Below are 130,009 nucleotides of genomic sequence, written 5' to 3' on the forward strand. Positions count from 1 at the left end.
GTCTTATTTATCTGATATACAGCTCTGTTCACTGTCTCGGTCTGATTGCGCTGTGGCTTCTGAAGACACAGAGCTGGAACACAGCTGCTGGCAGAGTTAGAAAGGAGGGGCCAAGTCTCAGCGTTTACAAGTCGTCGTGGAAAAATTGTGGCTTTGCATACCTTTAAACCTGAGTAGAGGTTTGAAATATAGTTTCAGGTACACAAAGTTAAACATCCCGTGATGTCAAAGCACGTGTGCAGTGGTGGAACCCCAGCCCAATTAAAAATTGTGTTTGAAATGAATAGAGATAACAGTTGCAGTGTCTCCACAGCTGGTATTGGCATAAAACTCACACCACCCAAGGATTTCAGACAGAGTTTTTAACATAAGAACACTGGGGTCAACAGAGTCGCAGCAGTTTAGGTTAACACTCATAAAAGATTCTGCATTTCTTGTGCTGTTCCAATAATAAACTGAAACACAGAGGTTCAGTTAGAATGCCCCTCTATATGTCAGGGGTACAATGAATAATGCTACAAGGTCAGATTGTTTTTTTTTTCAAAGCAAAGGGATTTCTTTCTCAAAGTGCTCAAACTTTCATCAGGACCCCAAATATGATTTACTGCACCACCCATGGCTTATGATTTGTTGTCCAATGTTCCCCCGAGTTGGCAAATATTGCATCAGTTTGGGCTCAGAACCTGAAACTGATAATTCATGCTCATACACACACACGCACGCACACACACAGGATTCTGGAAATGTTTGAATATTGTGATCACGTTCTCCAGCCTTTTTCCATTTACACCATTGTTAAAATACAGTTGATTTACTCTCAGTATCTAAAAGAACAGTTGTTTTGTGTCTGCATACAAAGATAATTATCATTGTCATTATTTTTCTTTTGAGTGAGACAATTAATTAAAGTGTTTAAAAATAAGAAATGAGTCCTAGTCAAACATGAAAACCAACCACAACACCACTGTAAAAATAAATAACCTGTGGTGCTTGTTCATTTACGCAGACTTTCTCACAGTGATGATTATAATAATAGTAGTGTAAGAAGTACCGTAAGCCAATTCAACTAGTAATAATGAAAATTATTATTTTTGCTTGGCTCCAAACCAAAGTGCTCCCACAGAGGGCATTAACACAGTCTTTATGATCTGTCAGCAACGTCTCTGCCATGAAAATTTAATCAGCTACTGTATCTGACTGCAGATTTAGGTCAAATATTGTTCTTTAATTGATTTCATTGAAAACAATGGGATTTTAATCTATTTGTGCAGTTTTGCTTTTGGGTAAATTTGGGCTCCACGCACCATCAACCTGCCTCTGGCCTCCCTGAGAGGATTCTGAAAAGCCAGCTGTGAGAAGCTTTTCTTCATTTACACATAGTCATGTTTGATACTGATCTTACGGAAGGCAAATACTTCACATATCGCACCACGATCTACACTGTAGACGTTTTTGTAACTGTCTCCATTTCATTATCAGTTATGTTCAGTGAGAAGTTGCTCATGCGGTTCAGCTTGCTAATAAACAGTTGGGAGTGTCGTGGAGAGGTGTGATTGAAATGAACCACACTGCTGCTGACACCTGTGCGTTGCAATCTTTATCAGTAACACAATTACATGTTTATGCCTGTAAGGATGTTGTGACAGTTGAGCTGCTGTTCTCAGTCATAACAAATCAACAGGGCTAGAGCCACTGTTTGGTTCAAACCGTCTGTTAGTAGTGGAGGCAGTTGTTGGCTGGTTGGTTCCCAGCCACACACCCAACCTGTCTACAAGGTCACCTCTCCAAACAACCTTTAAAGTTATTCATTCACTCATGGCGCCAGAGCCACAAAACTCCATGTCCCCCTTGTAAAAAAAACACAATAAGTCACTCATGTTTGTAAGAAAAACAAACCACACTATTGATGTATAAATCATTTGGAGGCTAGACTCGGTTTTGACACTATTGCTGACTCCCAAGAGAGTCGCAAGCTCATGGGAAACCACAGCAAGATGGATAGTGTATTCCTTTTGTAGGGACATCATGTTTCAGCGCAACATGAAAAGGCATCCCAAATGGCCATAACTCATCTTTGCAGTTTCCCACATGGCCCTCATGTCTTTGACATATCAAGGGAAAAGTAGAGATGACTACTAAATGGCTAAACTCCAAACACCCTCATGGCACATGCCGAAACCTACATCTCTCTGTTGCTTTACAACAAAGGCCGCAGGCGAGAGGATTCAACAAACAGACCCAAGAGCACTTTGTCCATGTCACTCAGAGCACGTATTATTGTGCTCGCTTTATTGCTTGGGCCATATGTGCATTCCTTTATGCTGCAGATTCAACGACAGCGCATAGGGAATGCTTCCTCTGCCAAGTTTAAAGCTGGGTTACACACAAGTCTGCATCAAAATTGAATGTGTTCGGCCTCTCCCAGTGCTCCAGCTCTCCACCAAATTTCATTAAATTTAGCTCAGTAGTTTTTGTGTAATAAGTTAAGAGACAAACCAGCAGCAGCGATCGCATCCATCAGCCTCAGATCTCAGCTTAGCGGAAGGAAAATTTGCCTATGATGAGTTTATCTTAGCATTATATTGCATCGTTAGCTATGTGTTTGATTCTCTCCGTATGGGAAAGAGGAGCATGTGGGGCATGAAAACATGAAAAAAATTGTAAAATGAGTGTCAAAAATCCCCCCTCAGAGACTTTTTTAGAGCTGAATTGACATTTTGTCTCATTTATTTTCCTGTTGGGGGGTGGTAGATGAGTGGCAAATGTTATTCTAAACGTTTAACATGCTAGAAGTTTAGCACAGATCAAAGTCATGTAAGCATTCAGTTCTTGATTCTTATTTTCAAGCTTACCCCTGTTTTCTAATCATATGGGCCATGTTGCTCATTACATATTCCTTCTCTATTACTAACTACCTTTTACCTTTTGGCCAGCACGTTACCATTTTTATGCTGGTGACACTCAGCTGTGTATAAACCCCACAGATCCCTGTAGCCTTACTTCACAGTTAGTCATTCTGACTTTAATCCTTGATGGCCCAAAATGTCCCTAATTTCAATAAAGAAAAGTCAGAGGTCATTCAGTTTGGTCCCCCAAATTCTTTCAGTCCTATTGGTTCTAAGTTTGGGCGTTCAAATAATATCCCTCAAGCTTCTAAGGATCTGGAAGTAATATTTCATTTCTTCAACCTTCGTTTTTATGCTTGAGTCAAACATGTTTAGTCTTGTTTTCTCCAGCTTTGGACAAAATCAAAAATCAGGTCATTTCTTTCAACCACTGACTTACAGCTCAGACTTGCTGACCTGGTATGCTCCCTCTTAACCACAGAGATCTGAAGATCCTTGCTAACTATTCCCAGATCACAGTTTGTGACAAAAGCAGATCAGGCCTTTTTCATTAGTGCCCCCATCTTATGGAAATCTTTGCCCAAATATAATATACATATATTCAATTAAAAAATACTTTCCTATCATTATTGTTGGATTTTATTTATTTATTTTTTTTAAATGTCTGAGTGAACGATAAAAAGCAAACCAGGACTAAACTTCTGCCTCAGTCAGGACTGCAAAGAAACAAAGTGAATGTGTGAACACATCTTATTCTAAGCTGCTGCTGTATGGCAGTGGTTTAATGGTGGCTTATGCCTAGAAATCACTGTATAGCATATTTCATACAGACAATGAGTATAAAAGAAAGACAGATATATCTGTGCTACAGTACAGCTTTATGTCTGACAACATCCCTCTCTGGGAGTATACAGCCAAATAGCTGCAAGGTTGGAGTTTTATCTTCCATTTCTATTTTAAACTGCAGGTCTGGTGGGAACATTCAACTCCAGTCTGTCCTGATCCTTCACTCACAGTTTAGGTTGGAGGAGTGGGATTATCTCTTATCTCCTCTGGGATGTTGTCTGTCTTTTGGCCGGACACAGCATTGACTTGTTTAAGCTGCCTCTGTTGCCACTTCACGTTCTCAAAACATTCCTCAGCAGACCAGTCCCGCTCGTGGCATTTTAGTCTCTATAACAAACTGTATGAAGTCTTGAAAACTTCCTTCTCAGCCTCCCGTTCGCTCTGACTCCAGCACAGTCTATAAAAACAACTGCTTATTTATTCTGTCTCCCTTTTGAGAGCAAACATTCCTCCATCTGAGGCACACCGAACGACTCACTCTCACAGTAAACAGCCATACACAGACATGCAGGTTGTTTGTTCCACAACTGAAATAATAAATCACAGGCGGCAGGTTGGTTCAGGGGTCGAGAGGCTGAGTGTAGCTGCGAGGTTGCTGGATTGCTTCTGCAGCCACAGTATTCCTGAGACTGAGGTATACCTTGAACAAAAAACACAGGTCTGATAACAACCCCCAAGCTCTGAGTTGTGAAGTGATTTATGGCACTATATATGGCTGAGGTACGATATAATAAAACCCATTTACCCCGAGAAACCTCACCAAAAAAGCGGGTGATTTTTTTTCCAAGAACAGTTGCATGAAAAAGAAAGTACAATTCTGAGGTTTACGGTTCAGGACATGATAAAAAAGATTAAGAAAAAAGGGTCCTTATCAGGTCTTCCGATAACGTAAACACAATCTCAGATGAACAGCAACACATTGCATATTACGCCTTGTCATTATTTATTTGACAAAAGCTAAGCCAAAATGATGAAAATTGCACCCTACGATTGAAAATAAAAGCCACCTTCACAACCAACAACTTGAAGTCATTGTTATTCTACGATGTTATCCATCTTTCCCTTTGTTGTGGGGGAATTTTGACCCTTCCCCTCAAGTTTGTGGGCATTCGTTTATGCACAGCTCTCTTAAGGTCCCACCAAAGCATTTCACTCATTTTCTATTATAGATTTGCTGCTGTGTTTGGGATCATTGTCCTGTTGATGACCCAGTTTCAGCTAAGCTTTAGCTGACTCTAGAATACTTTGGTATACAGAGAAGTTCATGGTAGATTCAATGACTGCAAGGTGTCCAGATCCTGTGGCTGCAGAACAAGCCCAAATCATCAGCCCTCCACCACCGTGCTTGACAGTTGGTGTGAGGTGTTTGTGCTGATATGCTGTGTTTGGTTTTCTCCAAACGTTCTGCTGTACATTATGACCAAACATCTCCACTTTGGTCTCATCTGTGGTTTTTAAGATGTAACTTTACAAACCTAAGCTGTGCTGCCATGTTCTTTTTGGAGAGAAGAGGCTTTTTTTTCTGCAACCCTTCAAAACAATCCATACTTGTTCAGTCTTTTTCTGATTGTTCTGTCATGAACTTTAACATTTAATATTTCAACTAAGGGCTGTAGAGTCTCAGATTTGGCTCTTGGGTTTATTTTACTCTTTTACTATTGCATTGTCTGACCTTGAGGTGAACACTAAATAATAGTGTCTATTTAACATGCTAACTGAGGCCTGTAGAGTCTGAGATGTAGCTCTTTGGGTTTTTTGCAGTTCGCACAGTCTGACCTTGGAGTGAACTTGCTGGGACGTCCCCTCCTGGGAAGACTGGCAGCTGTCTTGTTTCCACTTGTGAATAATCTTTCTCACTGTAGATTGATGGACTCCACATTGTTTGGAAATAGTCCTATGACTATTTCCAGATTGATGGCGGCAACAATTGCTTCTCTAAGATCATTGCGGATGTCTTTCCTCCTTGGCATTGTGATAACACACACCTGAATGCTCCAGAGCAGCAAACTGCCAAAACTTCTGCTTTTATAGAGGTGTTCACACTTGCTGATGATCAGTTAATCAAGCGCATTTGATTAGCAACACCTCGCTGCTACTTAGGCCCCATCCACACATAGCCGGGTATCTGCTAAAACGAATATATTTTTCTACGTTTGCACCTGTCATCCACATGAAAACGCATAAAAACGCATCGTAAACGAATGTTTTTAAAAACTCCGGGCAAAGTGAAGATTTTTGAAAACTCCGTTTATGCAGCTGCGTGTAGACAGAGATGACCGGAGTTTTGCGTTTTCGAACGTCACAAAATGCGCCAAAACAACAACAAATCTGCGTTAAAGTCTAAAGTGCGACCTTTGTTTACTGAAGAAGCATGGATGCCTTGAGAACTGTGGTGGTTATTATTGTGCAGGCGCTGTTTACTGCCTTGATTTTACACGCCCAAGTTGTACTCCCAGAGGAATGGCGTGACAATTTCGCATGTCCCGGTCCTCACTCCTGTCGCTGTCAGAATTATTACGTCCTCATATCGAGGGGCAGTCCACTGTCATGCGATCACCTGTCAGTGTGCTCAAAAAAGTTGCGTGCACACTTTATTATTTAGCTGACGAGGGCAGATTGCGCAAAACAGCAAATGCATTTGGGTTGTCAAGACAGGTGAAAACGCAGATGTTCGGTTATGTGTGGAAGGGTTTTTTTCGAAAACGAGGTAATGTGGATAAAAATTATTTTATAAACGGAGGGGGGGAAACATTCGGTTTTAAAAATACCCAGCTACGTGTGTACATAGCCTTACTCTCTTAGTTCCTATGGAAGTAGTAAGAAATGGACTTAGTTTTCAACACACTGGTTCATGCATTGTGGCTTTGTTTAATGAACAGTGACACAATGTAATATGTTTACTTTCACCACTTTTAACAAAACATATCTAAAGTGTATTCCATGTCTGTTTTTATTTTCAAGACAAGACCTGAGGAGTACCTAGAAAGAGAAATATGTATACACACAGTTTTCAATCTTTAAGGAGTTTTTCTTCCACCCCATCTTAACCATCACATAACATGAGTGTAGGATTACTCTCAAGCTCACACTCTCCCTGTCACACTTTGCATGAAGTCTTTGATAAGCCTTTGTTTTCAGTTCTGGATAATGCACACATGAAGAGGTTTCATTGAGCATGGCACTGCATAAAACTGGATTTCTGAAAGAGGAGCTAACCGGTAGGAATAGGTATCTAATCAAGGCAGGGTCAGGACTGACACAGGCTTTGTGTTTCTGCCTGAGCAGCTTCTCTTTTCCTTCACTGAGCAGATCCACTGGAGTGTCATTTACAATTCAAATACACTCACAGCTGCTGCCTCTCCTGCTAAGACTGAGGCATTCAACTCACTATGCAAGCAGTAAGACAGTGTAATAGCATGCTTTCTGTTCATAAGGAGTGCAATGAGAGGTGTGTTCACACATGAGCGCCACAGAAGTTTGAGTTTATTTAAAGCAGGGACAATACATATTAATGAACATATACATGTATATATGCAAGATTATAGCCAATGGCTAATTTCCATCTTTAGTCCCTTCGGCAGATTGATGTCAACAACATAGGATAGTAAAATAAATAAAACAACAGTAACAACAATTAGAATAGTTATGTTATCCAGTGTGAAAAGAGGGAATAATTACAGAGAGAAAACACAATAGGACAAAAGAAAAAAGAAAAGCAAGAACAATGAAGAGTTTAGTGGATCATAAAACACATATACATTTTAGCCAGGATTGTGGCAACAGTGCTGTTCCTCCAATAGCCAAGCTTTAAGATGTTTGGTAAAAGAGGTCAGAGTCGGGAGTTCACGTATTGTGTGTGGTGTTAAATTCCAAGTGTGAAAAGCACGAACAGAAAATGTGGTTTGACTAAAGACCCTCTTTCTGAAAGGAACTACACAGTCACCTCTAGAGCCAGCTCTTGTTGATCTGTTTGAGGGTTTTTTTTCGCACAAAAAAGTGCTCACTTTAATACCACTGATTATTATTCAAGCTGGTGCTTTTAACTTGCACCTGATCTGCTCCTCACTCACCTTGTGCTAAAACTTTCACCTGTGTTTTTTTTTCATAGTCATGACTTTCCAAAGTTTCAGGAGTTATGTGACTGAATGCTTTCCCACTGTTTTGTGAATATGTGGAGTGTAAATAAACTACAGATGCAAATATCGAAAAAGGGAAAAAAAAACTAACCATGCTTTATCCCAGGGGGGGAAACAGCCTCTGCACAGTCAGTAGGATAGTTACGGTAGAAAATCCTTCCACACTTTCACCCGCAGCAGTGGTGCCTTCACTGACCGTTAGAAGTGTCTCTGTTGACAGTTAAGGTCACGTGAACACTGCCAGAAAGGTGTAATCTATCATTAAAAAAATCTTTCGGGACGTGTCATAAACTCACAGAAGTGGGATCATTGATACTGAAAGGTGAACAGTTGTCGTATTTGAGACGTTTCGCTCTGAAACACAAACTTTTAAATGTTGTTCACTTCTTTAAAAACAATTGGCCTTTTCTACATTTGACCATTTTCGATTTGTTGTGACTCAGAAAGTGTGTTTGTACTGAAAAGGGTGACGAAATGGTTTCCTTTTTTCGGGTTCTCAAACTTTTCCAACTTTAACGGGATGCGCCTTCGAGGCGCACCTGAAGGCACCAAAAGTCTCGGTCAATTAGTAGAGTTTCAGACTGTGAGTGGAGCCTGTAGTCGGTCTCTGGGAGCGCTTCACCAATGACCAACTGAACGCCCCACTGCTCCGACACAGATCTCCAGGGGTGGGGAGTCCACAAGTTTGAATTTGGATCTTTGGGGGAAAAAAACATGGGATTCGAGCTGGACCGCTTCAAAGGAACCGTGGACCCAGATTTCAAATGCAACTTGTGCAATAAAGTCCTGGAGGAGCCGCTGACTACTCCGTGCGGGCACGTCTTCTGCTCCGGCTGCGTGCTGCCCTGGGTCGTCCAGCAGAGCAGCTGCCCCGTCAAATGTCAGAGGATCTCCGCCAAGGAGCTGAACCACGTCTTGCCTCTGAAAAACCTCATCCTGAAGCTGGAGATCAAATGTGATAACCACGCGCAGGGCTGCGATGCGGTGGTGCAGCTGCAGCATCTGGCCGAGCACGCCGAGATGTGTGACTACTCCCCGGCCAAGTGCAGGAATAAGGGATGCGACGAGGTGCTCGGTCTGAGGGACATGGACGCTCACATGCGGGAGACGTGCGACTTCAGATCGGCGGGGATCTGCGAGGGCGGCTGCGGGCTGATGCTCACCCACAAAGACAAGCAATCAAACGGTCACTGCTGCGTGAGAGCCCTCAAGGCGCACAACGGCGCGCTGCAGTGCAAGCTGATCATCCTGGATAGAGAGTTCAAGAAGCAGGCTATCAAAGCCAACAAGAGGGAGAAGTCGCTCCTGGCTCAACTTTCCGCCGTGCACAGCGAGCTGCAGATGACAGCCCTGAAATATCAGAAGAAATTCACCGAATACAGCGAGAGGATCGACTCCCTCACCAAAACGGTGGCGTTCTCCTGCAAGGTAAAAAGTTTCAGCTTTGAGGGAGCACAGATTGGCTTCTGCTCCTCTAATCTTGGCTTTATTTTCAACCTGAAAAAAAAAAAGTAAGAAGCTGTTTTCTATTACTGTGAAACTTTCAAAGTACCGAGGATAAATGCACACTTTATGGTTTCAAGCTGCCAAAAGTTAACCTTTTATATGCGCCTGGCATGTTTTAAACCCAGTCTTGTGACATTGTCTCTTGGGGACATTCACCCCAGGCAAATGTCACACGACCACCTATACAGCCTGTAAAATATCTATCATTCAGGGACTTGTGTGTGTCACTTTTATTGGACCTTGATATTGCTGCGTTTCTACCTTTTTGTGGGAAATGGAAATAGAAAACTCATAGAGGATTTATTTTGTTTTTGCAACTACTTTTTCAGGAGTTTGAGGAGGAGTTTGTTTCCTGTCTGTCTGCTCTGTGACATGGATGTCAGCTGTGCCTCTGGCCAGCTGGCAGTCACTGGGGGAGGGCCAAATATTTGCTGCAGTTCTGTACACAAAAAGAGCCAGGTTCCAGTTATACGGCCTCCTCACAACACGCTTGTTTTAGGCTCTCTGTCATCTGGATGTTCGCCCTTTTGCTGAGAATTGCTGTGACAAATTACAGTCGGGTCTGTGGCAGAGTTGCTGCCAGCTCAGTTGCGTGAGCCAGGCAAAGCCTCAGTGGTGCTTGTGAGGTGCTGAGAGGCCCTCAGAAAACCCAGACTTGTGGGGATGCTGTGATAATGGGAAAAGTGTGACATTAATCCACCCAGCCGTGGTGTTTAAAAGTTGTAAAAATACAGCCGTGTCTCTTGTCAGCAGGGTATATAAATCTATGGACAAGGAACTTATTAAGAAAAAAGGCCAAGAGGTCCTGGCGTGGGATGCTTTATGGTTCAGATTTTAAAATCTAATGGCTACTTATCGACATCATAAAGGATGCAAGTCATAAGGCGGTTAATGAATTGAATTAGTGTTGGGTGGCTGCACCACTGCTGCTCTGATCAGCAGAGACGAGTGGTCAGATTGTGATCGGGCTTAGTTTTAAACTCCGTCCAAGAAGGGGAGGAATTTGCACAGATGGGGACATAAAGAAGTGTGGATGAATAGGAACTTTTCTTGATGTTGTCCTTTAATGTTACACCTCTCAACACCCTTTCATTTGAGATTTCTCTCCTTTCTCTGTCACAATTTTTGTTTTTCTGATGTTTTTTTTTTTTTTTTTTTTTTCTCGACGGATTCATTTGTTCATTACAGGCTCAGTTCCCAGAAAAATGTGTTCCAGTAGAATGGTAAATTGCGCATCAGAAGCACCGATGCGTGCAAATATTGAAATCTCTCACGCTGGTATAAAGAAGCTCGCCGGGCTTGTTGCAGTTACAGTTCATTTGACGGCGACAGCCTAGTCCTGCCACTCAATTATACATCGAGTCTGTTACTCCGTGTGTGCCTTTATTACACAAACAGGCACGCCTCGAACCTACATAAAAGACACGGGAATGGTTTCGGAAGTTATCCACTGAGGAAAAAGTGCAGGCTGGAACGAGAAGAAACAACACTCAGCAGATGATCATGTGGTTAGTTAGAAAGCTTCTTTGTTTTTTTTTTCCATAAGAAAGGCTGTCAGTCAGCCAGCGAACAGGGTTGTTTGCTTTGTGAACCTCACAGCACAAATGGCGAAATGAAACAGAGCAACACAAGTGGAATCAGCACCGATTTACAGTTTTCTCAATCTTAACACCCCCTTCGTGATGTTAGTTATGCATTGTTATCAAATGCGATAAGATCTGTGTCCTATTAATCATTTCTCATAGGGGATACCTCGTCTTCAACTTCGACTTGTCATAGCAGAAAAAGCTCAAGTTATGATATATGTGGGCTGTGTTCCTTTGAAGTCATGTTAGTTTGCCAGCATTCACAGAACCGTGGACCTGTAATAACTTAAATGGAGTGCATCTGTTACTAGGTTTGTTTCACAATTCGGGGAGAGAAAGGTCTGCTTGGAATTGTTTGGACATATCAGTTCTTTAAATCAGTCAGCGTCTTAGTGTGACGAAAAGTCTTAGTGTTGGCTTAGTCTGGGGCTGCACGGTGGTGTAGTGGTTAGCACCGTCACCTTACAGTCAGAGGGTTCCTGCTTCCAATACTGATGTTCTCGTGTTTTAAATACACAGGCCAGGGGGTTTCTGGCACCAGGCAGTTCCTAGAATCTTGGCGAGGGGCTTTCTGTGTGGAGTTTGCATGTTCTCAGAGTACATGCTTCCTCCCACCTTCCAAAAACAAGCATGTTAGGCATATTGGGGAGTGACTGTGCCCAGTTGTTTGTCACGTTTGTCTCTGACTGGCGACTTGTCCAGGGTGTAATCTGCCATTCGCCCAATAGCCCACCAAAACCCTGAGTTAGTAGTAAGCAGATATAGAAAATGGATGGATAGGGTTAGGGTTAGACATTTGAAATCTACGTGTAGACATTTTTCTGGCTGAAATCGTGCTATATCGAATTTCTCAAATTTGGATTAACACACCCAGAAAATGCCATAGGAAGTTAAATTACTGTTGCATGTATTCGTTCAGAGTGTGTCAAACAGGACAATGTGGTTTGCACATGATCCATTTTATGAGGCCAGGCCTTATACTCCATCTCGATTTGCTTGGGGGGGGATGGATAAAGTAATCAATTCCTGTCTTTTGCATGTATGGGACAGTGGTCCAATGAAATGATCTCATTATAACCATAGCTAAACTTGACTGTGTATTTAACTGATTACCAAAGAATGAATACAGGCCCATTATTGCATACAAACTGTAACAAGTGACTTCCTTCGGTGTGCTTTTTAAAATCTTCCCTCCTTAGCTCAGGCCTCCTGCGTCAGATGGAGGATTTTAACGTCTTCTTTAAATAACCAGTCAGCCAAACTGTGAGGGAGATCAAGATGACCCGAGTATGTGGAACAACTGACTGGAGTCTCCTATAATAGTGCTTAACACTAAACGTCCTCATTGAGCCAGGAAGAGCGGTAAAACAAAGCAAAAACAAAAAAGGCTCAGATCGCTCTGTCTGGCTCACCTCAGCTCAGCTAGAAGTGCTGTCAAACTTTCCGCTCAGCTTTAGATCTGTTCTGAAGCCAGCGCGGCAACGGATGACAGCTTGTGAGGCCTTTTCAAATTGTAAAATTTCCAACTGATTTAAGCCACCGCTGAATTTGATCGAAGTAATCATGGGACCCGTCTAATTAGGCTAATTATGCACTAATTTCGTGGCATTAACCGGCTGGATGATTCAATTAAATAACAGAGCCTGTTGGTTATCTCATGTCTATTGGATATGACAGAGATCACATTAATAAAAGCCCTCGTGAAGTCACTAAAAATAGGTTTTTGATGAAGGAAAAAGAACTGTCATCTGCTGGCTCCTTTATATGCATACCTTACCTGTGTAATGACAGGTCTTTTAAAAGGTTTGAAGTCTACCAAACAACATGTTTAACAAGCTGAAATGCCCTCAATGAGGTTACTGAGTTTCTGCCTCTTAGTCACGTGTCTGTACTTTGTAAATCAATACGTTCCCTTTTTGTTCTGCGTGACAGCACCTACATTATAATTAGACACACTATGTTAAGAGGTATACAGAGAGAAGGCAGCTTGATGGAGGACAGACTCGGAAAGTGTGACGGGTGCTGAGGTGAAGGCTCACCGTGACCCTGCCAAGTCACCAGTCGGTAGCAGACTAAAGGCTCTTTTCTTTCCCAGTTGGCTTTCTGTTGTCAGTTACAGGCCGCTCTGTTCGTTTTACACTGAAAGTAAATGTTTGTTTTGTTGGAAAACCCCCCCATGTTTTTAACCCGCCCAAATGATGTTCATATGATCATGTTTTGCATTTTTGGTTGAAAAGACCACCTCATGTTACTACTTAAATTCTAAGGAACTGGAGCTTTGTTTGCAGATCTGAAAAATTAAAGCTGCCGTATTACTCAGAGTTCTTATTCCCAACTATTTCAGATGATGGCAAAACGGCTTTACGATCCAGCTAATTTTTCTTTTGAGGCTTGTTGCGGATTGGTTGTAACATAAGTGAACGGACTAGCCTGTTAATTTATTGCTGTTATTAGTCATATTCAAATTCAACTAAAGTCAAGCTGTCCTCTTGTTGACTGTAATGACTGTAGCTACTATAATTCAGAAGCATGTGTTGCTAATGGTGCCTTGACATTGTGCAGGGGCGCACATTCCACTATGGCCTGACATGCACATGATAGTCTTTTTAGCCTACATTGGCTGTCAGGGCACTGTACATGCCAATAATACCTCCTTTAAATTTAGTTTCTCTGTGTTGCAGCATACTGGAGTGGCAGCTAAAATTATGTTACCTCATAACTCCCCTCTAAGTCCTGCTTAAAAAAACAGATTAAGGGCTGACTCTGCGAGTTTCCCAGAGGTTTTCATGTCATGTTGCCTCTGAGTGAGAGGTCCACTGGTGTATTAGTTTACATAGGACAACAATTTGTAAAAGAGAAGGGCTACTGGCTCTTCTTTGACCTCGTCATTTCTGTTTTTTTGTGCTGGATAATCTGAAGAAAGGGGTGTCGGTAAGGGCTGAATACTTTATAGACTTTTCCAGAAGCATTTTTCCATCAATAGTAAGGTGGCGATTTTAAAAAGTTAAAAAGTTCCCGCTTAAGTTTACTCTTTGAAATGAGATACAAGTACACAAACTTAATTTTTGTAACCCAATAAAGCAAAGATTATTATTGTTTAGGCTATCCTGATCAGGCTAGTTCAAATGGACAAAGAATTTGACCTGTATTTATGAAAGCCTGTCAGACCCATCAACTTCTGCCACACACATAGTTCCTTTTAAGAAAAAGGTTGTTCAGATGTTTTTCATAGCAAGCATTTCAGCTTGTTATAACAGGAAAAGTACAGGTGCAATTTATAGCAATGAAAACAACCGCATTGCATTTAGATAAACTCGCTGAAAGACTTTCTTTGACTATGAAGTCTTGCTCAGTGTCACGACTTACTGGGGCACATTAAATTCATCTAGTGTTAACAGATTGAGCTTCACCTTTGTTTTCCCTGCCGTGTTAAATCAAAATGTTGTGAAAAATGTGTTTATAATAAAGAACTTGTCCAACTAGAATTACCCCTCTGATCTCATCCCTTTCGAGACTATTGTAACTGTTTCTGGTGATAAGGATGATTATGTTAATGATAAAATGTGTAATAGCATATAACTTGACGCCATGGTATTTTTTGATATTGTTATCCTGCCATGACAAACTTACCCAAATTGACACACCCACAATCAACCATATCTGACAGTCAAACTGGACAAAAGTTAGCTGACATTTTTTGAGTGACCTCTACGCAGAGTGCTGAGGCTTCATTTCAGTATGTCTAATGTAGCTGTGGACTAAGGTCAAGTTCATCAATCAGTGTTGCAAACCACAATATTTCCAGTGAATTGTGGTTAAAGCGCACTAAAATATTAGCTGAATGTTGCTAGGTTATGTTATGTCAGCTAAATTATGACGTTATGACATTTAATTTGCATTTGCGTTTGTGCCAGCCCTGAAAATCTGTTTGTTCCTCTCCTACTCTATGCTTACATATAATGTAAATTAGCATGGCATATTTTCCAATAAAGCTACTCTCGCTTTCTGTTGTCATATAGCAAAACGCGTCTGAAGTTTTGACTGTTAACTCACGTTCACTACCAAAGCATTTTAATCCTCCTGCTTTGCCCTGATAAAAGCCTGTTTTTATAGCTATAGAATCTGAAGAGCACATCATTCACATCAGTCAAAGACTAAATGATGTTAGCTGAATTTACCGATATGCTCTCTTGTAAAACTTCATCCTTAACCACCATAATGACCACACTGCTTATATGAAAGAAGCTCACAGGTGCTGCTGTTTCTTCTCTCTCACGTTTTTGTCCTACAAGTCGCTAGATTTACAGTCAGTCAGCTTTCTTTTTAGACCTGACATATTCTGAAAAGTAGCTAACTTTTGCATACAAATCTGTTAGATCTTACAGTCAAACTGGACAGGGTAACAATGTGTCTTGGCTATCAGTCTGATGGCATAGCTTTTTTCCCTTTTTGCTAACACACAATTAGCTATCTTAAATCAACAGCTGTGTGTTACAGTTGAAAGGGCTCTCTGGGTTCTCTGATTATCACTACATAATTATCTTGGCCAAAAGCAGTTACGATAACTATTATTTTGAATTTAATGTTCCTAGAAAACTTGAATTTAATGTTCCTAGAAAAAGTTCCTAAAAAATTTTTGGGGAACAGACTAATTACTTTGTTTTATTTAAGGTTCTTTCATCTTAAAAGTTAAAAGTCAAAATATGCGTCTTTATGTCTGTTATCAGTACGATGTCAATATTTCGTTCTTTAAAAATGACAATTATCATCAATTCCAGTCTATAGCGACACTCCTGGCTTCTAAGATACTACATATGAAAGTATTATTTGTTTTAGTGGTCTTAAAAGTGAACAAACATTCACAATTGAATGTGTTGAAACTGGCTTTATGGCTTTATTCATTATATTATTACATTAATTTTATGCAGAGTAACTTTCTTTTACTTTGTAGAATTCATTGAGTAGTTTTGAGTTCCAGATCTTGCACCGATAAGATGGGTTCATCATTCTTTTTTCTAATCTATTCCACCTCTTGAAGCAGTTCATCGTTCTGTTACCCACCTGGAGTGAATATTAGATTATTCTGAATAAGTTGCCACCTTTTTGTTCACATTTCTTTCTTCTGTCTGTTTGTAGGAAGACGAGTCTAAAAGTGTCACAGTTGTCCTTCTTCGTGAGGGCGGATCTCTGGGTTTTAACATCGTAGGAGGAAGGCCATGCGCGGTAGGTTGAAAGCTGAGTGTTTTGGACGTTTCATCTTCCACGGTGATAGGCCGAAGTGTCAGATGGCAACCCAGGAATGAACAGCACGTACTGGAAGCACCCCAAGACTTTTCGGTTCTGAACGACACAGCTTAGACAGCAGACCGAGCGTGTGTTTTGTAGTCGGTGAATAGATAGACCGCACTATCAAGTTTTATTGTGTTTATATATCGGTCTGGTTTAGCGGATTTGGCATTACAGATAAAAAAAAAACTATAATTACTTTTATGGGAGTTAAATCTGGGATTATGGTTTTTACCACAGTTGTTTTGTCTTTAATTGAGGGGATTTTGGTGGTGAGGTAAACACAGAGGAAAGGGTCTTTTATCCCTGCCTGAACTTCTCACGGCCACTGTTTCCTACCTTGAGGCTATGAGGTAAAAGTCATTAATAATGCTGCTCGCTCTGCTGAGTGAAGGGTTGAAAACATTAACACTGGTTACAGCTCTATCTTCCATGCATGGGCCTTTTTTTGTTCAGCTCCCTGTATCCATTTCACCAGGATTGCACTCCACTGTTGCAGGTTGTGTTTTTTCCCCACAAACAAAAGGAAACACTTTTTCTGTACTGACACAGACTATCACAGTAAAATTCATTTGTAGCTTGAAATGATAAAAATCCACACGCATACTGAAATAGCTTATATGCTTGTTGCATTTGTTTCATGTGGCCCTTGTACTGGTATAGCTTAGTAAATGCTGTCAGCTGCCAACGTTTGTGGTGTCAAGACCAGCAAGTTTACAGCTCCTGGGATGGGGTAGTGGTGTGGAGAAGCTGTAAGCTTGTTGAAGGATACACATGCAGCGCGATGGCATAAAAAACATACATGTCCAATGTAAAAGATCAGATGATGTTTGTTTCTCAAATCTATTTCTTGGTTTCGTAAATCAACCTATTAAATTGAGTTAATGTGTCGTTGTGTAAAAACTCAGCGTGTCGGTGCAACAGGTTTCATGCAGTTTTAGGGAGTGCTAAAAGAGTTGTTAACCTAGACTCAGCTCTGACTTTGGGGTCACAGGCACAGTGTTAAATGCAGACTACTTCAGCATGTCAACATTTAGGCCTTTTTGTTGGCCAGGGTCAACCCTCCGGGCCTGGGAAGTATCTGAAGTTAAAGATAATCCTCAAGTCCACAGTAAAAGGCAGGGTGAAAGGGTCAGTTCTCAGAAATGACAAAAAGACATATTTTTCCACTTAGCCACAGTCGTGTCTAGCCCCCCAAATATGTTTGGCTTTTATGTGCCAAAATTTTTGACATATCTTCCTTGAAATTGAGGCTTGCCATAAAATCTCTTGACAGTAAAATCTGTGGCTTATTCATTGCAGTTTACAGTTAAAGACTTAATTTTTTTGGGAGCACAAACTATATTTAGTTAGCATCTTGCTTATGGATTGACAGCAGAGGTTTCAGATGGTGGTGTTGTGGGTGTAGTCATTTGGGGGAAATTAAATGTTTCCTCAGTCATTGATTTAACATTTAAAACCTCATCTCTGCTCATCAAGATAAAATATTTTTGACAATTTACCCCAAAATAATTATTTAATGTTGTGAAATGTTTATTGTGTAACTTTACATTTTTGCCTTATTTGGTATCCTATGATCTATAAATATGCAAATAGCCCACACTTCTCTCCTCTACCATTTGTTGTTATGTAAAAAACATTTGATAAGCAATTCAAAAACAGGAAAAAGGCACACAGATCATATGAACCATCCACTTGACAACCAGCAAGGGGTGATTTCCACCCCTGAAAAATTAGTCCTATCTCACAAGTTGTTGAGATTAGTTTCTTAGCTTTGTTATGATCTTGGTGTTTTAATTTTTTGATTTGAAGACCAATTTGTGCACTGAGGTTAAAAGGTGGAAATAACATGTCGTTAACTATTTATTTAAGTAATTTAATGCCTTCTAGTATATAAAAACCCTTTAATGCGCAAGTTCTTAAGCAGACTGCAGGTGGATGAATGTCTGAACAATGTTTCCGAAGTTGAATGCCATATTTCTAAAGATTTATTAAAAGAATTATTCTCAACAATATAAGCACTGTGCTTTTATTGTTCAAGAGGAAGTAACAACAGTCTGTTCCACAGGATGACAATGAAGGCACTTCGAGTGAAGGGATCTTTGTATCCAAGATTATTGAGAAAGGACCAGCGGACAAGGAGGAAGGCCTTCAAATCCACGACAGAATAATAGAGGTATGTGACTAACCCTATAAGTGTTTCACGTGTGTGTTGGGGAGAATTTGATTCACTGTAATTTGCAGTCCCAAATGAGTCAGTGACCTCTACAGCTCCAGCCGAAAGCAACTAATGGGACTCTTGGAACAATTGTTTGTACAGACTTTTGTTTTAGTTTGAAAAAGTGAAAATTGTGCGGACAGCTTATGTTTCAACATGTACTTCTACTTATCAACAGTCAGACGAAGGCTTTGTTAACAGGGGCATCACTGCAGATGAGCTGAGATAAAGCTGAGGCGAGGCTGGCTGGCTTTGGTTTTGCTGAGTGAGAGAGCCCTGTGTTTGCTTTCTAGCAGGCAAATCCCTCATGACAGAGTTGCCGTGCAGCATCCTCCTATCGACTTTAAACAGAATCTCGTGTGGAAAGGCCAGCTCACCCTGAGGTCAACTTGAGGGATGCGTTGAAAAACTCAACATCACAAAGGTCTCTTTTATAGAACAACCAGAATCCTACACAATGCCTGTATTGAAATGAGGGGTTTATGTGGATTACAAGTGCGTATTACCGTGTGCCACAAGATGAGAAATATGGTTTGTCGCAGGCTTTATTGTCAAACCTCAGCGAAATGGCTCCAGAGCATTTTGCAGAGCACATTGCTCACAGAGATGTTTGTGGAAACTGTTTACAAGAAAAGAGGACTCCGGCATCTGGATTGTGTTCATCGCTCTGTCCTGTCATTCATGCAGTTGAATGCTAACTAGACACTAAAAACATCAAATGTTCCCTGGTCCAAGACTTACACAATAGTTCTAAGTAATGAAAACCCATAAGAAGGAACTTGTTAATCCTTGGTTATAACACAAGCAATTGTGTCAATTGTCTCAGTTTACTCAGAGCTACAAGTGGGCTGCTGATGCTAGCTGATGAGAGATTAGCTCGTAGGTCAATGAAGAGCGTACAAGTTGTCTGTTTTTCTGAGTGCGCGTGAATGTGTTTGTCTAGGTGTGCGTAAGACCAGGAAGTTTGGGAAATCGTATTAAGGGCCCAGATGTTGCTGTATTTGGTTACTTGAGAAGGTATCTTGTGAGGGTTTTTAATGCAAAGATAGTCATTCATCCCCTCATCGACTTCAGAAAAAGAGGGAACAGATTTTGCTGTAAGATGATGCTGTACTTGTGTTTGTCTCGTTTTTCGATCTATTGTTGATGAAGTCAGGAAATGTTTCCACTGGAGGCGAACTCCAGAGTAGAGAGGATGTGAAAAGCCTAAGGAGGTAGCAAAGGCAGCTTATTTAGTGTCCTTTTCTTTTCAAAACACAAGGGATTATTAGACAAATCCCAACAAAATCAATCATTTATTCACTGAAATGGAAATGTACAGACAGCTCAGAGTTGATACTCTACATAGGTTCTTTTCATTGTTGGAGAAACCTGAGATTGGAGATGGTTCATATTTCGTAGACTCCTTCTTTGTTGACTGTCTGAAGTGATAACCATTCCATGTCATGTTTTTGCAGCCCACAATGGGAAATGCAATGTCATGACACGGTTTGCATCTGTGCTGGGTGCTCCTTTAACCTCAGGTGATTGAGTCTTTGAACTCTGTTGTGTTAAACAGTGAGTCAGAGAAAATAAATCCCAAGCACCTAAAGGCAGTTTCATGTTCATGTTTTGAGCGCATTGGTTGAAACCAACAGCCAGCAACTGTGTCCTATTTAGCATCCTATGTGGGCCATTAGAAACACGTCAAATCTGGTTTCACATCACTCCTCTCAGGAAGTATGTTGTCTTTGGCACTTTCCAGTATATCACTTACAGTTGCATACTGTATTTATAAATCTACTTTAAGTAAAGGGAGGATTTTTTAAAAGATGCTTAGTTTTGACGGCTCCAGAAACCATGTTACTTTAGAAAATTCTTGTGTTACGTTGCTTTCTCATTATAAAAAAAATATGTAAAAAAAAAACAGGATGTGAACCTTTTGCTGTGACGGGGGTTAAAACCATAGACTGTTTTAAAAAATGAACATGGATGGGTTTGAGGACTCGTGGTTGCCACTTAGTTTTTTGGAGCTGCAGGTGACTACATTTATGCAAAAGAGTGTAGTTCAAGAGTGATCCTTGAAACCAAACAAAAACGGCTTCTCTTAAGGCGTAATATGTACATAATTATGGAATCATGTTTAAAAGTTCCACCATAACACTGATCAAATATATTGAAACTAGGTAATGAAATCATGAAAGAAGCTGATGCTCTTCGATTGGGAGTCTGGGGTTGAAAAGACAATTCCCCACAGGTTTCACATTCCAAACTGTTGGCCTAAGGTTCTGTCTTTAAAAAGGTTTTGGGAACACATTCAAGCCTTTGTCAGGGTGAGAGCCCATGAAAATGTATAAAAAAATGTATGAATAACAATGATAAATCGGCAAATACTTTTTTGTTGCACACTTAGGGCAAATGGAACAATCCAAAAAACACATTAACATTGTAGACACATGTAGTTGTCTGTTTCTATTTCCAGTAGATACCGAGAAGCATTAGCTTTAATTTGGTGTCGTGTTTCTAACCACACCTTTAGGAATTCAACCCCAATATTCACCCTCCTTTTAGCTTTTCCTTCTGGCTTTTTAGCTGCTAAAAGCTCTGCTGTTTATTAAGGAGTCCGGTTTTTGTCTGGTGGTAAACGGCTGTCTGGTAGAGTCAGAAAACAATGCTGCTGAAAGCCTGAGTGAACAGCTGGAAAACCAAAACAGTGTTAAAAAAAAGGTTTTAAATGCTCCACAGAGCACCGTTTGGTGATCATTTAATGGATTGTAGCAAACAGTAATAGGTTATTCCTTTCATGCTGCGCAAAGCTAGCTGTTCTACTCTTGGAATAAGAAATATTGATTAATACGGCTTTAAACGCAAAATAAAGAAAAATGTGAGGTTTTATGTTTTGCTGCACAACCACCCTTTTTTTCCCATTGCACTGGGAGGAAAAATGTTTGTCCTTCTCTAACACATGAAATCTGGGCTTTACAAGCCCAACAAAGCAATAATTTTGACACCCATCCACGAGGCATAGCATGACCCTGTTATGCGGATCAAGTGCAATGTAAAAGGACAATCATATTACATGGAACAGTGAAACGCTCATTCACCTGAGGAGGCAGAGAATCACAGCGCTGTCAACGGCCACAGAGCCGTTTTCTCTTCCTGTAGTAGAGGTGTTAGTTCCAGTAAGTCTATATGGATGTAACATGTACATGATGATCCATTGCTCGTCCTTCTATAACAGGCTCTTAGCGGGGGAGTGTGATTGCAGATGGCTGTCCTCTTACTGAGCTACAGGCTGCTATGAATCAGCACATGAATACCTCCTTGTCCAGACATTTTTCTCATAAAAAGCTTGTGTTTGCTTTCGCTCTCTCCTCCGCACGCGGAAAAATCGTAGCACTGTGGCCAGGATCTGCTCATGTTTGCACTGGGATTTGATAAACAACTTCTGATTCAGTCTCGCAAGAGGATTGCTCTTGTAAAGGCTCTGCTGTGTAGACCTGGTTTATTTTGTAATCATGTGTTCAGATACCCGATTACTCGGTTATCTGAAGGAAAATGTTTACTATGTAGTTGTAATCCCAGCATTTTTTTATTCAACCCTCGCATCCCGCTGAGCAAGGATGGAACTCAGAACTGGTGTTGCAGTATAGTTTCCTACCAAAATGACCCTCCGCTTTCGTCAAGGCTCTTTACTTGTGCGATATGAATTAGCCAATGTCACAATCCCAGAGTGGCAATGCTCGAGCTCCCACGCAGAAGGGGATGTTTTTTCTGTGTGGCCGTCTTAGTGTGAAAATAGGAAGAGAACAGAGACAGCCAGGCTGCTGTTGTAAATGTCGCCTTGTAAATCCTCAGCAAACATTCATAGGTCACAGAGGTTGAACAGCAACAACTACTTTAAAATAAACTAACACTGGGACATGGCAGTTCTGTATAAGCTTTTAGTGGGGTGGCTAGCCAGCAGGAATGTGTCCAAACTTAGACAGTGTTTGTGTACATAAATTGGACGTCAGATGAATGGCAAAAATGGAGATTAGAAGGATTATTCAACTAAACCAAACTTCTTAGTAGCAGTGGACGAAAAAAGCAGGTATTATTGTGTTTGTGGAGTTTTGGCAACAAATTATGCAAACTCCATTAGCACACACTCACCTTGGTTCATTTGACCCTTTTGAGATGCACAAATAGCTCAAGGTCGAGCAGGAGGAATGCAGTTGAAAGAGGCAGAGATTCACCTTTAAATGTGTCTGTAATGCAAAACACGCTGCTTTAAATACAGCTGATTTGGTAGTAGTGAAGATGCACAGTGTATTTCAAAGTCAACTTTGCATCATGGGTAGAATGGGTACTTTTAAGTCATGTCCCTCTTAGGCTAAGGGACAGTCCATCCCTGCATTCAAGTGGGCATAGATTATGGCAATTACCCCCCCTCTCTCTCCTCATACACACACACACACACACACACACACACACACACACACACACAAATCAGCTGAAAAACTGACATAATTGATATAACACTCATAGGTGTTAGGTTGGTACCCAGTATATATAATATACTGGCAATTTATCCCTTTTTTAAAATCATATTGCACCAACCTGAGTCCATCTTCCATCTGCACTGTCTTTGACTTGCGCAAAGGACTGTGGATGTTTTGAAACCACAGAGGAAACACTGAATCATCCTTGAAATTTCAAAGAACAGAGAACATTTGAGCAAGTCCAACATATACAACAGTTATAGATATTTCCTTGACTTTGAGAAACACCTAAAAACTGTAACGGAGCGCTAGTTCTGACATGCCTACATGAGCCAAAAGTCTGCCACAGAATCTTATAGCCATATATTGTAATCAATAAGCTATGGTTGACATATCTGCAAAAAGTAGTACCTGTGGCATTCATTAAGGCAGCACATTCGCTGTTTCCTACGTGTCCCTCGTAAGAATTGCGAGGTTACCCATACTGAAGCACTTAACGCCTCAAACCTCCATAAGGTTCCTCAAGTATCAAGTTTCCAGGCTCGAGACAATATAAAACTCATCCAGATAGCACATAACTGTGACTACAAGGCAGTCAGTACGTTTTCATCCACAGGTTACAGCTTGACGAATCACTTTAATTGGACTGCTGTCCTTCTCAAAGTATATATGCACAGTAGGGGAATCAGTTTATTTATTTTTGGCTCTTTTCACCTTTTTTTTTTTATTGGAAATTTGCTTGATTAGGTAATAAGGGCAGATTGAGAGGGGGGATGACATACAGCAAGGTTCTTTGCCAGGACTTGAACCCGGAGCAGCTGCGTTGATGAGCTTCGGTTCATGGGGCGCGTGTTAAACCAGCTGAGCTACACGGCATCTCAGGAATCAACTTATTAACCGAATACCATGATATGTGGGAATATGCCGCATTGAGGCATTGTCCGGTTAACCTTTTACACCATGGACAAAAACAATCAACAACATTTTGGTACCATGTTGAGCTGTGAATCAGACAGCTTTACAGCTGGGTCCATTTTGGAAGAGCTGTATGCTTTACTTGTTTTTTTTTTACAGAAGATGAACGCTATGCCTTGAAGGTCTTCCTCAATGTTACTGGCTTCTTTTTGTTTTGTGTCGTGGCTTCTTCTATACTTTGTGGTCAAATCTCAAGATGGAAACTGTGAAGCACACACAGAGCACTTTTGGGTCCAGTTGAACATGTACATTGTTTGCCTGTATTAGCCTGAGTTCAAGCAATCTGATTCTGTAACACGAACAGGCTTACTTGTGTTTTAAAGGTATGCTTATGGTCTAACTAACTGGCATCATGTAAACGTACTGACTGACGTGATCTGTGTTGAAGGTGGGTCCGAAGCATGCATGTCAGTGAGCTTTTATTCTTTTTTGGAAGGAATAAATATTCTAGTATTATATTCCTCATAGTCCTACATCTTTTACAGCATATTGTACAACGCTGATTTAAGTTGTAATTTCAGTAACACTCAAAGTCATATTTAAGATCTGAATAAAAATGCATAGTAATGCTTCCGTTCTTTTCATGTTTTATGTTGTGCTTAACATGCCATCAGGCTGGAAAACAAATGTCCGCCCTATCACAGCATGGCAGGATTTTTCAGATTGAATTATTACTAATAAGTTGTCTCAGCACATGGCTTCCTCAGCAGGACATGTTCCAAAAGTTCCCCAGGCATTATTTCTGATTTGGAAGGCTGTGGGGAACAGACATAGGAGTTATTTTCCTAAGGGAGATCACATGTTGTTTGGTATTCTGAGGCAAGAAACAGGCCTTTGTCAGGCCCTTTATTGGATTTTGGCCCCTGTGCATGCAGCGTGTTTATTCCCCAGATGGGAAAGCTGTATGTGGCGCTACTCTGTTGCTCCTGACTGGCCCTAGACAGGATGAATCTACCCCAGGCTAAGTGGGCCAATCCTAGCAGTGAGCCACATTCCTGTGCCCCGTGGTCCAGCTGAGGCAGGAGCAGGACATTAAATCAAATCTAACTTTAAAGAGTCCATAATCAGCTTCTGGTGGAAGCCACTGCCCTATGCAGAACTGGTTTTAAGAAATGAGTACAAGCACATCTTTGTTTTCCACAGCTCTGTGTGTGTGTGTGTTTGGGGGGGGTGGGGTGGGGTGGGGGGTGTTTGAGGATTTTTAAGATGTGGAGTCGTCTCAGTTTGGAGATGTTGTGAGGTGAGTTTATGCCTTGCCTCAGCCAGAAGGATGCTTTTGTCTGTGTTTTCCTACATCTTTATTGTGCTTTCCACTCAGTTTAAAACAGCTTGTGTTCCTAAAAGCGAGCCGTTGCTTGATGACTTTTGTAGAGACGTACAGTCTGGGTATACTGTAAATGTATTTGCTCTGCTTCAGCACAGTCCCAGCTGGCTTCTTGCTCATTGGAGCTTGTGGGTTAATTTATGGCTCCTAAAAGGCTCCAAAGAGGCAGAAATAGACAGCTGTAATTAAAGCCAATTTTCCTGCCAATCAATCACTGGCCAATGGATCAGCAACAATCGGCTCAGGTTGCTCTGCCAGCTGCTTCTCATGTCAGCCACTGACCCCAAAGCACAGACTGCCCACCGACTCCTAATTAACAACCCTCAATTAAACTCTAATAGGCTGATTAACAGACCTTTAGTTGTGCAGTAATGGCCCGTCGTTTCCTCCCATTGCCCCTTAGAAATGCATCTTGACTGTGAAATGTTAATCACCGCCCACTCACTCAGTGGGTCCACATTTCTCTCTCACTCTCAGTCCTACTTTGACTAGCAGGACATATATTATATTACCATTCTCATCTGTAATCAGTTTGAAGATTTACACACTTTCACAGCAGTGTCATTATAAGTGCTTCAAAAATGATGTAAATCTTTAGAAAAGATAGTTAATTTCCAGTTTTACAAATAGGCACACGGTCATGATAATTACACCAAAGAAAATATAAAACGACACTCTGCTTCAACACTATTTATATTGCGCCAAATCACAACAAATGTCATCTTAAGGGACCTAAGCCAAAGATAATCCACTTCATTGTAATCCATTTATACTCAAATGAATTCAAAAGATCTAAAATCCAAATTAATCTTATTCATATAATGCCAATTAAAAACAGAAAAAGTTGCCAAGCACCAGGTGACAGTAGGGAGGAAAGTTCTCTTTTAACAGGAAGAAACCTCCAGCAGAACTAGACTCTGGAAGGCATCTGCATCAACTTTTTTTTCCAATTGTGATAAAATTAGTTGTTGTTTTTTGCCATTTTCATTGCTTTGAAATATTTGGTTACTGCACATTGCACGACTCTTCCTTTCGGGAAAAACAGCTTGCAGTGTTTTCTGGGATAAAGCAACTAACGGAGTGAGCGAACCTGCCTGGATGCATTTCATGCAGGTGATCAGATGAGACTTCACTGATGCAACTGTAACAACAAACATGACCATGTGGTGTTCATTTTAGAGAAGAGATTGGGTACCAGGAGATTTGACTGAGTTTAAGAGAGGATGTAGAACTTGTCAGAACCACGTGAGATTGATGGTGGATAGCTTCTACACCACAAATGAATTTCTGACGGATGATATTTCTCCCAATGTTTGCCCTTTTCTGGCCTGTTTGAAGCCTATTGGGCTCATGATTATAAGGCTAAGGTCTGTCAAGAACTTGTGCTTTAACAAGTTGATGTTTTTGTAAGTGCTCATAAAGACAAGTTTGTTGTTCTTGTTTTTTATTTTCGGTCATCCTCCTTTCTCTGCTCACTTATCTGCCTCCTCTCTGTTGTAAAAGAAGGCCCCTAGAGTCCACAAAAACCTTTAAAAAAATACCAGATCGTTCATGTAGCGACATGTTTCTACACTTAAAATCTCTGGGGTTGCTTTCCTGCAAGTGGCACTTTAAAGCATGGAACACTTACATTTCCGCTCTCCTATTAATGGCATGTATGACATATTTAAAATATTCAAGATCTGTCTCCTCTCATCAAATTGACTGCAGTCCGTTTACATACCAAAACTGAAATCCACTGAAACTCCATGAGGCTCAGAGACCGCAGTTATTATGCACATCACTGCTGCAATCTTTCCCTCTATTCCCCCCTCTGATTGCACCAAAAGTACCACAATATGTCAATATAGATGATCACAGTGGGAATCTAACCAGGGAACGCATCCTAAATAGGAAACAATGGCAGGGACATAAAATGTCCTTGGAAATATCCTTCACAAAAGTGCTGACAGTTTTCACCACATTTATCCCTTATTGTGTAGACCACACTTAAAGACATTGTGTTGCAGCACTTAAACGTTGTAAATCTGCTTGGTTTGTGCTGCAGAAGAGCCAGAAAATTTATTTCACTCATTTCTGTCTGAGCTTGAGGAACAAAGAGCAAAAATGAGTTACGACAGTAAAATACGTCACCAGGGTAGCTGTCAAATAAACCAAAAGACCTTAACATAAGGCCTCCATAGATGTAGGATTTTTCGGGTTAGAGCTGATAGAGAGAGGTATTATGGCAAACATACAAACCCTAATTGGAAGTGGTGAGTAAGGGGAAGCTCTATGCGGGGAAATCAGTTAAGTGGAGAAAAAGGCTGCCAACGTATATATAAATCACAAGACGTTAACATGTGGTTTTGTTTGTTGAGGTTCGATTTTTAACATTTGGTCAAATGAAATTTCAGCTGGACAATGGCTGCGCTTGTATGTCGCCTGACACAACTAGATCCCCGTGAGACTGTTTTATGACCACTTCCAACAGGATGATGACACACGGAGGGACTTTCCTGTTTTACTACGATGATTCCACGTCTCGCTCGTCTGCAGCAGACGGCGTGTTTGTTTCTATGGAAATTGCTATATGCTGACAGTAATTTCAGCTTGGTTTGTGTGGCACTGTGTGATCCAACATCAGTCTTACGGCAGATTATAGGCTATATATTTTACTCTTCAATCAAAGTGCTGGAGTATGCCTGTCTTCCCCTCATATGAAATCATTAGAGTCGTGCTACGGGAAGACGGTGAGGTGGACAATTCTGCATGCCTTTCATATCAACTCACTATTAATCATGTACAAGAATGGCTCTCCTTTGGCAGAGTAACAACATCAGTGTGTAAAAAAGTTTAACAGATCTTTATGGCTCACCAGAACCTAAAATGTGTATCGACAAGAGCAGCTGGATTAGAGTATTTTCTCTGTGACATATACTTTTGGCTTGACAAACCCTTAAGGCCTCAGTATGCTTCTCCGTCGCTATCCCTAAAGCCGTCTCCGTAGTCCGTCCTTTCAAAGTTCTCCGTCGGGCTGTCGGATACGCAAGGCAATTCACCTCCCGATCAGTAGGCGTCGCTACGTTAAACGACCCAATCTTGCGACGTCTATCGTGAAAGCCGTTCCACTCCTCACAGTGAACGATGGCGACCGAGAGAGAAAGACTGTTGTTGGAGTTGGGGCTTATTGATTTTGAAATGCAAATAATTTTGACCAAATGTTGACCGCCACACAGTAAACTCTTTCAAAAATGGCGGTGTTGTTGCTCTGAGAGGAAGGCGCTAAACCGGAAAAGTGATTCAGGAAATGATGTTGTTAGCCGACCAATCACAACCCTTGCGTTCTCTGCGAGTCTCCGTCGCCTCGACGGATAGATAGGAATGTTGGCCGACGCACGCAAGCGACGGAGAGCGTCTCCGGTCTATAAATCAGCCTTTAGCTTCAATGCTGGTCCATTTTACTGTTTTTGTTTAGTCTTTCGGATTAAGAGCTGTTGCTTATATGGACAACTTTTTTCTTTTCTTTTTAATGCTCCAGTTCACCAATCACAGTACATTTGATTCATCTCGACCAATCACTGTTCAGCTGCTTAGAAAGCTCCTACTCTATGATGGGAGATAATAATGCCTCCATCAAAGGGGTTATAAGGACTGTATCATCTGCAGTTCCTGCAGTGTGGACACCAAGAGGAAGGCCTCCAACTGTTAAGCCTGGTTTATAGTCGGTAACGCAAGACGCAACGCAAGCCCTTGCGCAGTTGCAAGCCCCCCCTTGCGTGCTTGCGTGTGTCACCTCAATTTTCTAAACTTTACGCAAGACGCAAGCGCAAGCCACTGGCTGTGGTCGAAACCGCCTACTACTTGAAAACGGCATACTCGATCTGACAGTATGCAGAGCGTTTACACACAGTGCACTTCACTCCTGTCCGAGCCGAAATCAGCCAGCCTGAAAAGCTGATTTCCCTTAAGCTATAAACTCTGTAAATATATAACTTTAGCAACATTTGAAACATTTTCAGGCGAGAAAGTAGTCGTTTAGACCCCCAAAGTGTTGAAAATCTGACAAAATACCGGCTATTTACAAGAAGAAGAAGCATGAATCCACTCGAAGAGGTCCTGGCGGGGAATTTCCTTTCATCATAGTGGGCTTGTCATTGAAAAAACCCGCTGCTCCACCTACTGTCCTGGCGGTGAATCGCCACGCAGCACACGCAACCGCCGACAAAGCAAAATGAAGTATAAACGTCTCGAGCCATTAACATACGCGCAAGACGCAAGGGCAAGGGCAGTTAAAAGAAGTATAACTCAGCCTTTAGAAGAAAAGATTCTGCAGTCCAAAAGCACCTAATGGTTTAAGCAAATTCTCGATGTTTTCCCTCAAGTAATTCAATTTCTCACCAAGACAGCGGGTGCCTTCAGATCACAGGCACCTCTTCATTGTTCATGTAACTGTCGGAAGACGTTCTTCTTCTTTTCCTGTTTACACTGCAGAAACTGGAGCTAATTGCAGTCTATTGAACTGTTTTCATATGATCTTTTCTAGCTTCTACTTCAGAATATGAATTTAGGTGATGTTGCCTTTAAGAAAAAAACATATATGTATATATTATTATTATTAGTAGGATTAGTAGTAGTAGTAGTAGCAGTATCATGTCCCATTTTAAATCAATCAATCAATCAAATCAATTTCAATAAGCCAGATTTTTTGCTGTTACAGAAATAAATCATTTCCCCATTTGTACACATAGCTTAGGCAAACATTTTGGCAGATAAATTAGGCCTGATCTATACAGCTGAGGTTTAAGTTAAGGAGAAATGTGGTTTTCCTGTTTTTGTTTTTTTTTGTTTGTTTTTAAAAAAAAAGATAATTTCAAAGCACAAATTGTTTAATCGAAAAAACTGATTTATCACCCAGCCCCAGTCAGAGCTTTTCTAGCATGAGGGGATTTTTTTTTTGTGATGTAACTCTGTGATGATTGGTCTAGACAATGTAAGTGTATGGTGACTGGTTGAATTCAAGAACACAATACTATAATCTGTCATCACAAAAAAAATCTGGAAACATTAGTAGATTAAAACTCAAATAAACAACAGCTTCTAGGATTAGCCTTTAAAAAGCAAAACAAAGCAAAACACGAAGGAAAGGTCCGACAATGAAGGCCGGGGTTTACTGAGCCAACATACAAAAGAGGAATTACAACATAGTCTTGACTTTTCAGGTCATTACGTCACTACTGAGGTGCAAATGCAACCGGGGGAAAACACCTTGAAGGTATGTTGTCCTTCGGGTAGCTCTCTACATCCCATAATATCCCGTAATAATAATAAGAGTCCTCTGAACTGTTTGGTCCAAATGGGCCTAGTGGAAAAAAGGTTACTTCAATTCTTCCGTGTTCGCTGTGTTGGCTGGTCAGGGTACCAATATTCCAGCGTTCCAAACTGTATTAACCACTTGGTTGAATCCTATAAAAGATGACCAGATGCACTCAGTCACTTCAGCAACTCCCACAAAGCATAATCTTAAGAAGTGGTAACTTTCCCAAAATGGATTGCTTCTCTGCCAGCCTGACCCCCAGAGCTAGTCTAAAGCTGTTCTGAAATAAGCCTAATCAGGCACCACAGACTGCCGCTCTGTGGCCTTGGCTGATTCTGCTGCCAGCAGATGTTAAGTTCCATTTATTGAGGCTCCATTAGGACCCAACAGATGCACAACATGCAGGGTTGACATCACCGTACATAATTGTCCCTCCTGTCAATGACAGATGTTCAGTACTATCTAATAGTAGCTAATTGGAATACATGAAAACGCACTGACTTGAAAAATCTATCACACATATGCCTTGACTTAACGTTTTAATGTACAGTAGTGCGTGATAAGTAGTATGCCTGCTCCCTTTAAACTGTAACCAGCTCTTAATGGAGACTTGTGTAAGGTGCTGGTAGTTGACCAGTTTGCTGTGGTGAAATAACCATGATGGGACTTGCAGCGATGGGCAACAGCTACAAAAAGTGGAAGTCTGACATCCCTTTTGTAAATATTTTCCTCACTCTGTAGGCTAATCCTGACAACGCGACCCGCTTCAGAGTCTCCATTGCTGCCACTATCACAAGCGGGTCTTAAAGCTCCGAGCCAATTTGTGGGGCTGGTGGCTGCTTTGCTGCCTTTTCTCATGCAAATGCGTGCAAATAGAAAACATTGTTCATCAGCGTGGCACACCGTCTCTATTACGCTGCTTTGCTCCGGACTTCCACTCGCTCCCCTGAGAGAGATGTTCCCTTTCAAGTGTTACCTCTCTGTCTCATTCAAGACTTCCTCTTTCCTTTTGACAAACAGCCTGGAGGAATGGTCGGAGCCGGCTCATTGAGCAAGCTTTTCAGGGATGGGGAGAAAAAGAGAGAGATGTTCTGCAGACGTCCCCGCTTATGTCGGTTTTTTCATCCCCTCTGAAGATGAGTTATATTGTGTTGGGAAGTACAGTATGTTCCTTCCTGTGCTCCCCTTTCTCTGAGAGAATACAGGTGCTCTTTCTGCAAGTGCACACTCTTCTGTACTCTCATTCCACCTGTGCATAGAAAACAATGAATACCACATGCTGAAGAAACTGTTTTTCTCTTTTCTAAATATTTGAGATTAGAAGAAGATACTGCAATTTGCAGTATTCAGACCCCGTCTGCGGAGAGCTATTCGGGTAGGGAGTCCAAAAAATGAGTAACTTGCCTCCTGTCTTCACACGGATCCTTGTGAAATGTTATTTTATCCACTCTTTAAAATGGTTCAACTTGTATCTGGGGTTAAATAGGTTGTGTGTTTACAAAATTCCAGTCGAATTTGACACACGATAGTGCTCCGGCAGAGAAAATGTCTGTTGGGTTCAGGAGCAGTCCGGGACCACCGGCTGAGAGCACAGAGCCCCGTGCCAAGGCCAACGCCAGGGTGTCAATAAAGATACCTTTACTCCTCACTAACAGAGAGACGCTTTGATTAGAGCCTCAGCAAGCATATGTTGCATTTAATCAAAGAGGCATGCCAGCAGAGGTGCAGGGGCAGCCATTTTGTCTGCATGTTGGAGTGGGATCCAAGCAGATTTTCCCTCTTCTTCCCTCCGTATTCTAGCCAAGCAGCGGTGTGATTGATATGTGCAGGTGGTAAAGGATATCCCCCTGTGTAATGGTTCCCAGCTAACTTAAAAAGTTTTCCCTCTTTGCCATCTTATAAAAACAGTTGTCTCAAAGCAGAAAGTCAGAGCAGGCCAAGAAAAGAAAAAAGAAGTCTCCCTTAAAGTCTGATTTTCTAACTTAATTCTTATCCTGGCTGGACAATGGGCCTTTGTAAGTCCATTTTAGGCTCTCTTTCTTTTTTTAATGCTCATAACACCATAATCCCTGTTGCCTTGGGCTTACTTTCAAATGCAGGGAAATTAAGTCTTTTGTCACTACAGTTTCCGCATTCCCGTTCTCTGTGACCGTTTACCCTGAAAAATAAATGGTGGCAGGCTGAAGGTGCTCAGAGGGACGATGGAAATTTATTGCAGGGCCAGGCAGGCAGTGTTTTCATCTGCAGTGTCCTGTATTAATGGATTGTGATTCCACACAAAATGTTCCTTTTGCCACACAGATCCAATCGTGTTCTGTGCATGGAAAAAGGAACGTTTTAACTCTAATCATCTTAAACAGACGCTGTGGAATATCTGCTCATGCGTCCATTTGTGCTGAATGTTCGTATAATTTACTCTGTTAATGTTGGGGTTTATCCGCCGAGCACCAGGTTGCCACCATCACTCAGACAGGGCGCAGATTCACAGCAGATATCCATTTGTCTTTTGTTTTCATATCATTTGGCATCATCTAGCCTTCTACTGCCAGGACATGCACTTTTGGCGATAACGGAACAAAAAACAACATGGGGAAAAAACAAAATATGAGTGCTCAGGAATTCAGCCACCTGAAGCAGGACTGATGTAGATAAAGCAGAATTGGGCCAGAGTAGGAGGGGAAGGCTCCTCTAGTTTTGGTTCCAAAATCCACTTGTGAAAGATCAAAGTGATTAGGGATGGAAGAAGAAAAGAGAAAAAATAAATTTGCTCAATTTTCCTCTGACAGCCATCAGTGGTCATTCTTTGAGAGAAAGAGATCCCGTTTTGACACCGTGGCCCCGCTGCTCTCGAGCCATGCTATATCAGGCCAGCAGCTGCTGTCTCTCAGCAAAGGCATGCTGACTGCCAGGGCTCGGCTTCCACACACACCGGATCTTACACAAGGCCCTTTATTTTTGGGCTTATGACTTAGAAGAAAACACACACACACACATACACACATACAACCTTAGCTCCTCTTAGACGTGAGTAGATGAAATTCAAACATTTATTGATTTTGCATGGGAAACGGCGAAGGTTTGCTTAAGCTCTGATGCTTTCTGCTCTTCATAGCTGCTGTCTTATTGTTGAGTTGGAAGATTTTAACAAGGTATCTCAGGTAAAGGCTGGGCGTTGCGCTCCACGGCTCAAATTCCTTGAACTGCGGCCAAAGAACTGTAAACCCTCTCACAGCTGTCCCCTGGCACATCAAGACAAGGCCTTTATCTGATTTTTGGAGAGTTTGAGTTGGTGCTTTCTGAACTGCACGGCTGCAGCTGAGGCTGTTCAGAGACGAAAGTCTTGCACAACACGCAGCGTCCACCAGTGGGATGGCCACCCAGGACAGATTTACGAACAACTCATTTCCTTTGTCAAGATTCAGCTGTCCACTCTTTGACAGGATGCTTTCAGCTTCATAAGACATTATGGATGTGAGCTAAACTTGCTGTAAGAAAGAAAAAAAAATCCTCCCCATGTCTGGCTGAAGGTAAAAATGAAACCTTCTCTGTCTCATCTGGACCTCCTCCCAGTCCCTTACCTCCAAGCAGTATACTCGCTCCTGCAGACAAACCACAAAGACAAAGTCTCATGCTCTGCTTCCCTCAGAAAAGCCTTTCACCTTACATAGGAAACATGTCGAGAACTCTCGCTTTTCAAACGATAATTAGGAAATGTTCATGGCAGCGTCTGGTCCTCTTAGTTCTTGTTTCAGGTAAGGGGGTTGGAAAGTCAAGTGGTTCCAGACTGTTAATGTCTGTCGCAGCTCAAGACAGAGCTCTGTGATTATTTTAGTGCAAAGGTCCAAATAAACCCGGCGTGGGTCATGACCTCGCTGATCTGAACCAAATGTGCTGCACTTTATGACCTTTGTTGAAAGATTTGCCATCAAAGTGGCTGAACGTCCGCAACAATAGTGATTTTTTTTTTTCTTTTTTTTTTTTTCCCCACACACTCCTCCTGAGCTCTTCTCACTCTGACAATTCCAACATCATGAACAGGGCTACTCAAAAGCCCATCTTTATCCACACCATAGTTTATTTACACAACACCATTTGTCAGGGAGTCACCAGGCAGGTTTTTAGACAAATACACAAATCCTTACTCGAGCCTGCCTTTTGAAGGCTCCCTTTGAATGTGTCTAGACTAATGGCTTTCCCATAAATCACTTTACATTTAAGGGCATTAAATAAGGGGATTTGTATTTCATCTCTCCCGCGGCTGCTCTGAACTAGTGAACATCAGCAAGTTTGTAACACAGTGAGCACACAGGCTTCATTATCGCAGGATTCTTTTCGAGAAAATGGGTGATTTATCAAGTGGCGAAAGTCAACACTTTTCAAACCTGTTCAAAGAGTAAAGGGGTGCGTCAAGCGAGCCTCGGGTATCTCTCGGCTTTTCTGCTGCCACACAATTTACATGAACCTCGAAAATGTGGTCAATATTTATGTTAGCATGTACATTAGGGGCAGGCTGACTGAGCTCTGATCAAACGTCTCTTTTATCTGTGACCTTCCTCTGACTTGACTCACAGGAGCCTCTAACTAGGCTGGGGGTAATCAGACGTTGGGCTGGGTGTTCGCCAGCACTTTGACTGCAGCTTCATGCATGGGGGCCATGTCTTGATGCCTTGGCCCAGCCCAGTTTTTCTGCTTGTCCCTTATTTGTCACTTGACAGTCACGCATTGCAGCGACATGAGTTGAATTCCTAACAAGGAATCAAAGGATGGAAGGCTCGAGGCGTTGAAATCCAGTGAGGACATACGATTCTCCCCACATGCAAAGCTGTGTTTGTCCGTGAGACCAAGAAATGCCTTTTAAATCAATTATTTAACAAGATCATGTGTGGCTTCTAACACAATATCTGAATGTTGTACATCTTGGCAGCTGAAGCAGGCTCTAGTTCTTTTTCTTTGCCCCGTAACAATGAATTTATTCAGCCATAACCACACGAAGAAAACCCCAAACGTGGCTGTACAGGGTTAGGAAAACTTCACCTTTTTTGTTAAGAAGAGCATACCAACACGATGAAGTCTAGGGCTATAAAGCGGCCACCGCTGATAGAGGTATGGCAAAGGCTATATATAAGATCTCGTTGCACGCTTTATTCCATGACCCGCTTGTTTACAGACTAGAAAAGAGATTAACTTCGCTATTAGAATGTTTGCTCAGATGTTTTCGCTCTCATTTGTCTGGCAGTAAAAACAAAATCACCGTCCTCCATGAATGGCTGCTGCGGTTGTGTCTCTCTCCGTCCTGTTTGAGCCTCTCTCTGCTGCTGTGTGTTGCAGCCCGTGAATTAAATTACATGATGCAAAAACTCTAGGGGGCCAGACTGGAGGCTCCACTCACTCAGCGGTGAGGGTCAGTGAAATAACTCTCCTGGTTAGCTTCTTCCAAGAGGATTCCGTGCCATCGTGTTGAAATGACAAGGAGCCACTTATGACTTTGAAAGCTCCCTCTCCCAGCCTCCCGGTGTCTCCTTCACTGTTTTCTCAGATGGTTCTCTCCTCATCGGGACTACACATTTATTCTCTCTTCCCCCAAAGCCTCTGATTAATCAAGTATGACTCTCTGAGGAAAAAATGCAACTCAGTGGTTTTGATGCCTCATTTCTTGACGGCGTGTCCAAATATGGTATGTTTGCAGCTAAATATTAAGTCTGGACTTCAGGGGGGGAAAGTGAGTGTCATCCCTCTGGAGCATAGATTGTGGATGGTTTTGTTATATTCATACAGTGTATTCAAGCTGGTTTCTTGAGAGTCATGCCCAATTACTCAGTAAAACCAAAGCAAAAGACTTCAGGGTTGTAGTGTGACAGACAAGTGACATGCAAGTTTAAAGTACACCCAAATAATGAAGTGCAGTGCAGCGCGGTGTGGTTTTGTTTTTTCCCTTTCTTCTTGTGTGTCCAAAAACTTTACCCCTTTTAACTATTGAAGGGGGGGAGGTGCTAAAAAAAAAGGGTTCATTTTGGAAGAGACGGTGCCCATGTGCGGCGTATCATGCACCATCACTCAAACCTTGATTAAAGTAATCTTCAACCTACATTTACTTGGTTGTAGTGCCACCCTTCCCTCCTTTGTTGTGGTGTCTCCCGAGGAAACAGTTCCACTGGCTTTCACAGCTGACTGAGCTGTTTGTCCCACTCTTGCACATTAGAGAGGAAAAGTCAGCACGCAAAGTAAAACTGCTCTCCCCACAAGAACAAAAATCATCCAGCTGGAACCAGAAGAGGAACACTCACCCACAAACACATGATTCACTTTTGTCAATTAGCCTGTTAGCTCAACAAAGCTTTTTATACCCCCTCAAGAATATCCTGCCGTTGTGCTGTTCATTCCAGAGCCTAATCCTCAAATTGTAAACAAGTGTGTCATAAAGGAGAAGCCCAGGGCCCTGACAAAGGTATGAGAAATGTCAATAGAAAGGGATCTAGAAGCTTAAGTGTGCAAAACTTAATGAAGAACTAACAGCACCTAAGAAGGATTGTATTGTGTTGATATACAAACAGCTGAGTTTTCTTTAAAACATGTTCTGTTTTTAAGCTGTGGTCTTTGTAATTATTGTAAATTCAAGACAAAATCTTCACATATCAACCCTGATGTCATTTGACTCCCCTCATATTAACCCCCAGATGGAAATTATATCACAAAAAATGCTTTAGGAATACATCATTTAGGTATTACATTTCATGAAACCACAAAGAAGGCCGTGTGCATGGCTCAGGTTCGTAGGATTTGTTCGTTTAGTACAGTTTGCTTTGAATGGAAAGTTTTGCAGCTTACTGAACCTCTTCACTTCTGAGAGACTTTGCTACTCTAAGGTGCTCTTTTTATGGACAGTCAAGTTACTGACCTTTTGTCAATTAATCTAATTAGTTGCAACATGTTCCTTTTTAAATGTAATTTTCCAGTCTTTTGTTGCCCCCCTCCTTTCTTTTTTTTTTTTTTTTTAGATGTTTTGCTCTCACGAAAGGGTCTCTCTTTCATCATTTGAAATGTTTTATGTGCTCTACAGTGCAGAAAACATTGGTTTATGAGATTTGCATGTCATTGCATTCCTTTTTTTAACTTACATTTTACCCAGCAACCCAACTCTTTTTGGAGCTGGTGTTGTACTACTTTAATGAACAGAAAAATTGGATGGAATCCTTTTTGCTAATTGTCGAGAGCCAACTCTCTTTGTTGAGATGTTCAAATAATGCGGAAGGTGCAATAAGCAAAGATGAAAAGTGAGATCTTACATTTCCTGTGGGCTGCTGGGTGCTGGCTCAAGATGCTGGATGTTTGTCAGGAAGAGAAGGAACAGGGTTTTTTTGAGGTGCAACATTTCCGCTGTGAAAGATTGTGTTAAATGTGCAACTTGTACACTGATTAGCAAGCGTGACATCACTGGCTTGTTATGTCTCCACAAAGACCGTGTGCATAAAGGAGCTTTGTATACTGTAAAACAAGAAGGCACAAAGGAAAGGATGGTCTATGTCTGATCACCGTGGAGAGGGCCTGAGAAAACATTCCTGCTTGGATTCCCATCTGGAAAAAGGCTGCAGAGCCATATTGGTGAAAGAAAATATGAAAGAGACAAAGAAGGGAGTGGAATTAAGACTCTCCCCATCCCTGCTGGTTTGTTCAAAAGCTGCTGTGCCTGGAGGCTGTCTGCTGTATTGCTTTAAGGTGCAGATCCATCCAACTTCCACTTATCTAAGCACATCCAGTCTGGCCCGGTTTTTCACCAAATGCTAACTTTCAGCCCCGATGTTTCCTCCTTTGAGCTGGATGTGTGGTCTATTGTGGCTGTGGTAAAAGACCGGCTGCACAGGGACCACCAAAGTGTACCAGCAGTCAAATGTCACATTACTGATACCATCCTCTTTCTGCAGTCGAATTTGAATAGTGGGTTTTCATTAGTAGTCATTAGTACTACATTTGAAGATACACAAAGTCTGTATAGTAGTTCCTCTCCAATCAGTCAGCATATTTACCCCTTGAACACCTTGTGTTTTTGGCAGATCTTCATAGTATCTGCCTAACAAGATCATATCAAGCATTAATGCAACCGGGAAACACTTGAGACATTTCCTGTTGCTCACATCAGGTCACAAGGGTATCCCCTTATTAGTGTATATCCTGGGAAAGCTAAGACTGCTGCGGTCAGATAAACAAAGGAAACATGGCTGAGTATAAAAGTTTGCACAGTAAACTAGATTTATTTGCAGATGAAACGTTTGAAATCTGAAAGTGTAGGTATAGACTTTTGGGGCCAGAATTTGTACAATTTTTATGTCTCAACATACATCAGCTGACAGTTCTGCTCTGCTTTTTGTCAGTGCTTTGCTTTGTTTTTTGTCTTAGAGCTATAACATGTCAAAATGTGAGACAGACAGATGCAAAATAGCCAATTTTTCAGTTGACAGACATAGCCAATCTCCCCTTTTCTTGAGGGGCTCTCAAGTGCACTGCTAGCTTGCAACTGATGATGCTGCTAGTTTAGATAATTCTCCATTGAGTGCTTTAAGATTTTGAGAGGGTCACTGACCGACAGATTTGAGGAATGCAGCATCATAAATTCTTGCCCGGACTCAGTAAAGACTTGTAGTGTTTGGAACCTGGTCGATCACAGCTTGACATTTCTTTGACATATAGTGCATTTAGGAAAACAGCCTTCGTTTGCTGTATCCTTGCCATGTTTACAGCTGTGCACACACATGGTTGTTTCAAAAGTTGTCAAGCTAGGCAGCTGCTGGCAAAAAAGGAAAGAAAGAAAATTCTGATTAGTCTTCAGTGCCTGTGTTTGGACATTGTGATGCATGCCACATGTTGCATTGCTTAACTTTAGGATACAAACTACTGCCACGAGTCATGCACTCTTTTACACTTCATGCCCCACAATTTGTAGAGTTTGGTCCAATATTTGGCTGATGTTCTTTAACTCTGATGGAAGATGTCTTAAATCAAGTTAGCCAAGTTAAAGTCAGTTTAGGTTTGTCGTTTCCTGAATTCAATGGGATCCTTGCGTCGCACAGGGGACGACCGCGAAAGTTCTAAAGAGTTCTTTTAATGCACACTGGAGCATATTAAAAAGTCATTAAAGTAAACCACTCTCTAAATCAAACTTGACTCTCCAGAAAAAAAGTACCTCATCCCTGCTAATGGAAACACTGTCGATAATCTATGACATATCATGTTTTATTCCTAAACCCGAAGCCATCCACACTAGATTTTCATGATTATAAAACCTATTTATGTGTAAAAGTCCACGTGCATTTCGGTGGTTATCGGATCTTAAGATGTCAAGAGTGAACTTGGCAGGCTTACTCTCATGCTCTATAACAGATCTGCAACCATACTAATTTTCTTCCAGCTCACATGCTGACTCATCCAGCCTCCATGGTTCTGGAAAGGAGCAGCTGGAAGGCTCACATGTCACAAACAGATTATTAATGTGTGTGAGCAGAGCAAGACTCACGTTGCCAATAGAGACCAAGTTATCACTGTGTCCATGCCCTTGATGGATCAGCTGGATCTCTTTATAGTTATGAGAAATGAGTCTGGAAATAATGGACGGTGTGGGGGGGGGCAAAAATCACATTGTGTTGCCTATCCAAACATCAGTTTTCAAACTAGATAAGCTGTTCATATTTAATCAGTTTTGATGTGAGCACGTCTTGATGAGTTCATGTGATATCATGATGTGGAATTTAATTTTTGGAAGTAAACAGCTTGGCACGAAGCAAAAGGAATCACATTTTTTACAAGGCTCTTTAAGGAGATCTGTTTTCAGAAGTGCGTCCCATTTTTCTCTCCAATTTTGTTTACTAGTCTGCATCTTACTGCTTTTCTGAGCCTTTTAGCACCATAACAAATGCTTTGGTTAGATTAACAGCTGCACACAAGAGAGAGTTTTGGAGTTATTCGTGTTTTGGATTGAAGCTTTGCCAATCTAGTAAATTACCCTCAAATTTAGTCTTATCTTACTTATTTCTTGGAATTGTTCACATCGGAAAACATAATGAAATAGGATAATCAAAGAAAATTGGGGTCGTTACTAGGTGCTGACTGTACATGTTACCCTCCATGCTCTCCCAAATCAAGCCATCAGTCCTAGAATCATATTGAGCACGGTGATGACACAGGCCCATATGACACCATAGCAGCCTCTGATATGCTTTTTGTCCACAGAACAAGAGAGTGTCATTCCACACATTCCTGTGTGGAACCTCTGTTCTCTCAGAATGACCTTCAACTTATCTCTCCATCAGAGCATGTCTGGGAGGGAGAAAGAGTAGTGGGACAAGAAAGGGGGGTGTCTCACACAGAAGCGCGCACACATCTACATACACTGTCCAAAGAACTGGTCAAGCCTGTTGGGGAGCTACGGAAGCTCACAGGACTGGTCCAGTATTGTTCTGCTGGATTTTTTGTGTTTGTAACTGTTTGGAATTAAGTCCTCTCTGTGTGCAATTTATGTGTGTGTGTGTGTGTGTGTGTGCAATTTATGTGTGGGTGTGTGTGTGTGTGTGTGTGTGTGCGTGTGTGTGTGTGTGTGTTGTAGTATTTCCGTATCTGTGAGAGCCAGTTTGAGCTTTAGAACTATGAAGTCAGGATGTGTTGTGATGTGAGGTCATTTTTTGGCTGGTCCCCCCTTGTGCGAGGTTCTTTTTTTAAGTTGAAGCCATGGCAATCGGCAATAAAAGAGACAATTGTTATTTCCTAGCAAAGATCTGGTGATAATTAAGGTTAATGACTGCCATCGTGGTACATCGTGAGACTGGTACATTATGATGTAATATCTAGGTCTCAAAACAGTTAAAGGGGCTCCTGTTGATGGCATAGCCCCCTCAATTGTTTTGACACACACAGTAAACAAACACACATACACAAAAGAAAACCTTCCCTTAATCTTCAAAAAAGTGTATATGCCTTTTTAGGCAGTTTTTGCGTGTCTTGAAGAAGACTCCATGTCTGTCTGGGGGCAAGGAAACCACTTTGTCAGAATTGCATCTGACCAGACAAAGATTAGAATAACATTACTCATCAGCTGGTTTCGGTCTGCGCCAGCAAACAATGAACTCCCACGAATGACCAACATCTTCCCAGATATTACGTAATGTCCCAGATGTTCTGTGATGTTCCCTCTTTCCACTCTCCTCATGCCCACTGCAGTTATTGTTTTTTTTTTTACTTCAAAGTTTGTTTGAATTTAGGACAGCTACTTCCTTCAACTGAATCACGACCACTAGCAAAGTAGCCGATGCTGCCACCCTTTTTTTTTTTGTTGTTTTTATTGTTGCTCAACCCTTCCAACACAGAATGGGCTAACGGGTTGTCTCCATAGTAGGCTCATTGTAAGTTCAGCTCAGTCCCCTTCCAGACGAAGTCGGGTCCCAACAATTACTGCATTTACTATCACACATTAGTTTCTGGCAAACCTGTTTCAGTCTCTCAACTTCAGGTTTTCACTCATGTACTCAAAATGTCAGCTTCACTTTATTAAGCCATTTCAGCCCCATAAGATCAGCACTAAATCTGTCCACTTCCCTCCAAAACGAGCCAAGAGAGCAATAAGACCTGTTGGTGGAATATTGCCTTCTTGTTACAGTAACAGAGTCATTGGAGGATGTGAATCAATGTGAAGAAAATGCTTCTGGCCTAGATGCCATTGGCTTTAATTCGCCAGCCTGATCTGGCCATATATATAACAGTATTTGCTGCATTTGGTTAATCTCTGCCTAACCCAATTTAAAGAAGAAAAAGAAACTGCACTGTGGTTGTAGGAATAGCAATTTCAATCTGCTGCTCTGTTCAGCCTAGCTGGAAGGATTGCCTTAAAGCTTTGGATATCCATGGTCCCCGGAGGATGATCCCCATTTTGGAATTGATCAGTTGGCTTTTTATCTAGTGCCAAAAGCGCATCAAATTGGTCCATTAACCACTTAAATGACACTAGCTTTGAATCGGCATATCATTTTGGATAGACATTCCCAGACAATGCATATAACTCACTTTGATAATCCCTGATTTTTTTTCTGGTGTTCCACCAGTAACATCAGTAGAGAAGTACTTAAGGATTTCTGATTCTAGATATGTTCTATCTATTTTGATCTTTAGTCCAATACTTTATGACCAAATACTTTTAAAGCAAACGAGGCTCTGTTGTTACCTTTCGTTTACCATGTGAGGGAGCCTGCCACCCAAGAGAGCCAAAGTGAGGTGTTTTTAGAGCACACTCAACCTGGGGGTATTGGCAGTGGCTAGGATGCCTGAGGCTCTGTTGCTAATGGCTGGGAAGTTAATTCCTACATCTGGTGGGGAGTTAGTTTGTATTAAACTACACACCCTCAAAGGAGTACCATTATTGCTTAAAAGTCAAGTCAGAAGTTAAACAAGAAAACAATTTTTTTTGCTGAAAAAGTATTTATTCATTGAGTTGCACCACAATTTTGATTAATACATCAATTTCAGGCTGTCCCTGTAGCCAGTTTCTGCAGCTGGGGATCAGTCTGCAATATTTGAGTGTAGTTATCACTGTTAACAGAAAGCTGTTGTGAAATGAAGAAGTGGTATCAGATAGTGCTTAGCTATGTGTTCTTGTTGTTTCGCACCTCTACTCTTGAGTGGCAGATTGAATTACTTCTCCCTCCCAGCAAGAGAATGCTTAAAAAAACAAAGTTCCTTAAGAATTTTGTTGTTATGAGTTCATATTTCATTCACATAGGGGATAACAGCAGTTCAGTGGGGAGCTGTGAAACCCGTAATAAAAGAACACTGTGCACTCATTATGCTATTCACATCATTAGCTGTGAGGATGGTTGGGGAATTTTTGGTGAAGTTTGCGTGTTAGTAGAGTTGCTTCTCACATACTCTGCAACAGACAGTGATAACAGATAACACCATTACTTATTTCTCACATGAATTTTGCATGTCCTCTTGTGGAGATGCGTGCGTATGTGTGTGCCACTGTGTGTGTGTGTGATCGTGTGAGTAAAGCCCCGTGGACTTTTCACATAACTCTCTCTTATAGTCCCGTAAAGCGTGATAGCCAAACGCCAAAGGGCTAATTGGAGAATGTATGTCAATGTACTTAACTGCAGCCAAGGTCGCAGGGTGTCGTAACCTGTCTAATTAACATCAACTGCTTGCAAATTACCCACACATGCTGCCTGGTTAGTGTAGGGTGCGGACCTCAGTTTGGTGCTGCAGATGAGGACCGGCTGACTAATGTGCAAGACTGTACAATCATAATCTGTTGGGTTTGATTGTTGACACTGATTGTATGTGCTAATACCTTTCAGATGTAATGAGGTAGGCCTGCTCACTATCCCCAGAGTTAAAACTAAGCCGGCTGAAGAAGCAGGATTTCATTTTCATGCACTCTATAAGTAGAAAAGTTGAAGCAAGGCTTAAATGTTTGCAAATGTATGAACTCTTCTTGGAAACCTATTCATTATTTCTTTTTGCATTTCCTAGCGTTTCTTTGCTGTCATGTCTTTTTAGTGTATTTAATAACTTTGCATTGACTGTCTTAAGGTGTTAGAGTATACATATTAAGACTGCAATATTTAAAAAAAAAAAAAAATACAAGTTTCAACCAATTTTGCCCCTTGTTGGTAAAGGTGTTTTTATATTATCCAGAGGCAAAAGGCTTGCAGTAGCTGACGGTGCCAAACAGCAGGCAGTCAGACAACAATGAACCCCCAATATGTGGTGGCATCACCGCCTTAGAGAATGATGGAAAGCTAGCAGATGAGTCTGCAGATTTGTTGTTGTAGAGTAAGACAGCCTTTTTGTACAAAGTCTACGAACAGCCTTGTCTTTGTTCATTTTACTATAGGATTTATGGTGTAAAATCCAATACTTCTGAATACCGCTTCTCAGATTATATGATATTGTGAATTTTCTCTTAGGACAGCTTTTCATGCAAGTGTTCTTCCTTTTCTAAGCAATTTAGCAAATAAAACATTAGCTTATTTTAGAGTACAGGGCATGCATTCGGTCATACTAATACTAGAGTACCTTCTGCTGGATCACAAGACAGACTGCTTCTAACAATCTGATGCATCGTCTATTCAACCTATAGTCTAAAGCGCTTACAGGCTTCCATTTTTTAATTAGAACAATTATTACAGATGCTACATTTACCCATGTTTGAAAGGATCTTTTAAAACGTCAAAGACAGAGTTGCAGCCCTATTACAGACTCATATGTGCCGCAGTGCAGAGAAAAATAGTTTTCTGCTCCTTTCACGAGCATGGCAGAACTAAGGGGAGGCCCACTGCCATTTAACACAATGCAAGTATGAGTCCCATTGCACATCGCATATTTGTCCAAACTATGACCTGCTAGCAGCCCTGAACTCTCTGTAAAGAGCTCTGCCTCCTGAAAGCTGACCAGATGGCTGCCTCACTGTCACCAGCGAAGTTGGAGGTGACTAAGCACATGAGTTCCAAGTGTGGATTTCAGCTCACTAAACACCACTGCTAGCTACCATTTGATAGAGAGAGGTTTGTTGCTCGAGGCACAAAGCTCAGCAGTGGCAGACCTGCGGAAAACCACACAGTCCCTGGCTGCTGCTCCACTGCTTTGCTAATTAGCTCCTCATAGTTTCAGTCATGATTTAGGTCCAGACCAAAAATCCCCATTCCCCCTTCTGGGACCATAAATCTGTGTAAAGCCCAAACAGGCATGATCGTCCATCTACTGTAGGTGTGTCTATGTCCACACAGACCAGCCATTCTAATTTCATTAGCAGACTACATATGCAGTCCCTGTTTCCACCATCAGGCTAGAATCAATATGTAAATGAAATATTACACTGTCTCAGGAGCGCTGCTGATTTAGAGTGGTTCTGCTATAATCGGGGTACTGTAGCAGGCAGCCATGTTAAACTTGGCAGTGGAGATCTGCGCTGAGCAGTGCTGGGGGAATGGCTGACTGAGTTAAAGCTTGCCTCAGCATCCAGCTGGAGCTGAGCTCATTCCCGATGGTCTGACTCTGGTCTGAGTGGAGAAGCAGATGATGTGTTTGTGTATGGGACTGCAATAGGGAGAGGTGTATTGCCAGGCATTTTTAATACCTCCCTGCCTTGTGTGGTCACATTGTTGGAGTTAGACATCATCAGTCAGATCAGAGAGTGCAATGTGTAGTGGCTCTAGTAGGGACCTAAATCTATTAAAGTGTTTTTCAAACTGTCCCCTCGAATTATGCTCAAAGCCTCAGATAATACTTCAGAGCTGCTGTAAAGCAAATGTTTGAACGCCCTGAAAACCTATAGCGAGCATCTTTTTGAAAGATCACCCCTCTCTACCTTAAAGCACTATGAGATTAAAACATTCCAGGTTGAAAAAATGAATTTCCATCCAGTAGACAGAGCAACATTAACATTCATTTGGAGCTATTCATGTCCAGTGCACACTCTCCTGAGGAAGATTCTTGCTGCTTTATGCACCGGATTGTCACCACTGTTCTTTTTCCACTCTTTGGATAAGTACTGTACATTTAGTTTAACTTAGTGCTTTGATTTAAAGCCTGCTCCTGCTGAAAAATAGGTTGATGAAAGAACTAAAACAATGATAAAAAGCTGAAGAAAACGAAAAAGGCTTGTGCAGCTGCAGAGTTGTTCTCTAATTCTCTCTGGGTTTTTCAACTTTCACATTGTCATGTGACCCACTGTTGATATAATTACATTGACTAATGTGGCGTAGTGTCGGGAATGTCTGCTCCAGTTTGGAGCAACACATTTTTGAATGTACTTTCTTGATTTAGGCCAGCCAAAGCAAGTTAATTTGTGTTGGGCTGCAAAAATAGCATTACGTAACTGAGATCTCATGATATTGAAATGCAGTGAGCTGTAAATGTCACATAAGCACATGGGTCCAGTAATGTTAATTCGCCTGGGGTTAGATCAAATGTTTTTTCCAATTTTTTTTATCGTCTCATTGTTTCCCAATGTGGTGTTGCACTACTGAACTGTTTGTAATTAAATTGTATTGTGCCCTGGAATTTAATATCAGGCCTATCAGTTCCTGAAGCCCCTCAATTGAAACTATACTAATGAGCTGCAGTCAGATGGCGTTTAACACCCGATGCTGACTCGCTGATGTGTGTTGTCTTCAATGCCTCATTTAGATGGTAAGCTAGCAAGCAAGTTTGCTGATTTGTTGTCAATGTAGTGAGACTGTTGCCTTGCACAAAGTTGACAAACTGTTACATCTTCTTTAGTTTCTGTACCATTTGCGGTGTAAAATCCAAAATACTTAAGAACCCTTCTGGTTGTTTTTGGTGTCGGGATCTCTTGCATGCTGGTTTCCTCCATTTTCGTATTAACATAGCAAACATAATGCTCCAGCAGACACTAGAGCTAGATCTTAATGCAAACTTTTAATAATCTAATGCATCTACACAACCTATGGTATTTTTTTTAAATTCAACTTGTTTACGGACGTTCAAAGTTTCTCAATGTTGGACTGAATTTTCGAACTTTGAATAAATAGTTGGCCACTCCCAATTCATGCAGACCAAGATAGACTATAGCAACAAAATCTCTCACTACTCTCAACTAAAGGCTTTGTTTTACTTCATTATGAACTTTTTATTTGGAAAAATGTTTTGTTTTATAGATTTTTCTTTCAGACCCCATCCATGTCACATTAGTGAGATCTCAGGGTGCTGCTCTGTTTTTGGACATCTCACAGTTCGGGTCCACCCACCAACAGGTGCCACGGCTATTCCCAGCATACGCTGCACAGTCTTGATCAGCCTTGCAAGTTACTGCAGAGCGCTCCATCAATCGCAGGGTGTGCTTTTGTCATCCTCCGACAGGTATCTCCCTCAGATTCTGAGATGGCACGTTTGCGGCCGGTTCGCACGCTCTGAGCCTGGCATCGATGCCTCGCTTCGAAAGAAGAGCTGTATATCAGCCTTTAATTTGGCATGTAAGAAAGTGATCCGTTTTATCGCCACGCTTGGACGACGCAAAGTGTCAAAGCAATCAGTGCTGTTGGAAACTAATAGCATTGATGAGCACGCAGCCGTGTAACTTCATCTCCAGCCTGCACATGCCTCCATGCGGATTTACACTGATAACAACGAGCATAAACTAGTGCTGAGTGCATAAAAACACATATATATGTGCAAGTGGCAGTGCAACGACTCGTAAACAGTCTTTATTAATAGCTGGTGCTCTCAGATGTTGGAATTCTGTTTGTATGGGAAGCAGCCTAGAGGTGCTCTGTGTAGTTTGCTCCCTTAAACACAGGCATGCTGTTCACCTCAGAGTACAGACATATAAACCTTCTTCTCTACCGCCCAGCTATATGTTTATCCTGGATTAGGTCATTTGTATCCTTACACCTTGGAGGCCTGCTTTTAGCAGCATGACTGAAAGTGTGAGAGGGCTCTGTCTGAACGTAGCATTTTCAGTGTGGCTGAGCTGTCCCATCACAGCCCAGGTTCTGCTTGTGTTAGTTGTTTATGTGATGCCCATGAGTGGTGTGCCGCTCACATCCAAACATCCCTCATGTGACATGGCTTTTTAAATTTTGTTACCATCTTTTGTATGTGCGCACTGTTTTCCAAAGGTCTGCCTCTGCCCACATTCATTCCTGCCTGTGTGAATATCCATGTGCGCGTGTGTGTGTGTGTGTGTGTGTGTGTGTACATGTGGTTTACTCTTAAAGGTCCACATTCATCTAGTGAGGCCCAGTGTTGGCCAGAAACTGGCAAAGTGTACAACAGAGTGCCTGTTGTGTGACTGCTCTGAAGCTGCGTCAGCGCCTTTTGAGAGAAACATTGAAAAAACATAAATACATTTTTTAAATGCCTCGGTTAAAAAATCGGATTTCTCTCGGCAACTTTGAGTCTCACCTAAAAGCGAATTTTGATGATGAGACGATGGTAAGTCAGCCAAGAACAGTCAGTGACATTATCGTGGATTGTTTCTTAAGCCTCGAGCACTCAAGTGGTGTTCATCTTTTAGGCGTTCTCGTTAAATAAACTTTTTGTATTTCAAGGAGCTGTGCTACCACTCATCCCCTGTCACTAAGCTGCAGGAAAACAGCTGATTAAACTGATTAAAGCTGCGTGCCCACAGTACCGTGCTGTGGTTGATTAGAATAAAATGAAAGTTTTTTTTTAGTAACTTTGAAAGGCTGCTGTTCATCTGTTTTTTTTAAAGAGGCCTCAGCCCCAACTTGTAATTTATCCCTCTTTTTTTCGTTAGTGTCGGCGAAAACAATTAGTTTAAATGAAGATGTTGGTCGGCACCACTGGTTTTGTTTTCAGAAAGTGAAGGTAACCTCAATAAATTTAAATATTTACACAGAGGGGGACACCGCGGAAAGCGAGGTGTTTTTAATCAGGTTGTGTTTACAGTGATAATGACTCAACTTAGATCAAAGCACCGACATGAAAATCAGCCTTGAAGATGAAGCACATAAGTTTTTTTTTGTTGTAAGAAAACTGAAAACATCACACTGTGGGAAATGGCTTTGTTGGGTGCACATGTTTTTGGGATCCAAAACAATTAATCGAGAGTTGAGCGTCATCTTTTTTTTTTTCTTTTTTTTGTAGATGTGATATAACTCAAATTCTGGTTGACCCAAATACAAAGAAAAAAAAGACTGTTTGCCACTGTTCTGCTTCAGGAAACATTACATGACTTTTATCTAAAATGTCTGGCAGCATTGTGCTTTGTCAGTCTGCTGCTGCTATATCTTAATTTGGTCAGATTGCTTATAAGATGTCTGAACTCCATGGCCAGAACGGGAATGCAGTCGGGAGACTTATAGACAGAGGCAAGAGGAAAATAAACATGAAAGGAAAACTAAGCAAGCTGCCTTCTACTTTCCATTTCATTCTCGGTAAAGATATGAGCTCACTGTAAGAAACAAGGACCTTTTAAAGTTTTGTTTTTTTTTTCACGAAACAATTAAGAAGATCTGTCTTTAGATGACCATCTGACATTAAGTGACCTTTTTATTACTGCAGGATACTATTTTTACCTCACTTCAAGCTTCCCTGAAACACAGAAAGTGTCACTGGATTGGGCATATGGAAATTATTATCTGACCTTTTCCTAAACTTTACAATGTATGATTCTATGAAAGGAGACTGATTATGAAATTAAAAACTCTGTAACATGCAGTGCACATCAAAGCACAAAAACCTATGCATTATTAAGAAAAATGTTGCCTCCATCTTTCAGTAGAGTAAGATCTAATGATAGAAATGCATGCAAGACAGTCAGCAATATCTTGAACACCGTGCCTTGAAATTTGAAGCTATTCCAGGTTTTCCATCTTTGTTACTGTTTTCTCAAGAGGCATTTTTCCCCCCTTCTTCCTCCCCCAGGTCCCTCTAGGTTTGATTGTATTATATCTCGCAGATCCACAGCTCGCTGTGACGGCATAACTCTTCATGATGGCTGGATTTGTGCTAAAGCTGCTGTCAGAACAGGATATCAAGCTAATGTGTTGAGCACGCAGAGGCGCAGAGGGAGTCTGTTGGAGAAAAAGACAAGAGAGAGAAGGAAAGAAAAAGAGCAAAACGTGTAAGAGACGATGCCAAAGTCTTTAAACTGTGGGTTTAAAGTGACAAGAGTGAGGAAGACGAGTCTGTCGGAGATGCAGATGCTTTGATCTAAGTAGATCATATTTTCTGTTTAAATTCTTCGGTTCATCTCCCTCACTATCTCCGTTTTTCTTTCTCTCCTCCGCCCTCTATTTCACTCTCCCCGAAGAAGCCGGCCTGACAACTGTGCACAGCTGCAGCCACAGCTGTGCAGCACTTCACTGTAGACCCTGCACTTTATCAGCTCCGTTGGTTACATCTGGTGTCATTACTTCTACCTTTGGGTCGTCCAATATGGAACAGAGGCAGGGTGTTGGAGAACAGGGGCAGGGCAAGCCCCCCCCCCGAGGCCCTGAGTTCTGGAGACTTCAGCTAAAAGCAACATGGCTCCGTTTGTGTTTGCTGGCTGGGCCGTCCTGTTTGCTTTCTCCCTCTGTGCCCTCAAGGGGCTTCCAGCACACTGAGCCAGAAGTTAGCTGTCAGTGCAGTGTTGTTTCGTGTATCTTTTTCTGGCCTCATACTCAGAGTCTGGAGATAAAATGTCAGTTGTTTAGCTCGTTGAGCTGTTTGTCTTCAACAGAAATCAAGTGTACTATGATCTGTTGAATATATTATTGAACCTCTGATTATTTTATTTGAAATGTGTCTGAATATGAGATCGTTGAAAACTTCCATGAAATCAGACAGCTGCTAGAGTTTCATTTAGATGTTGCAGAATTTTTGAAAAACAAAAAAAAAATCCAAGTTGCAACAGTTACTTAGTCAAGTTACAGTCTATAGACACAAACAAAACTCTGAACTCTCTGGGTCTGTGGTAACAGCTAAAACCACTTTACAGTTCATCCAGTATGCTGCCAACGCTTCCTGCAACATGGACAGCTGCATGGCTTCCTCTTAGCTCCTTAGTACACAGGATGTGACTCTCAAGTTTATCATCACACCACATCTATTTAAGCTCTCGAAACCCCTCTCATTGAACAATACCAATTGGCTGCATCCCTTTGCATTTAAATATTGCTGTCTTGTTGGTAATGGCAATTTTCACAAGCTTCTAGCTGATTATGCTGAATGTTGACGTTTCAGTGGCAAGCTGTCAGATGAGTCCTCAAATTTGTTGTTGTAGAGCACACGAGGGCCAAATATGGTAAAAAACACAAGATGAAAAATGTAAAAAAATTTTATTTTTTTAATGAATTTTCAGGCAAGCGGGAAAAAAAACTTGACTGCCACTTGACTTGATTCTGGTAAAAAGTGTTCTCCTCCAGGTTTGTAAGGTCAGTCGTTGTAATGGCAGAAATTAATAAAGATGAATACTGAAATGAAAGGAATGTACTCTAAAATAGTGTTGTTTTTAACGAAGAGCTTACGCCTAAATATTTTTGTCACAAGTGTATTTTATTTCTAAAACTGCGCACCAACAAGCACAGTCATTTTTAACTAAAAATCATAACAATGCTACGAATTTGTCATTGTCTGAAAAGTGAGAAAAGCCCCCTAAGCAGTCGACCATCAGCGGGTTAGTTACATGCTGTCATGCAAGTGACACAGATCAAGCTTTTCTCTGCCTGTTGATTTTTTTTTTTTTTTTAACTATACCATAAGTGTAGACAACATACTCTGCCCATGTTTCAATTTAATTTGACTTGCAACTAGTCAATTGCTCTAAGGCAATTTGCCCTTTTTTTAAAAAAAAAATAGCCAAACCTTTTGTAGAGTCATGACTCTTATTTGTTAGTCTCTATCCCATTTATGTTGTAAAATCTTAAACACTTCCAAACACCTCTACTTTGTTCTCCTAGTATGTCTTTGTTTGCTAGTTTCCCCCAAGTTTGTAGCAACTTAGCTCATTTGATGTTAGCATATTTTACATGGATGGATCAAGCTTACATTTGAACGCCCACTGTTGCATCACAAGGCAAACTATTTCAGTCTGATACAGCTGCCTTTACAGACTATGGTATGAAAACAAAGACTGTCTTTTTTTATTTTTTTTTTATTCTGATATAGCTAAAGTTAAACCTCAAACAAAGGGAATATGGCAGCAAAACAATGTTTTATGTAGGAAAGTTGCCCTACATGTTGATCTGCTGCCAATTATCTGTCTCTTTATTGGCTTACTCGCAACACATGAAGTTGTCCCAAAGTTCCAGCTTATGTCAACTTTTCTCTTTTTTCCTTTTTTTTTTTTTCTTATTTTTCGACCTTTATTTAGTTGTTCCTTAGCTTTTTGCTGCCTCAAATTTCAAATTTGAATACAAACTGCAGAACAGAAACTCACTTATTGTGCAACTGGACAATATTTTACAGAATTTAACTTTAATGAGTTATTTTCATGAGTGATTTGTAGCTTTTGCTTTTATCAAATTGTTGCACATGGAAATGCAAATTTTGTCATAACAACACACATTAAAACACATAAGTCAGCATTTAGTGTATTTATCATCCAACTCCAATTTTCTTTGTTGGTTCACTTCTATTTGGAGATTTAATATTTGTGAAGTTTGGCTTTTTGAATGAACGAAAGGGTTTGTAGATAAATCCATTTGTACCTCCTAGTGGGAACATTATGTTGTACTTTTTTTGCACTCCATCTTGAAAAAGAGAGCATTTAGAACTTGTAGCAACTCTTGTCTCTTTGGCAGCGTCTTGCACGAGAAAATTTACATGAAATATGCTGCAAGAATAACAGAGCAAGAGGCTACTTGCTGTGTTTATGTAGGGAATGACTTTCCTGTAACATGTGCCTCTGACATGGGCTTCTTGCGTTCTCACTTTCACAAGAGTCCCTTCATTTCTGAGGAACCCTCACCATACCCTCACACCCTTTGAGCCACAGAAGCTCTATTTTCCATCAATCCCTTTTTTTCCCCCCTCGTGCACACTTGTAGTTGAACACGGTCCCTGTGGTGAAGGGCCAGCAAACTGCTGTTACTGGAGAGCACAGTTGGAGTTGCCGTCGTAGCAAAGCTACCTTGAAGCAGTAAAACAATACCAGCGACAAACAAGATAAAGACCATGGTGTACATGCATAGTACTGTGTTACATAGAGAAACAAAGGGTTTTTAAGCGTCTGACCGTTGTGTAGCCAAAGCTAATTCCCTGCACATGTGCTGAGTAGTATCCTCTGGCTCTCCACCGGTGGAGTTGTGATCCAGATGCAGATACGAGGCTCTGAACTTAGCTGACCTTTCTGTGGCACAAGGATCTGGATCGGGGACTCATGCCCAACTCTGTGATCACTGTGAAAGTGCTGCTGGCAAGGACAGGTTGCGTACCATAAGGGTGGAAGTGCACCACCTACACAAATGCTGACTACACGGAAGGCAACGTTCTTTGATAGATGGTGAGGAGAGCTGTTCTCTCTCTGATTCTTTCACTCTTTTTTTTCTGTAAGGACATGAAATTTCAACCCCCCCCCCCCCCCCCCCTCCAGCCAGAGAAACCAGTTTCCTGCCATGCCTCCATGTTGAAATCAGATCCCAGCGCCGCTCAGGCCTTGTTTTTTTTGGCAAAGGCCTCACACAGACACTCACAGAGAACCGAGGCTCCCAACCATTTCCACCCACCGCCGTTGCCTCTCTCTATTTTTTTTTCCTCCCTCACTCCCTCTCTTCACCTCTGTTCTCCTTTACATAAATTCACAAGAAAGCGAGGCCTTTATCTGTCTTCCCACTAAAGCAACTTTCACACCACCGGATCCTAAATGTTTGACCGATAAAGCTGTGCGCGTCGGCTCCGGTTGTGATGACGCTAGAATAGCATGCTTCTACAGCCATTTTGGGGCTGTAATTTGAGCCGAACCCATTCAGCCAGCACATATTTTAATGACCTTTAAACATCTCCAGATGTTATTTGAAATGGGTCCAAACAAATGCCTCGTGAGACTTTTAAGATGATAGTTTTCTCTCTGTAGCAGACTGATGCATCGCATTTTAGAGATAAGTTATACATTAAATCTTCTGTTTTCTCTTGACCCTGAAAAACCCCAAAACTCCTGAAAGACTTGTCTTTGTCAAACAGGGCAGCATTCCACTGAGTTCACACAGGATTTTTTTTTTTTTTCTTTACCCCCTCCCTCTGGTTTGGAGCTCTACTATCCCTGCAGTTTGGCCAAAGTGAGGCTAACTTGACAGAATTCGAGCGAGTGATGCAAAGTAAGCTTATTGTTTTCCAGCGTGGCTCTGTGGCTTGTGGGAACGGGGTTGTAAAGAGGGTTTGAATGACAGAAGCGTGCACTATGGTCAGCCTGCTCATTGTCGCTGGATGTTTACATGCCTTTAGCCCTCACACCACTGCCATGGCCTGGGGCAGTTTAACTGCAAACCCATGAGTTAATGCTGTCTGTTGAATAGGTGCTCTTTTCGGAGCGCTGAGGATGTGTGCTTTTCATGGACGAGTACACAAGGCTCACATTCCCCCTGCCTGTCTGTTTGTGTTTGTGTGGTTTTGTGTGTGCTACAACGACAACAAACTTGGGCCCGTCACGACATTAAACAGTCCCATATTTTCTGGAAGAAAGCAAACAGGACTGGTTGTTGCTTCGTGTTTGCACTCATTACAAGTGCATGCAAGTCAGCTGAGCACTTCAAGGAAGCATCCTTCCCAGAATGAAAGTGTATTTATCTCAGACTATTAAGTCTCCACTTCCCTTTGTCCTTCTCCCTCCGTTACCTACAGCAGAGCTGAAATGAAAGCCATATGCCAATCGCGCAGACACTGTGAGTTACTGAATCAAAAAATTACCCAGCACTTGGATTCCCATCTATTCCTCATGCGATGTTTTCCACTGTGTGCTCCACAGAGGGAGGGTGGGGGGACGGTTAGAGGAGTCGAGGTCCTCCGCGTGCGTCGCCACCCTTCCTATCCAGACAATGTAGTTATCACACTATTACAGCTGTTTGAATATATAGACAGACATTGTTATGTGGCTGGCATGGATCGACTCCAGGTCTCACGTGTCCGCCCCCTCTGCTCATTGCACAGCTGAGCCTCTTTTTTTTTTTTTCTTCACTCCATTTTTTTTTTTGCTGCTTCTGCTCCCTAATTTGATTTCAGGCTCTGCGGATGTTGCATCTTGATGTGAGCACATCACAATGTCTTGTTGTTGTGGCACGCCGTAAAATGTTGTTTTCCCTGCTTTTTCCATGGCTAGTAATTAGAGGCGTGTGATGTGTGCATTTAAGAGAAGGTGAGGGGGGGGTCACGAGGTGACGGCAGGGATGAGACAGGGGCTATCTCCCCCCCTCCCTCCCTCCACCCTCCTCTTATCCTACACCACCCGCACCGGCCAAGGACAAATTAAAAGCCTGTACATTCACATTCAATTAAAAGCTCCCCTCTGCGGCCGCAGACGAACAGCTGCGGTGACTCCATGCTGTCTGTTTTCCTCAGTTGTTGTTAAAAAGCTTGCAACTCGTCTCCTGTCGAAGGTTTACACCCCCCCGCCCCCGACACCACCACTCCCAACACACACAACAGACACTTATTAGACACAGAGAGAAAACAGCAAAGATAGCACGGGCAGAAATAACATTCAAATGTTTACATGAGAGGCGGTGTCCCTGTTTAATCATTCCCTTATCACCCCGGCAAAATGAGGCGCAATTACTGAAAAGATAGCACAATGCAGACAACAAGCACGCAGGCAGGAGAGGGGAAGTGAGTAATGGCTCGTAAACAGATACTCTCTCTGGATGGTGCTCTTTGATGGAAGGAGATGCGTACCCCTCAAAGATGTGAATGAGCCCGTCTGCAATTATGCCTTATTTGCTCATTTGAATGCTGGTCAGACTTTCCACATCACAGGCGCTGATAAGATCAGCATCATCATTACCCCAGTCTGAAACTGAACAGTGTTTGCACGCTGCTGCAACAGAAGGAGAGCAAATTGTTCATTGTAGTATGGCAATGCTTTTCCTCTCATAATCTTTTCTGTTGTTAAAGTGAAGAGAAAAATGTTGTTGTTCGTTTATATATATATATATATATATATATATATATATACGAAGAAATATAGTGTTGTTGGTCCAGAATTTAAAGTGCAACTTGCAGATGAACAACCACTGGGATTTAAACTCTTGGGACGTGTGCAAAGAACTTTTTTATGCACCACAATAACATTTCGAGCTGTTTTAGTGTCAGAGTTTTGTTAGACTTTGACGTAGCTGTGAGTATAGCAAAAGGAAATATGTATCCACGCAGTAAGTGTAAATGCACATGACCACAGCTTTATTATCATAAACCTGACAGTCGTCAAAAATGTTGTCCATGTTAGTTAATGATGGACAACAATAAAGTTAACGCAATAATAACGAGTTAACTCGCCCAGCCCTAGTTTTAAGATGACTTGGTAACAGCACTGTAAAGTTTGCCATCAATTATCAGAGTATAACAAAAATAAACAAAAACAGGGGCGGTCATTTACTACTGGAGCATTAAACAAGAACCTAGTGCCCATGGGTCAGCTGGATGGATTTAAGACGGATCGTACAGTAGCTTGGTTTTTCTTCACTAGCAGAGGAAATCTTTTGAAAAGACACAAAAAAGAAGCAGGATTCAGTGATGTTTCTATTTTGCCAAATGAGACATCACAGACAGTTTCATCAGCTGAGAACCCTCACAGCAAAGTGCTGCAATCAATGCTACACCGATTATGAATAAGACCCCTAAATCCTGTGAGTTTGCTTGCTTAAAGACATGTTTGATTTTGAGGTGGTCGCATCTCCCTCCGTGAGAGGTAAGAAGAGAAAGCGATAACGCGGTCAGAGATGGCTTCTACAAGTTGCTCGCAGGCTGGCTGTGCGGGCAAGGGCCGAGGCATCCCCTCTGATCCAGCCTAAATTTAAACCTGTGGACAGACGAGTCTAGCCAGCAGCCAGCCTCGTTCCAGCGCCTGAGTGTGCACGGCACGGAGAAACAGAAACCGAGGGAGAAGGAGCCCCAGGCCTGTTAAATCTGCCCTGCTCTTCTCTCTCTTCATCAGTTTGCTGCCTCGCTTCTTCCTCAAAGTCTGGCTTTGAGATGACACTTTACAGCTCGTCCAGCCTCCATGAGTGGGCGTTAAATGAGAATGTTGTGAGTACTTAGAGCAATGTCAAGGGGAAGGAACTGGAAATGAAATGTGAAGGAGCAACAAATGTTTGTCAGCGTGCCTGAGAAAGGAGCGAACTGGCACCTTTTGTGAAATATGAGTGGGACACATGACAAAATGTGCCATAAAAGCGCAAACTAAACATGTGAACCTTTTACAAATAAACTGCCGTTATTAAGAAATAATTGGCTTATCTTGTTTCTACATCTGGAAAAAAAGGATTGAAAGCCCAGGTACGCATTGCACCTTTAGGGTTATGATAACAGAGCCTGTTGTTCTGGAAAATTTTGCCTCGCCCCCCCTGATGTTTTCACATAGTCTGTCCTTATCTCCTCCCTGAATGGATTCGCTCCTCAAATCGGGTAATAGATGGGAGAGTTAATGCAGTCTCAGTGGAAGAACGGAAAATGTTCAAAAACACAGATGTTCGCTGAAACAGTGCTGCTATTATGCTACATTTGTCTGCTTGGTTTTTATTGCCGCTCTGAGAATCAGTCTGCCGTTTATATGACAACGGAAAAAAGAGCTTTGACTGCGTGTACTCTTAAGTGTGCCTCATACCCTTAAATGCTGCAGGCTTGTGCAGAGTCCCACACGGCTTGTGCCCTCCAGTGCTGAGCTAAAGGAGGCAGATGGGAACAGACCACACAAGGCAGACAGCTCAGAGACAGAAACGATACGTTTCAATTCTGGCTCGCTCCACTTTCCTTTCCTCCCTCGTTTTAAAAAAAAAAAAAAATCTCTCTGTCTTTCCATCCTGTCAGGTCTCTCTTTCTCTCTTCCTCTTGCTTCATTCTTCTCCTCCCTGTAATCAGGGCCCTTTGAAGTGGGCCGAGGAGACGGATTAGAGTGGGACCTGCAGGGTCTTTGACCCAGGGTGAGCCGGGGACGAGTAATTAGACAGGGAATTAAGAGGAAGCCCAGCCCCTCACCCTGTCTCTCTCATGAACTGTATGCCTGCTGTATTGTTGTTGCTTTGCAGAGCTGTTTTTTTGTTTAGTTTTTTAAATATTTTCTGACAGTAGCATTTGGTTTCATTGTTTTGTATAAGAATCAGACATCTAAATCCAAATATCCGGTCACAGAAATGTTTGAAACATGCCAGGGGGCAACAGAGGCCTATGCAGCAAGATGTAAACACAGCACTATCATTTTAACATCTAATAAATTCAATATAGCATAACATGTCATATAACAGATGTAAGATCCACCCTGACTTTACTTTCACATCTTCCTTTGTTCTCCAACAAGTCCTCAATTCTCTCTGTGGTTCACTCCAGCAGCAAAGTTAATATGATCAAAAAATCCGATGCAGAAATATCAGCCAAAAGCCTCTTTCACGCATGCACGACTTTTCATTAATCTGGCGGCTACTGACCGTGTTGGTGTTATGTGCCCACATGTAACATTTTGCAACTGAAATCGGATTATTTGGGCCTCATAACACGAATTTATCACTTTCAACACGGTACAAGTTTGAGCTGCTGAGGTCCCATTAATAGTCACACACACACACACACACACACACAGTGGATTAATATCATATATGATCCGATGTTCAGAATCTGACAGATTACATTATTAGATAGATAAATCACAGCACCGTCCAAACTTTACTTCTCTGTGGCTCTCTCTGTGATGAGTTGTTGTTTCTTTCTCAGCATCTGAGCTAAAAGAACGACAGAAAACTTTGGTGAAAAAGCATTTAAACTGTGGATGAACCTTCAGCTCTCTGACTGACCAGTTTTCATCTGCTTCCACCAACTGTTTTTTTTTTTTTTTTTTCTTTTCTGCCAACACAATGCTGCGTACTAATTAGCTCGACGTGTTCTTTTTTGTCGAAATGATCTGTTGGTACAAGAAAACTGTAACTCGAGTAGAACGCACAGCATTATGTGGCGCTGCGGCTTCTCTTATGACAAACTGCTGTAAGTGTGCACAGACGTGTCCTCAGGTGAAGTAAACAACAATTTTATTCTCAAGTTGAAAACATTTATGCTGCTACTGTAGCATAATTAAACCCTTGCGAGTATAACATTGACTCAATAAGCTTAACCATGTAGAAAAGTGATATTTTCAGCGGATTCCATTCACGGCTTTTACACAACCACTGCTCACTTGGCATGACACCAATTGTTGTGGTGATATGACTAGAAATGCACGGATTGCAAAATTCTTGGCCGATACCGATTTCCGGTTTTTAAGGAGGTCTGACCTGCCAAAACCGGTTTTTCCAATACCGATTTTCTATCTAAGAAATAATTATAATCATATAATAGACACTATATTTCTTTGGCCTGAGTACCCTTTCCCAAATTTAATACAAGTACCCTTCTCCCAGACAACATTTTGCTTATATAACTGCAATTAAAACCACAACTAGTGGTAGGCTATATGCTATCATAACCCCCCTTTTCAAGAATAAAACATCACAAATGAAATAGAGTGAGATTTTCAACAGTGCCTCCCGAGCAGATTTATTTTCAACACTGACCAACATTGAAACGCTCTCAAAAAACTCTGGCAGCGCTGTGTCAGAAAAGTACCGCCTACTTGGTCATTTGTACCGTGGACTCAGGTGTTTCATCAGTGCCATGAACTCCATTATTTTCCTCGTGTTGGCGGTGGACTTTTCAGTGTTGATGTGGAACATAGCAGCCACGGTGGAGGGTTGTTGTGGTTGCTGCGACTCTGCTGCATCCCTCCTCTTAGCCGCAGTGTCCTCCTTATATTTGCTAAACAAACCTAGGTGCTTCTTTTCCAAGTGGATTAAGTTTGTTGTTCCAAATGTCTTAGGCCTTGATCCTCCGCGGCTTACTTTTGACTTGCAAGCATTACAAACGGCGTGTTTTGGGTCGTCCTGGCACAAAGTGAAATAAGTCCAAATCAGAGACATGTTTTCTTCCTGAGTCTTGCTAGTTTTTAGCTGTTTTGCTCTGGGCGCGTTGAGCTGCTACGCACCGCGCATGCGGGTCAGTTTGATCAGCCGAAAACCGGAAATTACGCCAGTGACCGGCCGGTCACCGATTGGGGCCGCTTGGATATAAAACCGGCTTTTTTTAATCGGTGGCCGATTGATCGGTGCATCTGTAAATATGACATGTTGAGAAAACTGTGACCATAAGAGTATTATGTTACGCCTGACTTTATGTACTGTCCGGTCTCATGGAAATGGAAAACATCACTCAGACGGTGTTGCTCCCTCCGTCACTTTTCCAGGCATGTCTGGATGAAGCCGTGAGGAACATTATTGTAACGGTTACCACTGAATGACTGAGTGCCATCACTTTCATGAACTGATAAAGCCTTTATTGTTACATATCTCATGCGTGAAAGGGGCTTTTGTTCTTTAGTCTCCCAAGTGACAACCAGTATTTTACTCACGGTCGTGTTAGCAATGGTTTTACGATCAATAGCAGCAAAATAAGTCAGTAAAGTAACGATTGCAATAAAACTGGTGGATCATTTGCTTTGACAGTTGACCAAATCAGTGGTAATTGGGCAAAAAAAAGCAACAACTGTTACTGTAGCAGGCTCATTTAACGCCAACTTGCAGTGTCTGTGTTTATGGCTCCGTTGAGGATAACAGTTTACTGTGGAGTCAGAGGAATTATGCCCATCAGCCCAACCAGCTGAGACCAGGCACTGTGTTATTAAACAGAGACTGTCTAGAAGAGCGCCCACGTGGCCAAATATGGACATCCAGTCACCCTGTGTCTCCCAGTCGCCATCAAGTGACATGAAAACTGAAGGCACACAGTAAACATTCTTCATCTCTGTCTTTTTGTCTTCACAGGTAAGAGATATTTCCTGTTCCAAAAAAAAAAACTCTTTCTGACCTGCCAAGTAAGTAAAAATGTCACAGTTTTAGGTTCTTTACCTTCTTCTTCTTCTTCCGCCTCCCTGACTTCCTTTCTTTGGGTGTGTTTATTCTTTGTGTGCACGTGTGTGTCTCTGTGCGTTCTTAATATCCCCAGGGTACCTGTTGTTGTGACAGGCTCTTGACTTGAGCAGCGTAAGAAGATAATGTGCAAATTGTAATCTGGGAGCTCCCGTTCCTCCGCCTGTGTCATGCTAATAATGCCGCGCGTCAGTCAAACTTGGACGCTGATTGTGGGCACAAAACGATGCTATCTCTCCTCCTCGTTCTACGGTGCAGGCGCCACAAAAGGAGCCACTCAACGGTTGGCAGTTTAGTGCCAGGAGGAGGAATATTGGTTGTGTGATAATAGAGACTTAACCTGTATTGACTTACACTTTTGCATAATCCTTAAGCTCGTGCTAAAGAGCACCTTCCAGTTGAGAGCTTATTACAAAGTAATAGCGCTGACGTGCGCAGATGAGTGACACTGGATGTGGGTTTTATGAAGAGGCCATGAGCTGAAGCCCCCTAAAAATGGAAGAGAATACATTTAAATTTAAAAAAAAGCTTTTTTTTTTAAAGTCTTGAATTACACTGACTTACTCTTTTTGTGTTAGATTTGAGTGTCAGCTGAATATCTAAACTGAAAGAGGAACACAGAAGGGAAGGGAAGTCTTTAGGGGAACACTTCACAGACTGAAACACACCTCCCACAGCAAGCACACACATGCATTTGCTCACATCTCTGTAAACCCATAATGCCTGCTTACATAACCCACCTGCCTTTCCTCGACCCCAGACCACATCCTGTCAGAGGAGGAGGGCTGCAAGACAAGGGCCCGTTCAAGATAAGAGCATTTACTCTAACATTGTTGGGAAGTTGTAGACATCCTTATCATGCTGAATGAACAAAGTCAACAATAGATTTTGTTGTTATCAGCCTCACTTTCAAGAATCTGGCAAAGAATAAGAAATCCAAGGGGAAAACGGTCTAAAAAAACAGGAGCCAAACATATAGTCTAATTATGAAGACGTCTATAACTATACTATGCTAGTACTAGATAAATATACTCCTCAGTTGACTTAAAGCAGTGTTATAGCACCTAAAGACCGAAGTCAAACCGAAACAGCTCCCCAACAAGCTTATGAAATGTTTACACAGCACATGTGTGGCTGGTCAAGATGTAAGAATGACATAGTGTTGTATCACAGTCAAATGGTAAATCTTTACATCGTGTCAAAGCTCAAGCAAAAGTAGAATTTTCTGCCCTTCTTTAACACGTCTTTCAATAAGATAAAGGTGCCAAGTACAGGAGTGGCAGCAATGATTTTGTGCTGCAAAAGAATCATTACAGGATCTAACTTTTTACCTCTGATCTCACCACATTTCCAAGCTGAGGACGTGCCCTTAGGAGCAAATCCTAGCCCTGCACTGCGACGGCTGACATCATCACTGTTTTGCTCATTATGTTGGCCTTCCTTGAGAACAAACAGCTGCGTCATCCACAGACCACGTTGAGGGTGGATTTCGGTTCAGTAGCACATTTGAACTCGGGTCCCGGCAGGGCAAGCCAACCCGAGCTTGCCCGGGTTGTGTGTTGTGCAGTCTCACATTCAATCTCATTTCCCTTCCAAACCTTCATCCACTTTGGCCAGACCACACATCCTTAAATGTTGATAGTTCTGCTGCTTTGCTCATACTCTCCCTCACACTCAACCGCGCAGTCATGACCTCAGATAGGGATCACATTTAGCCTCGCTTGGCTGCTAACTACCCTCGATTGCATTTAGGGTTTACGACCGAGCAGAGTTTGAGGTACCCCTCAGTATTTATAAACAGCTATGATTGCATTTGCTCAATAAAATGAAGTGAAATTTGCGTTTTTCTGGAGCAAAAACATGGCTGTCAAGCAGACTGCATTTGCACTGGATATTCCGAACTGCGGTTTGGTGTTGGCCAGGCTGCCAATAAAAATGTGGAGTGGATGGGTAGAGCAGGAGGATACACAGAAATGCAGCAGCCATGATGCAGTAAAACAACATGTGGGCACCCTGACTCTTGTAGGACTGACAAACTCAGGCCTGTTATGTACAGAGCATGTGAGTGGTTAACAAGGTCATGGCGGGATCAGTTAACAGAGATCCTTTTTGGTCAGAGACTGCAGCTGCAACATTTTGTTGTATGTCTCGAAAAGTCGTGCAATACATACTGGAAGGCTGGTTGTACTTCTCTGTGATGTGGTCAAAACCAGCGAGTCAGCAGTCACTGTTGCTCACCATAAAGTCCCAGGGGCCGTGCTATTCATGCAGTTCACTGTTATCAGGCAAGAAAAAGAGGTGGAAGGCAGTTTGTGAGCCATATGATAGGGAGAGAGCTGATAATGAGCCTTCTTTTAACCCCCACCCACCCAACACTTCATGTTATCACCACCATCTGCTGCTCTGATTGTGCTTCATCGACAGTACCAGCGACTAGCTGGTTGGCAGCCCTTCCTCTCTCCTCTGGATTGTCTCTGTGAATCAGCATGTGTTCTTCATCAACTTCACTCTTTGAGTCCATTGTGTTCTCTCTCAGATTTCCTACCATAATTCCCTGTGACTCTAAATCCCCCGAAATCATTCCACAGTCGATGAAGATGCTCGAGTGAATGCGAGCAGTTCCAGTTCATCGGGGCACATCGCGGCCTCGCCATTTGGAAGTCTTTTGTGGGTGAGCAGGGGGCATCGGTATGCTCTGATAGCAAGTCATGACAGCCTAGCAGCACACTGACATTTGCTGGCTCAAATGCCACCCTTCACCCTTTAGAACTGGCAAATTTAGCCTCGAGAGTCAGTGAAGCGTCCCTAATTAGAGCCTTTCTAAAAATTAATACAGGGTCACTGACATTTATGTGAAAGATAAATGAGAAAATGAGACAGGTTGTTGTAACTGAAACATCGCAAGCTTAACTAGAGTAGAGTGCCAACACAGCGAGCTTCATAGCTTGCCTTTAATTTAACCCCGATGGAGAGTAGCACAGCTGGAGGGAGCTCCGTGCACTGGATCCAAATCCTCTGCTGCTTTTGTGTAAAACCCCCTTCGGAGTGGCACACATTGGGGTGCATTCTTATCTTACCCAGGGCAGGGATTGATTCCTTCACCCTATTTAAAGCGCTCCATGTAGGAAACAGAACCGTGCTTTGCACCATGCGTATTTCTGTTGTTTTCTGTCTTTTTGAGGACAACAAAAGAACAAATTCAAACTGGAATGCTGGTAGGTAATGACCAAACACTGGATCCAACAGCCATGCTGAGCAAGTTCACAAGAACTAGTTCAGAGTTTAGTCCACACAGATAAAAACTGACTTCACAGTCCCAAAATGAACTAGGTCACATTGGTTTTTCACTTTTTCACAAGCTCCTCTGAATTATCTGTTTTCTATGTAACATATGGTCCCGTGCACGGCCATCTGAGCAGAGACATGCACATCTCTGCATCTATTCATTTTTTTTTTTTTTTGAAAACCATCAATATACTCCAAATTAAACTGTGATTTCAAAGTAACATGTTTTTAGTGCATGACCTATTTTATGTGACCATTTTTTGAACAAATCCCAGAACGGTTTAGGCCCAAAATACATCTGTGATATGTTCAGAGAATATAAACCCAGCAGAGCTCTTAGATCCAAGGAGTCAGGTCAGCTGGTCCAGTCCAGAGTCCAGACTAAACACGGAGAAGCAGCATTTAGCTGTTATGCTGCAAACAAGTGGAACAAACTACCAGTGGAGATTAAACTTTCACCAAATGTAGACATTTTTAAATCCAGGTTAAAAACATTTCTGTTCTCATGTGTCTATGCATGAAATCTGCACGATATCTTTGAACTTATCTTGACTGTTGCTTGTTTTTAAATTAATTTAAATTATTTTAATTGTTTCTCTTTATATTCTTTTATGTATTTTTAATGCTTCTTGCACTCCCTGCTGCAATGCTTTTATTTTATGTAAAGCACTTTGAATTGTTTTGTACATGAAATGTGCTATACAAATAAATTTGATTTGATTTGAAAGATGAAAGCATATTAGTCAGAAGAGGCCCATTGACAAACTCTTCAGTCTCACAATTAACATCACACTAACATAAGGTAACTTAAGCAGAGAGGGGAAAAGAACGCTACTTTGAAAATATTCAACAATAACAAAATTTCGCGAGTCCAGAGGAAACAAGAACACAGACCAGCAGCTGCGTGACAAAATATGGCGCCGAAGCACAACGTCAGATAAAATCCTAATTAGTGGCAGTATATGACAAGGGTGATGACAGGGTCGGTGAACGCACAGCTGTTTGCATCTAGACCAAAACAAAAGTTTAACTTACATTACAGGTGCCCTCCTCTGTCTTTCTGCTGTGCAAAGTTTTCTATTCCATCCTTCAGATTCAGCTGGCAGGCCTCATTCTTTTTTTCCACGACTTTATACTTCTCTCCTGCCGCCTCACTTTGTTTTGATACTTTTTTTTTCCAGTTTCTGCCATTCTGTCTGCTGTGAGACTGTTGCCACTTAGTTCTACATACTTGTAATTGTCTCAGTGCAGTTACGTTAGTTGTGTATGGTATCTAAAGATGTGACTGGTGCAGGAGTCATTGCGTTATCTGTGAGCATCTACTCACAGGTTTCTTGTAGCCATGAATCCATTCACTGTCAACACAACAAAAACATCACTCGGTGCATGAAGGGGGAGCTGTGCTCGGTTAAAAATGGATGGAAACGTTTAGAGCCACTCATAAACAGGCTCATTTTTAACATGTCAGTGCACAATACTGCTCATAACACACTGGTCTTTTAGCCTTTCTTCCCCGGTAAAGTCAAATATTTCAAACTCAAACTTTTGTTTAATTAACATTATACAAAAAAGTGGACCACATCAGTCCAGCTCTGTCTTTACACTGGCTGCCTGTCCATCAGAGGATAGACTTTAAAGTTCTGATGCTGGTCTATAAAGCTCTGAATGGCCTGGGACCAAAATACATCAGTGACCTCCTGACCCAGTATGAACCTTCCAGACCCCTCAGGTCATCTGGATCCGGTCTTTTATCAGTTCCCAGAGTCAGAACCAGACATGGAGAAGCTGCGTTCAGCTTCGAGCTTTTATCTGATTTTATCTATTGTTCTTATTTCTTTCTTTTTTGTTTAAAACTCAAATCATGCTTTTTATTTCTACTGTTTTAAAGCACTTTGAATCGCCCTGTAGTTGAATTGTGCCATACAAATAAACTTGCCTTGCCTTACCCTACTGTATGCAATATGCTCTGCCGCAAAAGCCATACAGAGTTAAAGAGATATGCCAGTGTGGTGTGTACACATAACAGACAACTTGGCAAAAAAACCATTTTAAATAGATTTTTTAACACACTTTGTTGCTACCCTTCCATGTATTCATGGAACACAGGAACTGAAGGAAAATAAGTGGCAACAGGTCTTATGGAGGGATAAATCCACCCCAGAGCATGAACCTCAACATGATTGAAGCAATGTGGGATCGTCTGGACAGAGAATGGAAAAAAAAAAGGCAGCCCACATCCAAAGATCCAAAGAAGAGCTTTGGGGTTCAGGAGGGTTCAAGGCTGTGATGAAGAATAGATTCCCATACCAAATATTGTCCTCTTAGAATTGTACACACTCTCTTTTTGTGTTGTATACTCATGCACATATTTTGGATCAAGACGTTTGCACAGTACTGTACATCCCAGGCATATGTGCGGTTGGGGATTTGAGATAGCTGTGGTCAGCAGAGAGTTCTCAGAAAGACAGAAACCCAGTAATGTGGACGTGTTTGTGTGCTCCTCAGTTTGTTTGCATGTGCTTCAGTCTGTATACACAGATTGCTTGTTAGTACAATGTCAGACATGTCCATCAGTGACATCCCTCGCCGATGCTCTGACGCACATTTCACCTCTCTCCCTGTCTTTACAGCCTCATCCCCATCTTCTCGTCTCTGTGCTTTAGGCTCCTCCTTCTTTTCAATTATTCCTCACATTTAGCATCCTCTGACCCTGTGTCTGCCTTGTGTCTTCACAGTTTTCACAATGTATTTCTAATGTGTGTGAGCATTCAGTGGAGGTTATGCTCTGCCCTTCCTCCTGCTTTATCTTTGTTGCAAGAACGTTTTTTTTTTTCCTTCTTCTTCTTCTTTTCTCGTGCTAAACCTCAGTGTTTGAAGCTGACCTTCTTTAACAGGAAAATTCAATGAGGGGTGAAGAGATTCAGACCAAGACTTCCCTTGTCACCTTTGGCCATTGAGGAGGCCTCTACTTCAATGTGAGAAATCAAATTCAATTAGTGGAAAAGCATGAGGGAAGAGGGAAATCAAGGCAGGATGGTTCTAATCCAGATCCTCCTTATCAGTGGTGACCTCTGGGATTATGTGTGTGTGTATCTTGATCCTCAAGGGCCTCCTTTTTGGGAGGGGAAGTTGGTGCTTTTTCTTTTTACTCCCCTCTCTTATCGGACTTCAAAGACGATGGCGGTCATCCTTTCTTTCGTTACCAGGAGCTTTGTGCTAATCTGCAAGGGCACACCTGACAACCCTCCCCATTCCCTCTTCGAATCCCCACATTCTCCCCACAATTTCGGTCCGCCAGGGGAGTAGATGCTGTGTAATCTGGGCATAACCGATCCTAAATCCCCAACCAGTTGGGTCGCATGCCCTTGCACTGCTACTAGAGGCCAGGATAAATTCCCGAGCTTGTTGATTTGTGTATCAGAGCCGGGTTAGATGTTAGCTGCACCCGGGGTGGGGTGGGTGGTTTACTCCCTCTGACCTCTGCTTGAGGGAATGCATGACAGACAGAGACACATGCACTCATTGATAATTGGAAGAAAGACATTTGGGGAAAAAAGAACCAACAGTGTTTAGCCGTGAGGTCACTTAATTAGCTTTTTGACAGTGGATAGTCTTTAAAATCACAGTTTGTCTGGCAATGTCTGTTGTATCATTCAACTTCTATGTGAACAATACCATACAGACATTTTTTGTCTATTTTGTGTTAGTTGTTTCTCAAAGTTAAAGAGTAACGCGTCATCAACGGCTGTAGAGGCGCCTTGGAAATATAACAGCCCCCGGGTGGCTTTCACTTGTTTTTCCACTTCAGATCAAGGTTTCCATGCTGCTAAAAAAAACAGGCGCTAATTGGATAACAATGCGAGGTATGTCAAGAGGCCTTGTTACACCAAGAGAAGGACAAGCAGAAAACATAAACATGAACAACAGAAGTGCAAACGTCAGCGTACTTTTTAGATCTGGCTAACAATACTGCACTTTAAATAGCTACGCTTCCCCTTATCTTCAGGGAATAAGTTATTTTTTCAGAAAAGTAGCTTTGGAAATACTTCAACATGCATCAGACCAGATGGAGCTTTCTGTAAAGTACTTCAAGACAAACGGATAAGAAGGCAAAACTTGGGGCGTAAATTTAGTTTTTCTTTTTAACGAGCGAATGAATGTCCACTAACTTCATTTTCAGAAATCTGCTAATCTGTCATATTGGAGATAATTTGCCAAGGGCCTCTGGAATGGAGAATGTAACAAGAAGTGTTTGACTTCAGAGTGAAACGTTGGTGTGAACTGCACTCCTTGCCCGGGGCATTCTTTCCCTGGGAATCTATTATAGATAAAGATCGATGTAAGGATTGGAACCATGCCCCCGCCTCAACCCTTAGCTCCCACCCTCATGTCACGCTCTTCCTCCTCCTCCTCATCTACATCTTCTCCTCCTTTTCTCTAAATCTCTATTCATCTTCTCATGACCAGCGGTAATTACAGCAACTCCTCAGTCTTAGTGCCAAAATGAGCTGTTTACGTTTGGCCACTTGCCTCTGGCTGCTGTGGCCAGCCCCCTTCATCCTGTGTCGAACCCCAGCCGTTTCACCAAAGCCCGACCCGGTGCCCACTGGGCCCGGCACATCCAGGCTCCCACTTATCCCCTTGCGCTCCGCCCATAACTTCACAGAGCTCCATCAGTCATGTTTGCCATACAACCCCCCCTTTTCCTCTGCTTTTTAGTGTCAGCTACAGTTTGCATTTCCAGCCCAGCTGAGGGAAAACCATTTAATGCGTTGAACGCTTTAGTGTAAAGAGGCAGATCTCAAAGCCAGCACTTCTGTCGCATGCTGTTTCCCTCTGTTTTTTGTGCCTGAGGGTTGAAACGGAATGAAAGAGTTGTTCTCCCTTGTGCCGAGCGCAGAGAGAGTGTGTTTGTTTACACACAGGCAGCCAGGGAGTCCTGTTTGGAGCTGCGGAGGCTGAGCAGAATCCCTCCGGACGAGCTGATGATGTGTTGTGTTGGGGGCCATGGGGAGGCCGTGGCCCCCGCCATTCTCCGGCCTCTGGACCCAGGTGCTTCCTGCCTGCCTGTTGGAAAAGTAGGAATGGGCCTGTGATGGGTCAAGTAAACCATGAGCCTTGTGCCGTTGTTGCTCCTGCGCTGCCCTTTGAGACCAGCAAACTGGGGCTTTAAACATCCAGCTGTTTTTTTTTTCGTTCCATCCATTTTCCTTCTCACCACCTCCCAAAGCTTTCTGCTGCTCTCTTTATCTCATATAATGAAAAGAATAACTTTGTCACCAACATCTGCAGAAAGAGTTGAGCGTTAAGCAGTGAGCTTTGCAGTTCTCATCTTACTGTGTGTGTCTCTACATCCTCTCGCGTGTGGTCTCTCGCACTGACAGAACAAGCCGATTTCACACTTGAATACTAATTTAGTTTGTTTAGTGTTCGCCTTATTTTTGCATTGTTGTCTAAAGGACTTGTACTCCAAGATCAATCCCAAGACAAAGGAATATTTTCACAAATGAGAGGGGATTTACAAGTTTTAGTGGCAGCTGCGGCAGTTCAATAAAGTATTTATACGCGACTGAAAGTATGCATTTTATATGTAACCGGAGCTGTCGTCTGCTGGAAGAGTGCGGGCCGACCTGCTGGGGCTGCACCCTCCTGACAGGCTCAGTTTTAAATCTGGATTGAGGCTCAGCTCTGTAAGTATCATTCCTGACTCCCATCCAGCTGTCCTTGCCCTGTTCTGCTGAACTCTGGAGGGAAGCAGCGACCCCCAGTGGCCATTGTGCGCATTTACAACGTCAGAGCCACCTCACACTCTTAAGGCTGTTGAAAATGATCAGCCCCACTTACAGGAACATGTTACTTGTAGTCTTGAGAATTTTTAGCCTGATTCTTCTCCACCGCAGTTACATTCGCTCCCTCCTTTTTACTCGCTGTCTCACTTTTTCTCCACCTGTCAAGCCCATGTTTTACATCTGACACAAAAGCATTTAACCAACAAGCTCTGATTTATGACTCCTCTGAAAGGTGTAATTTGAGTTTTCTGGTGGGGGGGGGGTGAAAGACTGGATGTCTCTTCAATGTCAAAAAGGACCAGCCGGAGCTGTGATCGTCTGACAATCAGAGGATCAGGCATTTGTAACCTGCAGTGAGGTGAGGGGGTCACAAAATACATTAAAAGCACCTCCTCCTGTTCCCTCGCATGAGTCATCCAACGAGCCCGTGTGAGAGGACTAAATGAACGGCGGTAATTATGGACAGCCCTGACAGATGCATGAGAGTGCATTAGTCGCTCGTAAAGAGAAACCGATGGCACTCACTGGCAGACTCCCCCCCCCCACCACCACTATCAGGTATTTCATTGGCCTCCCCCTGGGGGTATCGTCATGGCGATGGGTGCAGTTTAGGCGGTGTTAATTTCCAGGTACGGCAGTCTGCCCCTGTCAGACGCCAGGAGTCTGCTGATAAGGCTGAGGAAGAGACGGGGACTTGAGGTTAATACCCCGCGTCTGTTAGACATTTGGGTTATGCTCTTTAGTAGAACAACAAAGTGAATAACTGTATGTCCCCACAGCCTTGTGAACAGAGACAGCTGCGCTTAATGCATCCCAACAGTCTAGTAAGTCATCAAAACACAACAAACATGATAGTTCCCTTGTATTTGGCATCCTAAAATCAGGTCAGCTAAGTGTAGTTGCTACCTCTGCACAATCCAGCTATCCTGTGTTGTTTGAAAATGGCGAAGAGACAACAGCTCTTACAGGTCAGATGAGTTTTTACCAAGTCTGACCTCTGGAGGTCGGGGGGGGGGGGGGGGGGGTTCCAGTTCTGCTGGAACATGCAGTCACAACCTGCTTTATAGTCGAACGGTATACCACAATTTTTTATTGACATATATGTGACATATAGCAGAAAATATTGACTTTTAAGACTGAATGTGCTGAGGGATTCTTGTTTGGTTCCGTGCCGGCTCTATAAGTGCAGATAGGCAGGAAGGACAAGCTCTTGGATCCAGCTGTGGAAACAGAAGATAGTGAGTGAGCCAGAGAGGAAGTGAAAGGGATTTTGTGTGCTACTCTGCAGAGATGGAAGTTTTCATTTCCTCGGGATATCTCTGGCTGTTTGAACAGGTGGGCCACCCCCCCTGGGGCCGTAAAGGCTCCAGCCCCTCTCATGTTGTCCAGTTTGCTGCTCTCTTGTGGGCGTCACATTCTTCAGTCCACAGCACAGCGGAGTCTCGAGAGCAGGAAAAGCAGCCTCAAACAGATCATTCTCCCTGACTGTCTTCGTGCAGTGAACTCCAAAAAGATTCTGCTTTAAAGCTTTTCCAGTCGCCCTCCTGTCATTGCTGTTATTACTGCCACAAGCAGCTGGGCTAAGAGACATGGAAATGCGAGTTAACTGGGGGAAAGTGAGCATCTGAACACACTGATTATAGAGAGGGAGGAGGTGGGAGAGCAGTGTGTTATGGTACACGTTTTGTATGTTTTTCCCCGTGGGGCACGGATGCACCCAGACATGTTAGTCATGCTAGACTGGAGCCACGGCTCCAGCTCCCTAAGCTCCTTTCCCTCTTTTTCCTCTTCCCTCTCCTCCCACTGTCGACATAACCAGCTGGGCTCCTGGAACATCCAAAAACAGACATCTATACACACACACATGTTGGAGAGGTAGTTGATACTGAAACAGAAGGAGGGAGGGAAGAGTTATGAGATGCCAGCAGGAGCAGGGGCGGACGGTGTGAGGCCTTCACTGAGATTGATGAGCTGCTGTAGAATCTAGCAGGTAAACACCAGTGTGGCTCCTCCTCCCCCGCAGGACGGCACTCTGAGATTAAGCCACTTGTTGAAGCTGTTTCCACAAATTTCCAGTTTGGCAAAAGCCACACTCCCCCTCTTACTCTGACTCTTTCATGTCTACCTTTATTTCACTCCTTTCCCTTATCCTTCCACCTCTTGTTCTCATTTGATTTCTCTCGGCATTACTGGACACAGTCACTGCAGTGTCTCTGTGTAATTTGACAGCTAAAGAGAAAAACTTTCAACGCGAGGATCCTTTGTTCCTCTGCATTTGTGTTAAATCCCAGACTTCTTGATGTCACCAGTAGGTGGCAGTGTGGCTCTTTAGAAGTTCACCCAGAGCTGTCTTTGACAGAAAGCCTATATTTGATCCTCGTCCCTTCAGAAAAAAACAACGTCCTGTTACTTTTGTGTGGATTTTAAGAAAGAGATACCAGAAAGGTTTCAGAATTTACCCCGTAGCTTTTAGTTTTTGTGTGTCGCCTTGAAATGAAACGGAGGCATTTGTTCTGACGGTGCAGAAATCATCCTCACATACTGCAGAGAGGATGGAAGATTGTTTGCTCTTCAATGTTGCATTATTGCACATCGTAAGAGAACATTTTTGTCCCCCCCTGCAGAGTCCAGCTCATAAACTAAATGTGGTTATAAGGTGATATCAAACCTTATAAGACAAGCTTTTCAAAATATATGTTCAGAGAAAAATGAGGAGAAGAAGTGCAGCAGAGGGGAGATGATGTGACTAAGGTCAGGAGACTGTGCTGCCTTCACCGACTTCACTCTGCGAGTGTTCAGAGCTGGTGGATGTAACCCTGTGGTGGTTCTCCCTCCGTCCCTCTCAAATTTCATGACCTCTCCGTCAGTTGAGAGCAGATCGGGTGATCTCTGAGGGTTGTTTAGTCTGGACTGCAGCACAGCAGCTGAACTCTGAGTGGCCTCAGGCTTTCAGCTATTATGAAAGTTTTGCATGGGCGAGCTGTTTATTTCCCCACCGCTCGTGGAGTGTGCAGTGAACGTGCATGCCTCCGTTTGTTTTTCCATGTGTGTCGTCAGGGGTGGATTCTGCAATCCAAATCTCAGCGTTGCGCATATTAGCAGAGGGCAGCGGTTTGGGGCAGATTTGTGATGTAATCAGGAGTTAATCTCTGCCCGGCTGCCTGCCGAGCGGCCCCATCGGAGCATGCATGGCAACGTGTGCGCCCCCCACTCCTGAAATGCACATGCACTTGCACACACGTTCAAAATATCTGCTTGCTCTGACATCCTTTTGCCCCCCACCACCCACCCCCAATCTATTTCCAAAGTGAAAATGCACAGAGAGAAACCAGCTTTGTGTTCACCTGAGCCCTTGCACTCATTGCACAGCACGAGCAGCATTATAACTCACTGGATGGAGTAAATCTCGTTCTCAGTCCAGTTGGGGTTGCATAACATGACGTGTTATGTGTGGAGCTGAGCTGATTTAGCAGCCACCAGCTCAAAGCCAATGATGTACACAGTGCTGTGCTGACTGGCCAATGGAACCTGGTATTGGTCATTATTTCCTTGTTAATTGGAAAAGATTACAACAGATTATTACACAGATGGAAGGGTCGGACCTCAGAGTTGTTGTTTGGGTTTATGTAACTTTAATTTGTTCATCACTTTGATCTCATCCATCGAGTGTAACACTATAAATGGACATAGTCACATGCTCTCTGATACAGACGAAGACGGGAAGACTCTAGGTAGAAATAGCAGGGCATCGTCCTTTGAAGGGATTCTTGGACACTTTTTGAATGCGGGTTACCATGGTGACAGTCAGAGACAGGGTGCGTTTCCTTGGCGACTGGGATAGTGCCCAGTGTGTGCATTAGCTTCATTGTTGTTGTCCTCTCAGATGCTACCTTTCTGACAGTTTCTCCATCAGTTACACAGAACAGAGGAGTTCCTAAAAAAAAAAAAGGCTGCATTACTGCTGCATCTAATGGAAAAATCCTTGCTAATTTCCTGCTTGTATTAGTGTTAGAGGTTATATGAAATTCTATCTAGTTCTTACATTTTTTTTAAAGGTTAGGCTACTTTTAGTTATTTTAGTTATGTTTTTTTTTTCCAGTGCTGAGGCTCACTAACAGGTTTGCTCCTGCTCCTGCTCACCTGTTCCTCCCACAGGGAGCCTCTTTGTGGTGAGACAGACGGCATCAAAGCAGAGGTGTTAGCGAGACAGCATTTTAGTCCGTGACTCTGTCTTTTGGGGGGGTATTACCAAGAGATAACTAATGAAAACTCACTGGGACACAGTGGTGGGAGGAGGACAGAGCTATAGGGAGTCCTTAGTCCAATAATTGGAACTTTTTCTGGTTTTCATGGTTTGGTTTTGGGTTTTATTGATTTGTTTTTTACAAGTTAATCAAACTATTTTCACAATAACATATTTCTTCAACTCTTTCTTTATGATTATATATTATAAGGTCCTATAGGACCCCTCATTTCGTCACATATTTCCTGGAAAAGCAAAAAAGGTGCAGTGTTTTGTATATTTACATGCGAACGATAAATGGAAATATAGTATATAGGGCAAATACAGGGTTTTTACAGTTCTAACAAGCTTGAAAGTCAGTATTTGATATGAGCACCTTTATTCTTCAACACAGCCTGAACCGTATTAGACAAGCTTTCTGTCATTTATTTAAGTAGTCTTCAGGAAATGTTGTCCAGGCTTCATGAAGGACATTCCAAAGCTCTTCTTTGTCAAGATGATCCCACATAGAATAGAATAGAAATAGAAAAATACTTTATTTATCCTCCAATGGGGGAAATTCAAATTAGTCAAGTAGCTCAAACAATTATAAATATTTACAATGATTGTATATTAATCAATAATAATAATATTAATAATAATAATAATAATAAATGACTAAATAAATCTTAAAATGAATTTGAGAAGACCTCAGCAGTCACTGTTAAAAAGCCTTATGGCTGTGGGGACAAAGGACCTCCTGAACCTCTCAGTCCTGCAGCGCAGAGAGATGAGCCTCTCACTGCAGCTGCTCCTCTGGCAATCAATCAATCAATCAAACTTTATTTATATAGCCCTTTACAATAGCCAACTGGTACTCAAAGTGCGTTACAACAGGATAAAAACAACAATACATAAAACAAAACATAAAACACGATTCAGAAATGGTAAACAGCATCCAAACAGGTCCACAGCATCTTGTCCTGCCAGGATGCTGTGGAGAGGAAGTTTATTATTCTCCAAAACAGAATACAATTTCCTCCTCATCCATTGCTCCACCACAGCATTGAGAGGGTCCAGCTTTCTGCCTACAACAGAACCAGCCTTTTTCACCAGCAAACAACAGCATAGAACAGTGCACTACAGATATTGAAGGACCCGAGCTCTGGCCCCTCCTGTACACTGCTTCTATGTTGGCAGACCACTCCAGTTTATTATCCAGCACCACCCCCCAGGTATTTGAAGGTCTGAACAGTCTCCATCTCATTAACATTGCTTCAGTAATGTTGAGGCCTGGGCTGTGGGCAGGATTCAGACCTGTTGCCAGATTTTCAGTCCAGTTCTTGTCATTTGGCATACCCCAGCCTTTTCTCCCTGTTTCCCTTCCTTAAGAATGGCTTCTTGACAGCCACCCTTCCATGGAGCCCATTTCTGATGAGGCTTCAGTGAACAGTAGATGGATCAGCTGATGGTCCAGATGCATCACTCAGGTCCCGTGTCAGGTCTTTGCTGGATATTTTTTCTGTTTCTTCAGGACATCACTTTCAGAAACTGTTCATCTGCTGTAGTTTTTCAGGCCACCACTTTCTCAAAGGTTTCAGCTAATATCTCTTTGGGAAACACTTTATTGGTGAAAAAAATACTATTTTAGGTTTCTCAATCCTTCCGAAAGGATACGTGTAGTGTTGAGTTGAGCTATAGTTACAGCTCGACTGTGCCATTATTTTCTGATCCCAGCAAAGGTATACCCACAGCTCCATGTGTGGGAGCTGAATCAAGCTGTGGACTGAAGTATGTATCTGTATACATTGATTATTGAGGGGGAGGAGATGAGAGAGCAGTGTGTTATGGTACATGTTTTTATCTGTGAGAGAAAACATTCTGACACTTTTTTCCGTGGGAGATCATTGTACATGAAAGCATAAATCAATTTGGTGCGCAGATGTTTTTTAGTTGCTTGAATGGAGATTTTGTCAGATGATGCTGTAGTTATAAGATTAGAGTTTTACGAGAGCAGAGCGGCAGTCTGGAAGTGCTTTAGGCGACGATGAGCTGACACATTGTCCTTATGGGCTGATTTTCATTCACAATTTCTGACACATTTTGGCTGCGGCTGCACGAAAACGTTTTTCACTGTAAACGATACTTTTTCTTATCGTTTCGCTGTCGCGGCCACGCGGAGCCGGCGTTCCCACTACCCCAAAACGATAGTTTTTGAGAACGGGTTCCAGAGTGGGAAGATTTGAAAACGAGGTCGTTTCGTTTCCATTGTTACAGCGAAAACGTTTTTGCGTCAGTCAAACGTTGACGCTGTGAGACTTCTCTATTGTCTCACAGCGTGGCGTGACACAGTGGCATGTGTACTTCATCGTTTTCATCCGTTTTCTTCTGGACCTGAGTCTTTACAGCAGCGTTGCCGTGTGGTCGCAAGAATTTTCGTACCCGTTTTAAAAAAAAACCTCGTTTCGTTTTCGTGTAGCCGTAGCCTTAGCTGTCTGACGAAATAAAAGACAGAAAAATATGTGAATGAGACCCGCTTTATTGGGAATTTGCCTGTATTAATGCACACACACTTCTTTGTTTTTACTAAAAGATGCAAAGAGATGGAAGTTTAAAGCATGTTCAGAGCATCTAGGCCCCTTTGAGTCTAGTTTATCAGATACATGCAGGGACGAATTATTCCCCAACGCATTATCTGGATGTGTTAGTCCAGTCTGGAAGCTCAACTTCGTACTATTTGGATCAGACTAACATGATTACATTCATTTTAAAAGTCCAGTTTTGATTGCTATAAGAATGTGTTTTGTGTCCTTTTTGGGAACTTGTAGATGCAACGAAAGAAATGGGATTAAATTATGTGTCTTTGTGATATGCTACTTATAACAAAGGGCATATTCTTGAAAACAGGCAAATGCAAGTTCTGAAATGATTGAAAAAGCTCAACTTTAAACTTTGAAAGACCATCAGAAAGCCTGAAGACCTATTGCTCAAGACCACTTTAAAAGATTTCTACTTCCTTGGAAGCAAAATCTGAATGATAGGTGGACCAGCACTTTTACCCTGTGTAGTACATTGGTTAGTTTTCCAGTGTTTACGTTGGAAGAGCCCTTGATAATGATCCAGGCTGATCAGCTGGAATCTCCAATCAGTAAATCAGGGACTTTTTTGCTCAGAAGGGTTGATCCTCAGGTTTGTTTGTATTATTCACTGGCTGCTGTTCATTGCTGCTGTTGTGACTACCAGCCTTGACGCGCACTTGATGCTTCCTCGCTTCACCCACTCAGCCACAAAATATCGATCTTTTTTCTGCCTCAGCGCTTCGAAGCAGTCTGAGGATGGTGTGTCGACTGAGAGGAGTAGTTAAGAAAGCATAGTCAGTGGAGGACCGAGGAGGGAGTACTTTGCAGTGAGACACTTTGACATAGATGGATGGGGCTGAAAAGGGTTAACTTCAGTTGAAAGGAAAGCTCGGACTCTTTTGGCACTGTGAGAAGCATTTAAGTTTCTGCAGATTGTTTTCTAACACAACAGTCAACTGCAGCTGAAAAAAAACATGTTCATAAAACCAGTCTATGTTATTTGTGCCTGGCAAACTTTAAACCCATACTTTTACCACTGAAGTATGTGTGATATCTTTATTAGCTCCAGCTAATAAAATAAAGTTCCAAGGAAATCCGTCCTTACACACTTCAGTGTTGTGTTACAGCAGCCAGCTGCTTTGCTCCACTTATTGTTATACAGGTTGTTTTTTTTCCAAGGCAGTGTGTGGGGGTCACCTGCTGGTGGGGGTCCGCCCTGTGGTCGAGGACCTCTCACCTCGCTTGTCTCTCAGTACGTGCCCCCCAGCATCCCAGCAGGCCGTCCGTGTCACGGCTTGACTGACATGTACAAAGTAACCACTGTGTGCTCCAAGGTCCTAAACTCAACCCCGTCACTCAGCTGGCCGGGGACAATGCCAGGGCCGCCCCACCCGCCTGACCTGCCTCTTTGTGTCCTTATTGAATTACCGCCGAAGTTGGTTCCGTGCACTCTTGAAGTAATTGAAAACATGTGATTAAAAAAAAAAAAAAAGGCAGATGTGCTCCAGTGAACGTGACTCCGTCCAACAGGAGCGCCAGTCAAGTGGAGCCTGTGAAAGGTGATATCGACATGTGGCATCCTCATTACGAGGACTTAAATGTTGCTTTGAAGGTGTTAAGCATAAAGCCAGGATTTCTGAAACGACTGAGAGGGATTGTGCCGACCTCAGAATGACGTCGTGTTTCACCAGTCAGCTGCAGACGGAGCGTGACCTTTTAAAGGTCCCTCCTCACTCTTGGCCTTGTCAGAAGACATTCAAAAACCATTTTTTTTCTAGAGAAGCTATAAATGGTTGACCAAGTAATGACCCTAAAGTAAACATGGCAAATTGCTACCTGCCTTAGGTTGTACTTACTTCAATATTTGTGGTTAATGGACGTTTGTGTGCAAAACATTTGATCAGAATTTTCTGATTTTCTGAGTGGCGTGCTGGCAGAAATTCAACATGATATTCATGACAACATTTTTACTAGTGTAGAATTCTAGGAAAATAATTGCGTTTTTGTGACCTTGGTATGAGCCACCTCTATCCATCCATCCATTTTCTATACCCGCTGAATCCGTCGGTCGGGTCGCGGTGGGGCTGGAGCCTATCCCAGCGGTCTGAGCCACTTCTATCTAAAAAAAATATCAGGCCCTCCATCATTCAAACCATGTTGCCCCAGCATGTTTTTGCAATATATTCTCGCACGCTCATGCAGAATTATTGCATTTTCTGCAACAAAACTTAGTTGACAGACTTTGAATGGAATATTGGGCCATCAATCGCTTTATACTCGAATCCAGGGATCCTCAAACAGATTAACACATATTTAACTTAGAAAAGGGTTCAGATTTGTATGAGGTTATATTTACATCTCTAATTGACATCCATATCATACCATTGCTGGCATTAGTGAATATTTTGCAGTTTTGCTAACCCATTCTCACTCATCACATACTGACACTCAGCCTTTTTAAAAGCCCAGGGTATCCCTTTTTTGTCAATTTTTGACATAAAGGGTATTTTCTCACTGGTGACGTCACTTTCATTGAACGTAATGCCATGGTGACTTCGATAATGTTGGTTGAAGCTTTCTAAGGTAGTTTATTGTCTTGTCTAACCAACCAGGCTTTGTGGCCCAAACCAAAAAAAAAATGCAATAGAAAATGGAAATTTAAGAGCAACTAACATTTAAAATTCAGCCACAAGAGCCTAATCGGGTTTCCTGCTTGGAAGTCAGGGAGCTAATTCCTGTGAAGTTTGCATGTTCTCCCCGTGTATGCGTCGGTTCTCTCTGGGTACTCCGGCTTCCTCCCACTGTCCAAAGAACATGCATGTCAGGTTGATTGGTTTCTCTGAATTTGTCCTTAGGAGTGAGTGTGAGCGTGTGTGTGGTTGTTTGTCTCGTTTGTCTCTGTGTGGCCCTGTGATGGACTGGCGGCCTGTCCAGGGTGTACCCCGCCTCTCGCCAGATGACCGCTGGGATGGGCTGCAGCCCCCCCCGCGACCCGAACAACGGATTCTACGGGTATAGAAAATGGATGGATGGATTTACTATGATTTTGGGAATAGTTGGATGGTAAATCCTTGTTGATTCATTGAGTGCTTTTTGCATATCAAATCAACACTTTGCTTTAACTCATTCCTGTCAAGTTTGATTAAAGTGCCATCTATACAAGCAAAAAGACGTCCTTGTAAAGCGGAACAAAGGCTACGTATCCCATTAACGGAAGGGTCAGGGTTATTCTTCAGCATTATTTCACGCCTCTATATCTGTGTGCGGTGGCCCCCTTCTTTCATGCTGAAGTGAGCCACCACAGGCAAAGACAATGTCCAGGTATGGGCACACACACTAAGCAGAGAAGATGGGGGGCGGGGAGCATAATTGTTGCTTTTGGGGAGTGTCGGGGCTCATGAATGTGTGCTCTGTTCTCATTACTTCTCGTCATTACCTTAATCCTCCCTCTGAACTCAGGCCTGTCACACGCACCGAGGGATCTGAGAGGTCAAAGATCAACCCATCCCCCCCACTCCCTCCTGAAATCACTGTCTCCTCATTAAGTCCCAGCCCTCCCTCTATTTTTCTCCTCACTCCTCCCTTGCATCTCCACCCCCAGTATCTGCTCTGCCTACCCACCATTCGTCTCTGTCTGTGGCTCTTTTGTCCCTCTCTGTGTCTCCTCTTGCAGCTCTTCACTTTTGCAGAGAGAAGATGGCTCTGTCTCCCTCTCTTAATGCTTAATGGACTCGATCCTCTTGGCATCCCCACAGTACAGTCCTCTATAAAGACAGCATTTTCCGGGGTACTTCACTGCAAATGATGTTGGAACTAGATGAAAATTACAAGCTTGGGTTCCTTAAAAGCATTCTTTTCTTCTCTTCCATTTGGCAAGGAATGGGGTGTGAATGCCAGAAAGTGTGGCGGCTACGGGGCTGAATTTGTATTTTTTTGTTATCTTCAATAAAATACAGTCTCCCTAAAGATGTTTTAGTAGAAACAGCACTCAAGAAATTATGTTTTGGTTCATGATGCTCAGCGCATCAAAGAGAAACCTGCACTTTGGGGCCATTTTCCAATTCCTGGATTGATGTGAAGCACACTGAGCCCACAGGCTGAATCAAAAATTAGATGTCTTCATAAATGACCTGTACCTCTCGTTAAAAGTTGTTTTCCATTTGTCCTGGCAGCCAATTATGCAAAGTATTTCATTTTAAAGATATACATGTGAAAAAGGTGTAGTTTTTATCTATCAATTTGTTTAATGAATGTCCTAATAGTTTTACTCATTTGTCAACTAAACAGGAAATTAACATCTTTTTGCTGTTGCCTGAACCCGACTCTTTGGATGGTCTGTACAACATTAAAACACTTCCTGAGTAATACAACGACACTCTAAATGTCTGTATTTGCACCTCAAAAACCGCTTTGCGCGGTCACTTCCATACTTCTATTGACACATGTCACAAATTAATTTTCCATTTAGGCTAATGTCATTAGCGCGTCTTTTGTTAAAAGCCTCGCTGATTGCGTGAATCACTCGATCAGTAGTGGAGAATGGGAGCATTGAACACATTTGGATTCGCTGGGAGTTGATAATTAAATTTGCTTCAGGCGAACCTGGTTAGTATTGTCATGAGCAGATGCGTCATGGGAGGCATTAGTGAGAAATTTATTGGAGAGATCGAATTCATTACAGAGCGTTCACAACTGTTTGCATAATAAGTGACAGAAAATCCTGCTAATGCAAGCTTACCAGGTTTCGCTATCGGCCATTTTTACGGTTTCACATAACTAATGACCTAATGATGACCTAATGTTAGAATTGTTTCAACTTTTCATTTTTTTCTCATCTTGTATTTTTTGTCTCACAACCTACTTTGAGACTTTGAATCTTTGAAACATTGCTGTTTTGTAGTCAGTCAACTTCTAAAGCTCAACCCTGTGGCAATATGTTAATCATCTGCTGGTTTTACACCAAAAGTAGGGTGCTTAAGCTGTTTTTTTTCCATCTTTGTTTTTTTTCCAAAGCTGGTTAAATCCTTTTCCCATTGTCAGTGGTAGCGTGTTTACCCTTTGTGCTCAGAGGGCACGCTCATTATTTTTTATTTGACTGCGGACGTCACCTCCACATAGCGAACTGAGAGTGAGCTGCCAGCTGTCTCACAGACATGTAAAATCAATCAGTTTCTTCTCTTTTTGCCAGACAAATGTTGCAATCAGTTGCAGAGATTCCATGTGAGACATTGCGGTTGATAAATGTGTCTTTATATAATGACAGTATATAGTGTGGACACTCAGTAGCTCAGTATCCTCAGTGAAAATTAGCACTTGCACCCAGGTGTTGTGTTTCTCTCAATGCAGGTTGAAGCCAATAAATGCCCACTATTGCAGGATAATTTTCCGTGGCACTTAATCCTGATTTAACACTTTGCCATTGCCATTGCGCTCAAAAGCCAGATGTTAACGGATGCTAGCAGGTTTCTCTGACTTGTTTGAAAATGGATATTGGGGCAGGTAGAGATGTGCATTTACCATATCAGCACTAAATGCATTGCTTAAAGCCATTTACACTTCCCAAATGACTGTGACAAAGAAAATGAAATGCCAAAACATCAGCCCCCATCATCAAACCAAATTGGAATCCCATAGGCTTTCTCAGTTAATGATTACATTGTGGTGGACGACTTGCTATTTCACACCTGTTGTTAATGTTTAATGAGGCAGTGCTCATCGTTTGGGATTACCTGTGTCTTTTCCTTGGGATTGGAAATATATCTGTGTATTGAAAAGTTCAGAGGTGAAGTGGATGCCATTTTTCTCTGCCAAAGAAGCAGGAAAAACTGTTAGAAAGCTCCTTCATCTTCCCTCTGTATTACTTCTTGATATAGAGGTTTACTCAACCACATATGACGTGATGACCATCGGTTAAAGTGATGTTTAGAATGTTACATCTGACAGAGCCTGACGCTTCTGATGGGGAGTGGACATCTCTCTTTGAAATTGCTCACTGGTTCAGCAAAAACAACAGGGAGGCTGTAAGTCGGTCTTCACTGCCCGTACGGCCTTTGAGGTCATTGCCTCGGCTGGACTAATGAGCCAGGGGTCACCCAGTAAAGAGATTTACGGACTGGCCAGGACACCTAGTTAGCATCACTAGCAATTTCATCCAATTTCCTGTGGAGTACTAAAGGCAGGAATGTGTGTAAAACATAACATTTCCCCCTCTGGGGCAGTGGGATCATTTATCACAGTGGGCTTCGGGCAGTTAAACCTGGCTGTCTGTCTGAGCATTGAGACATTTGAGTGATGTCAACCAACATGTCAGTCACTTACCTCTCAATGACCTCAGCTCTCACGAGGAGCTTTTCATTTGGAAGAGCACTGTAATGTAATGAGATTAGGCTGTAACTCACTCTTTGTTACCTTTCACTCAAACAGGTTGACTCATTCCCCCTTTCCACTCAAGGAACCGAACCCATTTTACCGTAAAACGTTGGCATTGTCAAAGGGTTTGCTATGATTTCTAACTCCAAATGTTTCATTTGTGCAAAGAAAACCTCAAATATATTTCTGAGCTCAGAGGTCAATAGTTAGTTGCAAGGTTTTTGAAGATGTGAACAAAAAAGGGTGAATGGAAATGTTAGAATCGAAAAAGACTTGATAAACATGAAGAGGAATGGAAACAACTCTGACAATTGCCACTTAACTTGGTGAAGCATTAAATAATGTAACTTACAAGCTGTTTTCGGTCTGAGCCAACAAACAATGAATTCACGTAAGTATCATACTATATCCTCCCAGATAAAGTATGATATACCAGATATTCCCAGAGATAAAACAATAATAGTTCTCTCCATTTTGAAGTGTTGTCATTTTGATGAAGGTAAGACCTCTAGTTTTTAGGTTTACACAACTCCTTCTACAACCTCTTGCAACATAGCCTATACTGCTCCCTCTGATAACACTACACAACCAAGTTCATTTGCTTCAAACCAGTTTATGGAAACCTTTCTGATTCACGTTTCTTTTTTCATGGCTGTGCACAAAATCCCTTCAGATTTGCTTCACTAGTGAGTGAAAACCCAGCTACTGATTAATGGAACAGGGGAACTGGGAATCTTCCTGACAGCCCTCTCTACCAGCAGAGCCCCTAGCTGTAACAACTTGATGGATGAAACTCCATATTGACTACTTGTATACCTCCTTTTAATCTCAGTCCAGAGCAATTTCACTCTGTAAGTTCTCAGCCTGCCCACTTTTATATATCAGCTCTGCATGTCCCCACACTTTCTCACTCTGCACCCAGTCTTGCTGGAGGCTTTCGTTGGTGACTTTGGCTGCCAACATGCTGGAGCAGCTGGGAGTGATGAAGGCTTGGGGAAATAAGCTGGTGACAGGAACTCTGTGGGGACTGCAGAGTTGGCAGAGCCCTACAGAGAGCCTCAGAGTGAAGGCACATCACCATGAAGCCCTGGTCTCACTACAGGAGAGGGGATGAAATATGAACTCCTTTTAATATCCCACCTAATAACTGTGTTGATAAGCAGCATGAGTTACCTTCTGCAAAAATGTCATGGCATTTGGATAATTAGAATGTAAATAGTATTTTGTTCTACCTTTCCATTATGCAGTCGCGGAGAAGTTATTATAGTAGCAAAGGTTAGGTGGTGTTTTACTATCCCTATTATGGAGTCAAACACAGGTCTCTCATAGGTGGTGGTAGTCTGCAGGGTAGTCTGCAGGGGAAAAAGCAAAGTGATTCACTGCAGGAGCTTTTCTCTCTGCTTTACGACCAATTCATTTACACTCAAGTCCTGCCTATCCATACATCCACCTACAAGGAATGGATACAGATTGTACTTTATACTCCTTCATAAGGGTTGTTAGTCTTCAGCTAAAAAGCCTAGTGGTCTTTTTAAATGTTGGCAGGGGAAACAGATTTATATGTTTTAAAAAACACACACACATATACATACAGTACATATGTATCCCTAAAAACATCCAATAACATGTATGTTTTTGTGGGTGTGGGTGTGCGAGTATGAGCCAATTATTTAAATATTTGAACATATCAGTCTTCAAACATAATTACACTGAAGAGGTAGTGATGGCATTATTAGTGCTTTGAGAGTGCAATTTAACATTCTCTGTGGCTGTCACTCTTACTGGCTGGGGTCCCTGTTGGCGCAGGATCTGCCTTGGTAAAAGTAAATAGGAGTACAATGCTGACAGCTGTCTGATAAATTATGCACAGGCCAGCGTTTCAGAGGTGGGCACACACACACAAACACACACTGAGATCCTCAGGGCCCCAGCGGTACAGTTGAGAGGAGCTGGAGACTCATTAAACCCCTCCACACATTTAGTTTCTGTGTCTGCCCTGCCTCCTCCTCTGTGGGTTCTCCCCATCTTCTTCGCACCTCCTTTTAACATCCCTTGTGCTAGCTCTCACTCCCTCTTGCCACTCCTGTTTGCTCATCTGGCATCTCCATTAACACGGCGGCATTACACATCCCTTCTCCTCTCACATCCTCTACAGTTCTGAGGACGTCAAAATGACATTTCAGGCCTGGCGCTTGCCTTGAAAAGACGGCGCTTCCCATATTAGCAATATCATTTATGAACATTGACTTACCCACTGCTGCATCCTGTGAGCCGAGTTCCAGCCTCGTTTTGGTGTTGACGAAGGTAGTCCTGCTAGTTTGCTGGGGCCACAAAAATAAAGCGTTTTGCTTCTCAAAACAATATGCGTTCAAAAGAGTAATACATTTCCATCACAAAATCACAATCGCTTGCCGCTATTTTTGCCTCCCTTCATATCAATGCGTTCAGCCACCTGCCGACAGCCGCACCTGTTACGGTATTTACTGCTCGGAAGCAGGGGACTGCTCGGTCTGCACTTCGGTCTGCACAGTTTACACATCAGCAGTGATACGAAGGGAGAGAAAATAGTGCCAAGCGATTGTGAGGTCTGACTTTTTTTGTTGAACGATTTTGTGATGCAAATGTATTACTCTTTTGAACGCATATTGTTTTGAGAAGCAAAACGCTTTATTTTTTAAACCCCAGCCAACTAGCCGGACTACCTTCGTCAACGCCAAAACGAGGCTGGAACTCGGCTCACAGGACGCAGCAGGGGGTAAGTCAATGTTCATAAACGATATTGCTAATATGGGATGTCATACAGCTTCATGTCAAAAGAGGCGAACTATCCCTTTAAGACGAGGCCAAAAGCAACTCAATAGAAAGTCTTTAATCACTGTATGTGCTCTAAATATGTTAAACGTTGCTGGATAATATTTTGGCTTCAAAAACAACTTGTTTATGTACAGTGGAGTATGTAGTTCTTCAGCGGTTTTGTACTGTAACACTTGATAGATCTGTAGGTGGAATTTAGAGTAATTTTTTTGAGTTTAGTTCATGTTTTTGTGAGCTCTGTTTGTTAAAGAGATTTTCCAGCCATTAAAGACAATCACTGCTCTTCATTAATCTGATGGAACTGAACGTGGCAGTGGGTGCGCACTGAACTTAGAACTTTTTCTGTAACATTTTGCGATAGCAATCAGACTAGAATGGGCCGAGTAACGCATATGTATTTCTTTCAACACGACACTAGTGTGAGCAGCTGTAGTTAAATTAACGGCGAGACATGCACATCAGTAGTGAGTTCATTTCACAAACGGCCAGCTGTGCAGGGGAATCTGACAGTTTTCCTTATAGAATGAATAAATGACTAATATTTGTTACCCAAGGTTCCTTCCTCTATGGCTTTAGCTACAGTAAATTGTTGGCGCATCCAAGTGAAAACTGTTTAAAAGCATCACAGAGCTGCAGCTTGTTCTCCCCGTGTCGTCATATAATCAACATTTTCAACTGCTCCCATTTGTGTGATGATGCAGCTTCAAATCTGACAAAGCTGTGTTGTTGCTGCAGTCCAAATAAACCCTCAGGAGTATCAGTGATTGCTCAAAGAAAAGGGATTCCTTTCATTGCAATTTTGAAGCTACACTGAAGTTAACAACTTGTACCATTATGAAACTGTGCGTTTTCTGAGTAGGCTAAGTCTCTTTTTTTTTTTTTGTCTCGAGTGAACAAAGATTCACATTCGTGCTAATTACAAAGAAAGTTTTCAACTTTGCTTCAAAAACCATTTCAGGGCTCTCAAAGAGTCTCATGATCCAGACTAGATGTAAAAGATTCTGTGGTATTCAGTATTTGTTGTTTCCCAGCACAGTTGGGGGAACAGCTAAGGACCCCGTAAAGTCCCCGTAAAGATAATTTGGTATCTACTATCTCACTGAGCAGTAACACTCAATAAAACAGACAAGCCAAATAAGAAACTTCTTCTCATGAATTTCCAATGTGCAGCCAATTATCGTTTTCCCGTCACCCTATCCGTCCTAATCCTCCCTGTTTCCCTCTTGCTGCCGTCTGGACTGTGCATTAGAGCCGCGCTAGACGACCTGAACATCATGCTTTCTCCTTGTCTTATCACTCTCAGCCATCAGTGTCCAGTTTCTTTGCATGTTTCCACGTCGCCACCTTCTGCAGACTTTGTCTCCACACGCTCTTAAGTCCGCCTTTTAAAAAATCCCTGTCTGTACTCTGATAACTGAGAGATGAATGGCTCAGCAGTTTGCCATGTGGCAGGTTGAAGTGTAACGATCAGGTTACATACATTTGGATGGATGTGAACGGGTGCCACTATATGGACTGAAGACAATGAGCATCATGTGCACCGGGTGCACTTTCCACTCAGAGAAGTATGAAAAAGCTTCAGATTCGATTAAAGGTATAGTTAAACATATTAGTCCATGCTTTGCCTGGAGTAAAATAAACAGTTATAGAAAATGTGGGATTTGTTATACAAATTGTAATGGCGCATTTTGCTTTCAGACAGATTTAGAAAGAGAAGACAAGCTTTGATGTTGTCATAAAAAGGAGAGTCTCTCAGAACAGAGGAAAACGAGGCCGAGACCTTTTGGAATGGTGTCCACCGCTTTCTCTACAGGCCACCAAAAGAATCCATAAGAGAAAGAGCAAAAAATAGAAATACAATTTTAAAAAATTGCACCCTAAATACTGTTAAAGATAGTGGAGGTTCTATTGTGCTATGCTACTTCTGGTAATGGAGATACAGAACACATCACAAGAACAATGAAAGATTTCTAAGGCCTATTAGATGGAAATATGTCATTAAGCTGTAAGTGGCAGGTCTTTGATTTTTCAGTAGGACAGTTACCCGAAACACATCCAGAAATTATCGCAGAGAAAAATATGGATTATTTTAAACTTCCCAGCAATGAGTCCCCAAGTAAATCCCATTTGAAACCTTTGGAGAACCATTGACGTTGCGGGGGTTTGATCCCATTTGAAACCTTTGGAGAACCATTGACGTTGCGGGGGTTTGAGTTTGAGTGCAAGCATAGCTGTGCAATAGTGGCAGGAAACTACCAGGAGACGAGGAAACCCAAATATTAGTGACTGACTGTGGCCAAGGTAGCCTTTGAACTTGGGTTAGTCGAGTTTGTTTAAGTTTTTTTCTTTTGTTCAGTAATCTCAGGTATTTTATTGAAACAAATGCTGTTTTTTATTAATTGTAACAAGATTCTGTTCATCTATATAAACAAGGGTTGTATATCTGCTCTCATCTAACTCAAGTGCATTTCCAAAAAGTTCCCTCCAGTGCCTTTTAATTTTCATTTTTTATCAATTATATGTAAATACCCAGCAGTTCCTGGCTTCAGCTTCTCAGATGTGAAGCTGGTTTTCTTGGTTTTTATGTCAGGGGATTGAAAATTGTTTGATTTCAAACTATTGCATTTGTAATGTTAGGGCATACATTTAATTATACTCTGACATTTTAAAAGATAAGTGAAATAATTAAAATGGGAATCATTCCCAGTACTAGTGGTGACCGTGACTTCTGTCTTTTCCTATATTCAAGTTATGATAAGGGAATGAAGCAGCCCAGAGGGTGGGGAGATGCTGCATTATAGCTAAAAACCCCACAGGGATGGTGTATGCTGCGGCAATGGCCACCTGATCCCACCGTGGCTCCAGATTAAGGTGGAACTTAACGTGGGTCCAGTGGGATGCTGACACAACAGGAGGCAGCTTCCATGAATATGAATGATAAAATGCTCAGGATCCACACACTCCGAAAGCACCCCACTGGTAATTGGGAGGGGATGTGGTAACCTCTGACCCTTGTGTCTCCATTTCATAAGAAAAAAAAAAAAAATCCAAATGTTTGTATTTATTACAAGAAACCGCATTACATTATTATGGTTTGGCCTCAGTCCCACTGAGATAGTAGCCTCTGACACTGTCATGTCTAGACCAGTAATGAATAAAAGCTGATGCTCGTGTCCCTCGGTCGAGGCCACGGATCAAACCCCAGCTAAGAACGCGGAGGACAAGAAATTCAATCAGCATGAGCAGAATGAAATCTCTGCACACGGCGACAGACAGCGGGCACACACCTCCCCTGCTGGCTTTGGTTGAACAGGTCCTCATTTGTTGCCCAATCTCCAAACTTAACTTGCAGCCAGTTGTTTATTAATCTGCATGTTCTCCCTGCTCCAGCTGCCATAACCTTTGGTGCAGTTGTTCATATCAGAGCTCTGACTTTGTGAATGGGATAATCTCAGTGTGAAAGAAAGATTAGCTGAGCAAGAGCGGCGGCTAAAACTCTCCACTGATCCAAGCCCCAGGCACAACAGGCCAGCTAATGTGAGCGTAGAATTAGTTTTCATGCTGCTTGGGATGAAAGTTTGAGCCTTTAGGACCCAGACAAGCAAAGCCCACAGTAATAATGACTGATTGTTAAGTTCACACAGATACCTTCACTGTTTGCCCAAGGCAGCTTTTTGTCTCTTCTTTTGCGGTCTGGATCGTATTTTAAAATCTCTCCCCGTAGAGTTTCCAGTATTATGTCCACACGAGGTTGTGGGAACAAACAGGCGAGGATTTATTTGAAGGCAGGCTTTGTTCGAAAACTTGTGGAACAGAATAAAAATCATAGAGATTAAATGAAAATATGAAATCTTATTAGCCAAAATCCCCAGCAAATGTGTTCTCATGCAAATAGGAAATTTGGGAAGCTGGACATTTCTCAGAGTATAAAAAGAAAAGACGGATGAAACATTTGTAGATGTTAAAAGGAATTACTTTCATGCTTCGCATTTTGGGATCTGTGGCATTTTAGAGACAGTTTCCTTAAAATGTTCCGTTTCCTTTGACATTTGACTGGAAATCTTGGCTTGTTACGCGGCTTACTCAGTTCTGGAGTTGTGTAGCGATAGGGATCAGAGGACACATCTGGCAGGAGGAAATACCACTGTCATCGGTGTTCAGGGTGTCTCCCGAAGGACCGCCCCCACCTCCTGCCATGAAATCGACCCAGATATGCGGCTTAGCACCTGGGACTTGGGATCAAATGGGCACAGAGGTGAATGAAGACATCCTGCAGGGACAGCATTTCATCACATCTTCTACCTGTTAGAAATCTCTAAAGTCTGCACACAAACAGATTGTAACGAAAAACCTTTGTCCCCCCCGCTTGCTGCTACGAGGAAACATTTATTTCTGGTTGGCTGTGTGGCACAAGAACAAACAGCAGGACAGATGCCAGATTTGGCTTACGGAGCTGAGCCCGCTCTCTGTTCACAGAGCGGTGGACACCGTGAAGGACCCGGAGAGCTGCGTGTCACTGCGCTTCAGATGTCCCGCTGGGTAAACTTTGTCTGGCCAGCATAAATATTTATCTGCTTTATTTGTTTACACAGGCTTTGGGCCTGTGTATTTGGGGAGAAATACATGAGGAAAGAATGATCCGAGTCTCTCTACTGGATTAGCTTACCAAAGGTCATCAAGTGCTAATTTAACTGGGGCACAGAGAGGGAATGCTGTAATAATCAAGCTGCAAAGCTTTCAGCATACAGTCACACGCATGTCAGCCTCTATGTGCTGGAAGGCTGGGGTGGGGGGGGGGGGGCGTTCTTGCAGTATTTTGAATTTCAAATGAAAAGGTGTTATCTGGAGCCCCTCAAAGGACACATATTGGCCTTGTCAACAAGTCAAAAGCCTTTCTGTCACTCAGCTTGTTTCCACACGTTGGATGTGACGATGCTTGGTAATTAAGAAGACTTCATGGAGCGTAGCGTCGCCCTCTTTGGTAAACGCCATTCATGAGTTAGCCCCCCCAGATTCACGAATAACCAACAAGCGGCTGCTTAATAAACATGAAGGGGTGTATTTGGAGGAGCTCTGGCAACAGCCTCCAGAAGCTCAGCAGTTGGCTGGAGAGCGACAAAGAGGGAGGGAGAGTGTGAGGTGAGGAGGGGGGAGAGCTGTGTGAGAGCTGAGAGCAGAGATACAGCCACAAGCTGAGGTGGGGGTGGGGGGGGAGTCAGTCCTGTCAGCCAAAGTAGTTGTGCAGCTGTGAGAGAAAGGCTCGCCAGACAGAAAGAGAGTCAGCTCAGAAAGAAAAGCTCTCTTCCTGCTTGTGTGGCTACAGGGAGAGTCTGGATGGTTTGATCTCCTTCACCATGGGATGCAGCCTCTGTACCCTGCGGAAGCCTGAGGAGCAATATAAACTACTCTATGAAGTCTGCCAGGTACTGTGACCAAGCTTCTTCAACCTATTGGGAGCTGAGATTGTTTTGGTTTTTTTGTTTGTTTTTTTATTTGTCATACTTTTTTTTTTTTTTTGGCAATTTTGGCACAAGCTGCAGTTGGTTTAGTGTTCTGTGGAGTTTCAAAAGTAAACCTGGGTCTGTTCATGTCTCCGGGGTCACTGGCGGAGTGGGTGTAGAGTAAAGTGGAGTGGAGTGGAGTGGGTGGTTGAGCTGAGCAGCCTGAACTCTGGCCGCAGGGGTCAGCGAGAGGTGGCGCGCTGGGCTTTAAGGAGGGGGTGATGAAGAGGTGACAGCTCTCTGAAAGCATGTGTGCCGATCGCAGCCCACCTCCTCATTGTCAACCGAATGCTGACTCAGGGGTTTCTGAGCCTTAACCCCTGTTTGACTTTTGCTAAAGTTTATATTTAACACTCGAGTGCTTATTTTGCACATTTTCTTTCCACCAAAGAAAACAGAGCTGGCGGGTTATAGATGCATCATTAACACCCCGGGTGAGTGTTTTCACACGAGAGCCCAGAGCAGAACATTCGGAAGTAGCATCCAAGCATTGATTGAGCACAATTGTGATTATGTGCTGAAAATATTTATTGAAAAGCGGAAATTTTCTGCTTTTTTTTTTTTTTGTAGGTGTGCTGCGTTCTCCTTTATATTGCTGTTGGTATATTAGAGTTTGTGGGCTTCTGGTCTGATGATTTCACTGTTTCAAAAGTTAGAAGATAGTAGTTGTCCTAGTCTGAATTTTAAAAAAGAAAATCCATCAGTGTATCTCTTCTCCAAACCGTTTAATATATTCCAAATAATATTAGAATTTTTGTGCTGTATATTTCAAAGAAAAAGTTAATTATGCCTTGATTTTATTGAACGTTTTTAACAAGTGGGATCATTTTCTCAAGAAGAAAATCTGTGTGAACCTCTTTTCTCCAAATCTGTTCTAGAAATCATCCCGCTTCATAGTGGAAACAAATGAATAAAATCTAGCTGGATGAATCATGTATTCCGTCAATCATTCTCTGTGTGACTGGAATGTGGCTTTCCAGAACAAAACCTACAGCATGTTGCTGTTCTCTGTCAGCTTTGCTGCGGTGCCAACTTTAATTGGAACGACACACTCAGAGCGCTGGTTTATTCCTTTTAAAGTGTTCTGACCCGGCTGACAGCAGACAGTGTTCCACTGTGACAGGCTGTGTTGCACGTCTTTGAAGACTGGTTTTAAGGCATAAATCTTTTTTTTTTTTTTTTTTTTTTACACCACGATGGACCCAAGCCAAGTGTTTTCCTCCTTTCACAGTAAATTACATCTCCATTTACTGCAGTGAGTGGCTAGTGGCTGGTTTAAATTGGTGTAACGATCAAGCCCTCTGTGGATCTCACCTATTATTCTGCTCTTAAAAAAAAAACTGCTTCCAGTTAAGATAACAGGGGGAGTATCAGGTTCACCTTACATCTGTAGCACTGCAGAGAGACTCTGCGCAGGGGTTAACCTCAGAGATCATTTGTTGTTTTGCTTCCCGCTAGTGAGCCAATGAGCTGCCTGGTTTGAAAACAGAGATTACACTTATTGTTTGTGGTGTCGGTAAGCACATCTACATTTTCCATATCATCTTTCTGTCGGTGGAAACCTTGAAAACGTTTTCTTTAGAACTGCAGCGAATGATTCATTTAGTTAAAATGGGATAAAATAATGGAGAATCTCCACAGTTTGTCAGAGCCTTTAAAATTTAAACTAAAAGTAACACCAAAGAATTTGGCAATTTTATTTGCTTTTTGGCTCCCCCTACAAATCTCTCTGTGCATGTACAGCCATACGCATGAATTTGTTGTCGTTGAAAAGACCACAAAGCCACCATCAAAAGCCAACAGACATGTCAAGCATTCATAACTTAAAACAGTGAGGTGCAGAGCTTGAAACCAAAGTTGTGAACTGCGGTATCTCAGCACTCGAGGGCAGTTTCAGGTCTGGGAATGTGTATAACAAAAGCCACAGCACAAATGGTTCTAAGGTTCACAAACTTCTCTAGTGTTGCTGTAAATGTTCTCTGTTGTCTCCCCAACTGTCCAAAACGTTTTCAGGAGCAAAACTGAACAAGTTGGGTTTACTTAAAAGAAGGAGCTGTGATTCTCAAATGAATCATTTTTTTCCCCCAACACCTAGAGGTAGATTGGATGTATTTGCATTCATATTTTGAAGCTAAATCTTTCTTTGATTTTGACATTGTTCCCAGAAATGTTTCCCTTTGAGTATTTTAAAGATGAATTTAGTCAGAAGAAGTAAGTTAGATTCAGGTAGTGACATCACAGTTATCAGTCTATCACATATTACTACAGCTGCTCTGACTCTTTTTGTGTGTTTAACCATATGTACTACTAGACTCTGGATCCAAAGTCTTTCACTACTACTATTATATGTTAATGATGGACAACCTCTACCGCAGGTTATTTTAACCAGCACTCGTTTATTTTGTTTATTTTATCGTTCAAAATTAGTACATTTTTCTGTGGAAATTCATGTTTTTAAGGCATTTCTGAGGCCTAGACAGTTTCCGATTAGATTTGGCTTCTGAAAGGATAGTGGAGTGCTGGTGTGAGCTTAAACATGTGAAGCTCACACCAGCGAGTGTTTGAGTGAGACTTCGAGGTGTGTCAGTCGTACAGTTCAGCTTGCAGAAGTTTCTTAAGGTTTGAGCGAATAAATTCTTGACTGCCTCAAACAACCGAAGTGAACAAAGCATATAAGCTGTCAAACAGCCAAAAATCGAAGCCGCCAGCGATGATGTGCTCCAACAGGCAGTCTGACAGAGAACATGATTTTGTCAGCTTCTATACTGACTCAGTGATTCAGCAGGATGCGCCTCGTCCAGCATCAATGGTATCTCGGGGAGACGTCCCCATTAGGACGAGCTAAAAAGTGTTAATTCTGTAGAGTCATCTCTCAGCTTTCATTCCTCCTCCTCCTTTCTTGTGAAATTGTTATAATTCATAATTCAAAGTCAATTTTGATCTCTAAATGCTTTGTCTCATCTGCTAACTGCTTGAGAAGCTCTGTTGTATGAACCAATGACTGTGAGCGCTTTAACCTCCAACCACTGGGATTTATTCTCACCGGTACGACTGCAAACATTTCATGTCTGCTTTGAACACCGGCTACATGGTCCTCTCTGGGTGCTCATGATACAGTAGACGGTGATGAATGAAATATGTGCAAGCAAATCTCTAACTTGTACCTCTTAAGAGGAGGGATTCTGGGAAGCCTTTTTTTTTTTCTCCTGACCAATAATACAGGCAGATCCTGCCGATCAGAGCGGCTGGCAAAGCGCCCACTCTGCTCTCCTCATCATGTCTCCGAGGACTTAATAATCCACAAACACTTGAAATCTTTCTACTTCATTAAACAGTTAAGCTCTAACTCCCGTGTTGGAAGCGGGACAAATATGGTTCTGCACAATTTTTACTAAAGTCAACAGACTGCACATCGTATTTCACCTGGAGACATTTTAGCAGACTTGGCAGGATTAGAAACATTCACTTAACTTGAACTGTCTGTTTGTTTGGATAGAGTCCATCACCAGCTTTGATATCTACATATGTTACTGTCTCAAAGGAGTTGCAAATTATGTCAATGAAGCCACGGTAGAGATCAAACACGGTCAAGGTCTTTTAAAGGTAGCCAACATCGTAGATGCAGATAAAAGTGTTCCCCTTTTCGTTGGGGTCTTTAAAGGCCTGAGCTGCACCAAGCCCAGTGTTCCCTTTTAAACTTGACCCCTCTGACAGCAGCGGATCCCTCGGTCCTTTCTTCAAAGCTAAAGGTAAGCACCGTGTGGAGATGTAAGCTCAGTTTCTTTTGTCTGGGGCTTTACGGTAGAAGCCTTGGAAAGTCTTTTTGACAGTCATAGGTCACTTAATCTCTCCACAAGCACTCTGTAACAGCTGTGGCGCCTCGCTGCGGGTCTTGGATGACCCAAAGCTTAATTAGAGTCCCAGCACAAGCTGGCTATTCACTCTCTGATCCATGCTGGACTGCTCTGGACTTTTGTTTGTCTGCTAAATCCTTTGCTTTCTCAGTTCTCTGCTTCTTTGTGTTTTTTTTCCCTGTTCCCTGCAGAGGAGCAGCATTTTTACACCTAAAGCGATTGATCTAACGAGCAATAAGTTCTTAAATGAGCCCACTGTATCATCTCCCGTTTGAAGATGCCTAATTAGCCACATTTCTGATCGAAGGTTACAAATATGTCACGGTTAGCACGAGAAGCCAAGCTGTCATAGCGCCATATGGTCTCAGTAATGCATCTTCTGAACCAGGCTGACAGAAAAATTAGAGGAAAATATTTTCAAAAGGCAGTTTTTCAGCCAGCCAATCCTGCCACTACCATTAAAGACGATTCCAAAAAAAACGGGGGGACGCCGAAAAGGTGCAGCTTGGCCTGCTTGCCCCCAGTGTTGAGGTTTGATACAGACGGCCTACAGATACAAAGCAGAAACCGGCAAGTGCAGCCTCTGGAGCCTGACACCGTGTTTTTGATAACAGCTAAGATCTGCCCTGATGTGCCGTCACATCTGTTCATCTCTGGAGCAGCTGGTTGGCTGCCACAGGGGAGCACTCGCAGGAGTTTGTGTGCATACTGTCATTCTAAAGCAAATGGCAGTCAGGGATCAGAGGGACAACAGAGGTTTAATAAGATCCTGACAATACAGCAGGACAAAACTGAGAAAGGTAGCAGGGATCCTCTAAAATCAAATTAACATAATATATGACTTTATAACATGTAGTCTAAGAAAATGTTATAGAAAGATGTTCGCTGCCATCCACATATTCTTTTTTTTTTTATTATACCCTTTGTTTCTTTGTGGCATTTTCTCTACTCTGTGAAGGGGGGTATTTGGTTTTATATGAAGAAGTCTCATACAACAGATGGCCAAGGTCTGTTCATGAACGGTATTTATACAACTGAACACATAGTCATTCATTTTCCATAACAGCTTTTGGCCTCTTCAGGGTTCCATTGGTTAATCGGTAGAGAGGCAAGGCACATATCACCAGTTTATCATCATATGTTCGAGTTATATCACAAAGAGAAAATGCTTCCTTTTCAGTATTTTGCAACCTAGTTTGCAGCTTACCATGAAGGTACGGCTTGACTGAGCACCACCATCTGCTCAACTGCGATGTCCACTGTGCTTCAGATGCTGTAAACTGTGGCGTCAATTAACTGATGACGAGTTACCCTGACCGTGTTGTGGTTTCATTTTGGCACACATATGACATCATATACATTGTTTAGGCCCTTGTATTCACACTATATCAAATGAAACATGTTTCCATAATGTGACCGAGGGGTACTCATTAAATAGCTTCAACGTGTAGGGTGCATTTAAGTAATTCTTTACATACTTGCAGCACGACTGGGACTTGGCAATGGATGGATTCTGCATGGAGCAGTTACAGTCCCTTTTACCCCCTGTTTTTTCTTTCCTTTGCTTAAGCACAATAACTCTGCTGCCGTGTTTAATTGCTGTTGGTGCAAACCTGACAAACAGAATTGGCCTTGGTATTGAGCTCGGTGTGCTGCTGGCTTTCACAGGGAATCGCTGTGTTTATTGTGTAGGTCAGCATCTGTGTGGCTGGACAGAAAAAGGAAGCCTGGGGTAGTGGGTGTGAGATAAGTGTTAATGAAGCATGGCATGATCCCAGGTTTCAGTCCAATTGCTGATATTAGCTTTCCTGTGAACTCCACCCTTCACTTTGCTTTATATCAGTGCTCTGATATATTTGCCGAGGGGCAGAGAATGATGTTCTCCACTTTCTGCGCTTTGCTCTTGCCAAACTTGACAAGGGTGTAATGTGAAATAGAGGCTTGAAAAGGCTACTCCTGTCCATTGCTAGAAGCACAGGCAATCCAGGTTGCTGCGTATTAGTCGTCAGCTAGGCAAGAGACACTTTTCATAACTTCTGTGCTCATTAGACTTGAGTGAGGCAGCAGAAAGCAGACTGGAAGGTATTTGGGTTCCTAATTGAACAGCTGTGGATAACACAATGTCCCATGCTTCAGTCTGATTAGGTGAAAGTAAACAGGGGTGTCTCTCTCAACCAGCATTAAGCTTTTGTCTGTTTTCTCTGTAAACCTTAATAAGCCTGCAAGCTGCTGTAAGCAAAGACTGATGTGTTTTCTGGTCTCACTCTGGAGGATTTTCAAAACGGCCTGTTATAAGTTTTGATTTTTAAAGACGCACCTTAAAGCGTGAACATGCACATGGAGAAATCATTGTCTGCTACTTGGATTTTCTTTCCTTCTTACGAGAATGGTTTAAAGTGAAATAAAAGGGGGATTAACTGTGCTTTGCAAGTAGAATGACCTACATTCAGACTGCCACTCAAACCCCATACAGGCCCCCCTTGAAAATAAGCCTTCAAGTCTTCATGCTCTCTATCATGTCAGCGTTCCTCTCTTTTCCAAAATAGAGGTTTTGAAGAATTTGTCTAAGAGGTGTATCCGACCAGAAAGAGGAGGCGAGCGCCATGGCTCTTCAGCCTCTTTAAAATGCTTGTCAATACTGTGAAGTTCCCAGGGTTTCCTCTGCCACACTGCAAGGCAACGTTTTCCTGGCTGTTTCCACTCTGTTCACCTCACTGTGCCTCCCCAAGGAAGTGAGACACTGGCTCTTTAATAAGGCTCCTCTCCTCTTTATTAAAGGATTACGTGGCGATTGAATAGCTGTATCAAAGACTAATGTTACATTGCCTTAACATCCTCCAAAGTCTTTTTTCCAGGATAATAACCAGAACAGGCGGATATGTTACTGGTTTAGGGTTTTTTTTTTAGGTAGTTTTGTTACAGATAAATTGACAAATGCAAAAATAATTCCTCTTTATCGAGTCTCATGACCCGCTAAAAATGTGCGGTGTTGTGTTTCTCTGCTGAGACACAGCCAACTGTGTCTATTTCTTTTGTTTCTTCTTGTTTCTTTTTAGCTGTGCTTGTGATGGAGCAGCAGCTGATCGTAGATCATTTAACTTCTTTTATATGGTCTTTCTTTTCATTTTTGACCGGGGAATAGTTTGCATTTGATCTCAGTATTTTGTCCGTCTGTACGTTAGCCTCAGTTAGCAGATGAAATAAAGAATAGTAATTTAAACCAATGATCCTCCACCTTTTTTTTCCATCTCAACCCCCTTCAGAATAATAGGTTGCTGGTAGCTACCCCTCCCCAAGTCAGAATCTAATGTACATTTTATATAAAACCAATTTAGCTGATGAAATGTATAGAAAATAGGTATTTTTACAAACTGCAAGGGTAGGGACAGAAAGCTCGACAGTAACAACAGTAATTTAAGAGGGTTCTGGGCTTAGAGTAACATCCATTCAATACCATTTATCACTTTCATTATCAGTATATCAGGCTTCTCATAAATAATTAATTTTGAGTTCAGTGACAGTAACTGATTTAAATAAGGAATAAATGAGACCCTGAGGCTGCCTCAATCAATCCAGGGCATTGCAAAAACAATCATGGTGCCAGCTGGCAGGCAGATGAGCATTGTCATCAGCACGTCAAGAATCTTAAAATAGATAAAAATGCATGCATACACATAAACTCCATCAACGTCTCAGTCCAACTTGGTTTGTGTTTTATAGATGATAGATGGCTTCAGAGTTCACCGCACAACTCGCCCCTAGTGCCCCTAATTATTACTCAGCAGGCTAAAGACTGACTTAGCTATCATCTGACGCGGGAAGGAGAACTGAAGTCCTAAATTTATCTCAAAAAGCCAAATCCTAGGCAGAGGTGCAGTTCCTCAAGCCCACTGCTTTAGAGTTCAAATGTTATGTATTAGTGAAAGAAAATAGGCAGTGAATAACAAAGCCACAGCTGTGTAAATTCCTCACCAGACACTGGCACAGTGGACGTTTGATTTAGACCTAATTAGTATTCCTTTAAGTGGGGCCTCGCTGCCTTCATGCCATTAAAATGGATTTAACATTTTGATCCCTCTCGAGGATGTGCCGGAGGTTTAGAGTAATTTCTGTATGCCAGACGTCATTGTGTTCACAAGAACAGATTCTCAAGAGTTTTTGCAGAGGACAACCCTTCATACAATCACAGATTAGGTTTTCAGACCACTAAACTTGTAAACGGGTCGTTTCTTTGGCTGCATGAGCTGATATAAACTGAGTTGTATGTGCCTCTTGGGCAACTGAACTGTGGTTGAGCTGCTGCACAAGTTGATCACGCCATAGTTGGGAGAGCTCAGCGGTGGTGAAGCATTGTGTATTGTGTCAGGGGAGTGTTGTGTGTTTTTTCCCAGTGTGCCGCAAAGGGCTGCTCCGTGTCAGAGGTGAGCCAAGTGAATAGGCAGAGGGACCCCCTCCACAGCCAGGAGGAGAATCACCCCATTAAGAGCACTGAGGCAGAATGCCTTGAGCTGAGTGAAGAAGGCTAAAGGCTTTGTCTGTGCTTCACTGCCCTCAAGGAGTTCAGAGACTCCAGGCAACCAGGTTGGAGAGTTGGAGCCAACATGCAGTGAGAAGACGCACAAAGGAGCTTGTATTCCTCAGCTGATCTGCAACATCCCAGCTCACTGTGAGAGGCAACAGTGGCTGTAGATCTGTGGGCTTATTCTAGATACCAGAGGAGACGAGATGCTTTTTTTCTTTCTTGGTAGGACATTGCCAGAACAGCCGTCCTTTTTTTTTTTTTAGCTGGTATTCTGTGATATAATGACTTGTTTTGTCTCGGTGTGGAATTATTCAGAAGAAAACACAAGTAGATGAACTTTTGAGTTTTTTTGGCCAAGTATTGATGTAGGAGAAGTTGAAGTTTTAGGCCCAATGAGATGATCCAATTGCCCCGCAGGCCCAGGATTACCATTAATCTGCTCTGGTTATTAGTCGGCACATCAGCTCTTCTGACTTCACCATTAAGTTTCCTCCTCTTCCTGTTTTCCTTGTCTTTTCACAAACGCGAGCTGAGTGCATTTGGTTTTCAAATGGCCTCTTGAAAATGTTCTCAGTTTCCACATTGTCTCCCCCAGATTTTGGACATAATTCAGGCACAATTCGCCGGAGGTGTTGTATTATTGCTGCTACTCATTGATTTAAGCCTGCAAACTATGCTGTGAATTGGAATTAGACCTCCGTAGCCAGAGGCAGGCGGACCAACCAGCCACGTTTATCAGAAAATTTATTCTACATGCATTTGTGTTCGCTGTCAGGAGGACTGAGAGGGGATGCTGAAGATTCATGACTCACGAGGCAGGGAAGAAGAAGTCTGTGAAAGAGCCCCTATATAAACTCTCAACACATCCAGGAAACACAAACCAACTTATATTGAATGAACAGGGGATTGAAAGTATATCAGAATTCCTTTAAAAACCTACACAGCCTTTTTTAGGGGTCTGTGCTTTTTGTTCTTATGTTACTTCCAGAGACATGATGGCATTTGAATCACGGTGAAGCTTGAATTTAGTCTTTAGCCCCAGCCTTTACATTGTGGACAGCATAGATCTGGGATTTTCGAGTCTCTGCACTCATCTTTCATCAGCGCACCAAGACTTTAAGTGGCTCCACCACTCTTAATTTGCCTCATTTCTACAACAGCCTTTTGCTCAAATGAATCTTCTCAGGTTAACGCCCTACACCCTCTCCACTATCCCTGACAGGAGGTTCAATTGATCCTGTGGTGAGAAATGACTTAGCTAAAAGAGGAATCCTGCATGCAGCCACAGCTAAATGACCTTTGTTAATTAAAGACAAACACTTCCTAATTAAGGTCTTATTCTACTTGGTCGAGCTATGACCCTGTAAAACAAGCTAAGTCAGTCAGTGGGGTTACATGGCACTGAAAGGATCAGATAATTGGCTAAATTACAATAATAATGAGTTGAGTAAGGGTAATTATCCTTGGATATATGGCGGTGAATGAATCGGATCAGAGGCACTAAGCGTGTCATACTCCGATACGATAGGTGGCGCTGTACCCATTTCAACTATTGCCAATAGAGCCACTTCCGGTTGACCCCTTCAACACCAAACAAGCAAGATGAAGCTACATCCCTCTACATTTCGTTTGTGATGAGCTGCTTGTTGCACAAACGCCATGCACAACGTCGCATTCTCCATCGCGGTGTTTTTCTTTCCGACGGCGACTACAACAGTAATATCGTCTCTTCCGACTTCTGGTTCCCGACCCCGGGAAAAAAATTGCTAGCATGGGCAGAACGCAAAGTCTAATTCACCACGTGCTTCACCCATCTACAAGCACGTTTAATTTGACTTTCAACCGAGTTATCTCGGGGTCTTAATCCGATCGCGAGTAACTCGATTCGATCCAATTTCTTGTCAGATTAAGATGTCTACATGAACCTAATAACGCAATATTATTGTAATTTAGCCAATTATCTGATCCTTTCAGTGCCATGTAACCCCACTGAGTAATGAGTCGTTTCCCAAACAGAGGAGCACAGCTGAATTTTTGTGGGCAAAGGGATTCATGTATTGGTGTCATAATTAGAGAAATTGATTACATCTGTTTGGAATAATGATCTTTCTCCCAAGAAATTAAAAAAAAATTCCATCTTTTGAGTCACACTTTTCTTTTTAAAGATAAAATGCTAAACAAAAGTGTTTGGTTTGTTTGTCTTTCTTTATTCAGGTCAATGGCAAGGACCTGTCTAAGGCTACCCACGATCAGGCGGTGGAAGCGATCCGCACCGCCAAGGAGCCCATCATGGTTCAGGTTCTGCGCCGGGCCCCTTACCCCAAACTGGTCAGCCCCACCACTGACACCCAGGTCACAGACATCAGCACCCAGACCGACATCACACTCCAGCACATCATGGCCCTTACCAAGCTGCCTCCCTCCGCACCCCCGATGACGGAGCTGGACGAGTATCTGCTGCCAGAGGAGTAAGCACCAAATTGGTCTATTAGGAACTAAATACAAAATCACAATTGGATCAAATTCAGTCTTAAACTGTATATGATCTTCCTTGATGGCACAAAAGGAAAAAAAGTAGTATGTGTAACTTGGTATAGAGCACAGAACATTATAAAAACATATTAATGCACATTTAGCCTAAATCTGTTGCCCTAACTTGATACATCTGATATATGTTGGCATTGGAAAGAATGATGCTCCTGTGCGTACAATTAAAAACTGAACCTGAAAGTAGAGTATAGCAGTGTCATCCTAAAAGATGCACACACGCACATCCTCCATTTCTGGAAGATGAAATTGTTGCTGTGTCAACTTTCCAGCTCTAGTTCCAGCTCAGTCTTTTATAGCACTGAGCAGTGTTTTGGTCTCTCCTGAGCCTTTAAATTACGCTAGCCCTCCTGGAACATTCATCTTAAAGGTTTCAGAGGCAATGAATCCCCAACATAACACCCCCCCCCCCTTTTTTTTTTTTCTTTAAACAAAGTGTTTTTCAAGTAGATTTTAAGCCAAATCTTACTTCATCTGGCTAAAGCTGCAAGTTAGGTTTTTGTAGGATCCTACTTGGTATGACTTTTTACCTACTTGCTTGTTTTACAGCTTGATAATATTTTTAAATGAGAAGATAATTTGGTGTCAGACCTTTTCACCTGTTGAAAAGTTCATGGTAGTTTGAGACACTTTTGGAATCTTTCACCTCAGCAGTTAATTACCAGCTTATCTTGTTCTGATGGAAACACCGCTGTGGTCACGCAGGATGACTGTGATGGTGTGAAGGAAAATGTCCTTGTCACTCAGCAGTGATAAGCTCCTCCAGGGTACACAGTCACATTAAATTGATGGTTTCTGTTCGTTTGTATTTGATTGTTACTAAATTGCCTTTCTTGCTTGTGTGTGTGTGTGTGTGTGTGTGTGTATGTGTATGTGTGTGTGTATGTGTATGTGTGTGTGAGTGTGTTAAACTCTGGAGGTTAGAGAGCCTGGGTCCTTTTCACACTCTATGACAGCAGCAAATGCTCTTTAATGAATAACAGTGATTCCTCTAATTGATTTCCAAGTCAAATTAATAACACAGCATGTTAATTTGCGATTAGCCTGCGGGTGTAGCTTCAGCATATCTGATTTGAAATTGATTTCTTCATCGAGTTCTTATTACCTCCCTTCTACGTCTCATTTCATTTTCAAACTCTGGGGCGAAATTAAATCCAGACAGACAAATGTGTTACTGCGTTTCCTTTGTGATGAATGTGGGTCTAATTTGTATTCCACTCTTTTTCCAATTTATCTTACTCTCTTTGTCTTTTCTCAGGCACCCTCCTGGTCATGCATACTTTGACCACAATGACTTTCTGGAGGGCATACAACAGGACATAGAGCGCGAAGAGCTGGAATACGAGGTAAGACACCGACTCCAAACTTTTGTCCACCGTCTTCTCAATAAAGGGACCTTCAGACAAAAATGGATTATTGCTCCATAAGCAGGCCTGAGATCGCCTCAGTGTCTCCAGTCCAATGGCCTTTTGTAGCAACCACAAGTTCTTATGTATCCTGCTTATTGATGGAGCACCCACCACACATACAAATACTGATTTATAAGCCTGACAGGAATGGAGTTGATGGTTTGTTCCAGCAGATGCACAACGGTGACATCATTACTTAATAGTGACAGGGACTAATAAGTCTTCCTCTGCTCCTATGCAGTGGATATGAGGCCTGTTGAATAATTAGATGGCACAGATAATAGGGCTGCAATGATGGATCTGATGATGCAAACAATGGCTGATGATCAAACTACTGTTGTTCACCTTCAGTGACCTCCACCAATCACGACACCCCCTCTCATTAAACCTCAGCCACCTACTGTCTGATAATAATAATATCCATGGAGGGACTATGAAGCTGAGAGCAAAGAGGTGAAGTCGAGGGCAGCTAATGGCAGATGTGCCGCACCCAGAGAAGAATGGCTGAGAAACAATTCTGTGGTGCTACGATGCTGTGTCTAGGACCCGATCTATTCCGTTTCATGCTTTGCTATGCATGTTAATGTTTAAGCACTTTGAATTACCTTGTGTACGAATTGTGCTCTATACATAAAATTGCCTTGCCTTGCCTTGCCTTGCCTTGCCTAATAAGTCGCACATTAATAAAGTTGGTTTGATGAAAGACTAATGTCCAGTGAAGTGATGAACTGAACAACAGCTCATCACTTCACTGTAAGGCCAGAGATATACTGGCCTTTTAAATGCATATTTATGCACATTCTACAAATGTACAGCACTTATTACCAGAGGATTCCATTTGCAGGCCTTCAAAATATGTAGCATATATATAAATATGTATATAAACTATCTTAACAACTTAAATATTGTGACTATAGTGAAGGTGGTGGAAGCTGGTTGATGGTAACATAACAGCAGAAAAATGTACATCTGTGGTAAAGATGGGAAACAGCTCAGCAAAAAGAAACATGGAAAAAATACTAAATAACACCTCCCGTTGTTGTTGCAGCGACAGACACATCGCTAACAGATGGTATAGATGACACCCTTTAATCACTCAGCACTCACAGTAAATAAAACTACTGTTGGTTTGGCTAGCATAACTGAGTAAATTCCAACAACCTTTCTGAATGTATTAATTATGTATGCCGTGGAATGTAGCACAGCTAAAGTTATAAAGTTACTCAAGCTTAAAAATTACTTTAAGCTTTAATGCTGCAGAATATATTAATAAAATTGATAATCTGACTATTTCTGGCACTAGAAACCACCACGAGACAAGCTCCCTCAGCGATTTTCAAATAGCTTGTTTAATCAAATGGCAAAGGACATTTTTACATATTTTTTTTGTCTTTATACAGATTAAATAAAGGATATGTCACATGTTTGTGAACTTTAATTTGATTTTACCTTTGAACAGGCTCACGCTACAGTGGCTGTGCCATCAATCTCTGTCTGTTTTGCGCTATTCTAAGCTAACTACCTGCTGGCTATGGCTTAATCTTTACCCTGAAAGCAGGAGTGATATCAGTCAGCTCATCTGACCCTTGGCTAATATTTTTCAGTGTGCTCCTTTAAAATTCATCAAAGTAATCAGCCACAGCTTACATTTTGTGGGGTTAACCTAGCAAGAGCCTATCCTTTGCCCTCAGTGACCAGCGCTGCTCGTATCTTTAGCTGTATCTGCAAGATTATAGGTGCTGACAAGTGAAAAATGGCACTCTGTCTGTTTGTCGTCCTCTTCATCATTTCTCATTCTGTCAGTGGGCCTCTAAGAAAAGCCAACGGCTTCCCTGCGTCCATCTGAAAGATTCGTTACTGTGATTGATGGATTGTTGTTGCTCTCTGATCCCTTGTTATAGTCCTTGCATTCAGGTTGTCCTGAAGCACATATACATAAATACCCAGCTAAATTCCGTTCAACCTTTGTAATAAAAGACTCATTACAGGTTTAATTTGTGTCTTACCAGGAGGTGGATCTGTACCGAGCCAACATCCAAGACAAACTTGGCTTGACCATCTGTTATAGGACTGATGACGAGGATGAGGCTGGGATCTACATCAGTGAGGTAAGTCTGGCAGAATAGCGCTCAACTCACAAAGTGAATGACAGCATATTGCCCATCAGCTGTAATGATTTTCAGTGATTCACAAAAATGAAATATCTGTATTTTAGATTGATCCCAACAGCATTGCTGCAAAGGATGGTAGAATAAGAGAAGGTGACAAAATCGTCCAGGTAAGATCTATAAATACCACTGCAATTTTTTTGTGACTTTAAGCATCGGTTGCACGTTTAGATTAATGTACAAACGAGAAAAAGAACTATCGTGTAGAGAAAAAGATACAGCTTTTGAAATGCTTTTTCTGTGTCCATCAAGATAAATGGTGTTGAGATCCAAAACAGAGAGGATGCCGTGGCACTGCTGACCAGTGAGAACAACCAAAATATCTCTCTGCTGGTGGCCAGACCAGAGATCCAGGTAACGAGCATGTCTGCACGTGTGTGCATTTGGTTAAGGTTAATGGCAACATTACAAGTCATGTTGAATTTGAATTTGGTCACTTTGGACCTAAATAGGATGTCCCTCAAGTTGCATTATGTTTTCGTCTCAACATATGGGCAACAGACCCCCCCTCCCCTTTTTTTTTCGGTGAGAAAAACTTGATATTTGCATCTAATGAGGCGTCTCCTCCCTTCTCTTCGCTGGGTCTCAGCTGGACGAGGGCTGGATGGATGATGACAGGAATGACTTCCTGGATGACCTCCACATGGATATGCTGGAGCAGCAGCACCATCAGGCCATGCAGTTCACTGCCAGCATGCTGCAGCAGGTACGCACATAAGCACGGACACACGGGTCCTGAGTGTGCTGAACGCAAAGACGCTCGATCAGTCTGCACAAACACACCTTCATCTATGGATTATTGTGGGCAAGCCAAGAACATGGGTAATATGTATTTGACAGTTTTCAGTGTGTTTTTTCAGTGAAAAGAAATTGACAATCACAGAAATGTTTAGGCTCATGGATAAAGTCTTTGTTAAAATTCCAATTACACAGCTGAATGCATAAATTGCTTAAAACAAAGTGGATGGACCCCTACTCGAGAAGACTGGCTCTATTTCAAAAGAATCATATTTGTATGCATTTGTACACTTCAGTTTACAAAACAATATTGTTCTCCTTTGTGTTTTAAAACTAGGAAACAAAAGTAACGTCTTAAGCGTTAATTAAAACGTTGAGCCGGCAAACAATAGATGCACATAGCCGACCAGCGTCTTCGCAGCTGTTATATCCCAGAGATGAGAGTAATTCCAGATGAAGAGCTCTCTCCATTTTCCTCTTGTGGATGTCCACTGCATTTGTTTTGTTTCTCCTTGAATTTTTTTTCCAGTTAACACAACTACTTCTTTTAATTAGTTACAACCAGCACTGTAGCCTATACTACCACCCTCTGACCACCACTACTAGTTTATTCACTGAAAACTAGTAGTGTCTGAATACTATTTTTTTTTTTTGATGCTTTTCAAAAGATCGCTTTGCAATTCCTTCACTAGCGAATAGAAACCTGACTACAGTTTAGGCAAGGCATCTTTATTTATATAGCGCATTTCATACCACAATGTGCTTTACATAAAGACAAGGCATTTAAAAGAACAGCATAAAGGCAGCATAAAAACAAGCAATTTAAAGAGAAAAGAAAACAGAATAAAAATTAAAACACAGTTAAAAGCAATCAAAGACGAGGGGAAAAAGAAAAATATGAACTCAACCATAAGCACACCGGAGGAGAAATGTTTTTAACCTGGATTTAAAAGTGCTTACAGTGCGTACAGTTTAGTTACACACTTATAAGAATGAGCCACTGATGTTGACATCAATGTTTGGAACTCACGGCGCCTGCCGTTTCCTTTGCTTCATTCTGTTGTCTGATTTTGCAGAAGAAGCATGAGGAGGACGGAGGCACCACAGACACAGCCACGCTGCTCTCCAACCACCATGAGAAGGACAGCGGCGTCGGTCGCACAGATGAGAGTACCCGAAATGACGAGAGTTCCGAGCAAGAAAACCTTGGCGACGACCAGACGACCACGGCCTCCAACACGCTGGGCAGCTGCAGAAAGCTGACCTACAGCCAGGACACCCTCGGCAGCCTCGACCTGCCCTTCAGCAGCGAGTCATTCATCTCTGCAGACTACACTGACACCGACTTTTTGGGCATTCCAGTTGATGAATGCGAGCGCTTCAGAGAACTCCTGGAGCTGAAGTGTCAGATGAGGAACAGTGGTGCCCACGGCTTTGATAGCCTGGGGGCTGGGGCAGGAGGTCAGGATCAGGACGGTGTAGATAAGGAGCTGGAGCTGCTCAACGAGGAGCTGCGCAGCATCGAGCTTGAGTGCCTGAATATCGTCCGTGCTCACAAGATGCAGCAGCTGAGGGAGCAGTGCAGAGAGTCGTGGATGCTCCACAACAGCGGCTTCCGCAACTACAATACTAGCATAGATGCTCGCCGACATGAGCTGTCGGATATCACAGAGCTGCCTGAGAAATCTGACAAGGACAGCTCCAGCGCCTACAATACTGGGGAGAGCTGCCGCAGCACCCCTCTCACACTAGAGCTGTCTCCAGATAACTCACTCCGTCGAGGAGCGGAGAGCCAGGGTTCAGCAGGCCCATCCGGCTCTGGCAGCTCCAACGGCAGGATGCTCAAGCCCGTCCTGTCCCCTGTCCAAGAGGCCCGTGGCCCCAGCCGGAGCAGAGGTTCCTCCAAGGATCTAGATGGAGCTCTGCAGGCCGAGAGCAAGGAAAAGAAGCTGGGAGAGTCCAGTAAGAGCGGACGTAGTTTTTCCCATTCACCTTACAAGCATGCTCACATCCCCGCCCACGCCCAGCACTACCAGAGCTACATGCAGCTGATCCAGCAGAAATCAGCCGTAGAGTACGCCCAGAGCCAAATGAGTCTGGTCAGCATATGCCGGGACCCCATTAGCCCCAGTGACCTGGAGCCCAAGATGGAGTGGAAGGTGAAGATCCGCAGCGACGGCACGCGATACATCACAAAGCGGCCCGTTCGGGACAAGCTGCTGAGGGAGCGCGCCCTTCGAATTCACGAGGAGCGCAGCGGCATGACCACAGACGACGACGCTATAAGCGAGCTGAAGATGGGCCGCTACTGGAGCAAGGAAGAGAGGAAGCAGCACGCAGTGCGCTCCAAGGAGCAGAAACAGCGCCGCGAGTTCATGAAGCAGAGTCGAGCCGATTGTCTGAAGGAGCAGACCGGCCCAGAGGACAAAAAGGAGCCAAACATCATTGAACTCAGCCACAAAAAAATGATGAAAAAGAGGAACAAGAAAATATTTGATCATTGGATGACCATCCAGGAACTGCTGACCCATGGTACCAAGTCACCAGACGGCACGAGAGTGTACAACTCACTCCTGTCTGTGACCACAGTCTAAGTACTCCTCTGAGTTCAGGTGGCAGGCAGCCAGAGGACGACAGACTGAAGGATAATGGACTGTACATAAACCAGTAGCAGCTGGGGGAGAGACTCCTGCTTCGTTTAATGTGTAAATAGGAAATAAGGAAAGCTTTTTCTGGATGAACACTTTCCACCACAGTGGTGAAGAGGTCTGTTAAAGGATGGTTGGACTTGATTGAATGGGACTCAGCTACTGTATCATGATGATTTTCAAAACATTTTTCAGTAACCTTTTCTACCTTTGTGCTTGCTCTTTTGGATATTTTTGGAAACAAAAACCCAACATTTGACTTTTTGGAAGGTTTTGAAAGTGTGTAAAGAACGTGTGCCATACTTTAACAACCAGCATTTTACACTTTTTACATTATTTTGTTTATACCATTTTTATATATATATCTATATATATCTATATATATAGATATATATATATATATCTATATATATATATAAAAATGGAAATAGAAATATATATCTCTTTTCAGTGTTCACTGTTACACAATGCTTTTCTGGAAGCAATACTATTTTCCCTGAAAGGTAGAAAAACCTAAACCTTTTGTAAATTGAAAAAAAATATATAATTTTGTAAGAAATTCACAGTTTTTTGTTTCAAGTTCTCTCAAATGGTGCTGATTTCCCAAAGTTAAAAACCATCATTGATGTACTACCTGTTACTTGATGTAGAGAACATCGTGACATCGTATTGTTGTGTATGTACGTACATTTAAAGATGTTTCGCAGACAGCTGAAAATGAAACATCTCTTTGTTTAAGCACACCTATAGCTACTTTTGCTTTTGTAGGATTTCATGTATCGGACAGAATAACAGCTTAACAAATCCTTAGATAGCCACACAATTTGAGTCTTGTAAAATGAGAGAAGTAATAAATTATTGTTTTATATATGATGAGCTTTGAAATGTTGTTGGAGTTTGTCATTTATGAGAGATATCGGTTAAACATCTGATAATAAACACACCAGCTGAAGAAGAATCAGTTCTGCCATCCACTGAAAATAAAGTGGAACTTCTCTGTTTTCTGATGGTTAGAATTCCCTGACAGCTTAATTTTACTGACATCCTTATTTCTTTTATCTGCATCCATAATTACCAATGACTTTAACCCCTCTCGAGCTATGGTTACAGCTTGGCTGTGCCATTTAACTGGACAACAGTTCTTGTAACAGTTAACATACATGGGCGCGATATTGAATTACACCTCCTTTCTACATACATATGTATTAAATTGCAAAATCTACCAAAGTCCATTCATTTCTATGAGAGCCTCCGTAACCTCCAATAGATTTGTGAATATCTGCCCTCCACTCAGCTTCAGAATTGGTTCAAGAATGCTTTGAGTTAGGCGACGGGTTGAAAGTGTTCAATTGGCCTCCAAGTTCTCCAGATTTCAATCCAGTCAAGCATTGTTGGGATGAGCGGGATGAACAAGCTTGATCTGTGGATGCCCCACCTCACAATTTACAGGACTTTAAGGGTGTGCTACTGCCAGCTTGGTGCCAGATAATACAGCATACCTTCAGAGATCCAGTGGAGTTCAGCCTCAACCGTTCAGGGATGCTTTGGTAGAAAAAGGGGGAACCTATTCAAACTGAGACGAGTGGTCATAATGTTATGCCTGATTTCTGTATACTTCACTAACTTTAAAAACGTTTCATTTGGATGTACTGTTCAATCAATGTTTAATCTATAACATATTGACTTAACAAATAGAGTTAAACAAGAGGTAATAAAAGCTGATTGAATGCAATGCATGCATTTCAATGCCAAGAATGTGCGCCCGCCAACGAGCAGTCACTATGTCAAGATAGAGGAGGTCCTGAGGCCCAATAAATATTTTGGTAGTGTCAGTTCTTCATCTCAGAACCTAAGTAGGGGCACTATGTGTCAGACTGGCATAAACATAAAACAGCCCAGTCAGCACAGATCCACACTGTCCAGATCTGACATGGCTGAAGGCTGACAAAAGGTTTTACATGACAGATTCCGATTTTTCCTCACAGGGTTTTTGCCATGGCGACTTCCCTCTGTTACCGCTCTTCGACATTAAAGCGGCTCAGCAGCTCAAAACTAGGATGTGACATAATGCTTTATGTTGTCTCGTGTTGCGAGTAATGCTGGCAAAGGTCTCCTTTTTCATGGTGATGTCTCCTTGCTGGGCTAATGGTTTATTTATCTGACTGCAGACTCCTACCATCTGTTAGAGGAACCTTGTACCCTCAGCGCCACATGATACTTCAATTAGCAGCTCAGCTCCTCATTACTGAGTACAAGGGCGGCTTAGGCTCTCTGCCAGTACACTTTTGTCATCTCACCTTCAATCAAATCACGTACGTCTAGTTTTTAATGATGCCATAACAATGAGGGCAACTGTAACATGCTTTTAGTGTGAGTTTTCTGTTTCTTTTGCAATTGAACTTAAAGGGATAGTTCGCCTCTTTTGACATGAAGCTGTATGACATCCCATATTAGCAATATCATTTATGAACATTGACTTACCCCCCGCTGTGTCCTGTGAGCCGAGTTCCAGCCTCGTTTTGGTGTTGACAAAGGTATTTAGTTGGCTGGGGCCACAAAAATAAAGCGTCTTGCTTCTCAAAACTATATGCGTTCAAAAGAGTAATACATTTGCATCACAAAAATCGTTCACCAAAAAAAGTCAGACCTCACAATTGCTTGGCGCTATTTTCTTTCCCTTCATATCAATGCGTTCAGCCACAACTGTTACGGTGTTTACTGCTCGGTCTGCACGGTTTACACAGCCCGTAGTGATACGAAGGGAGAGAAAATAGCGCCAAGCGATTGTGAAGTCTGACTTTTTTTGGAGAACGATTTTGTGACGCAAATGTATTACTCTTTTGAACGCATATTGTTTTGAGAAGCAAAACGCTTTATTTTTTAAGCCCCAGCCAACTAGCCGGACTACCTTCGTCAACGCCAAAACGAGGCTGGAACTCGGCTCACAGGACGCAGCAGGGGGTAAGTCAATGTTTATAAATGATATTGCTAATATGGGATGTCATACAGCTTCATGTCAAAAGAGGCGAACTATCCCTTTGAGTTCAATTGCAAAATAAACAGAAAACTCACTCTAAAAGCATGTTACAGTTGCCCTTATTGTTATCGCATCATTAATCGTTTTTGATATTTTGGCAGGTTTTAATTAAGTGATGACTACAAAATGCTTGCACTGTAAATGAGCAGTTGATAAGACGTTATATAAAGCCTGTGGTATGCTGTGAATCAGTTTGTTCATGTTGCCTCCAAGTGGCCAAATGCTAATACTACCTTAAAGCCCTAATATATGACCTTAGAAAATCTTTGAAAGTTGCACTAAAGCAACATAATCTCTGACACAACATGGACTCTTGCAACAACATTCACAAAAGGTTGGACCTTCCATCCATTTTCAGCTTCTTCTTTGAGACTAGGGCAAGGGGGTTACAGTCAGCCACCTCCTCCCACTGTTCTGGGAGGACACCAAAGTGTTCCCATTCCAGCCTAGAGATATGATTTCTAGCGAGGCACAGGTCTGCCCAGAGGCCTCTTTGCAGCTTGGACATGTTTGGAATGTGTTCTTACCGGATGCCCAAACCACATAAGCTAGCTCTTTTCAATTGAAACAGCAGCGACGCTTGTCTGAGCCCCTTTCCGATGGTTGAGCTCCCCGGACCCTTTTCAGGAAGTTCATATGAGCAATTTATATTTTCTGAACTAACTTTTTCTGTCCCAACACACAGTTCTCGACCATAGGTAAGGGTTGGAGTGTATACTGGCAAATTGAGAGCTGTGCCTTTCAGTTCAGTTCTCTTAACCAATACAGACTGTCTGTTTTACCCCCACTGACCATTGCCCTGAGATATTTAAACTCCTCTGCTTGCGGTAGCAGCTCATTCCTAACTTATAGTAGGCAAACCAACTTTTTCTGACTGGCAATCGGGGGCTCAGACTTGCAGGTGCTGCTTTACACTCAACTTATAACCACCCCAGGGCCTGATGGAGATATCTGCACAGTGAAGCCAAAGGGACCCCGTCATCTGCAAAAGGTAAAGATATAATCCAAAGCCGACTGAACTGGAAGGCTCTCCCCTCCTTGGCTGTGCCTCGAAAGGTTACGAGCAGAACTGGTAAAAAAAAAAAAAAGAAAAAAAGGACAGCCCTCAGAACCTACCATAAACGTATCTGACGCCTAGCAGTGAGAACCAAGCTGTTTCTCTGGTTGATCAGGGACCGAATGGCCTGTAGCAAATGGCCTGCTACTTGTACCCCAGACACAACCCAGAACTCATGAGAGGAATATATACTAGTCTTGTCATAACATTCTGTAGGTGTTGTGAGTTGTCACTGTTAACACTCTTCCCATTCATAAAGGCTAGTAGGTTTTTAGGCTTTTAGCCATATTCCCACTGTAGGAACCTTTGGCAGTTCCTGTAACCTTTTCAGGAACGGGGCCGTTTTTTCCCGCTTTCGGACATACAGGAACTCGGGACCATCACCCTCAGTTCCTATAACCATTTTAGCTCCTTCTCCTCTGCTGGGTCTGTTCTGGTTTCCATAGGAACACATCTGACGGAGGTGTTTGGTGGTCGGTAGTTACGCCCCTTGACATGTTGTCACGGCTGAAATGTTTACTCATACGACACAGACACAACCGGCGCGTGTTTAATAAGTTAAACTCACACGTGGTCTCCTTTGTCTGCGGCGCTCTGCTCTCCTTCCTTCATGAAACGAAGAAGTATGGCCTGCGCTCGATCCTGACTCTCTCTGTGAGCTCTTCCAGCCTCGATGTTAGACGCCCGATGTGATCGTCCATGATTAATATCACCGTCATGCAGAGCATGAACACGGTGGCCTCCCCGCTCTCCATATTAGCTTCTTTGTGGTGTTTTTTTCTTCTCTCCTTACTTTTTGCGGGTTTTATTTTGTTTCGTTTTGTTGTTGAATGTGGCGCTAAAGTAACACGTCACTGTCGCAGACGGTTGCATCGCATCAGTCTCTATCAGGTCCCGACTCATGTGCGAATGCAGACTGAAACAGTTCCCCTGGGGAAGGACAGTTATTAGAACAAAATTCGAGGAGGACCGTTCTTAGAAAATGTTCTGTCCGAATGTCACTCATTGATATTGACATATTCGCTGCCTTGATCTTTTACATTTACTCTTCTCTATTGATTTTCTTGTTGTTTGGGCATCACAACTACTCGATTACGTAACATTATTTCCTGGTTAGGTTAAAGCATTAAAACTAAGATTAGGAAACAAGAATAATTTGGGTTAATACATTCTTTCACAAAGTCACTGTAACGTCACTTCACCTGACGTTATATTCTTGGCTGCTTAAACCATGTGTCAACAAGTTACTTCATGACATGAACCCACAGCTGCAGATGTTGTGTGTGACGGGAAAGTTTTAAATGTCTGATCTGGAAATTCCATCTTACCATCCATTCATTTTCTATACCCGTATAAACCAATTCAGAGTCACAGGTGGCATATCCCAGCTGGTGATTGGGAGAAAGACGGGTCCGGCATCAGTCCAACTTAGTGAGATACTGCCAGTTTAAAATCCTTACCTCTCAGTATACAACATTCTGTGCATCTTCTGTGAATAAAAAAAGTTCACTATTATTGATTTTATTGATGACTGATTTTTTTTTTGGTTTTTAACCAAATGGACCGTAATTCCCATATGAGTACTGAGGTGCTGACTTCAGTTTATATTAGTCGTCTGGCTCAATATTTCATGAATTTATCTCTCGTTTCCGCATTTCAGTCTGTATCACTAAAGGGGGATGATTATGATAATGAGGAAATCCGAGGGTGCAAGCTCAGCCTCTTCCTCTGTGTCTGGCAGAGTATAATTGATTACCCCTCCTTAAGCCTGACCAAACCCAATCCTTGTGATTTATGTTTGGGTACAAGTCTTTGTACTCACTCTTTCAATGGTAGATAACAATATGGCATGCAACCCAAGCTAAAGCTATAGCAATCAATTCAGGCATAGGTAACCAACACAACCACTGCTGCCACAGATACATACTTGGTTTTGCTGCCCCTATTCTTCTTTTATTATCTTTGGGATGGAAGTTTTCCTCTTCTCACCAGTTCCACAGTGCTGTGTTGGGCTGATGAACGGGATCCCATCAGTTTAAATGTCAGCACAAAGAACAGGCTGGCATTCCAGTGTAGTCATCCATTAACTGATAAGGAGGCGACTCTTCTGCTTCTTCTGATGCTGTTTCATTGTGGAGATTGAGACGCACAATGCTCTTACATGCTCGATAAGCCTCAACACAATACCTTACAATGCTGTGATTTACACAAGAAACCAGACATTGTCAAGAAATTTATTCCGACACGTGATTCTGAAACTATCATAAAGCCACAGCTGACACTCATTGGTAAAATAATCAGTGAGTTTGCATGACCTAAATAAAAATGAACAGCTATTCTTTCTTTCTTTCACTTGTAAGTTCAGCATCTGCTGAGATCATGTTTGCAGCTCTCACATCTTGGATTAAAGAGAACAAGCTGCTGGTTAAACAGAAAGAAATGCTGAAGCCCTTGCTTATATCCTTCATGGTGTCTGAACATCAGTCAAAAAGGGAGGTCGATGTGGAGTCATGCCCTCAAGAGGGTTCGAATTCCACTTTGAAACTTACAGCTAAAATGTAGAAATATTGCTGATGTGCGACTCATCAAAGAGACAAAAAATATTAAAGAATAATTTCTTCCTAGCGGCATCCCATTTTCAGATCGCTAACTGAACTCTTGCACTGATTAGTTGGTATCTGTTTTCAGATCATTCTGACCTTGCATAGCTGATCTGTGTTAAGTGTGATTAACCTTGATGGAAATTAAGAACAGTGAAAGAATGGTTTCACACTTTCCCAATCATATGAAAAAAGCTTAAAATTTATTGAGAATATGATATTGTTAAACATTGTTAATTCAATCATTGTAAATATTAAAAAAAAAAATGTTGAGCTACTTGACGAATTTGAATATCCCCCATTGGGGGATAAATAAAGTATTTTTCTATTCTATTCTATTGCTATACAGTGATGTGAAAAAGTAAGTACAGGTCTATTGTTTTACTTCACAAAATATGATTTAAAGGATAATCATCTGATCTTTTGCCTCACTACCACTGTGCTTGACAGTTGGTATGAGGTGTTTGTGCTAGTGTGTCGGGATTAGTTTTAACCAAACATGTTATACAGCTGTGTATTATGACCAAACATCTCCACATCTCCTCAAACAGCTCCACAAGTCTTGTGGTTTGTTCAAAAGAAACTTAAAAAAAAAACCTAAGTTGTGCTGTCTTGTTCTTTTTAGAGAGAAAAGGCTTTCTCTCTAAGGCCTCCCTCTGTGTCTGCTATGGATCAGCAGGATAAGTGGTTGTCTGCCAGTCGGAAGCTTCTCCAGTCCAAATGTCAGTGTGCTTGGGCAGGACACTGAAGCCCATTTTGCCTTAAATATGTTTATTACTGTACACTATACGTATGAAAAGGCAAAAGCATTGCGCAGACTAAAAGTTGCTGTGTGAATAGCTGAATATGGGGTGAAAATGCTGGGGCATCCACTGGCGGAAAGACTGACGACTTTCTTCAACATATCAATATATTTTCCACTTATTGATAATCTTTCTTTGGATATTATCTTATTGCTCTTCCAAGACTGTTTCTTTTAAGGTCATTACTGATGTCTTTCCTCCTTAGTATTGTGTTAACACTCATCTGAATGCTCCATGGACCAGCAAACTGGCAAAACTTCGGCTTTTTTAGAGGTGCTCACACTTGCTGAAGATCAATTAATCAAGGTGCATTTGATTAGAAGCACCTGGCTGCTACTTAAAGTGTTAATTACTATGGAAGGAGTAAGGATGGACATGCATTTAGCTTAGTTTTTGTCAAATAAATAATGGAAGAGAATTTTTTTTTAGGACAGTTTCAACAAAGTGGCATCTTCACTGCATTTTACAGTTTGTTTTTTTCCCTCTTCAAACATCTCCAACAAAGTGTTTTGTTATATGTGACGGCTGAAATAGATAGCTGCGCCTCAAGCGGTAACTGAATATGTCAAGTACATGATATAATAAATAAAGTCTGCATATTCTGATTTATCACATGCTTAAGCTAGAAGAAGGCAGACATTTTGATGATTAATGGCAGGGAAGTGACAGAGGAACATATTGTTTATCTAGATGAGATATGGGTGTGGGCAGGAACCTGCAGAAAACTGACTTATCAATGAGAATGTAGTATATGCTCACTATTACTGTGAAACACTATTATGTACATGCTATTTCATTTCTGACTTTATTACATTTAAAAGGCTGTTTCTGAGTATCTTAATAGTAGACTTTGTTAAAACACATTAATCAGATAAATGCAAACCCATAAACTAAACAACTCAAACTTTCTGTTATTCAAAGTAGGTAAGTAAGTAAAGAATGAACTGATCTCCAAGGTGCATACATTTATAGATGAAACATTTGTTTCAACATTTGATGTAAGTTTAGAACCTTATTTTTGTTCTACAAAGGGAAAAGAGCACCATGTGGGAGACAGATTTGAGCTCGAAGATAACTTTTGTCAAGGTTTCACACCTATTAGCCTGTTAGTGCTGTGACCTACTCACAGGCATATTTTGGAAAAGGCCAAGTGATGTGCAAATGTGCAAGATTTAAAAAAAAAAAATTAAAAAAATGAAATAAAATGAACAAAGAATGTCCACATTTGGATTCTTTTTTAGAAATAGAATAGAAAAATACTTTATTCATCCCCCAATGGGGGAAATTCAAATTAGTCAAGTAGCTCAAAAACATATGATTAATATTTACAATGATTGTATATTAACAACAACAATAAAAAATAAATAATAAAAATACAACTACTAACTAATAATAAAAATAATAATAAATGGGTAAATAAATAAAATAAAACAAATCAATGAATTTGAGAAGAACTCAGCCTTTTTCACCAGTTTGTCCAGGCGCCTACAGTTTGTGTCTGTAGTGCAACTCCCCCAGCAAACAACAGCATAGAACAGTGCACTCTCAATGATAGTGTGATAAAACATGCACATCATATCACTGCAGACATTTAACCGTATGAACTAAGAAATTAAAATAATGAAAACATTTTGACTCCATGCCAAACAGTATTCCAGGTGAAGTTTAAGCTTGTCCAGAGCCACCTATGAGTGCCATGCCTCATGTTTTGGGGAGCCTGGGACCAAAGGCAAGAACAGCTTTGCGTCCCTGATCTGAAATAAGGTGTTGGATGTCAAAGTCCAAGAGGGCTGTATGATTTGGAAGTTTCTCCTTCCGACAAACAAAAACCTTCACAGAGGTGCACAGTGTGACAATTATTACCTGCAGCTGCTGCTTCTGTATTTCCCTCATTTCTTTGCACTTTGACTAAAATGTCAGGACAGACAGTGAGGCAGCACGTGTCCTGACAGGTACAGGAGCAGGTGTGACACCTAACCTTTGTTTCAATCAAATGTGTGCCAGGAACAGAACTGACTTTAAGAAATGGCATTAAACATCAGTGGTCTCAAATTAAATCAGACACATTATTCCTTTGCCCAACAAAAAACCAACACGTGGTGCAAATTTGGTACACCATATTGTAAAACATAAACTTTATTCAAAATACTGCATTTTCCTGCTTTTTCACTTTATTTTTTACATATTTTTTCTAAAAGAGGAATGTAATTCAAGCATTCCCTTTGAATACCAAAGACACATTAAACATCTCTAAGTACATATTCAGCCCTTTAGTCTTGTAACCTTCAAAGACCCCTTTGCTTGTGTTTCATTTATGACCCAGCAGAGCTGTAACTCACAGCGGCCCGTCCTCCCACCGCTGCTCAACTATACCCACCCACTGCACAGTTTTCCTGGGTCAGATCGCATGAACCTCTGTGGCTCTTTTTTCCTCAGATTTATTGGCTAACAACTAATTTATCTATTGTTCACATTCTAAATCACAGGCTGCGGTGAGAAGGGAGGGCGAGAGGGAGAGACAAAAACCGGTTGTGCACCACATTTATCAGTGGATCCAAAGGATTAATCCCACCTTTCTGATGTACTTGAAAACACCCACATTCTTATCTCTTCACTGTCACAATGTGTTAATCTCATACATTTAGAAAAAAGGAAAATGGGAACTTTAGAAGTCTTCATTTGGAATAACAAGAGAAAGAAAAATAAATGATGGAGGACCCCCAGCCAAATATAAAAATGAGTCTGACAATCAAGTCTTTATACCAGCACATGCCATCAAATCCTACAATCACCAATATCTACTGAAGCTAATGCGGCTCTTTTTTTCAAAGAAAAATGTAATTTGTTGTTACTGCTGAGACTCACCAATAAAAAAAAGCATTAACTTTTCTCAACAAATACAGACAATATTTTTTATCAGCCTCTTATCCATCCTCAGGTGTATTCAGGTCTTTGTAGACCTTTTGATCTTTTGTTCTGAAGAACCTACATAAAATATTCAAATTAGTATTTCCATTTTACCCGAGTAAGGCAAGGCATGGCAAGTTTATTTGTATAGCACAATTCAACTACAAGGCGATTCAAAGTGCTTTACAGATACATTAAAACAGTAGGAATAAAAAGCATGATTTAAATTTTAAACAAAAAAAAAAGAAATGAGAACAATAGATAGAATCGGATAAAATCAGTAGTTAAAAGTAGCATTCAAGCCTGTCTTTCAGCTCTTCATTTATGAGGTTTTTCTCCCTCAGATCCTCCAGAAGAGCGTGCAGACTCCAGACTCTCCACTCTAGCCAGAGCTTCACTAAGTCTGGCCTTTAGAACAGTGGGGAAAGCAGGCAAAGCATAATTGTGGTCCTACAGGAAAGAGGGATGGAAATATATAGTCACTCTCTGATGTAGCTGGCCCACATTCTTAATTGCATCCCTCAGTCCCACTGTTTGCACCCTGGATATGAGCTTAGCCGTCTAAGTCGAAGTGACAGGGACATAACACACTACAGTATGTTTTAATGTGTACTCGTGCATTTCAGTGTGTCTAACATGAGTGGCAGAGAGCCAATGCGGTTTTTATATGGCCAGGGCCTTGATGCTCTCATGTGTTTGAAAAATATTACATGCAACTACTCACAACATTAGAATGAGGTTCAGCTTGAGGGAAATGCTGAGGCAAGTCCACTGGAAGAAAACCAGCATTTTTAAAACATCGAAGCACCCTGTATCATAGCTACATGTGTGACGTCAAAAGTCAAAACGTTTGGATATCGGTCCAAAATTCAGCGAATAATTCTACTTTCATCTTTTTACTGCAGGCTCTAAAATGACACAATAAAATTGGTTTTCTTTGGCTCGTTTTAAAGCCTTTTAAAAGGTGGATATGGATATGAACGGACATCTTTTGGTCCAATTTGATGAGTTTTCATACACTAATATGAGAAAATAAATGTAGAGCTCAGTGATGTTTTCAGTTTGAATGAATATTGTTCATTCCAGATCTTCAGAAGTTAGTTTTGGCTGAGTATTCTCTTCTTCTGACATAAATTGCCATTGTGATACAACCCGAAAAGAAGTAAACAATTTTCGCAATACTAAAAATCCAGAGCTGAACCTGATGTTACCTTGCAAAGCTTCTGATCTGGCTTAGTAGTACAGCTTCCAGGACTTCAAATCTAGGCTAAAAACCTACTTATTTAGGATTGCTTTTAATACCCAGTAGTATGATGACACTTTTATCTTATGCAAGTTTGTTGTATTTTATTGCTTTCACTGTTCTTTTATTGTTTTTATTTGTTTTTACTTATTCTTCTCTTTATTTATTCCCTGCTGTAAAGCACTTTGGTACACCGTAAGGATTGTCTGTAAAGGGCTGTATAAATAAAATACATTTACATTCAAAAGAGGGATACAACTTCAAGTTGAACATGTGACATACACTATATTGACAAAAGTATTTGCTCATCTGCCTTTACACGCATATGAACCTAAGTGACATCCCATTCTTAATCCATAGGGTTCAACGGGCCCACCCTTTGGAGCTTTGGAGCTATAACAGCTTCAACTCTTCTGGGAAAGCTTTCCACAAAGTTTAGGAGTGTGTTTATGGGAATTCTTGGCCATTCATCCAGAAAAGCATCTGTGAGGTCAGACACTGATGTGAAGTGTCTGGATGAATAGATTTTTGACTTATTAGCGTGCAGTACAAATGTACAATTTTGACATCACATAATGCAACGATTCGTTCCTACTCTTTATGAAACATTTATCGGAACTTTAGTTTTGGAAACCATTTAGTTAAACTAACAAACATACAGTGTAGTAGAGAAAGCTGCTTCTTGACCAGCTACAACCGTATTAGTGACACATTTTACTGCGGGATGTCTTCTTTCCCATTTGAGGAGCATTTTGCTGACAGAACTTTTGTGATGAAGATTTTTTGTACAAAAGGACTTATTTATTGTGTTGTTACTTTTACTTAAATGTATAAAACATACTTCCTAATTAAACGTAATACAATCTGAGCAGTATGACAGTGAAGGTGATCTCGTACGAATGAAGTTTTTTAAAAAGTATTCTGAAGCTGAACCGATACATTCACAGCAGCCCACTATGCCTCTCTATTACTTACTGTCTATCACCTCGCTGATCTAACTTTTTGTCCTTTGACAAAGTCTAAGTCCTTGTATTTCAGAAAAATGTCTAAAATGACAGTATTTTAAAGAAGGCACATAACTGTAATCTCAGCTACGTTGGTTTCTTTCAGCACAGTCACTTTAGAGCTCTTTTTTGGAGAACGTTACATTTATTCTAGAGAATACATTTTAGGTAAAAGTTAAAAAAACAAACAAAAAAAAAGATTGATAAGTAACTAAATAAATGTCTGTGCCAGTGAAATGAATTGGCCTGGCTATGAATAACATGATGCAAATAATGAATAAAGTTAGGATAAACATATAGATATTATAACAGAACAAATATCATTGGATAAACAAATGAATAACAATAAATCCATTATTTTTAATTTTCCACCACTTTACAAACTTTGATTTGAACCACCAACCTTCTTGCCGTGAAGTGGCAGTACAAACCTTCAGCATCACGCAGCCAGCATAAAAGGATCCCTGAAGCTGTTAAATCTAGCAAGAAATTATATGAAAATTCACTGGGAGGAGGAATAAAAAAAATACAAACTTTCGATTTGTTGACTGAAACAAAAATGTTCTATCCAAATTTTGATAGCCAGTTCCTTTTAAGAAGTTAAATGTCCCCACACAACTCCATTCTAGAATGTTCTATCTGACCTGGCCTCCATCTATCTTGATCCTCACCTCTCCCATCTTACCTGCTGAGTCACACACCTACATCACATTCTCTCCACTCCTCCTCTACTTGTCATCGACCTACCTCACCCATTCCACCATCTCCGCATTCCTGTCTCCACCTCTCTTCCTTTCCTCCATCTTTCCATCCCACTCCTCTTCCTGTCCTCCATCACCCTAATTAATTATCTTTCCACTTCCACAATTATCACTTCAACGATCGGCAAATAATAATAAAAAAAAACTAAACAATAAAAAAATTTTTTTTTAAAACAATTTCTTTAGTTATCATAATTTAACAGGAAGAACCTTGTGCACCAAAGGTTGCTGTAATGCATACATTGTAAACATTTCATGTTCACACAGCATTGCTGTGACAGAAGTTGGAAAGTGACAGAAGTGTTTTTTGCAAAAGATATATTTAGAGCTAAAAACTCGAAACACTTCTTTACTGTGGCAAGAAGAACAGTGCAGTTGAAACAAGCTTTTACATAGATAGCCACCCCTCACCCTCTTGAATTTCTATCAATTCTAAAACGCTCAAAATCATTCAAGGCTATCTCAGAGTCATTCACAGTGCATTTCAACCAAGTTCCAGATAAAACTACAATATCAGGATCTGTATGTGTCACCATGATTTTCAGATGATCCAGCTTATCTTGTTGAATGATACTCCTGATATTCAAGTGAATAAAACCTAAACCTTTCCTATTCTTAAACTGAGTTAAGCTTAGGGTGTGGGGCAGAGTCTGGGTGAGCAGTGAGATTAGAGCTGTTGACCCGTTTTGGAGACTTAAGCAGTTCATGTGTTGTTACCTGGAGAGGGTGATGGTGGGGGCTGTCGTAGGGTGTGGTTACCTTAGGTGAAACAGTAGAAGAGCAGGTGATTGTGGAAGGCGGGATAGTGTCAGTGGATGTGTGTTGCGTCATGGAAGTGTCTGGGAACAGAAAGCCTTGCAGGACTGTACTTTTCTACTTTCTACCCACTAATGACTACGGTTAGGAGTTAAAAGTACATTGTTGGGGTTAGAATTCATCTACAGGGTTATTTTTAAATCTAAATAGCAAAATTGAAACGTTGAAAGCGCTTGTTATGACTGATGTTGAATGGACTTAAATTGAAATAAAACTGCCATTTTACCAATATCATTGCAACTGCCATCTAAAAAGTCAGTTTAAGCTACATTTCTGGTTGATTTGATCTTGAAATAATGTTTTATGAAGCAATTTTAATTAATCCATCATCTAAAAGGCATTCATATCCATTTTTTCCCCCCACAAGTCAAAACTCAAACAAAATTCAATTCCAGTCATTTTTTTAAAGCAATACAATGTAACTTCTCAAAAAGCCCACTATGGAGCTCCCCCTACAGGCTTGGAGGTAATGTACGGTTACACTGTCGTAAATACAACACCCTTTCGCTTTCACGTTTCATGTTTGTTGACGAACCGGCGAGGAGTCAGAAGGTGCAAGCTATGTTGACCGAGAAGGTAAGAGTAATCAAATGTACCTGGGAGCGTGAGAGGGGTCTATTTGTTTTTGCGGTAGGTGTGCCAGAAAGCAAGTCGAAGTACTTCCGCTCAGCTCCCGGGCCGGTCCAGCAAAGTTACATAGCGCAGTTTTTCCAACTCAGACCCCCGAAGGGCATAGGACACAGGCCAATCGTAATATTAAAACTCATTCTAGCCGCACAATTTTTTTCAAGCTGTTATTTTAAGGTAGAAATGTTACATAGTATTGCTTTAACACAACATTTTGCCTAAAAGGAATTACTGACAAAAGAAGAAATTAAACAGTCTCATTTTGATGAGTTGTGTAAGGTACTGGGCGAATTATAGTATATCATGATGACACCTTTTCACCTAATTTAACACATATTCATTTCTAAAGATATTTCTTGGGATAATATTGTCCATTTGGTCACCGCCATATTGCCATTGCATAATTGGTGACATCACATGGTGTGTTGATTGGAAAGTTAGACCAATATAAAAAAACATCAGTCGCTTCATGCTTCTTTCCTGGAAATACAGCTGAGGATGAAATTGAGAGATTTTGACTGTATTCTCATTGACCCTCTGGTTTATGCTTTTGAGTCTGTGACGAGCAAAGAAGTTCAAGCTCAACTTTGTCCAGAGTCTGAAGCGGTTCGACATCACCTCGTACATTTGTGGTTGCTGCATTGCAGTGCTGGCCTGCTAGCTAGTTGATCAGCTGTCAGGATGCTAATGTGGATCACCAGCTTGGAAACCTTCCCTGCACAACACTGGCCCACACTGGGCGGAAACCATGGAGCAGCCGTACACAGCTGGTGGGCTAAGTAGAGCTAATGATAGTTATTTGCTAAGCAGAGAGCTTGTTAATTGTCAAGTGAATCTCTGGAAAGGTAGGGTAAGTCAGAAGCATGTAGTTTGTGAGAAGTTGTTCATTTTCAATTCATTTTTGTCTGCAAGTCTATTGCCAAGTGGTTAAGAAAATATATAATTGCTCTCATTATCTGAGTGGCGTCATTACCATGTGCACTTAAAAGGGAAAAATAAAAGTTTAAATATGGAAAGAACACTTTGAATATTGTAAGCTGAGGATAATATGTATAATTCCAGTGAGATGTTGAATGTTTCTCCACGTTCAGCCATGGTAAGAAAGCTGGGTTGTGTCATTTGTGTGTGGCTGTAGTGGAGTGTACATATCTCATATCTTGTAAGATTGTTATGCTTTGGCAACACAGTGGATGTGTGAAATAAACCATATTGTTTTGGGGATTGGATTGGATTGGATTGTGGTAATTCTCTCAGTGGTACCTCTCTCTGCTCTGTCAGAGTGGTGGGGCACTTAGCTTGTGGTGCAGAGCTGCTACTTTGCTGGTAAACTGTGTTGGACAGTCTGTACTCCTGTGTTAGAGGAAAAGTCAAACATAGAGGGAGCAGTCTCGGACTTCAGCTTGTCCTGTGAATAACCAGTACACCAACATCAAAAACCTTCTCAACCACATAGCCCTAGTCTAAAGTGTTCACTACAAAACCCCAGCATCACAGCTCACTGGAGGATTCTTTTGTTTCAGTCCAGCTAGTTAAACGATGCATAACAACTTGATGCTTCAGAGGCAAACGATTTTCCCTGGTTTTTCACCCTGTAAAACTGTTTTCTGCATCCTGTAGCGGCCAGCCTTGCTTAGCTTTTTCTTATCATCACAGCTGTTAGTAGTCCCTAAGCCAACAACCCACGTGACCTCACACTCTGCGCCACAAGATGTGGTACACAGAGAAGACAGGAGCACCGGGGTTGTGCCCAAAACACACCTTATTCACACAGCTGCATGTAGTCCAAATTAACTGTTCAACTGGAAAGCATTCAATTAGCCAAGTAATGGTGTAAAAAAAAAGCTGTTAATCTCTCAAAAACTTGCAGGAATAACTTTGAAATTGGTGTATGTCGTCTTTAAAAGTGTTGTAATTTACAGGTGACACATTATGCTTTTTCATGCACTTTCTTTTAAATAACAATTTAGATGAATGACACAATTAAGGCTTTATGTCTTTTTAAGCACATTGGCTCTTGTCTTAGACCTGTTTTGACACCTCTCTATCAACAGTCTGTTTTCAGGGGTTGAGACCAGCAAACGCTCAACGCTGCCCATCTGGTGAGGTCAGCAGCTAAGCCTGGCTGCTGCTAAACCAAGAAAAAAAAACATGATGCATGATTTCATACATACTTACATTTCCCTTGTCTGAATTTCAGGCACTGAGAGTTGGTCCTCTGAGTCTGGTTGTAGGTGCTAGATCCATGTTCCTCAGTTCTGCTTGCTTCATTGCTCTAGCAGGGTGGATGTGAGAGGGTGGAGCTCAGAAGAGGAGGCTTTACAAAAGAGGTGGAGTGAACTTAATAAGTGACTATTTTTTTAAATGAAAATTAGATAGGCTCCTTAAATGAGGAACTTTCAAACAAAGACTTGCTGGTGACTTCAGACACCATAATATATGCTCCCAAGAACAGCAGAAAGAGATTTTTCCATTAAATGTCCCCTTTAAAGTATAACCTGGTGAACTCTTTAGCAAAGCATTGTTTGCAAGTCACACTCTCATTAGGAGCAGTCTTTTGAGGCAAGGCTGGGGTATCTTGTATCTTGGTATGTAAAAGTAAAACACCCCGTTTTATCAGTTTAGACCAATTTCACCTTGCCTAAAAAAAGGGACTCTTTTATTTTTTCTTTATTTGATCAAAGGATTTATCTGCATTTGACTTTGAGTCTACACATCTAAGTGTCCCGCAACCTAAAGATGGAAAATGCTAAGTGAAATGATGGTGAAATCAAACTGTTTCTCATTTTCAAAAGGATTTGCTCGCCCCTAAGGGCTCCACTTTGAGGAGCACTGGAGTGAGGAATTAGACTCTCGGTGTGAAACAAGCCTTTATTGAAAGGCTTCGCTAAGACATCGTTTTCATTAATTTAAAAAAAGCACAAGCTTAAACTGTCATCTAAATTCATTTTGAAAAAGTATTAAAAATTAAAAAGCGGTGAAGGTTCCTCTTTGGGATCACGGCTGGGCCTTTTCTGCATGGGTTTTCTGCACATCCTCACACAATTCAAAGGTTAATTGGGGATTCTCTTGTGATGGGCTGGCAACTCATCCAAGGTGAACCCTTTTCCTTGGGTAGATTGGGCTACAGGCCCGTGCGAATGTACACAGGATAAAACAGGTATTGAATTTAAACACTATTTTCTAAAAAAGTTTATTGGCTTAACAATGGACAAGTGTATAAATCAAAGACAAACTATATATACTCTAACTGCAGTATGTGTTCTTTGGTGGGGCATTTATTGACCATTAGTTGTGATTAATTACCTTTTGAGCATGAGGTAAGCCTGGAGTTCAAATGTTTAATAAAAGCTCGATTCTCACTAAGACGTCAGTGTTTTGATATTCGCGTTCACATTTTGTTTATCATGTATCTGCTTTAACATACTTGTATTTGAAGTCTTGTGCACATAAAAAGCGGCCAAAAAACAACTCGGATTTTTTCTTGCAGCAGTTTTCAACCATCCATGGCATGTTCTCACGTGCTACATCTCAGTGTTGTGATCCTCCAGCTGAAAACCCAATACAGCTTAAGTGACCATAACACAAGATTTCATGCTGTTCGGCTGCTTTTGAAGTATTCAAATAGATTCAACTTTATTTTAAATATATATATTGTAACAAGCTGAAGGGAACTGCATACCCAGTGTCTTATTTATCAATGTTTTTACTCTTTGAAGACTGAGCATATGCCAGCTTTCTTCATTGAAAGGCAGCTCAGACACAATCCTGTGAGCCACCTGGGTGTGCCCCGACCATCCATTATCATCATCATAAACTATCCAACCCACCTCTTCAGCGGCACGATGCACATACACACTCCCAGTCAGCAGTTGGATCACCACATCCAAACACGATCTTTGTAATTGCACCTTTATTAGTCTCCCATTCACACTTTAACAACCTGGTGCAAAGAGCAGGTTGCATCTCTGGAAATGGCCTCTAAAAGCATGGGACTATTATAAACAAGACCCTTCAGAGCCATTAGACTGAGTGGCTGGGGGAAGTGGACAAGCCCTTTGCCATCCAGCTTGGTAAGTAAGGCCGATCAGTGTACTTCATGAGAGTGCACGAAACGTGTAGAAGGGCCACAGCTTGACAAATGATTGCTGTTATAATTTATTCTTACTTTTAATGGATAATTTAGTATGGGGATAAATAACATTTGCATTTTGTTCCTACTAACCACCAGAATTACAGGAAACTTTCAGATACACTGCATAACCCAGCACACTTAATCAAGGTAAAAGGAGCTAGAATTTGGTTGGTGGAGATGAGACAAAATAGAAGAAAGGACGGCAGCTAGTCACCAATCCACTGTTTGAATTAATCATGGACATAACCATTAATAGATATTTTCTTTTATGGATCTATGTTGTTTGTCGAGCTTAGTACAAACATTTTTCCCTGGCAAAATAATTCAGTTATTCTCAGTATGCTCCCTTTTGTCTCTCCTTTTCTCTCTCCATCTTTTTCATCTGGGATAGGCTGGAGCCTATCCCAGATGTCATTGGGCGAGAGGCAGGGTACATCCTGGGCAGGTTGCTAGTCCATCACAGGGCATACATTATGTCCTGACACTGTATTCCTACATGCAATTATTTTTATATTCCTGTACGCGTACAAAAATAAATAAATAAATTATGACAGGACATTAATCAATTGATGACAGTTTTATGAACTTATTAGAGACTGCATTGAAGGATTACAAGAACATCATTTGCTTGCTTCTTTCCACTGTTTTTTAGTACTCCTATGAGAGACGAGATGAGTGTCTTGGAGGAATAAGATTAAGTGCTTTTGTACGAGTCAAATACACAATCTCTTTTATAACACTGACCCGGTTTCTCCAGCCAGGCTTTTATTGCTGGCCATAAATGTCACCACTTCACATAATGTGTAATGGCTTACAATTTCCTACCTTTGCGCACTTGAGAGGACTTGAAGCCAGTCAGAAAGAAGATGCTAGCGGGCACTGACACAAACAGACTGGCCAAATCAAAGCAGACCCTCAATATAGAGTTTCTCTGTGATGATGCCATTCTGACAGCCAAGTGGAAATTCAAACAGCTGCCACCGGAGGTCTGTGCCCGCTGAGCCCTCTGCCCCCACACTGAGCCACATAAAAGTGTACTCTGCAAACCAACTGGAACCTAACAACCAAATAATTCTTCCTCCAGCTTTTTTCGACTCGCTGTTTCAGAGGCTTACATAGTTGCTCTCAATGGCTTCACTTTGCTAAGCGGTTCTTGTGAAGTCTAACTGGAGGCCTCCTGAGGTTGAGCCATCATGCGGCCTACATTTTTAGGTGTGTTTGGTGTTCTTGGAGTGCAGGTAAAATAATATTTCTTCCCCCCAGACTGGTCTAGTCTGCCAACACACTGAGCAGTGTACTACCCACAGCTGGTGTTTGTCATTTTGTCAGAGGAGTTCAGAATGTAAGACCCTGCTGTGTGCCAGATAATGAAACTTGGCGTTGACACCAACCCCATTTGATGATCCTCAGATCCTCTCCAGTCGTAGTTATAACCCTTTAGGCAACGTAGAGAAAACCTGTTCCCTGACATGATTATGTTTTAAAAATACTAAGGGATA

The 130,009-nt window shown here is 41.9% G+C and overlaps 1 protein-coding gene across 3 annotated transcripts; it reads left to right on the plus strand.

Moving 5' to 3' along the window:
- Nucleotides 1-8,287: 8,287 nt before the first annotated feature.
- On the plus strand, nt 8,288-110,408 carry pdzrn3b (PDZ domain containing RING finger 3b). 3 transcript variants are annotated; one of them, XM_075460250.1, is made up of 10 exons: nt 8,290-9,256; nt 16,057-16,143; nt 18,275-18,382; nt 102,228-102,481; nt 103,819-103,906; nt 105,979-106,077; nt 106,185-106,247; nt 106,390-106,491; nt 106,727-106,843; nt 107,952-110,408. In XM_075460250.1, the coding sequence occupies exons 1-10, from the start codon at nt 8,543-8,545 to the stop codon at nt 109,467-109,469; spliced, it is 3,150 nt and encodes a 1,049-aa protein (XP_075316365.1). In that variant the 5' UTR covers nt 8,290-8,542; the 3' UTR covers nt 109,470-110,408. The 3 variants fall into 3 exon arrangements, with proteins under 3 accessions (XP_075316367.1, XP_075316365.1, XP_075316368.1); XM_075460252.1 differs by lacking the exon at nt 16,057-16,143 and having other exon boundaries at nt 8,288-9,256; XM_075460253.1 differs by lacking the exons at nt 8,290-9,256; nt 16,057-16,143; nt 18,275-18,382 and adding an exon at nt 91,468-91,559.
- Nucleotides 110,409-130,009: the final 19,601 nt, after the last annotated feature.

The sequence above is a fragment of the Odontesthes bonariensis genome, chromosome 3 (assembly GCF_027942865.1).
Source record: "Odontesthes bonariensis isolate fOdoBon6 chromosome 3, fOdoBon6.hap1, whole genome shotgun sequence".
Classification (NCBI taxonomy): Eukaryota; Metazoa; Chordata; class Actinopteri; order Atheriniformes; family Atherinopsidae; genus Odontesthes; species Odontesthes bonariensis.

Coding starts and splice junctions, on each gene's coding strand:
- pdzrn3b (XM_075460250.1), top strand. CDS start 8,543: ATGGGATTCGAGCTGGACCGCTTCAAAGGAACCGTGGACCCAGATTTC. Junction 103,907..105,978: donor GCGAAGAGCTGGAATACGAG/GTAAGACACCGA, acceptor GTGTCTTACCAG/GAGGTGGATCTGTACCGAGC. Junction 106,844..107,951: donor CTGCCAGCATGCTGCAGCAG/GTACGCACATAA, acceptor CTGATTTTGCAG/AAGAAGCATGAGGAGGACGG.